Raw genomic sequence first — 135,910 nt, 5'->3', positions numbered from 1 at the left:
TGAAACATTTATTGCTTTTAGTTTGCTGATACTATTGTTCATAGTTAACTGTGTGGTCATGTCATATTCTGTACCAAGCCGATCGGACATCACTATTTCCCTCCGAACAATTTTTAAAATTATTCAAAAGCTATCGATACTAGCATTCATCGTAACCATAAAGTTATTTACGAAGCAAAACAAAAAATGCAGTATGTTTGATTCTTTTTTTCTTTTCTTTTTTTTTCGAAGGGAAATTAGTAATTCGAATAATTATAGGCATATAATTTTTTTTTAAAGAAATTTGTGAATAATTATGCATTTGTTAAATCAGAATTTAATTTTTCGATTGTACAATCACAATCGGAAATACTCCGACATTTCCGCTACAAGTTTTTTGTTCTTTTGTGTATCTAGAAAGGCTGATGTTTGCAATTGGCACGTGATAATATAACTGCACATCATTTTAATTTTTTTTCTTTCTTATCTGTTGTTTTTAAGATTTAAAATATTTTATTGCAATATATTAGCATTGTTTGAAGAACAAAAGCATAAGCTATCGTCGGCAAAAAGCCTTGAAAGACTCTCCCTATTATCAACAAGATCATTGATATATATTAGAAATAGCAAGAGTCCCTAAACTGATCCTCGAGGGATACCCCCATTTAAGGAACCTTCATAGGAAAGGTAGCATTTGGTCATGACTCTTTGCTTACGACCTGATATATAGTTTTCCAACCATCCTAACATGTTTCCAGATAACCATAATTCTTTAATTTGGTTTTAAGCTCTCTATGTTACACTTTCTTCAAAACCTTGGAACTATCACAAAATACGACAGAAACCATCTGACGAATTTTAAGTGCGTAACATATTCTACAATAGATTTCAAGAAGTTGGTAAATTGTTGAATGGCCTTGGCGGAAACCGGATTGATTATACATATGAATCAATTTATTTTCGAGGAAATAATTGGGTAAATGTTTGAAGAATACTCTTTCCATGACCTTACCTACGCAATTTAACGGAGAAATAGGTGTATAGTTTGAGGGGTTTGATTTATCACCTTTTTTTTGAAAAAGAGGGACATTAGCAGATTGTCGTTCCAGCAGACAAAGCCCAAAATGTTTTTGTCTGCAAAACGTATTACATCCATTGTTTATTATCAGAGGTAGACGTAGACAATAATAGCAGTGATAAGACCTATACTGCCACTACACTCTTAAAAGAAAAGATAGTGGATAACTATAAATCAGTGCTATCCTCTTTTGGCCTCTCTACCAAAGATGATGATTGTGATTCACCGTCTATGCACTGGATTCCTACACTCCACAAGAACCCATACAAACAACGTTATATAGCTGGATCTGCAAATTGTTCCACCAATCCTCAAAAAATTATAATTATATAGTTCTTGGTAGAGGTTCCTCATACTTTATAAAAACATAATTCCAAATCATCTTCCAAATATACAGAAGAAGATGTTTTCAAAATACGTGAACTTTTGATCAACAACATATTTGCTCAGTGTGGTTGACGCGTTTTTCAACAAACGGTCGGCATTCCAATGGGAACAAATCGTGCTCCTCTACTTGCTGACATTTTCCTACACTCTTATGAGACTGACTTTAAAGCTGATCTGATCCGAAAAAAATAACATCGTTTAGATAGATACTTTAATCTCAGTTTCTGCTATATAGATGACGTACAATCGTAAGCAATCCTAGTTTCGGGGATTTCATACATCGCATCTTCCCCCACAGAACTTGAAATAAAGGATACTACAGACTGTGAGGCCAGCCTCATATCATGAGCTTCTGAAACAGGGTTATGTTGCTACCAGATTGAAGTCATCACTACAGAAGTTGAATGGTCGCCATCATGAACTCGTGAATCGTTACGATGTATCCATCTGCACAATGAAAAATTATTTGTTTATCGTGTCATAGTTTTCCTTTCCTCTTTCGTCTACCCCGGACTTGACTTTTTATGAGCAACTCGGCGGGTGTTTCTAGAAAAGCAGAGAACGCTTGCCCTACCGGTGCACCTTGTCCATGCTCCAAGTTTTTAGTGGAGTCCGAGTTGCTCATTTGCTTTTGTTACTTTGTATGTATTATTTTAGTTGCTTAATGTTCTTTGTTGTGTATGTCTGTTTTCCATGTTTGGTCTTTGTCCCTGAATTAATTTCATTTGATTTCCGCTAAAACCTTGGTTCCATTGATTACTCTTCGTGGAGCAAGACAAAAACCACGCTATGTACCTTTTTCTTTGTATATGGATTCTTATGAAGTTTGGGGATCCAATACAAGTAAGGAAATAGTACGTGGGCTGAGATAACCCCCGTGCACCCCTAAATCATCATCCAATATATGATTTTCAGATACCCTTATACCTCCCATTTACGAATCTTCATGTCTTGTCGTCAAAAAATAAATTGAGGCAAACATTTTTGTTGAGTTTTTTTTATTCTACGAACTTCTTCCTTATACAGAACAAAGTAAACGGACATATGTATCCTTCATCATATAGCCCAATGTCTCGGCTTTAAAATAATACCAAGAAAGTTGCGGCAACACTTAGGCTTTTGTGGTAAAATGAAAAAAAATGTACCCCTAACCCGCCGAAAAATTGCTTAAATGGACATATTTTTCAATGTCAAACCCCTAGAGTATTAATGCTTCAGTAAAATATTGCTTATTTGGTATTTTCTGGTTAGTATTATCACAATTTATACTTCTGGGATTCTTTTGATGAATTTTAGCAATTTTCGTAGTAAGAAATTATCAAAAAAAGCGAAAATGGAATTTTTCGATTTTTTAGTCAAAAGTCACATAAATTCGACTACAAGATTTTGCTCAACTAAAACGTCTCAAATTTGGTGTCATTCGATAGATAATTTAATTTTCTACGATAAGTAAACCATGAAAACCTAAGGATTTTCAAAAAATGTTTAAAATATTACCCCTACCCCTAGAAAACTTGTCTCATATCAAACAGAATTCTCATTCACAGCAAACCAGCACCGTAAAACTCATATTTTAGGCATTCACAATTAAGATAGTGATGTTCCCAAAATTTCTGATCAATTAAGACGCCTAGATTTTCTTTTTTGAGGTAACAATTACCATAAACTCGTGAAAATGGGAATTTTCAGAATTTCAGAATTTCTTCTGTATCACCCGTTCTTTTCTTTTTTTTTCTTCAGAATAATGTACTTGAATCAAGCTATTGTGTGAAAAGGTACATTAACATAGTATCTTAGCTTTAAAATGAGCGCAAGTAATAAATACTTGAACTTTTCTGCGTCAAGTTAGGTGAAAAATTGCCACCCTTCCCCATGAAAGAGTAATTAAGAGAACCAAGGCCACAGCGGCAACCAAAAAAATGCAATCCAGGGACAAAGACCAGACATGGAAAACAGACACACACAACAAAGAACATAAAGTAACCAAAACCATACATACAAAGTAACAAAAGTAAATGAGCAACTCGGACTCCACTAAAAACTGGGAGCATGGACCAGGTGCACCAGTAGGGTCAGCGTCCTCTGCTTTTCTAGAAACACCAGCCCAGTTGCTCATAAAAAGTCATTAAAAAAAATACCTCAACATGAACCCAAATGTTAATTATTTATATATAAACGGTGTAAAGTAGATATGTTTGGTACTTTTGTTTTAATTGTCGATGTATACAACATATCTTCTCATTTCAAGCGTATTTTTCAGTTTCACTGTGACAATAATGAGTTTTTTTTCATAAAAAGTAGAATTTTCGGAATTTCATATTACCTTCCATTTCAACTATAATTGGCATTTTTTTTCAAATACCGTATTTCAAATATGCTTTTGTATATTCAAATACAATTATGTAGTGTCTTAGCTTTGTAATGAGTCCGAGTAATAAATATTTGAACGTTTCCAAGTCCAATTACGTGAAAAATTGCCAACCCCACCCATGAAAAGAACACCTAAACATGAACTAAAATGTTAATTTTGGCACTTAATCGATGTAAAAAAAGACATGTACTATTGTTTTAATTATCGATGTATCAAACATATCTCTCATTTCAGGGAGTTATTTTCAGTTTGAAGTTAACAATAATGATCAATAATGAGTTTTTCATAAAATGGGAAATTTTCGGATTTTCATATTTTCTTCCATTTCACTTGTAATGGACAATGTTTTTAAAGCACCCTACCTAAACAAGCTTTTGTACATTCAAACACATTTATGTAGCATCATACCTTTCTAATGAAAAATAATCTACACAATTAAATGTATTCCAGGTCGAAAGAATGTTACCCCTACCCACTAAAATCTACCCCAATGTGAAAGAAAATGATTGTAAATAGCATACACAAACTGTACGCAATGCCTGTCTGGCATTTATTATGGAGATCTTCTTGTATCAATCACATTGTCAAGTAAAATTATGCTTTTATTGTCCCGAAGACGATAAAATATTAAAAAAGGGAAATTTAAGAATAAAACAGATTATCACGCATTTTAGCACGTAAATTGTAATTTTTTGTTTCAAATATCACTGTTTTTGCATGATTTGATTTTGTTTGCTATCATTATTTTAATACATATATGGTTTCAAAAAGGCAAATACGATGAATGATTGACGTACATGTATCCAACACTATTTTAAAAGTGCTAATCTGCCACATACGAAGTCTGGATTTTTCACGGAACTTTTAGTGGGTATGGGGTACCATTCATTCGCCTATATGGCTTGGAATACATTGCCTTGGCTCATTAGAAAGCTTATATGCTACATAGATGTGTTTGTATATGCAAAAGCTTGTTTGAAGTCGGTTACTTGAAAAAAAAATGCCAATTACCGTTGAAATGGAAGAAAATATGAAAATACTAAACAGAAAATACCAAATAAGCCATTTTTTACTGAAGCATTAATACACTAGGGGTTTTAACATTGAAAAACGTGTCAATTTAAGCGATTTAGACGCTCAAACAAATGAGTCAAATAAATCTTGGTTTGTTATCAATGGGGTACAAATATAGGCTTATACTGAAAAAAGAATCCAAGAATATTCTTTGGCGACAAATTGATTCGGTAATGGGAGACATAAAGGTACCTAAGATCACCATGAGGTCGATTAGTGCGGGTGCACGGCGGGCCCTCCCAGTCCATGGACTAGTTGAATAAATCAGTTTTCATGGTGCTGATGGATACACCGTAACGATCCACGAGTTCATGATGATGACAATAAAACTTCTGTAGTGATGACTTCAATCTTGTAGCAACATAACACTGTTCCAGAAGCTACTTGTAAGAAGTCTAGCACGATACAAAAACGTAGTTTCAGCAACATCTGGCATAACGTATGAATTGTGATATGAACTCTCCATACGGAGGTGCTGAAGGGATGTTGCCACAGATGAAAGGAAAGTTGACAATTCTGAATGAAAAGTCATCATATTTGTCCTAAAGTTTGGTCAATAGTTTTTCTTTACCGTCCATTTCTAAGTGTAGGTCAAGATATGAGGCTGACTTCACAGTGTCTGTAGTATCCTTTATCTCAAGTTCTTTGTATCAAATCCCCGAAATTAGGATTGTTTACGTCTATATAGTGGAGATCTAGCTAAACGATATTCTTTCTTTCGGATCCGATCAGCTATAAAGTCAGCCTCATAAGAGTGAAGGAATAGGTCAGCAAGTAAAGGAGCACATTGGAATGCCGACCGTTTGTTGAAAAACGCGTCCCCCACACTGGAGAAATATGTTGTCGATTAAAAATTCCAGCATTTTGTAAATATCTTCTTCTGTATATTTGGAAGATGATTTGGAATTATTTCTCACAAAGTATGAGGAAACTCTACCAAGAACTATATATTTTATCTAGGTGTACCATCTTTTTTGGAAAAACAACAATGTATAATGTTTTTAGGTCGGGATTTTAACTGAGTATGGGGAATAGAAGTATACAGTGTTGAAAAATAATAGGTTTTAATGTTATTATATTCTGATAATAGTCTTGAACTGATTGTCTCCATATAACATCTTTCGAATTTTTCAGGACCCACATTGAATTAATACCATTACGGGAGTAACACGTGTTGTGGTAGAACTGCAGACCCTTTTTGACAGCTTTGAGTATAGAAGGTTTGTTGTTAAATTTTGCAGATCCAGCTATGTAACGTTGTTTGTGTGGATTCTTGTGGAGTATAGGAATCAAGCACATAGACGGTAAATCACAATCATCGTCTTTGGGAGAGACCAAAAGAGGATAGCACAGATTTATCGTTTTCCACTATCTCTTCTTCGGAGAGTGTGGTAGCAGTATAGGTTTTATCACTGCTATTATCTTCTACGTCTACCTCTGATAATAAACTTTGGATGTAATATGTTATGCAGATAAAAACAATGTTGTTTTTGGCTTTATCTGCTGGTATAACAACATATTTGTCATATATAGTAGACAGCGTTTTTGCTCGGGGTCTGATGGCACTAAGTCAGAAAATAGCTTGCCAGACAACCTCTAGCATTGCTGGAGTATCATTAACGTACCCAAAACCTTCATTCGTTTCAAAATGAAAGACCTCACAACCACTCTAACGGAGAAGTAATGTCTTCTTGTTCCCGTTTTATCCATTTTCTTGCGTAGTCCTGTACAACATCTATAAGAACTTTGAAGTTATAATTCCAATTTATGGCACGTGGTTCACGGTACTTGGGACCTTTAGAAAGGTATTACGCAGAGATTCGTTTTCGATGATGGTTAAATTTCCCGTAACGACGGGCTATGAGAAAGAACTATATTTGAATGGAGAGTTTTTGCAAGAACAGTCAGGTGATTTAGTCCTCAATCTCGAGGATCTGCAATAGCCTTTCAGAACTGATTTTTTTTTCATTTTTATGTGTTAAATTGACAAAAAATGGTAAATGATGTCCTAGCACCACCCCACCACCAAAATGTTTACATTTTCTTTTTTTTTTAAATAGACATTGACCAGGATCTAGTGAAACCTAATCATAGGTCTCACTAAACACTTCTACCGTTTCCATGACTTTACATGTAAAAAAAAGTAATTTTCAGTTTTACCATTAAAATAAAAAATAGACATTGACCGGGATCGGACACCGTTTCTAGTGAAACCCAATCATATTCCCGCCAGTTACATCCCCTTATGTGTAGAGGGCGACAATAATGCAATTTTCCTGGCGCAAGATACATATCTGACTGGAAAAAGACGTTACAACGTAGTCGACGAGGAGAAATGTTCAGTACTTTGTCAAATAAATTGAAGTCTCTTTTCTCTCAAAACCCAGAAACTGGAAATTCCAGGAAAAGGAAGAGACCGGTGGAAGGAAGGTATAGCCATTATCTGGTTTTAGATATATTACAGTCTACAGTATAGATCTTTATGATGTTTGTGCTTCTGGTGAAAGAACGGCAAACTACACCTTTTTGTGTACTAAATCGGTTATCCTTAGGTTTTGGGGGAGAAATTTGCTCAGAGAAGAACAGTAACTTTTAATGTGGAATAAACATAGCCTAAAGACTAAAACTAAAAGGTGTAAGCGAACACAGCTTTTCTTTTTTATTAGGTTTCAGTTAAAATGACAAATATACATGTATATATGTAGTTGTAAGCACATACATGAGCTGTTCTTATTCAGCATTAATGAATTATTATTAAGATAAAATCATAGAATCAATCCGTGCTGCCTATTTTTCATGCATTGGCACATCCACCATATAATGGTTTTGTAGAATTTGTGTCAGTTGAAAGAAAATTTGTTAAAACACTAAGGAAAAGTCAACTGGTGAACTTGTTTCTCTATAACTTTATTGATAAAACTTTGTTAATAAAGACTGTTTGTAAAGATATTCTATATGCATTGATCTTTAATTTGAAAAAAAAATTCTATCATTCACACCTACAAACAATTTAAAGCAAGCACAGACTCATTGGATAATGCTGAAATTCACTGAACAAGGTCAATGTTTTAGTAATTCACAGAACAAGGTCAAGGTTTAAAAAACAATAAAAAAACAGACTATCAATGCTGTTTCATAGATCTATATGGAACTAAACACATGAAAGTACTGTATCTCAACTTTAATTTGGCATTCTAAATACATATATAAAATCTTTATCTGTAAGGCTATTGTATTTAGCGTGAAAGTCTAAAATGCATGGACAACCCATCTGTATATTTGTGTGTTTTGAACTGCATATGTATTTCTCCATTCTCATAAAATTCTGGCATTTTGATATATTTTGTCTCTGTAACCGAGTTGATGCAATGTGATGTTCTCATGTAAATGTAAACATTGTATGTACTTCCAATTTTCTTTTGCTATTTAAGTTAGATTTTTTAGAAGTTCAAGAAATATTTTTAGTTTATAAAATAATTAATTGGGTCACTTGTTTTTTTTACATTCTCTTTGCAAAAATGTCACTTCCAGACAATGAATTTTTGTTCTCAACATTCTGCACCCTGCTTACTTGCACTTGCATGTTGCTGTAGAGCTTTGCTTTCACTATGAATTTACAATAAAAGAAAACATGCCTTTTTTTTACCAAATTGCTGATTTTGAAGTTGATTTTCTAGCAGGAAACACTGGATATTTGTAGTAGTTTCTACTAGAACTCAAAAACATGACAAATTTTTCTGGCTTACTTTTTCTCTTAGTCAGACAATGAATAAATTTTAAAATTTTACTAATCTTGTGAGCTAAGTACCTTATTTACTTTAATAAAGAACTTTCCTGAAGGAAATACAATAATAACATTAACTTTTCCCTTCATATTTCATTTTCTATCAGAAGTTGGAATTTTTTGTACTGAGCTCTAGTGAGAGTAACAAAAGAATTTATGAATGAAAAAAAAGTTTTTTTTTAAAATTTATTGTTCTATACATCTCTTCCAGTGATGACCCAGATTGTGAAATTGTAGAAGTGAAGAGAGCCAAAAATTCTGAACCAGAGCATCAGCAGTTAGGCTACAATTGTAAGTTAAAAACATAATGAACTTGTCATTTTAGCTGTTATAAGAATTTCGTGAAAAAATTTCACCGCTGTTTTTTTCCAAGTTCATCATTACCTTTCGACAAATATGGCCACAACTTCACCCTAAATTTCACTCGGACTGCAGACATACCTGTTTATCTATAAAAATTTTGAGGCATAACATCCCCTTGATGTAAAAAAAAATTACATTAATATTATGTAAAATTATCGAAAACTGACCTGATTTTTGCTGTTTTAAAGAGAGTATCAAAATGTGTCTGCTATCATGTAGATATACAAGTGTATAGCAATTTCATTGTATTATGGTACATACATACAGTCAGTTACTTTTTAGAATGGTAGTCAAGTTAGTCGTAAACCCTCTGTGTGATTTCTGAAAATTTGGCTACTGTGACTAAGCATATTATTTAATTTCAGTTTTTGCAAAGATGGCTGATTGGGTAAGGAACAAAAAAAGTTGGGACAAAATGTTTGACTTTAGAACTAAGGACTCAAGTTCTGTGAAAAATAATGGCCAGTTTTCCAATTCTGGTGTACCAAGTAGTTACAATGACAGGGTTAATGGAAATGGAGAGGTGAAACAAAACATTGGGCAAGGTCAGCCTGAGGTCAAAGATCATGGGCAACCTGGAGATCCCAAATTTAATTGGAAAGAAGACCAAAGATCCAAACCTGTTCGACACACTCTAAATGGAGACGGTAGAGAAATCCCTCCAGACAATCTGGCTAGAAAACCTGTTGTATGTGCCTTTTTCAGAAGTAAAATTATAACATAACGATTGTCAGACCTGATTTTCTCCCACTTAAAAGAGGAATTTACCATTACATTGTTTTTTTTTTTCAACTCAGCCGGTATAGCTTCTCTTTTTATTCTTTGACCTTAAGGATGTTCTTCTAGAGAAACACAAGTCACCTGATAGCAATTCTGTTTCCCCGATTGGCCAAATACTGATAATTAAGTGGCATTGGAAAAAAAAAACTGTCAAAAATTTGAAATGGCGTGCCATGTGTTTTTTTGTTTTTTTTTTAAGAAATGTAGAATCTTAGAAGTAAACAGAACAAAATTTTACTGTGTCAGCTATTTCTTTTTTTTTTTTTTTTTATAGTACTTGTTTTACAGTATGTTTCTTTTTTATATTCTAATATTCTAATATTCTTTATTGGCACAAACGCAATTACAATAATTGGCAAAGGCCCATATAATTGATATATAAAAGAGTAACATATATAGTAGCGGTATACATGTAAATAGAGTATTAATCAAATGTTATGAGAAAAGATTATATAGAAAAATAATTTAGACAAAGAAAAGACCGAATGGAAGCAGTTAGTCATGATAAGAAAGACAAATATATATAGAATACTAGATCATGATAAAATATTGCCACAAGTATAGCCCAATCCCTAAAAAAATTAAGAAACTTTCTAAAATACAATGTACAAGACAACATGTGGATTTTAAACAAAACTAAAATTCTGATGATTTTTTAGATACTGACTTGTTAGTTTTTCCAAACACAGTCTTTGAAATTGACCACCAACCATATAGCCATGGCTGGTAAAAATGCTGATGGGCTTGTAGAATTTGGCTAATATGCCAATGATTACCATACAAATTCATTAAATTTTGAGGTGGGGATGTTGTATGGCAAATTCAAAACCAATGACTGATTTGAGAACTGTGACATTTAATACATATACAAACATTCAAAATTATTGTTATATAACACATATAGATAGGATGTAATGTTTTTTTTTTTTTTTTTTTTTTTTTTTTTTTTTTTTTTTTTTTTTTAGGTCAACAAAAAGTCTTATGCATCAGTTGTTAGTGGTTCTAATAAAGGGAAGACACAACAATACAGTCAAGCTAGTGAGTATTAAAGGAAGCAAAAGTGCAATAATAAAGCAGATGGATTTTAACAACAACAAAAAATTATTTGTAAAGGTAAATTTGTCTGACTGAAACTAAAATTTAGATGGGTGAGGTCTGAAATGCTGGAAAAAGGTGAAGGACACAACAAAGGTTATAAGCTTGACTTAAAACTGGTCAAATGCTGTAAAATATCAATGTAACAAATAAACAATTACTAATTTAAAGTACGTATAATTCATTTATCACATCTATTCTTAATTCTGAGACGTTACTTCCTTTAAAACTTTAATCCAATCATTTTGGTTTTGTAAATTGTGTTCTGAAAGTATTTTCATTATTTTGTATTTAAGTTCTATGCTGATGCCTTTGTTGCATTTTACCTTATCCAGTCTTTTTTCTACTATATAAAAACCAAAAGTAACCATGGTTACATCTTAATGAAATATTGTTGCCCTGGTATAAATACATTTATGTTAACCTTCCCATTTTTCCGGGAGTCTCGCAAAAAGGTCTCCTTTGCGGGAAGCATCGAACTCCCAGTTTGAAGAATTCTTCCTGTAAAAACCTCCTGTAATTGAATTTATCAAATTTTTGTTTATGTCAACAACTGCGTGGGTCACAAAAGCGCTTTATCAACAAAACTCTTGGAAGAGCTGATAGAAATACAAGTGTTTCTCTAGAATTTTCTTTGTTTATATCGACAAATATTATGATTTACAATTTTGAACAGATAGTTATGTCAAGATTTTATGAACTTTGTCGTTGAACACAACTTGCTGATCATTTTACTGACTGTGTGGGAAAAAACATTCCCTGACAATAAATTTGCAGAGAAATTTTAATGTTAAAGGGCTAAATGCCCCCAAATCATAAAGCAGGTTATCTTATTAAGTCTTGAGGATACAAACGTACAGTGATTGAAAACTGTAAACAGAAACCTTCCAGTATTTTATGTGATGAAAGCAATGATAGTGGTGCCAAAAAGTTATTTGCTACTCTTGTTTGCATTTTTAAAGATGGAAGCAGGTCCATCAAAACCAGATTCATTGGCATGCCTGTGATGAGCATTGGAACAGGACAAAATCTATTTTATGCCATACCAAGCATCACTTCTGTGAATACATGTATAATTCATTTTGTTGATTCATTTGTATATATTGTGTATTTATAGTTTCGAAGAAAAAAATTCAATCCTCTATTTTATTTAATTTATAACAAAACAATATATGTCGATAATGTCATCACGCAAAATCTCATGCAATTTTATGATGGATTGCAGGAGATCTCCCACAATTAGGTTTGACTAGGTTAACAGGTATGTACAAATACAAAGCACTGAACATGTAAAATGAAACATATGATCAATAATTTAAAACAGACAACGCAAAGTAATTTTAGGACTACACTGTGGTTGTTTATAGATGATGTCTTTTATGTATTTTAGATGGAGATGGATCATCCTCCCAGAGAACTCTGTTTCCTCAGAAGAAGCAGGATATTCGTTTCACAGCAAACGAGGTATGGTATAACCAGAGGCCTGTAAGACACAATTTTTTCACAATGTAGTTAGATAAATTACCAAATATATTCGAGTATAAGTCGATTCACCTTTAAGTTGGACCCCTTTTCTCAGTACAAAATTTCTGGAACCTTGCCCTTACCCGCTTATAAGTCGTTATGATTTGTGACAGCTGCATTGCTTTAATCCCTTAATTACAATTAGTATACCTGTTAATTTTGATAACTTCAATAAATGTTAAAATTGGTAATAACAAGCTAGAGTTGTTTTAAAAGTACAGTCAAACCTGTGTTAACGACCACCTGTTTTATGCGACCTAATTTAGGTCCCCCCAATTCATTTTTCTATTATTTTTAACTATATTAAGCGACACCCTGCGTAACGCGACTAGCGACCGTATTATTCATGTCTAAATGGTTAAAAAAAACCTGACTTATGCGACCTTTTGATTTTAACGGAAGTGTTCAAAAACCGGAAGTAAAGTAATTGTAAAACAAAAAATTCCGTCAAATTTACGAAAATATCCGGAAACTTGCGGAAATAAATACTGACGTATGAATAATAATCAGTTGAAAACAGTTTACATTAGATACGAAAATGACGACGAAATGAGGTAGACAAAAACACCATTCTTAAGTGTTTGTCTCTGAAACTGAAGAAAGCTTAAGCGATGATGAACAGGATGATAATATTCCGTTAGCAGCACTAAAGATGTCACGTGAGATATTCGGTCGTGAATTTAACAAACTTTTAGGTATTGACAGCACCGTAAGCACTTGTGATACAAATGAAATAAATTGGGAAATGTCAGGAAATGATCTGCTAGACCACTTCAAATCACAGGACAGCGACAGTGGTAGTGATGTCAACGACGACAATACGAGTGATGCAGCGGCCCCAATATCTAAAATCGAGGCCAGTGACTTGTTAACCAAGCTTAAGCTCTTTGGAAAACACTTAGGCTCTTCAATGTTTTTAGTGAACAAACTAACATAACAGATTTTTTTGCAGCTGAGAGAAACTAAAAAAAAACTTAATCATGTTAATAATGTTTTTTAGTTTTTAAATTTTTTTTAGATTAGATTGACTTTTTACTTAGAACTTACTAAAATTGGATTGTTTTTATTTGTTTTTAATTTAAGTGACAAATGTTTGTCTTTAAAGTGTTTTTAAAAAATCCTAGATGTCAAACCTGTATTAAGTGACCACCTCTCTTATGTGACTTTTTTTACCTACTCCCTTGAAGGGTCACATAAGACAGGTTTGACTGTAGTAAGTAATTAAATTCTTGCCATGTCATGTGGATTGTTTTAATACTGCCATTGTTTCATTCTTTCTAATTTTGGTACAACCAATAACCCAACTTAAAATCATAAATTTAGTGAACAACAAAGAAATTAACAGAATGTTTATTATACTCTAACAACTCATATTTGAAGATATGTCAGAATGGTACATTATTGGGTCATGCAGTATGGGAGACCATTTTTTCCCCAACTTGCCATTCTGGCTAATGGAATTTTGATCATGCTAGCCAAATAGAAATTCAACTAGCCAATTTTTTTGGGTTTTTTTCTGTACTGTCATCTGCTATCTGTTGGATTTGACCATCTTCTGCCTTTCTTTTTCTTTCGTCAACTATCTTTTCATTTGTTTTTAAATTTATCAAAAACTTTTCATTTTCAAATATTCCCTCCTATTGAAGTTTTTCATGTACTTTACAGTATTAAAATAAGTACTCCATTTCTGAACTCATATTTTAAAAATTGAATTATATTTCAACAGATTTTTTTTGACAATACACAACTAATTTGCAAGATAACAAATCTTAAATTACCAAGATAATCTCATTTGAATACTGATACAAGATTGGGGCTGTCGTTTAGGTTTTTGCACATCCCGTTTACCAGAAATGTAAATGGCAGATCATAAACAATGCTTTACAAGTAAATAAAATTGTGCCTGTCTTGCCAAAATTCACTTGACATATTCAAGCTAAACCTCTTTAAATGTAGGGAACATATTTTTTATGTATGATATTAAGGGATGTTTTACCAGATAACCTGTTGGTTGGTTAACTTTCCTTGGAACTTGCCAATGATGATAGCCAAATTGACATGTGTAAGCTAAAGAGAACTCTCCAAAATACACATCTACTGGTATTTGGCGAGCTGGCGAGCAGTGGTTTCCCACACTGCTCATGTTTAAATTACACCTTTGTGTTTTTGGCTATATGAGTTTTACAGGTAAAAATCAATACACAAAATGGAATAAAAAAAAGGCCAATATTATGGTAAAATAAAGACTAAACAGTAAATATTCTTTTACTGTATCATATTTAAGCTGTATAAGGTAGAAGATAAAGACAGTCTTCCTAAAACTGACGTTTGGGTAAACGGCGCCGGTCTGTCTGTTTAATGTTGGTGTCACACTCATGTCAATTATCAAGTTGAAAATTTTAGTTCATAAGCTAGATTTTGTCTGTAAGTCGGAACCCTTCCCATCAGCTAAAAATTCAGTTCCAAAAATCTGACAGGCGAGTATACAGTACCTGTGTATTAAGGATTAAGTTGTTTTTGGAATAATGAAAATTGTAGTTACAGTTTGAATCATTTTAAAGTTGAGTCAAGTTTGACATATTACAATAACAATTTAATCCTTAAACATGTAAAAATAAAGGATTTTATAATGAATCAGCATTACTTATGAAAATTTTCATTCTAAAACATGCATTCAAGAAGGAAGTATGTTTAGAAGTGAAAAAAATAACTCTGTTTAATTCTATGCAAAGCTCTTTGTATGTTACAGACTATCAGATTGGATGAGAAAGCAAGATACAAGATGTTACTACAACAATATACTCAAGTGCCCCTCAAATCAACTAAGGAAGAAATGAACAATGATTCATGGCCATCTCTGGACAGATCCAGAGCAAAACGGTACTCAGTTTAATTTTTTTTAATTTAATTTTCCACAAACTACAGGAAACCACAGGAAAAGGAGGGGCACATGATAAGAAACATTTATTTAATTGTCATAAAAATTTTTTTTTACATAGTTTTTTCCACATGTATTATAAGAGCAGATTCTCAAAAACTATTCAAAAGTATGCTCTGAAGTTTTGTTCATATGGAGTTAATAACTGTATCTGTGCTAATGCTTCATATTGTTTTTAAAGAAATATGACAGATATAGGGAATTCTATTATAAAACTTTGCATTGTCAACTTCTTTTTAAAAGGGCTTTATCTGAAGCAACTCCCTTTCTTACGAAGTCAATATTCTAGACATTTTTTCTGATATAATGTTATATAATATGGTTACTCAATAAGTTGGCAAAAACAATGAAAAGTTTGCCATGTTCAGTTAGTACTGTATAAACAGTTGAAACGATATATTTTTTAAATGCAAAATTCTGTGATGGAAAAAATGTGCCTGAACTTGTAGCAGCAAACTCAAAAGTGATAACCTGTAGGTTGTTTGTGTAACAAGAGAAAGGGATACCAATGTTCAGCCTAGTCAGGGAACCAAAAAAGGAGATCACCAATGGCAACCTGACTGACCACAATAACTACATATATTTACCCTAGGGGTCAATTGTTATCTATAAACAACGCTTATACTCAATTGTATAAACTTCTAGTTTAGTTCAGTTTTCAGCAGAAGCCATTTTGAACATTTTACCATCCCCCTTTTTTCGCCATTACATGACATGGTATCACTTAATGTTCCATTAATGTCCTATTCTTTTTAATGTGCAATGAAAAATTCATCTTTTCTGTTATTTGTTTTATTGAAAATAACTTGTCTTTTCAGCCTGGAAGACACTCTACTTAGTGGTGAAGCACGAAAATTTGTGACTAAAATAGATACTTCAAAGTCAAAAGAGACTCCCCGGTATAAAATGACACCAAGCCAATGTCCGCCACCTTCTGGTACCACATTGAATCATGTGTCACTGACAGATGTAATCAAATCAGCAAGTTTTAATGTCAGTCATATCCAGTCACCTACCTCAATACCTCAGCTTCCATTACTAGAATCTACAAGAGTACCAGAAGTGTCTTTGTTGCATGACACAATTGTTATTGAACCACAGACAGGTAGTTGTTTTATCAATAGTAATGTTACTGATGTTTTAATCCTCTGTCAATTGGACACAGTGGAATTACTGCATCCTTATATTTTATCTAAAGAAACATGGTTTAGTGATTGACCAGAACTTATGTTGTTCCTCTGCCTAATACTTCTATGTAAAGAAACATTAATCAATGTGTGTATGTATGTGTGTATGTATGTATGTATATTGTGGGAATTTTTTGTGTTGTCTTTTTTAGCTCTGAGTTATTGCCATCACTTGGCGTTCGTCGTCATTGTTATCAGATATACAAAACTCTTCTCCTCTGAAACTACTTGACTAATTAGAACCAGACTTGGTATGAATGTTCCTTGGGATATACTGCATAGAACTTGTGGGGATTTTTGATTCATCGAAAAACATGGCCGCCATTACTAAAAATAGAACATAGGGGTCAGACAGTAGTTTTTCACATATATCTAACATTCTGACATTGGGTAAAAGTGTACAGCATGATGAGATATCTCTGGTCAAATTTTGGTTTTAATCTGTCAAGCCATGTTGGAGTTATTGCCCTTTTTCAACGATTTTTGCTATTTTTAATTTTATTTCTTTCCAAAATCTCTGACACTACTTGACCTATTGAAACCAAACTTGGTATGAATGGTCTTTGGGATATACTGCATAGACCTGATGTGGGGATTTTTGATTGGTAAAAAAACATGGCCGCCGTTACTAAAAATAGAATATAAGGGTCAGACAGTAGTTTTTCACATAAATCTCCTAATCTGTTAGGTTTATCCAAATTCTTTCAATAGCTGAAATGATCCATATTATTAGGACTACAAAAGTCTTCAGACTCCTTGTAAGAGTTATTGCCCTTGAAAGGGGAAAAATGACTTTTTTTATTAATAGTTTTCTGTCAATATTTTGAAAACTATGATAGATTAATAGATTCAATTGTTGAAAAGATCTTGTGATAGTCCTACCAAAGACTTCTTCAGTCAAAATTGTTGGACAACTTCTTTGCCTTTGAAAGGCAAAATTCAAGAAGGTGAGCGATTCAGGCTACTGGGAGCCTCTTGTTTCTTAACAGACTTGTTTGAAGAAAGAACAGAATTGTCTTGCTTGTTATCATTTTTAAAATAATAAAAAAATACGTAAGAAAAATTGTAGCACATGCTAACATTTGAAGACTTAATTTTCCTCTGCTCTAACATGGATTGCAGGTTTTCACATTGGGGTTTTATCATTTACATTCTTTTTTACACTATTTCTTCCAATTGGGCTAATTTCCACTTTCTTTTACCTTGTAAAATCGGAGCTGTATTTTTTGTGATAACTTTACTGTTTATATTACAGACGATGTACATATCTCACCAGAAAAAGATCATGACTTATCAATCAGGTACGTTTTCCCTTGTTATTGAAGTTTATTTTCAAGAAACTTTTTATGTTTGCCTGAGGTAAAAAAAATATTTTTGCTATAAACAAGGCAAAATGTGTGTGTTTTTTGTTTTTTGGGGTATTTTTTCTGCAAATGTCATGTTAAACAAATTTATTTTGAGTTATTCCCAGTGGTGAATACATTCTTAAAGAATAATCCTAATACTCTTATTTATATAACTTGGCTAACTCCAGAATTCTTGCTACCGTGCTGGTGCTGCCAATTTGTTGAAGCAAACCCTTGTGATCTATTTCTGGAAATTTTGGGAAAAAACTTGATACCTGAAGAAAAAATATTTTGAAATTTTGATCAGAAAATTTCCTAGTCCAGTTTTGACAGGTTCAGAAAATAAACTAAAACAAAAAATCTAAAATTAAAATAAATTTTGTTGCTTTCTTTGGTAAATGTTATTGGTTTTACCAATATTTGATGCTGCCCGTAATGGAAGCAGAAAGTTTAACACATAAAACCTGATTTAACCTACCTTTCATTTTGAAATGCCTGTACCAAATCAGGATCATTGCAGTGGTTTCTGTACCAAGTCAGGACCATTGCCATGGTTTCTGTACCAAGTCAGGACCATTGCATTGGTTTCTGTACCAAGTCAGGACCATTGCCGTGGTTTCTGTACTAAGTCAGGACCATTGCAGTGGTTTCTGTACCAAGTCAAGACCATTGCAACCAACTTTCTGGTTTTTGCCCTGATATTGTTATATAGACTACTTTTAGACTATTCCTTCTTTGTACAATAACTATCATGTTTTATTTCATACATGATTTTTTGCCTGATTTTCTGTGAATTTTTTAGCTCACCTGGCCAAAGGCCATGCAAGCTATTGCCATCACTTGGCGTCGGTCGTTGCTGTTATCATTTATACAAAACTCTTCTCCTCTGAAACTACTTGACTAATTAGAACCAGACTTGGTGTGAATGTTCCTTTGGGTATACTGCATAGAACTGTTTTGGGGATTTTTGATTCGTCGAAAAACATGACCGCCATTACTAAAAATAGAACATAGGGGTCAGACAGTAGTTTTTCACATATCTCTCCAAAACCGTTAGATTTAGCTGAATTCTGACAGTGGGTAAAAGTGTACAGCATGATGAGATCTATTTCTGGTCAAATTTTGGTTTTAATTCGTTAAGCCATGTTGGAATTATTGCCCTTTTTCTACAATTTTTGCTATTTTTAATGTTATTTCTTTCAAAAATCTTCTCCTTGGACACTACTTGACCAATTGAAACCAAACTTATGTTCCTTGGGGTATACTGCATAGAAATGATGTGGGGATTTTTGATTGGTGAAAAACATGGCCACCATTACTAAAAATAAAACATTGGGGTCAAACAGTAGTTTTTCACATATATCTCCTAAACCGTTAGTTTTAGCTGAATGCTGACATGAGTAAAAGTGTTTAGCATGATGAGATCTATCTCTGGTCAAATTTTGGTTTTAATCTGCCAAGTCATGTTGGAGTTATTGCCTATGATAGATTAAAAGAAACTTTCAATTGTTGAAAAGATCTTGTGATAAGTCCTACCAAAGACTTTTTGAGTCAAAATTGTTGGACAACGTCCTGTTTAATTTATTGCCTTTGAAAGGGAAAATTCAACAAGGTGAGCGATTCAGGCTCCTGGGAGCCTTTTGTTTTTTATTGGTTTTCTTTTTCTTTCTTTATATTTACTTACAATTTCGTCATTATGTGATTTTTTTTTTTTTTTTTTTGGCTTAGTAAAACATGTCTGTTTTGTGTATAATTTAATCGCTTTTAATAGAAAGAAATCTCCAACAGACTACAGAAAGTGTCAATACCTCTCAGAGAACTGGCGAGCTGATTTGTGAGTATTTATAGTGACATTAGTACTATATTGCTAAACTTGGAAATTTATTGTTGGTTGCTTAGATAATCATGCAAAATAAAACATCAAAGGATTTAACATTTCAAACATTTTAAAACATTTCTAAAAATGAGAAGGGAGATAACTCAGAAATCTGATAGAAACAGAATACAAATATTTTGTAGAATATTTCATTCACTAATCAGTGACGTGTGAGCTGAAACCTTTGATTTTTTTTCCATTGTTTACTAGCATGTCCAAGTACAAATCGTCAGCTCAAGAACGAGAGAGAAAAATCAAAGAGACTGAAACAAGAGCTAAAGTTCTGGAAGAAATGGTAGGTCATTGTTAGTATGAAATATATCTGTTTTTGTAATCATATTTCAGTGCTAGAGGTTTTAGAAACTGAGAAGGGTCAGACATTGGGCCATTTTTTTATTTTTTTTTTTGGTTTTTATATTGGATTTTGATTTTTTTCTATTGGATTATTTACCTGCCTTCATTTTTCAATTAGATTTCACATATATGTTATGAAGGGTGTTATTACTTTTAAAAAATCAACATTTCCTTGTTTTGTTTTGATTTGATTTGATTTGAAATTGGAATAAAAAAAGTTATAGTCAGGGGGTCTGTGATAGGATTGGCGGGGTAACCAGAAACACATTTTTTTCTAGTTCTGAAGACAAATACAACCTAAAATTTTAAGTATTCATCAAATTGAAAACTAATTCCTAAGCCAGTAATTGCCTCATTACTTTGGTAAATTTTAGGCTAAATTGGCATGTAAAGGTCCTAGGTTTGTTTTGTGATACTTTTATTGTGCTAGATGTGGCAGGTCAAGTCAGTGTACAGGTGTGAACAAATTTTACAAATGATTAATGGAGAATACAATTACAAAGAAATCTTTCATATCAATATAAACATCAGGTTAAATATACACAAAAATTTAGACATTGAACTGATTCCATGGATGTACATATAATTAGTACCCTTGATTATGTTTCTTGCAGAGAAAACGTAAAGATGATGAAATGGCAAGGAGAGTAAGTAGAATATAAAGCATGTTCAGGAAGATGAAAATTATTTTTTATTGTATCAGTGTTTCTGTAAGGCTTGAAAACGTTTGGACATATTGTCTTGGATAAGCTCTTTATTTTTCATCAGTCAGAATAAATACTTGAAAACATGAGTAGAGATTACATAGCAAGCTTATTTTGGCCACTATATCAAAGTTAACATTACCAAAAGTATCCATTTTACTACTTCTCAATTAGAAAAAAAAACAAAGAGGAACTATATTACTTTAACATACTCACCATATCAAATTCTCCTTACAAGGGAGATAATTAGTGATACTACTTAAATACTAACCACCATATCTGTTTATGGTCTATTGTTAGATTGAACTACAGATGAGGATATCTGTGAAAGAACCGGCTGTCACTGAAGACCTCCCTGTAGAACTCTCAGATGAGGAAGAAGGAAAGGAAGAAATTTTACCAGGTATCTATAAAAATTTACAGTAAATGGTAAAAAGTTCCAGCACAAAATTCTTTCCTGTTCAGAGAGATGTAGACTTTATTGAAAAACAAATCTTTTAGACATGTGGAATGGAGATTACTGTAGTGCTTGGAGATAATGTCTTCAATTTCGATTAGATGGTCACAATAAAATTTGCAGCTCAACCAGTACCTCAGTGGTAATCATCATACACAGACTGTATCCTAGAGTGATGCTCTAAATCTTCAAATACAGTCATTTCTTAAATTTCCAGTACTTTTCTGTAGTAAAATGTAACAAAATGTTTAGGTGTTAATACCTCCGGTAAGCAACTTGTTTTTGACAGTTCCCATGGGGCTACTAAAGGATTTCCAAAAAAAAATATTAGGGAATAAGAAATGCATGAATCACTAATCATAAGCTTCTGCCTGTTTTTAAAATGAAAGGTTGACAGTAACTATACCTGTGTTAATGGTGAACATATTGGTGAAATTTCTCTTTTATGAATTTACTTATTTTCTTTGTTCTTATCTTTAAAATATTTTTTGAAGATCTGACCCCAGAGATGGATGATATTATAAATAAGGCCTTACGAGGACATCCTCCTGGTGAGGTGTTAGTCGAGGGATATAGATTACAGATAACTAGAGGTGATATTGCTACTTTGGCTGGTCTCAACTGGCTGAATGACGAAGTGAGTACAATCATTCATGGTAATCGACAGTATATTGTTTTCTCACTTAGGAACAAAACTCTTGGGACAACACAAAATGAAGAATATGAATTAGATGCAAGTTGCCTGGAAGCACATCATAAAACTTGGTTAGGATAACAGCCTGGTATAGCACCATACTAAATTTACTTTTACATAGATCAGTTTTGAAATGTTTTTAGGCAATTTTTTTTTATGAAAATAGTTAGTCTTAAAACTTCAAACTCCATAAATTTTTCTAGCATTAAGCAGGGCCCTGTAAAAGGACTCTTTCCCAAAGAAAACTATATCAAAATCACGCAATATAAACTTTTGTCTTTACCTCTCTTATTTTGACTGCCAGATGCCCATTTTGTCGATAATTTTTGTCCCAAAATGCCCAACTAAACCTCCTGGACTCAAATGTTTCAATAGGATGAATAGAAAGTCCCGTCGTTCAAATTAGTTATTGCATTTCCCTGTCATGGCACCATATGTAGATGTGCATAAAGGAATATAACTATTATTGTTGTATGAGACCAATAGATATTTTACATGTTAAAACATCATAAGTGAACTCTTCACTACTCTTGGGATTTTGACTTTTTTTTTTAGTATATTAGTCAATATATGTAGATTATTAGCATGAAGAAATATGGTTATTGTTGGAGAACATCAAAAGGGAGATAATCCAACCTAAGTTTACTTTGAAGCTGGGGATATTTTCTTTGTCAGCTTACTCACAATATTTCTAGTTTCATTTATTAACTTTCTATAGTTTTCAGTGTTCTAGGATTTTTCAGAAATTGAGGTTTCCTCGGGAAAAGTCCATGTAAAATCAACTTTCCCACAGTCAATGACTGCTTTCCTAAGAAAAGAAATCCTTACAGCATATGACGTTTTCAACTTGCCACGGGATAGTGTAACTAAGTACCTAACTTTCCCTGACCCAAATTTCACTTGCCTCAGGTAACGGAAAATAGGAATCCTAGAACACTGGTTTTTCATAAAATTTCTGAAAACGACATTGTAAAAGTTTTTTTGTTTTTTTTTTTCAGGTCATTAATTTTTACATGAACATGTTAATGGAAAGAGGTGAAAAAGACAATTTTCCAAAGTGCTATGCCTTCAATACATTTTTCTATCCTAAAATCATGTCTGGTGGTCAATCTACAGTGAGAAGATGGACAAGAAAAGTGGATATATTCAGTCATGACTACATCATCATTCCTGTTCATTTAGGAATGCATTGGTGTTTATGTGTAAGTACCATTAGGATTTCATTGGTGTTTATGTGTAAGTATCATTAGGAATGCATTGGTGTTTATGTGTAAGTACCATTATATGTATCATATGTGCAAATACCATTGGGAGTTCATTGGTGTTTATCATTTGTGTAAGTACCATTGATGATTGGGTTTTTTTTACAGTCTTGACTATCCTTACTGATCTCGCACGACCGTGTAAGTACCATTAGGAGTTCATTGCTGTTTATCATATATGTAAGTACCTGGAGGAATGCATTGGCATTTATCATATGTGTAAGTACCTGGAGGAGTGCATGGCATTTATCATATGTGTAAGTACCTGTAGGAATGCATTGATGTTTATGCGTATATACCAGTAGAAATGCATTGGTGTTTATGTGTAAGTACCATTAGGAATGCATTGATGTTAATGTGTAAGTACCATTAGGAATGCATTGATGTTTATGTGTAAGTACCATTTGGAATGCATTGGCATTTATGTGTAAGTACCCTTAGGAGTGCATTAGTGTTTATCATATGTGTAAATACCGTAAGGAGTTCATTGTAGTTTATCATGTGTAAGTACCATTAGGAATGCATTGGTGTTTATGTGTAAGTACCATTTGGAATGCATTGATGTTAATGTGTAAGTACCATTAGGAATGCATTGGTGTTTTTGCGTAAGTATTCACTATAGGATTGAACAGCTATTTTCGGCCGAAGGCATTCATGTATGAATGGATCTTGGAGCTTCCAAACTCAACGAACGGCTAAAGGCGTTCATGTAATGTTTGGGAGTTGAGAGATCGTTCATACATGCATGAATGACCGAAAATAGCTGTTCAGTCCTTATAATTCTATCTGACAGTCAAAGTTACCCTCTGAGAGCCTCAGTCGGTTATATTTACATACTGTGTGTATGTTTACGCTTCAATACACACACATTCCTTTGCACACGTTTGGGAGAGCGGAGGAATATTTACACATAATCAGCTGCACAAAACAATGAAGGCGGTATGGACGAAGTGATAGTTGGCATTGAAAATACGAGATGAAAACAATTCAACAGGAATGAAATTTTTAAGGAATTACAACAAGGAAGAAGAAAATTACAATAAGGTGTTTTCAAGGGTTCAGTCATGACTCAGTTATAAGATTCTTTCCCCGAGCTGAAAATTACTCTGTATACAAACTTGACCGGTAAATCAATGTGCATGTAATAAACTATTCTTACAGCTATATTATACGTTCAGTTCGTTGCCACACTCTTTCGACTACACAGCCGCCATATTGGTTTCAAGTTGACTGACATTCATGCATGTATGAACGATCTGGCAATGTTAATGCATGTATGAACGATCTGGCAAAGTTCATGCATGTATGAACTTTATGGCAACAACGTTCTCCACCAATCAAAAACGGCTATAAGCATGAAGAATCTCATGATTAGAATTATAGTCCCTTACATATTTACAGTTAGATTTTAGGGACATATAAATAGCTGTCTTTATTGGATATACAACTTCCATTTATATGAAGTTGTTATTTGCCCCAGATCTTGATGATCAAAGGTCAAAGGTTATAATCCTATAGATAAGCAAAATGATACTCTAGAGGATTCCATCATATAACGAGAATATGTGTGGTGTATATGTCAAAGAGACAAAAACCCCACCAGGATGAAAATATCAGCCTTGGGCCATCCAATGAATGAAGAGGAAATCCTCACACCACAGGGCAGGCTGTTGCTGGCCCCAAAACATCAATTTACAGAGGTACCATGAAATATTTGCCCCTTTTATACTCAAATAACAAAATATAAACTAAAGGTGAAAGCGAAAGAAGATATACAGAGACCAGAAATTCCCCACAGAGGACAGTGTGGTAGGGTTAAAGTACTTTGACGTGATCACAACCCTCCCCCTTTAAAATCTTGCCACTGTGTAAAATATTACACAATTGAACACACCTAAAATTCTGTTCAACATGCTTATTTATATTTTAGATTGTTGATTTTAAGAAGAAGATGATAAGATACTATGACTCAATGGGAGGTCAGAATATCAAATGTTTAAATGCTGTGAAGTAAGTAGTTGACTAAGACATTTTTTAGGTTCTCTAGGTATGAACTAGTAAAATTGGATTGTTCTCGGGACATTTCCAAGATCCTCTAGGTATAAACTAGTAAAGTTGGATTGTTCTCGGGCCATTTGCCAGATTCTCTAGGTATGAACTAGTAAAATTGGATTGTACTTGGACATTTCCCAGGTTCTCTAGGTATGATGTAGTAAAATTGGATTGTACTTGGACATTTCCCAGGTTCTCTAGGTATGAACTAGTAAAATTGGATTGTACTTGGACATTTCCCAGGTTCTCTAGGTATGAACTAGTAAAATTGGATTGTTCTCGGGACATTTCCCAGGTTTCTAGATATTAACTAGTAATTATTTGATTATTCTTGGACATTTCTGTGGTTCTCCAAGCATACAGTTTTTGGTTTGGGTTGGTCTAAACAATATCTTTTAAACATTTATTATTTACTTGAAATATGACAATAGCTTTTTAAACACATTCAAATTTTTTTTTGCACTACTCACTGCACCACATGTATGTTAAGTCATCTCAACGCCTTTGTTTAAAGTTCTTTCTTTTTAGCTCACCTGACCAAAGGCCATGTTAGCTATTGCCTTCACTTGGCGTCCGTCGGTGTCATCGTTAGCAATTTTACAAAACTCTTCTCAGAAACTACATGACCAATTGGAACCAAACTTGATATGAATGCTCCTTGGGGTATCCTGCATAGAACTGATGTGGGGACTTTTGATCTGTTGAAAAACATGGCCGCTGTTACTAAAAATAGAGCATATGGGTCAGACAGTAGTTTTTCGCATATATCTCCAAAACGGTTAGGTTTAGCCAAATTCTGACATGGGGTCATAAGTGTTCAGCATGATGACATCTATCTGCGGTCAATTTTCATTTTAATCTGTTCAGCCACGTTGGAGTTATTGCCCTTTTTCGATATTTTTTTGCTATTTTTAATGTTATTTCTTTCAAAAATCTTCTTCTCTGTCACTACTTGACCAATTGGAACCAAACTTGGTATGAATGTTCCTTGTGGTATCATGCATAGAATTGAAGTGGGTTTTTTGAACCGTCGAAAAATATGACCTCTGTTACTAAAAATAGAACATATGGGTCAGACAGTAGTTTTTCGCATACATCTCCAAAACCGTTAGGTTTAGCCAAATTCTTTCAATTGCTGAAATCATCCTTATTTTAGGACTACAAAAGTCTTCAGGCATAAAATTTGTTAGATGCCTTCTTATAAGAGTTATTGCCCTTGACAGGGGAAAATGACAGGTTTTTTTTTTTTTGGTTTTTTTTTAGTTTTCAGCCAATGTCTTGAAAACTATGATAGATTTAGACTTACATTTACTGAAATGATCTAAAGTTTTCTTGAGTCAAAATTGTTGGACAACTTCTTGTTTAATTTATTGCCTTCAACCAGATGAGCGAGTCAGGCTCCTGGGAGCCTCTTGTTTTATAAGTTATCACAGTTGTTAATTAGCTTTCTTATCACACACTCGTGGACAATTTGTTAGTTCAGAAAATCATATAAGAATTCTAATGTAAAGATGAGTAGAATATCACACTGATTTATTTTCTAGACAATATTTATGTGATGAATGTAAAGACAAAAAAAATCAACAGTTTGACTTCTCAGGCTGGTCAACGGAAATAGCTGAGGTAAGATAACAATTTATAATTATACATCCAGAGTTAATAACCAATGTAAAGCATGAACTTTGACATGTAGAAATATGTTTACCTTCATTTATTCACATAATTGACATTAATTTTCACAGCTAGTTACATAATTCCATCTGTGAATCTGAACAGAGAGGTAAATATGATATAGAGAATCATAAAACCATTACAGGCAGATATACTGTGGTACAGAATGTTGTAAAAAGTTGTCAACTATCTACATTCTCTATTAATAGTTCATTAAACAGTTGGTATGAGCTGATGTAACTAATTATGTATCAGGGACAGGGTAATGTTGCTACAAATTTAAGGTTTTCATCATTATTATTCCTGATGCAGAACTTGGACTTTGCCAAAGCCACCAATGGGGGACCATATTTAAATCTGCAACTCCTCTGAAACTGCGGAATGGAACTTGGTGAAACTTTCACAGATTCTTTTTTACATGGTGCCATTGTCTCTTTTTGAGTTTTTTCATCTGAATGACTTATGGGGTTTCCTGATGCGAACCATAGACTTTGTCATCCAAGGACGGTGGTCTTTTTGTCCCCAAATCCCCTGAAACCGCTGAATGGAATTAAATAAAACTTTCACAAATTCTTTATCACATGATGCAATTGTGCACCTTCAATTTTGTTTTTCTCATCTGAATGCCTTAAATCACTTTTTCTTATATGTTTTCTAATGTACTTTCACCAAGTGGGTTTTGCTTTCAGTTTTTCTTGTTGTGGAATGTTTTATGTATTAAGTGTCAGTCCCTGTAAGAATCAGGCAGTCTGTGGAACATGGTATGAAGAACATTTTGATACTGTTATTTGACTATTTGCACTATCAGCATTAAGGAAAACTGACAAGATTGTCCACATCATGCTGGACCACTGAGTCACAACTTCATTGAAATACACAGAAAAATAAACATTTAAAGGGCAGATAACTTTGTCAGAAACCTCATTTTTCTAAGATTCTGTCGAAAAATTTCTGCACAAAGCCAGTGATGCAGAAATCAAATAACGGTCTTTTTTAAATAAAGCAAGTATCCTTGAGTGATATTACATTGTCAGATCGGTGGGGTCTTGATAGGCATGTTTCAGATTTTTTCCATTTTGCCTGATTCTTAGAAACACTTATACTGAATGCTTATCTTTCAGCCATACCACAGCAGATGAATGGTATCAATTGTAAAATATTTTCATGTGTTTATATATCTTTCAGGATATACCACAGCAGATGAATGGTAGTGATTGTGGAATGTTTGCCTGTAAATTTGCAGAATATGTTACAAGAGAAGCAAAAATATCATTTGAACAGGTAATTTACCGAATGGTTTTAAATTATAAATCTTCATTCATCAGCCAGTTATATAATGTTAAGAAAATGTTTTGAATATAGATATATTGAAAATTGATTTAATTATAGACTTATCAATTGTTCTTTTCAGTAACTGCATGTGTAGGATCTAACAGCTCTCCTTTCTACTTTATATTCTGATGACTTTTTTGATCAGCCAATACGATTTCGTCTTTCATGATTTTGAAAGCATTTTTCATAGGGAAAAAGCCTGAGAATTCTGAGAAAGGTCATCAGAACAGAAAGTATAAAAAAGTATTGTTATGCAGTGACTGAATGGAATAATTGATAGGTCTAAATTTTGATTAGATTGATTGGAAATATAAAACTCCTGTATATATATTATCATTATTCAGGTGTATTTTTTGATGACATGGTCTCCCTGCTTTCAGTCATTTGAGTTCTATTACTAAGGACTTAAGATAATAACCATGGTACTGTTGATTTTACATATATGGTACTAAAGGTGTTGATTTTACATGTACTTTGATTCAAACTTTATTTTCCAGATAGGTGATGCAATCATTATCATAGTTAACAAAGAAATTTATTTGTATTGGAGTTCAATGTCAGTCATTTTCTTCCGACAGTGATCTTTCAATACAGTTAGGGAAATAACGTTTGTAAATAATTGAATTGTATATTTTTTACCAGGTTGCTTTCTTGCAAATTGGCTTATAGAATGGCTGGAATATTTTCTTGACATTTTTCTCAGCCACTAGATATTTGGTACATAACTTAAATATGAGGTCCCATATCATGGGATACAATTTCATATCTATACAACTTCTACTTCCTGTTTACTGACTTTACAGCAACCTTGCCATTTCTGTCTTCGACCAATTTTCATTTGAAATAAAGTGAATGAAATAAAATGTCATTTTTTATTTATTTTTTTTTCCAGAAACACATGCCATATTTCCGAAGAAGAATGGTGTATGAAATAGTGACCAAAACGTTATTACAATGATGTTCTCCTGTATTATAATTATGATCTTCTCGTTCATGTATACATTCATTCTCAGTTTTTGAAATTTCAGTGACAATTTATGGCTGTTCTGGTAAAAGAGGACCCAGCCAGTTGAAAGGAAATGTATTTAAGTAATTCTTACAAGTGACTTGTTATTTTAAATGAATATTGTTGAAGATGCACATTATTTATAGTTTTCTGAAACAGTAAATATACTCTTAGTTGAAAGGAGTAGACTGTTTTACCCTTGACCGTCCATCACATATTTTATCAAATCACTATTGTCTGCAACTACTTGTCAGAGTCATTTGAAATTTTGACACAAGCTTTATATTTTTGGATTTGATTTGGGTTCATTTGACAACTTCGTTTATATTTTGTCTGTCATATGGATATTTACTCCAGGAGTCACATGATTTTTTCAATGATAGTCCAGAAATAAATACAGTACATTATAATATTTAGTATTTAGTGAACCCTTCTATTCTTGCTGTAAAAAGTTTTCTAAGTTCTAGAGATATCAATGTCAGGTCAATAATCAGAACATGTTAGTCTAGGATATACTGTAGATGTATGTATTTTCATGGATTCTATAAAGTGATTTATTTGAGGGTATAAAATTTTTCTGTTTAAAAAGTGATTATTGTTACATAGTGTTAAAAATCAATTTTCACTCCACTGCAAAAGTTAATATATTTACAGTAGTATGGTGACAAAGTCATGTTTGTGACAGGTCATCTCAGGACAAGGTTATAATATACTCCATTTCTCATTATACTGTATAATAAATGTGGAAGTGTTTGTGGCCAAGAAAATATCCTCAAAAATATCTCCCTCAGGGAAATTTTCTTATTTAATTTGTATAAAACATCAGATGTCTGACTGTAAAACTGGTATGATCTTTAACATTCTTATTGAGCAAGTTGATGAAAATTATTCTTGCCCAAATTGAAATCTAGGTTGTAATTTAGTGAAGGAATGTTGAAAAATGAATAAGACTTGGTTGTTTTCCTCATTCTACTTGTTTTTCATGTCCCGGGCAATTGTGATAACCTGTCACATGAAATGTTTAAGGAAGCAATTTACAATATTAACACCCTGCAAAATATCCACATTACCGGTATTTAACTCAGGGAGGCCTTTCACATGTTGAATTCCATTATCAGGTTGATAAAGTAATAAAACAAGGATATTATATTTTAAACTCTCAGAAATTAGGGCAATGTGCATTCTGTCCAAATATGTGTACATTGGTATGTGTTGTTGGACCATGAATACATGTTTTAATTACTGTTACATTTTATTCATTGAATACATGTGTTATTTACTCTTACATCTCGTTTTGACATGACATTTTATTATGGATTAAGTATTGTCAGTCTGATGTTAAACCCTTACGAGCCAAGTTGCAGATGTAGTAATACTTATGTCTGTCTGTCTGTTACTGTTTCAGGATTATATTTTTGGTTCCAACTTTTTTCAGGCTGAAATACAATACTTCTGACCATATGATGTAATACAGGATAAGGCTACAGTATATTTTCATTCAGATGCTGTTGTCCTTTCTAGTAAAAATTGTGGACACTTTATTTTTCATCATTTGGAATTTAGGAGTTTCTGTAATTACACAGTAACTTCTCTTTTGGGGATTCTACGAATGTTTATTTTGATATATGTACTATTTTGAATTTGAGTGCTATTCGATGAAGTAACCCATCTATATGTATTTTGTTTTAAATTTACTCTATTACCATGTACTTAGTCTTTTATTTAAAAAATGACTTCAGGCATACACAAGGTTTGTAGCAATGTGTCTTGTTTTTGAATGTGTCATCTTCTTCTTTGGGCACCCGTCATGGTTTTTTTCATGACTTTTTGTGAGAAATTTCTTCATTTTAATAATGTGCAAGATGTGTGACTGAGTTCGTGTTCATTATGTGCATGTGCAATAAATGCTTCAGTTATATTTTTGTTTGTTTTTTTTTTAAATTAAGCCATACCTACAACTCTATTAGACCATGGTAATTTTCAGTCTGTTTATCTGTATGTGTATCTGTTGGTCTAACTCACATTTTGGTTTTTACCTGTGGCCAGAGGAAGCAGGTCTATAGTTGGGTCACTCCATCTGCCCATCCATCCATCCATCCATCCATCTGTTTGTAACACTTAAGTTTGTCATTGCAACTCCTCTGAAACTGATCAGAAATTCTTGAAACATGGTATGTAGCAAGAACACCATATGTAGATATGCATATAATCAGGAAATTTTGTTTCTCTTATTTTCATGGGAGTTATACTCTTTTGAACATAGAAATTTACTGAAAATCACCATATATCACCTTGTCATCGCCACTTCTCTTTATTAAACTACTTGCATTGTAAGTGAATTTCATGGAACTTTATATGTAGCACGAACACCATGTGTAGCTGTGCATATTATAAGGTAATATTGGTTGTATCATTGTCCCTTTGAAGTTAGAAAATTACCCATAAAATCATGTATCAGATTGTCATTGCAACTCCTCTACGACTACCCAACAGAATTTCATGAAACTTCCTATGTAGCTAGAACACCATATGTTGTGCATTTGATCAGGAAATTTTGATTCTCTAATTTTTATGGTATCATGTTCTGTATATCCAACTGTAACACATCTTTTGTCCCATTTTTCTCACCAGCTATAAATCACAGCTGCAGTGTGACACAGGTCCAGACAGCAATTGGTTGTGCTTTTTTTTTTCCAGTAAATATGGTGTCACTTACACATTCTAGTTTTAATCAAATGATATGACCTTTTAAATTCCAACAGATCAAAATACATGTAGTATTAGTGTTGTCATCATATTTAAAATTGTGCTAGATCCCATTATTGAAAAATATTACATCTTTCAACCAAGGGGTGATTAAGGTATGAAGTATCAATTCTTTTTAAAATTCTGGTTTTCATAGTATACTCTACAGGTAGGATAAAAAAGTACTCTAAATGGCATTGAAAATGTGGTGTTATAAACCTGGCTAATATAAGATGAAAGTTTTTTTCTTTGACTTCCTCAATTCCATGAACGGAATTTGTGTTCTAATACCTCAATTCTGTTATAAAAGGGAGCTCCAAGTTTAAAAATGTATCATGAGAATAAGGTGTTAAAAGTGAATGTGTATAAGTTAGCTATTTAAACTAAGAAATATATGAATTATATTTTGTGGTTTTTTTTTATTAATCAATGTGGCTGAAAAATAGGACATGGGGATTGAACAGCAGTTTGGGGACAATTACTCCAAAACAGTTGCACATATATATATAAAAAGTATGACTTGTAGAATCTTCCATAATGCTAATATTGTCTGTTTCTTGACAGGAATCTTTTTAATGTTATGGCACTTCAAAACAAAAATTATAGTTAACTCTTTTAGAATTTTTAACTTTTCAACATTATATATTGGCCCACGATAAAGTGAAACCAGTCGTAAGTAATCATCCACAAAACAACTGCAAGAATGATTTTTTTGTACAATATGTAACGATTCTACATATTTCAACACTACATGCTTGTAACGAAAAAGACAAGTTTCTACACCGAGGAATAGGAGATGAGCATGCAAGAGTTTCCAATCGACAACATATTTGTCACTCTTGGAGGGACAATTTTTCAACTAAGTATCGGCATTCCAATGGGCATTAGCATCTCCTGACCAATCTGTTTCTTTATTCTTATGAATCGGAGTGCCTCCAAAATCCCGTGAAAGACAAAAGGTTAAAGAGGCTAGGTACTTTAATTTCACAAATTAATTTATTGACGATGTTTTCTACATTGTTAATCTAAAATTTGGAGAATGGCATCTGTTTATTATCCACCAGAACAAGAAATAAAAGAGGCTACTGACATGCACAGCTTCCTCGTCATTTTCAGTCCTTCACCTCGAATATAACGACAGTAGTCATCTCGGTACAAAAATATATGACAAACGAGGCTATTTTGATTTTCAAATTATAAATTTCGCTCTCTTGTGCAGGAAGATGGCAACTTCCCCTGCATATGGTGTTTATGTTTCTCAATTGTTAAGGTATGCTAGAGCTAGTAGCAACTATTCCGACTAATTAGGGTGCCACTGTTGCCGAAGAGACGGACTTTTGGACCAAGGTAATGAACAAATACGTCTCATACGCAGCCTAAAAAAGTTTTATTTCCGATATCCACATCTTATTGAAAAATATTCTGTTCCTACAGATTATAGATGATGAATTTTCGTAACGTCTAGATTGGTTTTCTGTAGTTTTTCTTTTTTTCTTTCATAAGCATGTACCATGTCAGGACCATAGAGGTGCATGCATTATATTGTGTTACAACTAGCAGTGTATTTAAATTGCTTTGGCTTATACTTCTTGTATACAATTATTCCTTGTGTTGCATATGGTAAAACCACTGAGTCTCAGGGATGGATTTGGCTTCATATTTCGATAGTTCTGGTTTTGAGTACTTCTTGTATACAATTATTTTTAGGTTGAGATCTTCCTATATATTTGATTCTAATATGCTGTTGATGAGAGATTATATACCCACTGAAACACGTGTTTCGATGGTTTCGCCCTGTGTCTGGTTTTTATTCTTCAGCATTTTTGTATAGCTCACAAATCGTGAGCACGGATCCGGATATTCAAATTCATGTACGTTAACACCACTCATAAAAGGAAATTTATGACAATATTCGGAGGCACTTCAAGGAAGACTAAGTTATCCTTAATAAAGTCCTTGAAAGGAGTCAAAAAAATTTTCTCCGTGAATCTAATTAATTTAATTCAATCCGTTAAAACAAGTTTAAGAACAATATTTTTCCCAACAATTTTTCCACTCGATACTACATTTCTGAAGTTTTTTAATAGACTGTTTTAACTTTTTATTTGCTAAATTACGATAATCAGAAATAAAACAAATGTGTTATTTGTGATACAATTCTTAGTACATTGTCAGTCCGTGTGTGTGGCTGAATAAATAACCCTTTTAAGATTTTTCTTTTTATTTTGTCTACATTCCATAGACTGATTACTCTCCAACATGGAACAGCTGCAAGATCAACATACATGTGCTATTCAAATTTGTTTCCAGCTGTTGGAGCCAAAAAACTTGTTTTCAAAATTTTAAAATTTTGATCCAGCTATATGCTCAATTGTTGACCTGGACATCCGACTTCAGAAATAAGTCCTAGTCAAAATGAGTTGTTTTAATTTATTATTATTTTCAAATGATGCTAGTTAATCTTAAGGTACATATATGTAGGTCTGAAAGAGTAATCAAGGGAACCGTGATTCTAGCGGAAATCAAAAGAATGTAATCCAGGGACAAAGACCAGACAGGGAAAACAGACAAACCCAACAAAGAACATGAAGTAACTAAAATCATACATACATGAACAAAGTAACAAAAGCAAATGAGCAAGTCGGACTCCACTAAAAACTGGGAGTGTGAACTTGGTGCACCGGTATCCGAGTTGCTCATAAAAAGTCAAGTCCGGGGTAGACAAAAGAGGAAAGGAAAACTATTATATCTCCCAATTCAACCACTAGTTCTTCTAGATACGAAAGTATGAGAAGTAAAAAAACTTGTGAAGACGCTACCATTATGTTCTTGGAGCAATTGAGTGTAGTAAAATAGTTGTGAAGACGCTATCATTATGTTCTTGGAGTAATCGACTGTAGTAAAATAGTTGTAGGTTTCTACATGTATCCTATAATAAAATTCATTCTGTCCATTTCTGGCTCACTTGGACCAAAGGTCAAGGTGAGTTAATTATTGCCATCATTTTTCGTCATTCGCTAAATGGTTTTAGAGCAGTATCGAAGAACATAGTACTCTGGCAAAGCTTGTGGCTGACCGTCAAACTAAACTGAACTGGTACTACCCTTGTTGGAAAATTGAGAAACAGAAATTCATAGCTGATGAGTAGGTTCATTCCCCCTCGGGGTGCTCTGAATTTTTTGGCAAGGGTATACGGATTGCAGTCCTGAATCCCGAACCCATCGTAGACAATTTTATGGTAAAATTTAATCCCCACTTTAGACCAATATTCAAACTATGCCCTTTTTAAATTTACCCATTTTCAGCGAGTTTTCATATCACAAATCATACGTTATGCCTGAGCTTGCCGTACGCGCTAGACTTCTTAAAAAAATAGGCTTATGGAACAGGCGGGTTATTTTGCTATGTACAAGATTGAAGTCATCACTATGTGCGGAAGTTTTGTGGTCGTCATCATGAACTCGTGGATCGCTGCGTCGAACATCTGCACCATGAGAACTGATTTGTTCAACTTGTCACAGTCTTCCTTCCCTCTTTTGTCTACCCAGGACTTCACTGGATGGGTGTTTCTAGAAAGGCAGAGTATCTGTTGTAATCCACTAATATACGATCGCCTGTGCTAGCTGTGATTGCATAACGACAACATATTGACATTCAAATCATATAAAAACTAGATTTTGTTATTGGAACAAGGATTTGTATAGACTATTGAATTCGTTTAACTTCGTAAGAGTGGATCTTTACAATATACATAGATACTAAATTAATGTTTTGCTGTACTGAAAAAAAAAATTCAAATTATTTATTTGTATAAAATCCAAAATAGTAGGATTACAACCAGTTACAATACAGGACAAGCACAAAAACACATAAATCAACCTTAAAACAAACAAGCAGAAAAAATAATATCAAAAACTTGTTATTGCTGGGGAGACTCATAATAATCATTCTTAATGATTGAATATCTTTCATTTCCAAATTCAGTAAATGTACATTTATAATAAACATCTGCAATTATACATATGCAACATACATCATAATCATTAGCGGGAAAAATCTAACTCTTAGCAATAGCATCCATACCCGAAAATGAAGGAAGATTTTCATTAAATCTACTAAAAATGTCATTTCTAAGGACAGTTTTAAAAAGGTTTGCAATTGAAAATAAAATGAAATTCGTTTTCAACTTCAACAATACATCCTTTGATCAGGGGCAAATGTGTGTATAGTACTCCTTCAATATTAAGATAGCTATAAGATGTCCTTCCTTTAGTAAAGTAAATGCAGATACTTGGTTTCTGTCAAGAAAAAACAAGAATATTTTGGCATATTTTATCATTTTCATTATTGGTAAAAGAGTGTAAAAAGTTCCTCTTTTTATGTTCAGAGAATTATTCAAGTGGCAGGTGTCCGTTACAGAAATGAGAATGTGTCATCAATCATCACTAAATATTACAGTCGTGTCAAACAGATTAGCGTGGGTTATGTTCGACAAATTCGTGAATGTGTTGACATTATTACTATGACAACTAAGATCATTGACCCATGGCATTTATTTAAACCAATAGAATTATCGCAAAATCGCAAGTTCGATAACTAGTGCTGTATTTCCTGTTTATATTTTGAAGGTTTAATCCTCTCATCGGCTTGCCGAATCGAGAATGGTAGATTACACTTATTCTGATGATGGAATGCCCATCCCGAAACATAAAGGGGCATTTTCTGCCCCCTTTGCCTCTGAAGAAGACGTCGTTAATATATTTGACATTCGAGGAGACGGATATGATGTGACACTCTCCTTGTCAAACGGGACCATCAGCTGGGTTAGCGTTAGTGGAAATAAGGGTAAGATTTCATAATACGTCTTGAGTCAGAAGTTTGATTTGTAAAGAAAAAAAATTCAAATAGATATCCTTTCTAGGTTAGGTTTATTTGCATTGTCCTGAGATAATAGAAGCGAAATCAGGAGATTAACTATCCAAATTTAACCCTTTGTCCATTGGAAGAGTTCATATGTCCAAATATGGAGTTTAAATGTTTTTCGTTTTGAAAAATATAAACCCAGAATAACCCAATATTTAAATAAGCTGTTTTATGTTGTGTCCTGGTGTAAATAATCATACAGTGTACACAAAATTTTTCAATGTTGCATGTATGTAGTAAATGTGGATTGAATATTTGTGCGAGATTACAGCAAAAGTTTTAAGACTCAGATACTCAAATGCAATACAGAATAGGAGAGTTTTTCATGAAGTCATCACTTACCTGTGATTTGGTTTTGGTTGGCAAAAAAATCCATTGAGTGGCATAGGATATCAACTTTAAATCATCATGACTTTTTCATTTTGAAAGATAATTGAAAAATCCTTTTGGTTTATAACATTGCAAATAAAATTCTTTTTATCCGTGGAATTTTTAAATAAATATTCAGTAATTAGACTATATGTACATAAGATTTTAATTATAATTTTATACAAAAATAGAGGTTTACATATAAATATTACTACAAATTTATTTTTTCAAGTAAAACAGTTATAAATTCACATCCATAATATGAATTATTTTATCTAAATGAAACATTTTACAGAACCAAAATTGGATGTAAAATAACAAAGTTATAAAGTTTTGAAAATTGGGATTCTAATCATGAAATTGTCAATTGTTTATTTAGTTGTTTATTTGCCAACCAATTTGACACTTAATGATATGCAAATTAGTGAATATGACATCACTAATGAGATTGGGGAACTCTCCTATACCTGATTGTAGGACATATGATGAATACAGATACTGTTAATTGTCAGAGTCTCATGTGAACATGCATGCCATATAATATACACTTTTGTGAGATTTCTTTTATTCTGCCCCAAGTTCTACCATGCAGAAGTACCAGTATATGTAACACTTGCTTATTGACTACACCAGTTACAAGAAAGGGTCTATAATGTTTGAAATATAAAAAAAGTTACAAGAAAGGGTCTATAATGTTTGAAATATAAAAAAAAAGTTACAAGAAAGGGTCTATAATACAAGAAACATATAATGACATGCTTCAAATACATGTATTTGACCCAGTCTTAGCTTTAACTTTTAGCTCTATGCTCTATGTTCAGTAAAAGTTGACTCATTGCAGTGGAAATTCACAACATGAACAAATAGTTTACTACGTGTACGTGACAACCACACAAAAATGATGTTGTGTCTGTAACTTGCAATTGGCTGTAGACTGTCTTAGGCCAAGAAAAAGATATACATGTATGTTTGTTTAAGGTTTCACTGGAAGAAAACTTAGGGTAGGTAGGTTGATAAAATTGTTCTGTTTTTAAAAACATTTATACAGACACTCATGAAATGATTTTTTTACTTTCATAGTGCTCAGCTAAATACTGACAGCATTTCATTTAAAAAATACCATGTGCAAGGGTAGGAGATAAAATGGGTAGGTAGGGCTGAAATATTTTTTTTCTCTGGCCTTATCCAGAATCTAAATTATTAGTTTTAATTTGTGTCCTCTTCAATCTGTTCTTTTTTTAGTCTGTTTGTAATTTGTAACTTTTACATGTTTTGGGGTTACAAGTGGGGCCAAACAGAATTGTGACATATTTAAATCTCCTAATTGTGGTTTTGTTTTGAAGAAATCGTCTATTAACAAAATGCAGGAAAAGTTGGCCAATTTCTACTATTTATAAAAAAAAAACATTCAAAATCGTTTGAGGCATTATACATGTACATGTACTTCCAATGTAATTTTTAAAATATGATTTTATATAAAATATACAATGTATAGTGTACACATGTACATGTTTGTATTTGTTCATTCTGAAACTTCGAATTAACGATTTTTTTAATGTACATGTACATTAGGTACATATTTCCTCTTTTCTTTCAAATAAGATACTTTTTTTAAGATGCTGAAGTTTTGTAGAATGATGCTTTCAATAGAAATGAAATATTACTGATAGGAGACTGCTTGTGAAATATTGTAGGAAACATAGACAGAACTTTTAGAAGTTAGATAGCAAGTCAACTTAATGCTTAGCAGTCAATGACTTGTTTAATCAATATGATAGGTAAAGTTTCCTCATCAACAATAAGCGGATTTTCAATATCTAGACTTCTATGAACAGGAAGGTTCTGAGATATCAATATTACATTTATGATTAATTAGCCCGTTGAGGTTTCAAGCTTTTATTTGAAAGCCGATATCAAAATGGTCGTTAATTATAAACGTAATGAAGTGTAATTTCAAGATCCTTGATGTTGTATTAGAATGAAGTCTCATGTTATCATGTTATTTTGATGATAATTAGTTGTATTCGTGAATATCTTCGTTCTAAGGACAAATAATTATTGATTTAATTTTGTCTTGTTTGTTTTACATAGCTAGGATGCTTTAAAAGCATTATAATCAAATATTTACATTGTTCATTATCGTAATAGTTACAACATGGTCTTAGTTGTATATCGATTTTTGTTTACTTCTAATGCAAATATATAAATCTTAATCAGGGTTTCCAATACACATTTTTATCTAGAAATCAAAACCTGTGTTAGATTACAATACTGGTTTGGTGTTGTGCTGATATAGTATGGTGTCATGCTGATTTAGTATGGTGACATGCAGTCTGTAGGTTTTGTTTATAGTTGGTTTTCTTCTATATTTACATGTACAATAATTGATAACAACTATTATGTCTACTTCAAGGATGGAAATGTGGACCATATGACATCTACAATGTACTTAATTATCATCGAAAAGGCAGTGAATGTCAGCAAAAAAATACCAAAGTGACAGCAGTGGGATGATTCAAATATGTTGATATAAAAAAAAACACAACCTAAATGTGAATTATAAAATGATCTGCAGAAGCTTTGTTATAAATTTTGATAATTTACAATTGTAATTTAATTACTTGTAGTACATGTTGTGTACATTCTGTTTTCACTCTCAGACTTTCTGCAAAACATCACAACAAATTTTCTCTTGTGATGTTTTAACTTAATTTGATATCACTGTTATTTTTGGAAATCAATCTGTCAATCACAAAATAAAAAAAATATCTGAAAAATAGCTATGGATTATTGAAAAAAATATATAATAAATAGGATAATTCATGCACTTGTTAATTCTTGGTATCCCTTGGCATTCCTAATCTCACTCTTTCGAGTTGTCAGTGATGATAACATGTGACTAAACCACATTGTTACTTATAATGACATATATGTACATTGTACATGTATATATTAGTCCATTTCACATGAGCAAAGTCACCAACAGAAGGAATGTACCTGTTATCACAAGTGTTGTGACCTATAATGCTATCATATGTCAAGTGTTGTTTCCTATAATCCTATCAAACGTGAATTGTTGTATCCTATAATGCTATCAAACATCAAGTGTTTTGTTCTATAATGCTATCAAATGTCAAGTGTTGTGTTCTGTAATGTTATCATATGTCAAGTGTTGTGTTCTATAATGCTATAACATGTCAAGTGTTGTATCCTATAATGCTATCAAACATCAAGTGTTGTGTTCTGTAATGTTATCACATGTCAAGTGTTGTGTCCTATAATGCTATCAAACATCAAGTGTTGTGTTCTGTAATTTTATCACATGTCAAGTGTTGTGTCCTATAATGCTATCACATGTCAAGTGTTGTATTCTCCAACTACATACTTTTCTACCTGTATGGCTAGTTGATTTATGAGAAGTATGAACAGTTTATTAATGATTTTAGAATTTGAATAATTCTATAAATTTGGCTGCAGTTAAGAATTATTCTGTATAAACTAAGACTGCTGGTATTGTTTTGTTGTCTCATCATTGTATTACTAAAATTATCTCATCTGTCTTCCAAGAATAAGATTTTGTTCCATCTAAATTGCAATTGTGTGGAGGAAAAGAAATATTAAAAAAAGTTGACATATCAATATGACAATAGTTTTTTCTCAGATAGTTCTGAAAGATTAGTCAGGCAATATTAAATATATATTTCTGGATTAATAACTTGTTTATTAATTTTGTCTTCTTCAGGTGGCAAAGGTGGTCTGTTCAAGAAAAAGAAAGGAGTTGCTGAAGAAACATTAAAGCTGACTGACATTCTTGGTGTTAAAATCAAAAGGAGACGAACAACAGGACAGCATGAAGGAGAGGGAATGTGTCTTGGGTTTACGATCTACTCCTATGAAGTATTTGGACCGAATAGTTTACGAGAGAGGATTATAGAACTGGAACATCCCAGTGAAAAGATGTGTAACAATTACTGTGAGAAAATTATGGACTATTTAGACAGTATGTATTTTAAGCAGAGTAAATTCATTTCACCTCAACAAAGCAATGATCCTTTGTTCGCTAGATTAATGTGAATTCTGTAAATCATTGATGACTTGAATTCTTCAATGAATGTAGATTTAAATGACAATTGGTGTTTCTAGTTCTATTAGAAACAACTGAAGTGACATTGTTTACCGGAACCAAAAAATATTATTGAAAATAGACACCAATTTAGATTTAGATATAACTGCTCTTTCAAAGACTTATTAAATAAGGCCTGATTTTTTTTTCACTTCAAAGCAGGGGTTGAAATTTACTTAGGAGTTTCTAAGTTTGATTCAATGCTCCATTTGTGGAAAGCCAGACATCTTCCATAAAGTGTCTATAAAAAAGGTTGATGGTCCAAGAACCTTTGACCACCACTAATTTGAACCCTTGTGAGGTAAAATATTCAACTGTTATTACAATGTACAATGTAAGTTACAGTTATTGATATTATATCACACTCAGCTGTATACATTTAGATTGACTTCTGGCTTTTCAACATCTAAATTTTTATTTGATTTTTAAAGTTTTTAAATTTGGATAAAAAAATATGATAGAAATAAGTTTTTTTGTCTAGTAACACAGGTAATAAATACACAGTGATGTACACATCCAAATAAAATATCCAAATAAACTCAAGACTTGGTGTTATATAACCCTGCCCATTCAAGATCTGCATGGAACACTATCGTACACTGCCACCTTATGTTTATATACATTTGATTTTTTTCAAGCTGTGACAAAAAGACCTAAAACAATTAAGATGTATATACAGAACTATGCTGGTCCTCATAAGAGTAAAGAGATCTATAAAAAGAAGGTTCAGCCTTTGTTTGAAGCTGCTGGTATCAAGGTTAATCTTACAGGTACATGTATTATCAGTATTAATTAGGAAAATGGACAGTTTACATATACAGGTAAGAGAATAATTGTTTATTGACCTAACCTTACATACAAAGTTAACTTTTGTGGTGAAAGAGAGGCCATCCTGGGAGTATATGTTTCTGTCATTGATACACAGTGATCATTTGTTTACTGGTACATAACGTTATGTAATAAAATGAATATTCTGTATTGTAACTTGTACATATATATGATCAGATTAAACTCCATTGTCAATGATTGCTAGTAGTAAAACTCCATTGTCAACTGTTCAAGTGGTTCTATATAGCTTATGACTATTTACTGACCCATCGTACTAGATAAGGTTTGTTGTACCTAATACAATGATGTGTTCACAGACTGTTTAATAAGTAGGTGGCCATATCCAACTTTTTAAACAATTTGGAATGAATATTATATAAAAACATAACTTAACTTTTCATGTAATTGTGTTACATTGAAATTTACAAAGTCTTATTTTTACCCATCTGGATGTCAGATTTACTCATTATGTAATCAAACATTGTCATTCAAAAGGTCATTATTGAATTCAAAGATACACAAATGATTTAAAAAAAAAACAGCATTAGGATAGAACTTAGAACAGGAATTGTGTTAAAGAGACATTCACCCCACAAATGGCCGTCTATTGGCCTTTGATTTACAATGTGACTCAGTCCACAGCCACTTGCTCCTTCTTTCAAATGTGCAGTTTGTCTATAAAAAAGTATATAAACACTTGTCGAGCTGCATATATGATAGTGAAAGCAAGACTCTGTGCTCCGTCTTTTATTCCAAAAACCACTGAAAAATTGTTCATACAAGTTACAATCAATAGCAATAACAGAAATGGCAAGTTAGTGGTCACCCTCAATATCACTAAAAGTCATAAGTGTAAAATTGATTGGAAGTAATATGATGTCTTAATGGAAAATAGCATTGTGATGTCATAACTGATGACCATTTTACATTGTGATGTCATAACTGATGACCATTTTACATTTACAACTTTTTATGGAATCAACCATAGATACTCAATTTCACCATGTCCCATACTGCCTTGCACATTTGCAGGATTCTGATTCAAAGTTACTATGGCAAACAATTTAAACTAACTACTATCATGAAATAATCTCTAAAATGCTGATAGTACACATGGAGATGTAATTTTTTTTAGATATCCAACATAACGAACAGATAAAGCAAGAAATGATACACCTAGAACTAGATGAGTTTGATTGGTAAGGTTATCTTCCTTGGTTAAAAAAAGGTTATTCATTTTGGATGGTTTTAGTCCAGTACTGCTGCAATAAGATAGTCAGTAAATTAGAAAGGCTTAACATATTTCACTGTTCCATAAATAATTGCTCAACAAAAGTTTATACTGAAGTGAAACTTACACTTTAAAATTATAATGTCATCTGATAATTAAATGTTGATGTAGAAGTAACTTTCGACATTTACTGAGAAATGAAGCAATGCTGAAGCAATTTATTTTCAGTAAAAAACAGTAGTAAACCACTGTGAAAGAAGCTCAGAAAAGGGGGATGGAGATAGTATCCAAAACCTATTCAGCAGTATATTCAGATAAAAAATATGTTAATTATTTTGAGTAAAGTTCTCAGGCCATGTTCATCACTGTACACAATAATAAACATTTTAAAAATCTCATATCTTTTATTTTGTTTAGTGTTGCTTGTTGTGGGGGAGATGGAACAGTCAATAAACTTGCCACAGCCCTTTTAAACAGAGTTCATGCTTTAAAAAAGGTTGACATGAAACCTGGGTTTAATCCAATCAAATCCAATTTACCTCTGGGAATAATACCAACAGGTTAGTAATATGTAACAACATTTAAAGAATAACTGTTATATTTTTTCAGTCTATGAGGAAATAACCTCAATCATACGATACACACTAAATACACACCTGTATAGAGAACAGAGAAAGTTCTTATATCCTATATGCAGTGACTGAATGGAACTATTAATAAGTCTAAATTTAATTAGATTAATCCATTTGTATTTGTGACCATGATAAAAAAAATTCTGAAAATTCCAAAATTACAGCACTTGAAAAACATTTAGAATCAGCAATAACTTTGGAAATCACAGTAGTTTTGAAAATCTTCAAATCACCAATAGCTTGGACTGTGTCTTGTGTTGTCTACATCTGTAAGTCACCTGTCATATCTAGTTGTCTACATCTGTAAGTCACCTGTCATATCTTTTCAGGGTAAAGTGTAAAAGTTTTATAATCTGGTCATATGTCTGAATATGGTTTATATAACAATTCCAAAAACGAAAGGTAGAAAATAACTGCACACATCTTTATTTGAATTTTGTTATGTTTGACCAAAACACAGTTTCAATTTTTACATTATAGAAAAACTCAGTTCATTCAAATATGATATCAAAATATGAATAAAAAATTGAAGTAAGCATGTTCTGAATAGTTCCGTAAAAAAAATTGAACTCTGAATTTTACATCATTAAAAATTAATATTTTTTTTACTATACTGTATCTGATTTTCTACCTACAAACCATGTATTTTAACATGCAGTGTTTTAAAATGTTTTTAAGGGTACATTTATTTTCAGGAACAACAAACCAGACAGCCAAAACAGTGTTAGGTTTTATAGATCCTATCAGTGCTGCTATTAACATTATCTTAGGTAAAGATTTATATCTATTACATTTCTGCTAACATTGGCAGCTAAGATGTGAATACTTTTTAAACTAGAATTATTAACGCACTTACTACAATGTGTATAGAAATGCCCATCCTTTATGAACCAAAAATTTCGACAACTGGTTATTACGAACTGGAAATGCCTACAGCCGGTCATTACGAATTTCAAAACAGAGCATCAATATGGGGCCATTATGAAGTAAATCAAATTGGGTTACATACAAAATAAGTGACAACTTTAATTAAGAGTGACCTAATAATTCAATTAATTATACATGTATTAGGATATTTAAAGTTGCTGAAAGATGGTGCTGGGACTAAGTATATTTAATTATTAGGTATGTTTAATCTTGAGCTTTAAATTTACAATTTGGGGGTGGGGATTTTTGGAAAAAGGCAACAAAAATGAAATATTGAAGTGGAGCACATACTTTTTGATGCAGAAATGCTAAAGAAAAAAATGTGACTTTCGTGTTTTAGTGATTTTTCAAAGACGAAATGTGCATTCAAATCTCATTTTTTTGCACGAATCCAGGTGTTGAAATTAATCTTCAAAGTACATTCCTTTTTCTCTTTTTACTCACCTACCTTGTGCGCTCTGTCAGAAGAGTTCCCACGACAGTTGAAAATAGCTTGATTCCAGATCAAAATGCACTTAAAAAAACGGTTTTAACGTAAAAAATGGCCAAATTATTTGTTTTTTGAAATTTCACGGGTCACATACTAGACAGTATCAATAAATCCAAGAGCTATGACAGAAACAACCCAAATATTCTGTAATTTATGGATGTCTAAAAAGTCGTGGTTTTTGAGATGTTGGGTATTGGGCAACTGGTCACTTGATTAATTAGCTCATGATCTTAATGTTGTACTTGTCTATAAATTTACAATTTTTTTTTTTTTTGGGGGGGGGGGATGGAAAAGACAACAAAACCTTCATGATTTATTTTCATAAATATTTGATTCATTTAGATATGAACTTATTTTTAAGTCCTGAAATAAATTGGGTGATAAAAGTATCAATGCATGGCCTTTTCCATATTGGCTCTGTAACATGCCCTTGGTAATAACAATGGCTTTGGATGACTGTAAGTAATGGCCATTATTAATACCTCGGGCATTACAGGGCCAATATGGAAAAGGCCATGCATTAATACTATTATAACAGATTACTTGGGGAAATGCTTAGCACACATGAGCAGCAATTTCATAATGATAAGACATCTTTTATTTACTTGTGAAAGATAGCCTTCTAGGTTCTGTGCCATAACTGGATAGTAGATAAAATAGTTACACACTGCAAATTCCACATCTCTCATAGTTTTTTTTTTCTTAAAATAGACACAATATACAATATACAAAAAGGGATGTTCTCATATTCCTGAGAGTTTCTGTAGGCCTTAATTTGATATGATAACATGAATCATGTGATTATTCTCTACGATGATTTACACGAATCATGTGATCTCTTGTCACTAAAGATTGAAGCATGTTATGTGACCTTCCATTTTAGGTAGAACAGCTGTTGTAGATATGATGTCAATATTTCACAAAGATAAATTTCTACAGTGGGGATTTATATGTCAGTATGGCTTTGCTGGGAATGTCCTGAAGATAGCTAGGAAATATAACCGTGTAGGGATTGGTAGTAAAGGATTAGAAGCTGCTGTAGTAAAAGCATTGAGTAAATCTAAATTTAGGTAAGCATCCTTTGTTTTTATGTCCCAATTTAGGTAAGCATGCTTTGTTTTTATGTCCAAATGTGTAGATAAGCATGCTTTGTTTTTATGTCCAAATGTGTAGGTAAGCATCTTTTGTTTTATGTCCCAATGTGTAGGTAAGCATGTTTTGTTTTTAAGTCCGAATGTGTAGGTAAGCATGCTTTGTTTTTATGTCCGAATGTGTAGGTAAGCATGCTTTGTTTTTATGTCCCAATGTTTAGGTAAGCATCTTTTGTTTTTTATGCTCCAATTAAGGTAAGCATCTTTTGTTTTTATGCTCCAATTTAGGTAAGCATCTTTTGTTTTTTCTCCAATTCTTAGGTATTTCTGGGGCGAATTGATTTTACTACTATTCAAATGCACATTTACAAATGAATGCTGTTCATCAAACAACATTTGGCTAACTAAAACTTGGAATTATCTATAATGGGTTTGCAACCTCAACATATTAAAGACTTTTACCTCGGTTTCTTTTAACTTTTTGTTTACTACACATTTGTTTTTGAATTCATCTTTGGTCAGCTGGGTTTATTTTTAAGTCTTTGTTTTTTTAAATATTTATTTGTCAGAACAAATTCACCGATGTCAACCCAATATGGCCAAAAGATTGTTGCTGTTTACCAAAATTGTGCCCAAGTATGAAATATTGTTATGTTATCAGTATGTATTAAAAAGAGTGAACTTTGTTTAATATTGTAAAATGCATGATTGTGTGATATTTTTTTTTTATTGTAGATTGTATGAATGTGATGTAGAATATTTACCTGCAGATCCTTTGCCTCAGGAACAGAAATATAGAGCCTGTAGAATTGGGTAAGTAAAGTTACTCAGCTTTTTGTGCCATATTAAAATGATAACCTGGGATGCATAAAGGAGAATTTCTTCTTGAATTACTGTAAATGTATTAATTTTCTTGGTTGCAAATTTTCACGGATTCTGTCAAGTGAACATATTCACGGGTACCAATTTCTGTGGTTTCAAAAAAATGATTAGTGTAGTATAGTGTTAGAAATCAATTTCGTGTGTACCATTTTTTACGGTTTTCTGTCCGCTGTGAAAATAACAAAAATTAGTACAATTACAGTATTTGCTGGCATTGTAGTCGTATGTGGATAAAAAATGTTCCATCCACAAGGTGGTGCAAAGAATTTTAGTTAGATATCAGTAAATATAAAGAATACTCACTCTTACATGACTTCTGATGTCAAGAGAGGAGCAGCAAGAAAGAGTAATGGTAAAAAAAAACCAATTATTTTTAATCTAAGAATCTGATTTGACATTTTTTCAGCTTATGAGGTTTTTCTTCTGTACAATGAAAAAGGCTTAGTAGTTCTTATTGAGTTAAGGTACTATTATCGTAATGTGGTTCCCCAGAAATTTAATTATAGGTCCAGTACAAAGGTGAAGTACAGCTTGTACTAAGTTGAACTGCTACTCCTGGAATTTAGATATAGAACTTGTATAGTGGTCTAATACAATATGCAAGAATCTATTGATTGGGTGAAATATGAATGGTATTTTGGCATTCATAATCAAGGGTCCTGAAATTTTGGCAGCCCATGCCAGTCATTTTATCAAACTTCAGCAAACGTTTGTGTCAGTCTTGCTCAGATCGAAAAACTTTATAAAAAAAAAACTTGTTCAAATACATGTAGTTATTTTAAGATAAATAATAGAATTTGTCTTATTTCATCACATACTCGGTCTTTTATGAAATATCTGAATGAGTGAACGAGTTCAGTTTCAACCACACGTGGACATTCCAACATGTAAACAAAACATCTTATCTCTCAGACTTTTTCATCACTTCGGCAAACAGCCAAAATATGACCTTACTTACGCCTAACCAATAATATCATTTTTTTTTATAACTCTTTAATTTTAACATTGATATAATTGTATTACATTATGGATGTATCTCTGTATTATTAGTATGGAATTTAAAAACACTACTAGGTGTACTAAAATTATGTCCTTGCAATAGACATTTAAATTGTACATAAACTTCACTTCTGGAATTTGTCATATCATTGGGGTTTTGGTTACAAAGACTTTTAATACAGTTTCCTTTGTTTACAGTTGTGATATTTGTAAATGTAAAGAAACAGAAGAAGAAGATGATGTGAACGATGTGGTGGAAGAGTGTATAGTTCAACCATTTAATGACAGTAATAATAGTAATGATTTGCAGAGTAAGTACCAGATAATGTGATACTGTTTGGGGGTCTTTATATACAAAGGTCAACACATGTATAGACAAAGTAATCATTAGGAACATTTAATTAGGGTTTTGTTCTTCAATTTTTTTCTGTTTGATCCTGTCAATGTCAGAGTTTATTTACACACTTTTAATATGTTGAAATATTGGTATTCTTTCTCTTTCTGAAATACTCAAATCTTCTGGCAGTGTAAGAAAATATTTCCACAACCTATGGACCCTTCTGTATCATTCATGAGAGTTGAATTAGGTAACAGTATCGTGTATTTTGTTGACAGATTTAGAAGATGATGATAAGTTACAGGAAGAGATTTTAGAAGATAACCCATGGAAGGCCAGTAAAGGCACTTATTACCATGTAGGCCTATACAGTATACCTGGTAACTCAGAGGTAGCTCCTGAGGGACTGAGTAAATTTACTCATTTATGTGATGGTGCTATGGAACTTGTGTTAGTTAAAGAGTGCTCCCGTAAAGATTTTATTAGGTTTCTCAAACGTCATGGAAACCACAAAAATCAGGTAAAATTTTTTCCTACTGATCAGTTTTATTATTTACCTCAGTTCTCTTTTAAAATTTGTTTTCAGCGCCATAAAAACTTTCTGTTGTTCTTAACATCTTAAAGTTTCAGTTGCAGATTTCTGATATGATATAAATAATAGTACAGGGTTTGAGAATTTAGTTATTCAACTTAATATTTTAATGTAATAAATTTCGTAGTATCCAATATTCTGTAATGAATGAATTCGCTTTCTCAGAGTTGGGGTTGAAATAAATTTGAAAACAGAAATATAATGTATGCATATCTTATCATCTGAACTGGGTTAAGTCATACAATTTCTATGTTGATTTGTATTTCTTGTATCATTTCACAACATCAATTACCGTCTATGTACTGGATTCCTAAAATCCACAAGAATCCATACAAACAACGTTTCATAGTTGGATCTGCAAAATGTACCACCAAACCTCTTTCAAAACTTTTAACTTTAATACTCATAACTCTTATACCACCACACTTGTTACTCCCGTAGTGGTATTAATTCAATGTGGATCCTGAAAAATTCGAAGATCTTTTTGAGACAATCAGTTCAAGACTATTATCTGAATATAATAGCATTAAAACCTATGATTTTTCAACACTGTATACTTCTATTTCCCATACTCAGTTAAAGTCCCGACTTAAAGACATTATACATCATTGTTTTTCCAAAACATATGATACACCTAGATACAAATATATAGTTCTTGGTAGAGATTCCTCATACTTTGTAAGAAATAATTCCAAATCATCTTCCAAATGTACAGAGGAAGATGTTTACAAAAGCTGGAATTTTTAATCGACAACATATTTGTCAGGTGTGGTGGACGTGTTTTTCAACAAAGGTTGGCATCCCAATGGGAACAAATTGTGCTCCTTTACTTGCTGACCTATTCCTTCACTCTTATGAGGCTGACTTTATAGCTGATCTGATCGGAAAGAAAGAATATCGTTTGGCTAGATTCTTCAATCTCAGTTTCTGCTATATAGATGACGTATAATCTTTAAACAATCCTAATTTCGGGGATTTGATACATCGCATCTACCTAAAAGAACTTGAGATAAAGGATACTACAGACACTGTGAAGTCAGCCTCATATCTTGACCTACACTTAGAAATCGATGGTAAAGGAAAACTATTGACCAAACTTTACGATAAACGTGATAACTTTTCATTCAGAATTGTCAACTTTCCTTTCATCTGTGGCAACATCCCTTCGGCACCTGCGTATGGAGTGTTCATATCACAACTCATACATTATGCCAGAGCTTGCCGAAACTACGCAGACTTTTTGTATCGCGCTAGAACTCTAACAAATAGGCATCTAGAACAGGGTTATGTTGCTACAAGATTGAAGTCATCACTACAGAAGTTTTATGGTCCTCATCATGAACTCGTGGATCGTTATGGTGTTTCCATCTGCAACATGAAAACTGATTTATTCAACAGGTCATAGTTTTCCTTTCCTATGTTGTCTACCCCGGACTTGACTTCTTATGAGTAACTCGGCGGGTGTTTCAAGAAAGCAGAGGACGCTTACCCTACCGATGCACCTGGTCCATGCTCCTAGTTTTTAGTGGAGTACGAGTTGCTCATTTGCTTTTGTTACTTTGTATGTATGATTTTAGTTACTTTATGTTCTTTGTTGTGTATGTCTGTTTTCCATGTCTGGTCTTTGTCCCTGAATTACATTCTTTTGATTGCCGCTATAACCTTGGTTCTTTTGATTACTCTATCCAAGAGAAAATGAAAAAAATGCTGACTTAAACAAAAAAGAGTTGCCTTTTCAAATGAGACTTTTGTCACATTGAATGTCTAAAACATCTAAAAAGCTTCATTGGTATCTTATCCTGTCTTTTTTTTTATTCTATAGTTAGGTTTCAATTGCATAACTGTCATTATTGTATTTGTTTTGTAAAAGCATATAAAACATTTAACATTATAAATCTGGTATTATAGGTAATAGCAAAAAGTATTTTCTGAAGACCAGGATCTGAACTCTGTAAATGTTTATCTGTTAAAGTTTCTGAGAAGTCCTGATGAGTGATCTCTTTCAAGTTTCTGAGCAGTCCTGATGAGTGATCTTTTTAAAGTCTCTGAGTAGTCCTGATGAGTGCTCTGAGCAGTCCTGATGAGTGCTCTGAGTAGTCCTGATGAGTGATCTTTTGTAGATATTTTTCTCTTTTATTATTTTCAGTTTGATTTTCCCTTTGTGGAGATTCACAGAGTCAAAGAAATCAAGTTCAAACCACGATTCCCAATGGGTTGGAACTACAATGATAGAACCTACAATGAGGTTGAGGATAGGATGAAATCAATCAACCATAGAATGTCGATTACAGGAACTAAAAATGAAGATTCATTTATTATTGATGGTGAGAATGGTAGCATCCATACTCCATCCCCAACCGGGCGTATAGATAGTGTGGAGAATCTAGATGATCTCGATGATTCGGATCTAGACTTTGATAATGAAGAGAAGAATGGTAGTCGAGTGGTAAGTGTAACAAACAGCTTTTTACTTTGTAACTTAGGATTTATCTTATTTCCCCAATTAAGATAATTTTATGATTGTATTTTCAGCATGAGCTTTTAAATTTTGATTTCAGGGTTCTGGTCTACGAGAAAATAACAATTTTTACAAAAGAGAAGACAATGTTTTGGTTCACACTGCACCACAGGTAGAAAGATTAGTTGGTCCACAGTACAGACAAACATTCGCTGATTCTGAAAAATGGAGGAGAAAGAAGAAATCCATGAGAAAAGAAGAGAAAAAACAAATGAAGGAAGAATCTAGACTACATTCCTATTGGAACATTGATAATGAAGTTTGTGAGGATATAATGTTAAATTTCAGGTTGGTAGAGCTAGAGCAAAAAATGAAATATTGATAATTGATAGGACTGAGATTGGACACAAGTAAAAAATAAAAGAATATTATACTTAAAGATTTTCAAATTAAGAATGTAAGAGGTTGTTTATGTTGTTATCTTTTCTTCTGCACAAATGATCAAAATTAAACTACAGTCGAAAAGTATGATACATCAAGAAGTTTATGATACGTTGGGTCAAATTGCAATATCTGAACTGGTTGGTTGCCCCAAAAAATTCATTTGACCTCAGCTATGCTTTGGTCAATATAATTTTTTGGTGACAACGAATGGGTTTATAAATTGCTATATAACCCTCAATATCATAAACTATGTTCTAAATATAGCTAGTATAATATTTATACACAAGGTCATTTTCTGGAACCATAGTATTTTACACAGTAAGCCTTTAACAAAAAAGAAAAGCAAAATCGTTTACACGAAAAAAACAGGTATATTTTGAATAGAACCCAAAATATTGATACTTGTTGATACATGTGGTGACATAATGAGTGTATTTGACATTAACAACATGAAACAACAACAACTTATATTTTAATATGTTGTATAAATTCAGAAATGTTAGGCCTATAGATGAAATGTTTTATGTAAGAGGGTGTTCAGAGGGATTATTTGGACAAAAAAGAGCTTAATCAGTGTTAAGCTCATTGTATAGTTTTGTAATGTTATTTTGCTTTCAATAAGGCTTTTGTTGTGAATTACCAAACCCTCCCCCATTGCCACAGGCTTTTGTTGTGAATTACCAAACCCTCCTCTATTGCCACAGGCTTTTGTTGTGAATTACCAAACCCTCCTCTATTGCCACAGGCTTTTGTTGTGAATTACCAAACCCTCCCCCATTGCCACAGGCTTTTGTTGTGAATTACCAAACCCTCCCCCATTGCCACAGGCTTTTGTTGTGAATTACCAAACCCTCCCCCATTGCCACAGGCTTTTTTGTTGTGAATTACCAAACCCTTCCCCATTGCCACAGGCTTAAATATATGAAATCTTAAAAGAATTTCGCTCTTTAACTTTCATTATGTGTTACATATTAACCAAAGTCTAACCTTTCTGATATAACACGCAATAAGCATTTTTCAAGGTATTGTGCTTAATTATATTCTCTTGCTCTTTTATTTCATGAATTGTGTTTCATTATACAGGGTTCACCATGGCCTCCTTTCTATTTTTGGAACTGGAATGTCACCAGATACTGTCTTCGTAACATCACCATTATCTTGTCTGCCTGTCATCAAATAAAGTAACAGGGAACCAGTCACAACGGCAGACTGTGCTTATGTGTGTGTCTGTGTGTAATATTACAGAAGAATCTTACTCTCTTTCTTTGTATATTTTTATACGTCACAGTGTTACAAGAACCTTTTTTTTCACCTTTAACATATTACAATGTTAACTATCAAGTAGACTTTATACATTCTCAGAAGTGTCAATGTTTTTATTACTTGTAAATAGAAATCCACAGAATCAGGTTATATTTATTTACCTCTATATACTGCTTAAATTACAATAGAAAAAAAGAGGTATTTTCGTGTGTACAACCCCTGAAACAAAGTATATAAAGTATCTTTAGGAATCTTTCCTCATTTGTTGTAAGTGCAACTCTTCTTAAACTGCTCAATAGATTATGATGAGATTTTATGACATGCACCATATGTAGATGTGTATAAAGGAATATAGTTACTGTTGGAAGACTCCAAACAAAAGGAGATAGTGTACCATATGTTTTATGCATTTGAAGTGGAGTTATTCTCTTTATGAGTATTTTTAGTTTAGTGTAGTTTTGTGTCTCAAAGAGGAAATATGTAGATTATAGAAATTATAAAGCATTATGAGATTCTAAATCTCTATAAATTTTGATGTAACCTTTAACCTTTAAAGTTATTGATTTTTTTCATTCATGAAATTAGTTCAACCCTTTATGTATAGATCATTTTCTTATTCCATGATAAACAACTTATATGTGTTGTTTGTAAGAAACAATTTTCAGCTACTGAATTTTTAGCTCTTTTGAAAAATAGGGATAAATGGTTCAAAATCATGTGTGAAATGATGTATATAATTCAGGAGTGATTGTTTTTACTTTTATTACAGTACAAGGAAAGTTGGCATTTCTCTGTTGTTCTAGATTTCACCCATAAAAACTTGGTGGTGCATGATCAACAAATTAATTATTTAGGTACAAATAGCTCCATCCATCATAGACCTTAAATCATATCGAATATTTAATGTATCGAATCATAAAAGGATGTTCACATCTTATCAGGTCTTATTTCATGGTAAATTGACTGGGAAATATTTTACTTTAAATCAATTCTAAAAGGTGCCTTATATTTAAGTATGGTATGAGTATTATTGGGGGTTTGTAATTTATATTAAAAGCCAAAATGAAAATAAATGTAGGTATTATGTTGTCGTGTATGGTAAAGTGATATAAGAAACAGTTAATATAGAGCTGTCCATATAGGTACAGGTAGGGTATGTCATACATGTTATAGCATTTAGGATAAAAAAAAATAGTCATATTATTAATTATAGTGTATTATAAATAATAATTGTTTACATTATAGGGGGAAAATCTTATTGATTTTATGTATATTGAATGTAATTGAATTAGGCTATAGTCATCCAATTACTTCAGTTCCTAAGGCATCTTAATAAAATGTAGGTCATGAGGGAAACATAAAGTCTGTAATGGTATTAATCTCACCATTGATTAACAATTTATTAAATGATTTTTTTTAACTTTTAATGATATTAGCTGCTCAGTTTAAGAATAACGAGAATTTGAAAGGGTTCTGAAATTTGTAAGACCTTTAATGTAAGAACAATGTAAGGGGATCAGAGTGAGATTTAAGCATTTGAAATATTGGCGGGAATAGGATTTCTCTAGATTTTGTATAGGTTTTGTCTTAGTCTATTTTATCTATGAAAAACCCTGGAGAAGTAACAAGGGTCTCATAAAAAACATCTTAAATAACATTTTGTTTCGTGTTTAATGAAATTAAGAAAATAAATGGAGGTCATTGGGCAAAAAATACTAATTCTATGAAATGGACAAAACCAGAGGAGTCCAAAAATCTTATGGAAAACATGAGCAGGGAACATCCTTAATTGACCCAACATGGAAAACTGTCCAAATAATATACAGTTATAAAGGATTATAATCTTTGGTATGATATTGGTCTTGGGGAGAAGATCCCATTCATTTCCCTTTGTATTTTATAGAATTTTCTTTTTTCATGGGACTTCAATGCCAAAATTAGGACACATTGTTAAGAACTGACCAAACCATTGACAACTATATAATTCTAAAAACAGTTGACCCATTCACTTTAGGACAGTAGTTGTAGTGCTTCACGACTTCCAATATTTGTGTTCAATTGCTTTATGCATAATCAGAGCAGTATTTACTGGATTTTAGATACTTGTAAATATACATGTACTTGTAGATTCTTTTGCTCACTTTTCTTACTGATTTAGCATAATAGAACTACTGTGCAACTTTTTATTGAGATTGTGCTGGGAATGGAAAGGTTTTAAAGATACCTGTGTTCTATTAAAAAAAATATTTTATTTCACTAGCATTAGATGTTTTCTTCTGGATTGTTTTTAATTGGTTGAGTTTTGACATTTCATTTGATATGTTTTAGTTGTGGAACAACTCTTCCTGGATTCAAACCTTGTTATTGTATTAAAATAAGTTGAGTGATTTTTATTAAATATAAACAATTGTAAAAAATTGTGAGCTTACAATGAAACTTTATTGACCATGTTTTTAATGACTTACAATGCTCTCCTTTAGAAGTGTTGTTTTCTCTGTATATTGGTGTCAGGTGACAGTAAATTTATTCAGAAAGTGTAAACAGCGTTAACACCTATTTTATTTATTGAGTAACAGTGCAATATTGGTGTGTTTAACATGACGATTGGTATTTATTCTAGTATTTTATGATTTCAACATATGAACAATCATATTCATGTATACATTAGCACTCAGTATGGTTTCCACTTGTAAGTGATGTTTATCATTTATTCTAGTAACCTGTGTATGTTGTTGATTAAATATTCTTGTATACATCTTGATTTCAACATGTGTATGATTTCAAGTATATATTCTAGTATCATATGATTTCCAAGTGTATTGTGTAATTTGATATTCTAATATCATATGATTTCCATGTGTGTATAATTTTAATCCTATATTCTAGTATTATATGATTTCCACATGTGTATGATTTTAATCATATAGTCTATCGTTGTATGATGTCCACATGTAAACAATGTTTATCATATTCTAGTACATATATTATATGAGTTTGTGTTTGTCGTGGCATTAACATGATTTTGTGTGTTCTAAACAAATGGTTTTATTTTAAGTATGATTTGCAATGTTATATTGCATTTCTTAATGACTTATACAAAAGTATGATACAACATTTGAGAAGAAGACCTAGCCTTTAAATGTGTTAAGAAAGGAATTAATGAATTTTTGTAAAAATGTAGAAATCTAATTCAAGCAAATCAAAATCAAAAGTGACTTCTTTGCTTTTGGTATTAGTTATGCAGATATGCCTTGAAATTTGAGAATCATCTGATGAAAATAAAATGTCATAAACTATGTTGCAATAGTATTAGTGGAATGATTTGAAAGAAGAGTCAGTTTAATAGTTCTCATAAAACATAGGCATGTTCATAATTTTTTTCATTGATTTCTATTTTAAGATTGAAAACCTAATGCAAGTTTTCAAATGTAATTGAATCAAAAACAGCTTTCAGTTTTGCTGTTGAGTTTTAACTCATTGTGATTAAGCTTTTATGTTTATTTTTATTATGTTTTACTACTTTATGATCCGTCCATTGTTTGCAGATGTTGACACCGTCCAGAAGTTTTGGTCTTTTTTTTTGCTTTGTTTCATAAACCTAGAAGAGGTCATTGTGACTGAAGGGAGATAATTATTGGCTGATGTCTGCAAAGAGAGATAAATTAACTTGAGGATTCTACACATTAAAATTCCATAAGCACAACTCACCCTAATCTTTTCAATGGATTTTGATGAAATTTTATAGAAAGGTTTGCATTATATGTAAATGTGCATGAAAGGAGATAATTAATTTCAGATCATTACAAGGGGAGACAATTACTGTCAGATCACTACAAGGGGAGATTATGCAAATTCAGGGCTTTACATGAACAAAGTCCTATTAAAGCAAGGAATCCACAAAATAAATTTTAATAACAGAAACCGTTTTCTCCTTTGAAAATTAAATGACAACTTACTGAACAAATTGATGAACACTCACCTTACAATTGGATCACATTTATTACTACTGTATGTCTTAAAAAAATCATTTGTTTAATTTTTTTTGTATGTGGTCCACAGAAATTCACTTTTGTTTAGATAAATAGTGTTTTACATTCCAAATTTTCTAGATTTGATTTATTTTTAATTGTATAATTATTGTATTTTACAGATTTTGCTATTTATATTTGTAATTTTATTTTTTCTTTGTTGTGACTGTTGGTGGTCTCTTTACAGAATAAACATATATTTACTCTGTCTTGTGTAGTGTTAATGTTCACAGTATCAATGCTGCTGATTTCAACTGATGTACAAAATAACTAAAGGGTTCAGTCACACAATTTGAGTTTCCTCCTGATGGCCTCTGTGTTTACAGGAACACACTTTTTATATCTGCATCTAATGGTTTCGTAATTTTATTTTTCAGTTGGAAATTTAGTGTTTTTGTTTTATTTCATGTTCTTTTCTTAACAAACTTTGCAGACATTCATGAAATCTCATCCTACAGGTGCACCTGGTCCATGCTTCCAGTTTTTAGTTGCAAAATTATTTTTGTTTCTTGTACATGTTATTTTGGTTATTTGATGTTCTTTGTTGTGTATGTCTGTTTTCCCTGTCTAGATTTAAACACTGGATTGCATTCTTTTGATTTCCACTAGGATCTTGGTTCCCTTGATTACTCTTTACATAATTGCTGCTGGTTAAAATCTACTGAATGGGTTCTTAGTAGTATAGGCTACCAAATACATGCCTGCTTAATTTAATCTTTGGCCGAGAGAATAGAATAATAGGGTTTCAATATTTGTTTATAAAATTTTTGTATGGTGCAAGTGGAATTTTGAGGGTGCTTAACCTTTTAGTATAAGTAGAAATTCAAGGAACTATCACATGTGATAACTTTAATACAGATGATGTTTTAAAAGATGTTACTCTGGAATCTATCAGTTTTCAAAGAAACATACTATGTAAAGACTAGAAATGTATATCTGCATTATAAATTCTTTAGAGAAAAAGATATTTACTGCTTTGTTTTATGTGATTTTTCAAAAGCTTTCGACAAAATATGGCACAAAATATTTATGTATAAACTAAAATCTTATGGAATTCGAGGAGATATTCTGAAATGGTTACAAAGCTATCGGAGTGATAGGAAACAAAAAGTTGTTCTAAATTCATCAGCCTCGTCAGAAAACAATCTCACATCAGGTGTGCCTCAAGGTTCAGTACTTGGACGCTCTTATTTGTTGTTTTCATGAACGATATAGCTGAAAATCTTACCTCTTTATGCAGACTTTTTGCAGATGACACATCATTTAACTACTCCGATGCGATAGTGAGCAAATAAGAACGGTCATTAATCGTGATTTAAATGAGTTGGATAAATGGGCAAAAACTTGGCTCATGACCTTTAATGGGGAAAAAAAAACTGAGATTATGTTATTCTCAAGTATCGAAATACCGATGTTTTAATTTTTCTTTGAATGGAGTTGAAATTCCAATCAAAAGTCATCATAAACACTTAGTCATTACATTTACTATTGATGCAAAATGGTCCTGCATATTGAAAATATAATAGCTAACACAAAAAGCATCTTAATGTATTATGAAAATTAAAATTTCAATTTAATTGTAACATTTTAGAAAAAAAATTAATTTATCTTGTATTCGAATATACATTATTAGAATATGGCCCTGAAGTATGGGACAACTGTAATGCTCCACTCACTGAAAAATTGGAGCCAATTCAAACGGAGGCGGCAAGAATTGTAACTGGGCTACCGGTGTTTACAAAAATTGAAAACATATATAAGAGACACAAGAAGAACGTTGGAAACGTAGAAAATTACAAATGCTCTATAATATCGAACAGAAGCATGCCCCTGAGTATTTGTGTAATCTTGTTCCACCTAAGGTACAATCTATTTCCAACTATCCATTGGGAAACGGGGATGACATTTTATTGCCGTATTGTAGATTGTCTGTTACAAGGGAATCCTTCCTTCCAGCTACTATTAAGGAATGGGACAATTTCGACATTACAATAAAAATCGATCCATTGTACCAAAATATTTTTCATACGGGCCTAGAAAGCTAAATATACTGATAACCTAACTAAGATATTCTGCATCTTTTCTGAATTATGACCTGCACCGAGTAAATATCATCACAGATCCGCTGTGTAGATGTGGTGCTAACATGGAAGATTTTGACCACTACCACTTTCACTGTCCTTTATATACAGTCCAAACTTTGTTTAATAATTTAAGCTGGCTTTGTGATACTTATCCACTTAATGCAAACACTTTACTATCTGGAAGCCCTGCATTAACATATGAACAAAACATTTATATTTTTTCATCACGTTTTTCAGTACATAAAAGGGTCTAAAAGATTTCTTGTTGTATGGATGTTGTGAATCAAGCTGATATATATATTTTTTTTGTTTTTTGCTGAGTTATAGATCGTCACCATCACATCCCCTTCCCCAGACTAGTTTTCTCTCCAGTTGACTTTTAGTTACACTCATTACAATAATATATAGTTCATATATTGTTAAAGCATGTTCTCTTATTCTATATGTATTCTATATATGTATATTGTGTGTAGGAAAGGACTAAATAAGTATGATTGACTTTTGTCCAATCCATTTTGTTTTTGAGCAAATCAAATATGTTTAAACTAACTGTCCCGACCAGAGTATCATACAACTTGATGGAATCTTAGCACACCCAAATCTGGTATGGAAAGTGCCCCGACCAATTCAACTAAAAGTACCCAATCACATGTTCAGTATGCAGACCATCTATTCCAGAAACATGCAACATTCTTATAACGGACCCTTACTTCTCCAGTTCCCTTACAAACAAAACCTTCCATACAAGAAGTCACGATGACTTAAGTTGCAAACCAACAAACTTAATATATGGATTAGAATGCAACTTATGTGGTTTAATATATGTCGGAGAAACGCAAGAACGATTAAATAAAAGAATGTGCGGTCATCGTTCGGGAATTAACACCACCAAATTCCCGACAATTTATCAACACTTTAATTAACAAGATCATTCAATCCTCTCCATGAAAGTTCGTATTTTAGAAAAAAATTACCATCCTACGAACAGTCCCGGTCTAAGTAAAAACTATCGTAGGGAAACAGAGGAGTACTGGATACGCAGACTAAGTACTGCAATACCTTACGGATGCAATGACAACATCAAAAGTATAGGAAACCTTTCAAGCCAATATAACAATAGCATAAATGTGATGAATTTGACAAAAATCCAAGACGGGAAAGGAGTCATGGCCATCGCCACTATACGTCACCTAAGTTACATGATGTCTCCATAGATGGTCTCCTTCCTTTCATACAAAAACCTCTTGGATTTCATCACATTAGAACCAAACTTGATTCCATACCTCTCACTCTACTACACTCCCTTTACAAAACAAGTCTTGACACTCCTGTTTCTGACCCCACCTCATCATTATACAGACTTGTTGCCATCATTTTGGATATTGGTTTCAACAGACTCTTTAAACCAGTTTGTGTGAAAAGTCAAGATGAAGAAAAATGATCATTTCTTCCACTACCGTTTGTCAACAAAGGTATCGATGCAATTAATTTGGCTAACATCCTCCATCACAAAAACGTTACCAACAAAATTCCCCCATATTTCAAAGACAAATCCATACCAATTATTTCATATTCCTATACTTCACCCATTGCATCTAAAATTTTCAATTATAAAAGACTATTGCTGAACCTCGAGATTGAGGACTTCAAGGCTAAACTACCTGACTGTTCTTGCAAAACCTCTCCATTCAAATATGGTCTTTCTGGTCACGTCGTTACGGGAGATTTAACCATTATCGAAAACGAATCTCTGCGTAATATCCTTTCTAAAGGTCCTAAGTACCATGAACCACGCTCCATAGATTGGAATTATAACTTTAAAGTTCTTATGGATGCCGTCGAGGACTATGCAAGAAAATGGATAAAACGAGAACAAGAAGACATTGATTCTCTGTCAGAGTGGTTAAAGGCTGTGAGGCCTTTAATTTTGAAACGAATGAAAATTTTAAGTAGGTCAATGAGTGCCAAGGCTACATCAATTTTCAAAGACTCCGATGTAGCAAAAATATTGTCTACTATACATGACAAATTGTTGTCGTACCAGCAGACAAAGCCCAAAACAACATTGTTTTGTATGCAAAACGTTTTATATCCAATGTTTATTATCAGAGGTAGACGTAGCAAACAATAGCAGTGATAAGACCTACACTGCTACCACTCTCTCCAAAGAAGAGATTGTGGAAATCCATAAGTCTGTGCTATCCTCTTTTGGTCTCTCTACCAAGGAAGATGATTGTGATTTACCGTCCATGTACTGGATTCCTAAAATCTACAAGAATCCATACAATAACGTTTCATAGCTGGATCTGCAAAATGTACCACAAAACCTCTTTCAAAACTTTTAACTTCTATACTCACAACTGTCAACGAAGGTCTGCAGTCCTACGACAGCACTTGTTACTCCCGTAGTGGTATTAATTCAATGTGGATCCTGAAAAATTCGAAAGATCTTTTGGAGACAATCAGTTCAAGACTATTATCTGAAAATAATAGCATTAAAACCTATGTCTTTTCAACACTGTATACTTCTATTCCCCATACTCATTTAAAATCCCGACTTAAAAACATTATACTTCGTTGTTTTTCCAAAACAGATGGTACACCTAGATACAAATATATAGTTCTTGGTAGAGATTCCTCATACTTTGTAAGAAATAATTCCAAATCATCTTCCAAATATACAGAGGAAGATGTTTACAAAATGCTGGAATTTTTAATCGACAACATATTTGTCCAGTGTGGTGGACACGTTTTTCCTTTTACTTGCTGTGTTTTTCCTTTTACTTGCTGACCTATTCCTTCACTCTTATGAGGCTGACTTTATAGCTGATCTGATCAGAAAGAAAGAATATTGTTTGGCTAGATCCTTCAATCTCAGTTTCCGCTATATAGATGAGGTATTATCTTTAAACAATCCTAATTTCGGGAATTTGATACATCGCATCTACTCAAAAGAACTTGAGATAAAGGATACTGCAGACACTGTGAAGTCAGCCTCAGATCTAGCCAAACAATATTCCCTCGTTTGTCTACCCGGACTTGACTTTTTATGAGCAACTCGGCGGATGTTTATAGAAAAGCAGAGGACGCTTACCCTACCGGTGCACCTGGTCCATGCTCCCAGTGTTTAGTGATGTATGATTTTAGTTACTTTATGTTCTTTGTTGTGTATGTCTGTTTTCCATGTCTGGTCTTTGTCCCTGGATTGCATTCTTTTGATTACCGCTATAACCTTGGTTCCCTTGATTACTCTTTGACCTACACTTAGAAATCGATGGTAAAGGAAAACTATTGATCAAACTATACGACAAACGTGATGACTTTTCATTCAGAATTGTCAACTCTCCTTTCATCTGTGGCAACATCCCTTCGGCACCTGCGTATGGAGTGTTCATATCACAACTCATGCGTTATGCAAGAGCTTGCCGAAACTACGCAGACTTTTTGTATCGCGCTAGAACTATAACAAATAGGCTTCTAGAGCAGGGTTATATTGCTACAAGATTGAAGTCATCACTACAGAAGTTTTATGGTCGTCATCATGAACTCGTGAATCGTTATGGTGTATCCATCAGCACCATGAAAACTGACTTATTCAACGGGTCATAGTTTTCCTTTCCTAGTTTGTCTACCCCGGACTTGACTTTTTATGAGCAACTCGGCGGGTGTTTCTAGAAAAGCTGAGGACGTTTACCCTACCAGTGCACCTGGTCCATGCTCCCAGTTTTTAGTGGAGTCCGAGTTGCTCATTTGCTTTTGTTACTTTGTCTGTATGATTTTAGTTACTTTATCTTCTTTGTTGTGTATGTCTGTTTTCCATGTCTGGTCTTTGTCCCTGGATTACATTCTTTTGATTACCGCTATAACCTTGGTTCCCTTGATTACTCTTTCGTATAAGTGCTGTGCTGGAAACCTCCATGAGCCTTACACTAACCAATGAATAAACCTAGCGCTGGGCTTGCCGACCTAGCGACAGCCTTTGCTATCTCATTTTAATCTAAAAATTCTGTAAGTAACAGACCGAGATATTTATATTTTTTGACAACTGATATAACTTAATCACCAAATAAAAAAAGATATGTTAGATAATACCGGTGATAAAACACAACTTTAATTAAGACCTGTATTTACAGAAAACCTCTTTGTCATTTTACCATTTAATTTCACTGCACATTCAACTTCTGCGTATAAAATGGCGTCAAAATGTCTACTCGACCAAATATAATTTAAATTTTATAACAATAAATTTCTGTTAACTGTTTCATAAGTTTTTTTAAAATCTACAAAAATAGCATAAATTTTTCAATTTACATGTGTCTGAATAATAGACGTTATAGTTCTTAAGTGATCTATGGTATTTCTTTTCCATTCTGTAACCACTAACCTCATCGATACAAATTTTACAGTTTAGTGTATTATCTTGATGACTGTTCACAGCGTAGTTATTTTGTCTTGGATTTATTAGCAACGGAGTTAAGAAGGTTTTCAAAACTTTTTTTTGCTCAAAACAGAATTTTCATCATAACAAATAGTACAATAGTCTTGTATAGCCTCCACTGGGATAGTCCTCTGACGTTCACTACCGACTCTTATTTGTCCGATTTGCCTCCAGAATTCACGCGGGTCTCTATATGCCGTGCATGTTTCTTTTCTTGGTGTAGACTTTTATTCCAGCTACGTTCCACCGCGCAACACTTCATTCCACGAAGATGTTAAATCATTGTTCCATCACGGCTTCTTTATCTTACACCGTTTATTAATGAGGCCCGTGTGACTCGATCGTTTGTCTTCGTTTTGAGAGTTTTGAGTTTCTACTAAATTGCGTCTAATTCGCATTGGTTCATTTCTGATTATTCGATTCCGGTATAAACTGATTTAATAGTGAAACTGTTCCAGTGTCTGACATTCAATCACTATGGATGTCTCGTGTGTCATATTTCATTTTTATAATCTTAACTGGTGGTACATTCGTGACTGTTTACATACGGTTGGTTGGTTTCAGCCAATATAATTCTGAGATTCAAATGACCAGCAAAACCATGAATGATCAGGTATATGCTTCGGATCATATTCTCCTATTTGAAATATATTGTCAACAAGTGTTCTCACACGTGTAACCTCAAAATCATTGAATAGCGTCAAATGCTCATTAAGGGACAACGCAATAACCAACGACGGACTCGCCTCTAGTTGATATAAACGTAAAGTCATTTTTTAATGTTTTCAGCCTTTCAATATACATGTACAACAGTTTATATGGCTCAAGAATTCACTGAATAATTCGCCGCGTGGGTTATTTTTATAGTCTACCAAATTACGTTCTTGTAAAAAGTCAGAGCTATCGATAAGATACGATCTCCACATAGAAAAAAATATGGGTTTCCATTTGGCCTTGTATAGATATCGGACATAATACTATCTAAAAACTTGTGGACATTGACAGATCGTGACGATTTTTTTGGAGGTAGATATACCACACACATAAAAGCATTTTTCCGAGTTTTCCTTCTCAGTAAATTTGGCTAATGAGACACTCATCCACCAAAGGCTAAGCAAACATAAATATAATGAGTTTACATTCATTGAACAAAGATAAATCAACAAAACACAAGCGGCGTTAAATTATCAGCTTTGCGAAAAAAATAGGCAAAGGTGGAAAGGGGTGTGTTGTTGGTGACAAACCTTATCTGTAAAATCTATAAAGAAGCTGTCCACCCAGATCTAAAACTAGGAAAATGTGAGAAAGATCACAAAGGGAAAACCGCCGGATTCAAATAGAGTTAAATACAAAATGTAAAAAAAAACGCTTCAATTCAAGTGTCTCCCTTGGGGGTCACATCTATTACATGGTGCCAAACCTACCTATAAAACTACCTAACAAATCCCTTGAGCAGTGTACCGCTAACAAAATATGTGGACAGACATGTAGTCGGGGTGATTCCTACACTAAGTAGAACCAAAAACAATAACTTTGTTTGCAGAAAGGAGGGGGGGTAATAATCTGACAAAATGGTTATACATATAAACAAGAAAGGGACATGTTGCAATGGAAACCAACAAGGTAAATGTATATGATATTGGTGTTAATCTAAATAAGCTGAAATGTAACAAACATTCATCGAAATTATGAGGCCAGTTATCACCTCAGTAAACCGTGTGATCACTTTGCGTGTACTGGAGATAGAAGAGTTTTCATCAAAAATGTCCAAACAGCTGTATAAGCTCAACTAAGTTTTCAACTTCGAACAATGGAGGTCTTCAAACGGCCGTTCAATATGGAACGACCAGTTTCTGAAACTTATACTGATGTAGATATATCGAAAACTATATGAGTTGAGCTTAGCCATACTTTCAGAGATGTATTAGAGATGACTATAGCGGTCATACTATCGCGAGCCATCCCTAAAATGCTCTTGAACATACGAATCAATAGCAGGAGAAGCACTTATATCGACGAGTGCAAAATAATGACTGTTACATCTTATAACTTGTAGTTACCTCAAAACGACGTTATAAAAACAGCAAAAATGAATAAACTTTTAATTTGTTTAACTACGATTTGTTTATCGATACATGAACTACAGTCGGAATGGTATACAGAGTATCACAGACGGAACGATATATAGAGTATCACAGACGGAAGGATACACAGAGTATCACAGACGGAAAGATATGCAGAGTATCACAGACGGAACGGTAAACAGAGTATCACAGACGGAATATTGCGGAATAACTCTATTTCATAAAGCTTTAACTTAAATCCGGTGTCAGAGACCCATAATTCTCATTTCCCATGGTCGCTAGACATGTTGGAGAACATAATCCCTGATCTTTACTTAATAGAATATAGAAATAACACTGACTGTCATCAATAGCTAATACAATATTGTTCAGTGAATCTGAGATGAAAACGAGTTCTAACTATAGATTGTAAAATATTCCACAGGGAGACATTTTTTGTCAATTTTCCATATAACACTTTCTTCACCGAAAGTACCATCGGTGGTTTGTCTAGCATCGTTACAAGTGATCTCTGCTACTTGCGCACGTGCAGGGTTTGTGATCCAAATTTTATCCTTCACACAGCACAAAGAATGGGATCCCGAAATGTTAATGCAGTAACAGAGAAATATTCCTTTGATTTTTTATACAATCTCTTGTTTTCTCTAAGTAAATTATGTGTAATGTCAATAATATCAGTCCTAAGTGATAATTTTGAATTACTACAATGTGTTGATGAGCAAAACACACTCATGAGATTTCCATGAACTTACAGGAGATTATATATATATATTTACAATAATAAATAGTTAAATTCAGGGGACAGAGTTGGTCTCCTTCAGACCCTATAAGCATTACCATATGAAATGTGTTAGGTAGTTAGTTGATAGGCTGTGCTCAAAGCAATAAGTCCGGTGATATATTGTGCTATATATTCCATCTTATCTTGTACCTCATTTTGATACATATACACATACATACAAGGCAAAACTAGTTTGTGGATTTTTTTCGTTTTTATTATTACAGCAATTCCCTGGAAAGAACTTAATCAAAATTGAGCATAATCATGCAGCTTGATGTTTCAGCTTTCTAATGAGATCAAGGATGCTCGGTCATACTTACAGTTTGTGAGTTACTATTCAAAAACGTCTCAAAATTAGACGACATTCGATAGATAATTTGTTTCAAGAAAACTTGTCTTTTTAAGGAGCATTACACCAACCCATATAAAAAGGTCTAAAAATAAAATGCTATATCTTCTTAAAATTTCTTTGCCTACCTGCACTCTTTATTAGCGATTGGAAAACCTAGCCACAATCTTCTCAGTTTCATACAAAATTGCATTCAGAACAATTGGTAACAGCTCGTAAATCGTTTTTTTTTTCCACTGAATTTAGACATCTGTTAGCTTAAAGTTTCAGCTAGGTTTCTCATTTTACCAGTACCAGAAATGTACCCCTTTTACAGGCGGATGATTACAGAATTCCAACCTCTTACGCCTACACACCCTTCAACAACATCGACACATATTTATTGAAGATATAAAAAAAACGTCGGATCCAGAGTGTTATGATAAAAAAGAATTTGTGAACAAAATAACATTTCATGTAAAAAAAGAATTTGTAACCATGGGGTGGGGGGCGCTGAGTGCGCGCCCGCTTGGATCTGCTCCTGCACGCCGTGAACTTCTGTAGGTGTTTCCAGAAGAGCATGAAGAAGACGCCTTTTAATCTGACCATTCAATTATTGCAACTCAGTTCTTTCATTGTGTTTTATTTTGAAACATTTAATTTAGGACATATGCTTACTAAATCATATGTGACCTATCATTTGTTGAATGTAATCAATTTTGCACTGATTTTCTAACAACATATCAGTTATCTTGCCAATATCGAAAATAGTAGGTAAGATAATTTTTCTGTTACCAAATCGAAATGTTCAAATAGATAAAAGTTCAGACTCAGAAGAATAAAATCGAAAAACGCGTCTCTGTTTAAATGCGCATTTTAGAAAGCAGGTTAATATACAATGATTTAGATGCATATGTTTTATCTGTGTGAAGTTGACATAAGTGCAAGAAAATGAGTTCAGGTTCATCATTTAAAAGACAGATTAGCAAGGAACAAGCTCCATTGAAGTGTCAGTTATGTGAAAAGGACGAAAAGATGGAATGGAAGTGTAATCAGTGTGGAAGTCTTATCTGTAAAAATTGTAAAGAGGTTGTCCATCCAAAGTTAAAACCAAATCATACAGTTATAAATATCAAAGAAGTAAGGAACATTGCTGCAGAAGGAAACAAACTAGGGAAATCGACATCTGATATTAGCGTTAATCTTACCAAGCTGAAATGTAGTGAACATCCATCACAAGCCAGTTACCACTTCTGTAAGTCATGCAATCGCTTTGTGTGTGCTAAATGTGTAGCAGGAGATCACAAGAATCACGACTTCGTTGATATCGAAAGCGAATATACTACTCGCTTGAACAGATTAAAAGTTGCAGTCTCAATGGTGGAATCAAAAGTAACTTTTATTATAAAAAGAAATGAAGACATTAAAAAACATCTGTCAATGCAAAGGAGAAAGTATAATGATATTAAAGATGTACTAAGTAAACACGAGAAGAAACTGATTGAGACAATCAAACAAAAATCTCAAGAAGTCACGAATGATCTGGAAGCGTCATGGAATACACTGATGCAAGAACGAAACAAATTAGAGAGTGATCTGAAAGCTTTCTGCAAGCTTCATGAAACGATAAACGAAATCGTTGAATTTAATGACACTGAAAAAGTGTTCTATGCTTTTGAATCAATTTTAAATAATTGCGAGAAGACTCTCAAGTCTGCTGTCAGTTATGCAAGAGACCAGGAAGTTGACATTTCTTCGTTTAAACCAGGTAACTTAAGTTTAATTTCTGAGTTTTACGGAAAACTGGAATATGTTCCTATGTGTAGGGATGAAGCATTTAAAGTGGTACAATGTATTGAAACAGAGTTGGATATTGTTAAACTGTTAGTCTCAAAATATGACGATTCTCTATGGGTTAACAACACTCAAAATACACTTCAGAATGCAACAGTAGTGGACGAATCACTTCACATAAAATCGGAAGTAAGAACTGATCTTGGTGATATGGCTTATCAGGGTTCAGGAAAACTACTTCTGTCAGTCAAGGGTTCATCTGTTCTCAAACTTATAACTCCAAACAAACCAAAAAGACTGACCGATTCAAAATATTGTGTTGCTCCTATGATACCACTAGCAGTCCATGTAACACATGACAATCGAATAATAGTGGGAACGGCTGAAGGAGAGGATATGTTGCCAGTCAAAGGACCACGCCAAATCGTTGTCATGGATACGCAAGGTAGAATCAGACAGGTGTTTGAAATTGACAAAAATATGAAGCCACTTTTTTCTGTACCAGCTCGTGTTACTTCAAATAGTCTTAACAATATTGCAGTCATAGATATCTACACAACAGATATGAGCGGGAGAGTTGTAGTTCTTGATCAATTAGGAAATGTTCTCAATGTGTATACAGGACATCCTAGTATCGGTTTTGAATATCCATTTAAATGTGTGTTCATGGACTTGACAACATCGAAAGACGACAATTTTCTGGTATCAGAGAACACAAACCATACAATTCATATACTAAACTACCAAGGCGATCCCGTTTCCTACATTAACACTAGAACACTAGGAATCCAATTTCCGTACTCTTTAAGCATAAATAGGAATGACATACTGTATGTTGGTTGTGGGTCTGTGACCAATGAATCTAAAGGACACAGAGCTAAAATATATGCCCTTGATATCAGTGATATATAGTAACGTCAAAGGAACGCGTAGTATTTATCATAACAAGGTATCTTTTTAAACAAAATTCCTCATATTTTATTTTCTACCTGTTGTTTACTGATGAAAGCACATTTTTCTGTTACCTACTAGCAATTTGATTAAATATCTATATTTTACTGCGGATTAAATTTAATCATTGGGTTTATACAAGAAACGAATTTTATCGAAATGTATACGGGACATCCTCATATATATATATATATATTGATTTTGTATATTGATTTTGTTTGAAGGCTTAATGACAACCATGAAACTGATAAATTTCTGGTATCCAATACATTATACTTAAATATCAAGGTAACCTTGAACAAGTAATCAAGGGATCCGAGATTCGAGCGGCAATCAAAAGAATGTATTCCAATGATAAAGACTAGAAAGGGAAAACAGACAAACTTAACAAAGGATATGTATGAGATAATCGAAATAACACGTAAAAAAACAAAAATAAATGAGCAACCCGGACTCCACTAACTGGGGGCATAGACATGGTGCACCAGCTGGTTAAACGTCCTCCATGGCAAGCCAAAGTGGACAAAAATCAATATTTTGTAATATTAGAAAATATTTTTTAAATTTTACAAAATCATTTTTAATATTAAACATTTTTTTTAATATCAGAAAATATTTTTTAATATTATGTATGTGTTTACAATATTAAAATTTTGTTTTCTAAAATAACAATATCCTGATTTAATGATATTGTAAAATTTCACACATTTTGTAATATTACAAATATTGCAAAATCAGTCTCATTTTTTAATATTACAAGATAAATTTCTAATATTATAAAATCAATTTCTGATATTAAAAAATCATTTTTTAATATCATTTTTTGTATAACCCTGTTCCAGAAGCCTATTTGTCAGAATTCTAGCGCGATTCAAAAAGTCTGCGTAGTTTCGGCAAGCTCTGGCATAACGTATGAATTGTGATATGAACTATATATTTGTATCTAGGTATCATCCTTTTTGGGGGAAAACAACGATGTATAATGTTTTTATGTCGGAATTTTAACTGAGTATTGGGAATAGAAGAATACAGTGTTGAAAAATCAAAGGTAGGACCTCACTCTCTTTAGTTTAGGAATCCGGTACATAGATGGTAAATCACAATCATCGTCCTTGGTATAGAGACCAATAGAGGATAGCACAGATTTATGGTTTTCCACAATCTCTTCTTTGGAGAGTGTGGTAACAGTATGTCTTATCACTGTTATTATTTTCTACCTCGATCTCTTGGATGTAAAACGTTTTGCAGACAAAAAAAATGTTGTTTTCGGGCTTTGTCTCCTGGTGCGACAACATATTTGTCATGTATAGTAGACAATGTTTTTGCTACATCGGGATCTAGACCATACACTAGTACGTCATCCAAATAGCGGAAACTGAAATAAAAGAATTTGGCTAAACGATGTTTCTTCTTTGGATCAGATCAGCTTTAACGTCAGCCTAATAAGAGAGAAGAAATGTGTCAGCCTGTAGCAGAACACAATTTGTTCCCATTGGAATGATGACCGTCTGTTGAAAAATCCTCTACCACACTGCATGGATAAATGTGTTGTCGTTAAAAAGTATCCAGCACTTTCACATCTTCTTTGGTATATTTGGAAGATGATTTTTGGAATAATTTTTTTTTAAGTTTGAAGAATCACTTTTGCGTATTTGTACCTAGGTGTACCGTCTTTTTTTTGGTGTAACAAGGATGCATAATTCAACTGAGTATTAGTAGTATAATTGGTTAAAAAATCATAATTTTTATGCCATTATATTCTGATAGTAATCTAGTATTGAGGGTTTCGTGACTATCTTTTAAATTTTCCAGGATCCACATGCTGTGAAATGATACCACTATGGGAGTGACGTGTGTCGTGGTAAGACTGAAGACACAATCTGACAGTTGTGAGTGTGGAAATTATTAGTTACGAAAAGAGGCTTGGTAGTACATTTTGCACTTCAATCTATGAAGCGTTGCTTCTTTGGATTTAAAAAAAAAAACTTACATCATAGTGATGAAAATTGCCGAAAGGAAAGTGCTTGCTTTGACAAGTACGAACAACTCGTCCATCCTTATTTTTATACTTAACACTTTTCAGTAATTGGAAATAAAAGTAAAGAAGTATAAAAGATAAAACCGGGCGGTCTCAACAAACGCTGAAGGCTCAGACATATCCAGACAGACCTCTTAATGTGGAAACATATTTAAACCAAACCTTAGAAATTCCAACATACAAACCATAAAAGCTAAAATATTTTGTTGTTATTGGTTACGCCGAATTTTGTACCCCTACCATGTAAAAAAATTCAAAAAAGAACAGATTGACATCTGAATAATAAAAATCAGATCAACAATAAGCTTTTTCTATCAATTCTAATGAATAAATGGATTCTTGAAGCAAAGATTTTGGCATTATAATTTCAATAATGATTTACAATTCAGTAAAACTTTTATTATAAACCAGTTATATGGAAACAACAGACACATACTGATCAACGAAACACAAGTCTTTGTACTTAAAAAATACATTTAATATCCTGATTATTCAATAAGAGTGATATTAAAAAGTTTACAATGTAATTTGTATGAATTGCAATACATACAAAAAATTTACTTTGTAAAAGTTTCGAGTTTTTCTAATTAGTCATCACACAATTATTGTAAACCAAGTTTATTCCACATTACCTTATTGTCGCAAAAGTACTTACTTTCCATCTGATTTCGTTACTTGTTTCTGTGACTAACACTCAGTTTCACATGTATTTCACAATGAAGGGATTTATTTTCATGATTCTTCATGCTTGCTAAATCAGTCCAAATAATCACTCACAAAAATAAGTTTGTATACTGCATAAATAAACTCACAAGATCTTGTTGTAAATCTTCAAAATTGGTCTTAAAATTAGTTTTAACTTTATTTTTCACATGGAATGTGAGTAAACATACGGGGAGTTGAAAATTGGAAACAAAATGCACCATTTTAAAAATTTTCAGATTAGAACAAGAGATGAAATGACTAGGGCAGGAAATAAAATGAATAGGGCAGGAAATACAATGATTCCTGTGATCAAGAAAATAAGGAAAATAATGTTAACATTGCAAGAATAAGAGTTATCAATAAAAGTTTATCAATATTATAGATCTTTTCAATACAAAAAAAAACACAATCATATAAATATTGCAAATTTCAGTATGCCGTACATGTGAATCAAGGAATAACCTCTTATCAGAAACATTAGAACCAAATACTCAGAAAGTTCAAGATTCAAAAATAAATCAAATACAAGAAGTACTCAAAACCAAAAAAGTTAAAATACATGAGGAGTTGTCAGTAAAAGATAACCCTATTAAATCTATATATAGTATTTGTAACCTTCACCTTAATACTTTCACTATCAAGTAACCTTCACCTTAATACTTTGACTATCAAGTAACCTTCACCTTAATACTTTGACTATCAAGTAACCTTCAGCTTAATACTTTCACTATCAAGCATTTCTTTCTTTCAGTCTTTCTTGTAATAACAACCAAGCTTTCTCCACCTGAGTCTGTGTATACTCATATTCCCAGAGTGTACATAAAACAACATTTGATTGGTCAACCCTGTCCTTATTAGATAACTGTGTCTTTAATCTTTTATTTGCCTCTTCTTCAGATAAATTGTTTCTCTCTTGCAATCTTTTCACAGCCTACAATATTAACAAAAATAAATGAGAACAATGTATTCAATAACACAGTCATATTACACTAGAAATTATAGTCAAGAAGAATGTTAAAAAAGGTTTTTTTATATATATAAACCTGGTGTATCACAAAGTTAGAAACAGACAAGTTTTTCAAAAAATGATGATAAGTCTGAACACACTAGAAGGGAATGTTGGCAACCAGTTTACATATTAGTTAAAATTTTACTTTAAATCTTGTTTTTGATAGCTATACCTGTACTAAATTCAGTGGATTGTGTTTGGCGCTATGTTGATAAATGTATATGATATATAACATTAGTAAATATACAACTGTAAACGTATAAATTTTCAAGTGAATATATTTACGTGGTATCAATTTTCACGGTTTTACAAAATGATTACAGTTATAAATTGTTAAAAACTGATTTCACACTTTTATGTCCACCGTGGGAAATAGTGAAAATTAAAACATCTTGAAAGTTAATATGTTTACAGTATATACCATGAATAACAACTGTTGCTTTAAGAAACTATAGAATTTAAGAACATGGAATTTTCTGGGGCACCAGGGTATAAAACATGTTCTTAATCTGCTTTATTTCAGAAAAGTAACTAAATGAAACACTATAATTCTATAGATCTTGAAGGAGCACAAAATTGTTTAAAATTCAAATCAACCAGACTGGTCTTCCAGTCTTCCTCTGTAGGGATTCTTTTTATTGAAAAAAGTAATAATTTCTATTAGATGGCTCTCTAGACTACAAATGGATTTTTTTGTAGTTTCTGCTTTTATGGATTACCTCTGCAGGAGGAATAACTGATGTCCAAACCTCATGTACCAGACTATTCCAGCCAGCATCTATTAGTAAAGCAGCTTCCAGTATAACTACCTCCTTACCATCTATAAATAAGATAACATCACTACATTTGGTACTGGTTACAGGCAACACACAACTCATTATTATTACTCAAGTCTAAAATGTATTTTGTGACATAATAAAATACCAAGACTTTGATTGAAGTGGCAGTTAACACTGTTCTCAGGCTTGAGCATTTGTTTTCAGTTTTATTGCCACCAGGCCAAGATTTTCTGTTATACTTGTTTTCTTAAAACATATTAATGATATATTTATGAAGAATCAACCCTAGAAATACATGTGTAAAATACTAATATAGTAAACATATGAATTGATATGGGAACAACATGTTTTTCATCTGCATTTGGAAAAAAACTGTTTTGAATGTGTTTTTAAAACACGAAGAATGCATATTTCTATTAGCTGTTATCATAAATTTCCATTTGATTTTTAAAGAAATGTTACATTTTTCCTGTGTAGAAGAGCATACATTTTTTCCCAAAACTTTGCTGTGTCAGATCAAGATAATATATTTCTAATGTTTCAACTGTATGACATAGTACATGACATTATGGTAAAGTAGAGTTATGACATAGCTATTTCTGTTAAAGTAAGTATGTCCATTGCATACTACCAAAATTACAAACCATTTCCAAATTCTTTTATTCTGTCTTCAGCAAGTCTTGCTATCTCAGGCCACACTATAGAGTTTAACAACTTCAGTTTATTCTTAAAAATACAACAATAAATTATAATGATTATAGTTTTTCTGACACCTAAAGATTTAAACAATAAAATGTGTAATTACCAACCGAAAGGGCTTTTTTTCTCTCTCGGTCATTCAAACATTGCTGAAACATATGAACAAAAAGTGTTTCAAACAAACAAAGTCAATTAATTTTGAAATCTTACAGGATTGCTAAAAACAATAGATCCAAGTGAGCGTCTCTGAATTTCTCCATTTTTGCTAACTATTTCTTGCCCAAATTCCTTGACTATTCTTTCATAGCAGGCTGTTCCTTTTAAATATACTTCATGGCCTGAAAGATAAAAAATAATGATGGAAAAAATCTGGAAAATTGTAATAAATATATTTTTTTTCAAAGATAACAAAAGAATACACATTTATGCTGCTTTTCTTCACTTAATCATTATACATTGTATTATATTACATTATACTTAATTGAAATTTAAATTTTCTACTTGTTAAGGTAAATTCATGACAATCCATATGACATCATATGGACCAGTAGGAAATAAAATAGATCTCTGTGTTTTCAAATCCAAATCAAGATGTCCTGATCAAATCAGTGATTAATAGAAGACTGAGTCCTCCTCATGGTAATCAATTAATATTTAACCTCTGACCTTAAAGCACTGAAATCTTATTTCAGTCTGACAAGAAGTTACTCTGTAATACCCAGTCAGGATTTTTATTGATAATCAGTACTTTTTTCCTTTGATCTTGTTGACAGGTATTTTTCTATCTTTCGTACATGACAAGATCATCAAAAATATCTGTCAGAACTTTGTGAGTGATTGTGTCATCAGATCTTCAATTATTTTAATGAAAATGATGTCCATAATCAATAGTGAGTAGTCACACTTTTTGCATGACAAAGGACCCTCAAAACTTTATGCATTGAAATCCATTAATATTAAAATGATAAAAAATGCAATAATTGGAAAAACAGAATAATAGTTACTTTTGATTTATATATGACATTATCATGTGGAACTCCAGCAATCATCATGATATCCCACAGGTCTGAGGATATTGTCAGTATCAAAATTGAAAGTAATAATTTAGCAATTTGTTCTGATGTTGATGGTCATATGGCAATATACGGACTGTTTGGTCACCCTAATTACATGGACAGAAATGTAGCTGGGGTCCATTGAATTTTTGGGGGCCACAAACTGGTCCATATATTGCAATTTAATCCGAAGTAGAATGAACTATTTGCTATATTATTCTTTTTATAAAGAGTTTACTCTAAATAATTTATCTGTAAAACATACCCACTTCTTAAATTATGACGTCATCTTCTTAATTTGAAAGCAAAGCAGTTCATATAAATTTGTCCTCTTACAGGTTACACCTGCCTCATATTATTTTAAGATGTTGATCATACACATGTGTTCTCTGGAATGTCAGAGAAAAAATGTAAAATTATAATTTGTGACAATTCATACTTTGTATTAAATTAAGGCAAGAAACATTACTAGATAACACTACTTTTGGTTGTAATACCTAATTTATCACAGTCTACAACTGCAGCTCCTAGTTTCTCAAGCCTACCACACAGTGCTGACTTCCCACTGGCTATACCTCCTGTAAGTCCTATCACATATGGTCTAGCTGGTATTGTATCATTAGCCTGTAAAACAATAACCACGTTTGTAGGACCTGAAGACTGCTACTCTTATGATCAAAAAAACTCCTGCATTTCAGAACTGAAAAGTGACAAATCTCTTAAACAGTCCATAGAGTGTATACACCATATAAATTCCAGTATTGATAATTACGAAGATTTTGATTGGCAATGTTTTTGTTATTTTTTATTAATGGTTGCTGTGTATGAATTTATAATTTAATTTGATTTGTAACAAGCTTTCTGATTGGTTGGTTCTCTTTGAGCACACCAGGTTATCTTGTATAACCTGGCTTAGCATTATGCATAAACCTTGATTCGTCTGCACATTGCAATTCAAATAATCCCAGATAAAATAATGTCTCAATTATGAATTAATTATTTTAAATATTTGGACTGTCATTAATTAGAAATTAAATTATAAAAAGTATAAACTAGCCCACACCAGGGTATTCTATTTAACCTGTTCAAAAATTAGGAATATATTTTTTTGAATAATATGGTGTAGTAGCCACCATATTCAAATGAAGTAACTGCTTCAAAGTTTAAATGTTTTACAAATAGACACTGTTTTGTAGGAGTTCATTCCAACTCTCTCACAAACTTTCCATGAATCTGTTTTGGCTTTACTTAGTTTATTAGTGAGTTGGTCTATTTCAAACACTGATGAACTCATTCAGCTTTTATTCCTATAATAAAACTTGTCTTAGTGGAGTCCAGAGTTGCTCATTTACTTTTGTTACTTAGTATGTATTATTTTGGTTATTTTATGTTCTTTTTGTGTATGTCTGTTTTCCATGTCTGGTCTTTGTCCCTGGATTACATTCGTTTGATTTCCGCTAGAATCTTGGTTCCCTTGATTACTGTTTGACTTGTATTATACATTATTGTATGACTAACTACTTGTAAGTGCTGATACTTAGGCCAATCTGTTTATATCAGTAATTGTTAAACATGAAGAGGGAAAAAAGTAAAACTCATCCAGCAGTGTATTAAAATGCACCAGTAATGAAAACAAGTAAAAAAAAAACATATTTTCTCCATGACAGTAACATACTAAATATTGTTTGAGGAGATATTTCTTCAAAGTTTATAGCATTTCCTAAATTCTAGTAGATTATAGATTTTCCCCATTGACAATGTTATCATTACCTATGTAGGATAACAACAGTTCCCAGTAACCTCTTCCATAATGATGAAGAACTTCACAATGTAATCATTACCTTCATAGGATTTACAACAGTTCCCAGTAACCTCTTCCATAATGATGAAGAACTTCACAATGTTATCATTAACTTTATAGAATTAACAACAGTCTCCAGTAACCTCTTCCATAATGATGAAGAACTTCACAATGTTATCATTACCTTTATAGAATTAACAACAGTCTCCAGTAACCTCTTCTGTAATGATGAAGAACTCATCTTTACAATGTTATCATTACCTTTACAGGATTAACAACAGTCCCCAGTAACCTCTTCAGTAATGATAAAGAATTTATCTTCACAATGTTATCATTACCTTTATAGGATTAACAACAGTCCCCAGTAACCTCTTCCGTAATGATGAAGAACTTAACAATGTTATCATTACCTTTATAGAATTAACAACAGTCCCCAGTAACCTCTTCCATAATGATGAAGAACTTCACAATGTTATCATTACCTTTATAGAATTAACAACAGTCTCCAGTAACCTCTTCTGTAATGATGAAGAACTCATCTTCACAATGTTATCATTACCTTTACAGGATTAACAACAGTCCCCAGTAACCTCTTCCGTAATGATGAAGAACTTATCTTCACAATGTTATCATTACCTTTATAGGATTAACAACAGTCCCCAGTAACCTCTTCCGTAATGATGAAGAACTTCACAATGTTATCATTACCTTTATAGAATTAACAACAGTCCCCAGTAACCTCTTCTGTAATGATGAAGAACTTCACAATGTTATCATTACCTTTATAGGATTAACAACACCCCCCAGCAACCTCTTCCGTAATGATGAAGAACTTATCTTCACAATGTTATCATTACCTTTATAGGATTAACAACAGTCCCCAGTAACCTCTTCCGTAATGATGAAGAACTTATCTTCACAATGTTATCATTACCTTTACAGGATTAACAACAGTTCCCAGTAACCTCTTCTGTAATGATGAAGAACTTCACAATGTTAGCATTACCTTTACAGGATTAACAACAGTCCCCAGTAACCTCTTCTGTAATGATGAAGAACTTCACAATGTTATCATTACATTTATAGGATTAACAACACCCCCCAGCAACCTCTTCAGTAATGATGAAGAACTTATCTTCACAATGTTATCATTACCTTTATAGGATTAACAACAGTCCCCAGTAACCTCTTCTGTTATGATGAAGAACTTATCTTCACAATGTTATCATTACCTTTACAGGATTAACAACAGTTCCCAGTAACCTCTTCCGTAATGATGAAGAACTTCACAATGTTATCATTACCTTTACAGGATTAACAACAGTCCCCAGTAACCTCTTCTGTAATGATGAAGAACTCATCTTTACAATGTTATCATTACCTTTATAGGATTAACAACAGTCCCCAGTAACCTCTTCCGTAATGATGAAGAACTTCACAATGTTATCATTACCTTTATAGGATTAACAACACCCCCCAGCAACCTCTTCTGTAATGATGAAGAACTTATCTTCACAATGTTATCATTACCTTTATAGGATTAACAACAGTCCCCAGTCACCTCTTCCGTAATGATGAAGAACTTATCTTCACAATGTTATCATTACCTTTATAGGATTAACAACAGTCCCCAGTAACCTCTTCCGTAATGATGAAGAACTTCACAATGTTATCATTACCTTTATAGAATTAACAACAGTCCCCAGTAACCTCTTCTGTAATGATGAAGAACTTCACAATGTTATCATTACCTTTATAGGATTAACAACACCCCCCAGCAACCTCTTCCGTAATGATGAAGAACTTATCTTCACAATGTTATCATTACCTTTATAGGATTAACAACAGTCCCCAGTAACCTCTTCCGTAATGATGAAGAACTTATCTTCACAATGTTATCATTACCTTTACAGGATTAACAACAGTTCCCAGTAACCTCTTCTGTAATGATGAAGAACTTCACAATGTTAGCATTACCTTTACAGGATTAACAACAGTCACCAGTAACCTCTTCTGTAATGATGAAGAACTCATCTTTACAATGTTATCATTACCTTTATAGGATTAACAACAGTCCCCAGTAACCTCTTCTGTAATGATGAAGAACTTCACAATGTTATCATTACCTTTATAGGATTAACAACACCCCCCAGCAACCTCTTCTGTAATGATGAAGAACTTATCTTCACAATGTTATCATTACCTTTATAGGATTAACAACAGTCCCCAGTCACCTCTTCCGTAATTATTCTGCAGCAGTGCAGATAGCATAACCAACATTGTCTCATAGAACGTCTTTATTCAACAATGATAGCGATAAAAAGATCGTGAGCTATCATAGAATTAAACGAATTGTTGATTGTTTATGTTCACATGGTTTGTTAACATGAGGAAACTTATTATCCGGGAATGAAACATCCATAATAGAAATCGAACAGACCTCAAATAATTATTGCTAAAAATAGAAAATGTTTAGAATTGAAAAATAAATTGTTACCTGGTAACAGAATAGTAATGACGAAGAACTTATCTTCACAATGTTATCATTACCTTCATAGGATTGACAATACTTCCCAGTTACCTCTTCTGTAATGATGAAGAACTTCAAAATGTTATCATTAACTTCATAGAATTAACAACAGTTAACAGTAATCTTTTCAGTAATGATGAAGAACTTATCTTCACAATGTAATCATTAACTTTATAGAATTTACAACAGTTCCCAGTAACCTCTTCTGTAATGATGAAGAACTTATCTTGACAATGTTATCATTACCTTTATAGGATTAACAACAGTTCCCAGTAACCTCTTCCGTAATGATGAAGAACTTCACATTGTTATCATTACCTTTATAGGACTAACAACAGTCCCCAGTAACCTCTTCTGTAATGATGAAGAACTTATCTTCACAATGTTATCATCACCTTTATAGGATAACAACAGTTCCCAGTAACCTCTTCCATAATGATGAAGAACTTCACAATGTTATCATTACCTTTATAGAATTAACAACAGTCCCCAGTAACCTCTTCCGTAAGGATGAAGAACTTATCTTCTCTTCTTCATACTGATTATGACAAGCATCTTCTACCAATTCAATAACATGTTGTTCTAATGTGGAAAATCCCTGTCATGTAAATGAAGGACATAATTACCACATCATGGCATCATATTAATAACCCTAAATATTACATCACAACATTAGTAACCCTATATACCACATCTCGATGTTGGTAACCCTATATACCACATCACAATGTTGATAACCCTAAATACAGCATCACAATGTTGGCAACCCTATATAACACATCACGATGCTGGCAACCCTATATACCACATCACAATGTTGGTAACCCTATATACCACATCATGATGCTGGTAACCCTATATACCACCCACGATGTTGGTAACCCTAAATAACGCATCACGATGTTGGTAACCCTAAATACAACATCAAGACGTTGGTAACCCTAAATACCACATCAAGACGTTGGCAACCCTATGTACCACATCACGACCTTGGTAACCCTAAATACCACATCACGACGTTGGTAACCCAATATACCTCGCCACGACGTTGGTAACCCTATATACCGTGTCACGACGTTGGTAACCCTATATACCGCGTCACGATGTTGGTAACCCTATATACCACATCACCACGTTGGTAACCCTATATACCACATCACGACGTTGGTAACCCTATATATTATCAACTAATCAACTTCTTCTTTTTTTCTTTTTTTTTACAGTAGTTATTTTATGAAACGGTAGTTATTTTATGAAACAGTAATTATTTTATCAAAAAGTAATTATTTTATCAAACAGTAGTTATTTAGTAAATATTGACACCAATATTAGAATCTGCAAAAATTAATACACTAACAACAGTGTTTACTAGAACTGAAGCTTATCAGCAATCCACACAGCACAGACAAAGTGAATGCAGGTTGGCTTCTCAGTTATAATAAAATAAGGAGCATCAATTTTCAGGAATTACATGTATTTTTATAAAATAGGTTTCAAAATATCCACATTAGTTAATTTTGTTGAGAAATCCTACCAGTACATAATTTTCTATTGTTCATAATTTATGATACTGTTGATATGTGATATACCTTCTTTTTCCTTTCCTCATTCACCATATCGCCTCCTTTCTTTGTTTCCTCGCTGACAACAATGTATTCTAGTTCTGAATCAGTAATTGTTGGACCATACATATCAGAGATTGGTACCACTCGATGTTCAATGTTTGGTTTGACGTCCTCTAAAAATTCCTTTACACCTTGGATTCTAACAGGAGTGGGTGTAATAAGTTCACAAAGAGCCTTTCCTAAGAGACAAAAACATAACAAAAAAGTTAATTTTAAGTTTATACAATAAAGTGTAAAAGTGCTGGTAAATGGTTTACTGTATTCGCTATGACATAGTCACTGTCAAAAAACCTTGGTGGACTATAATGTATGTATGTCACTGTCAGAAACCCATGGTGTACTAGAAATCGACTAAATTCATTGGAATTACTTTTTTTCTATAGTTAAATAACTTAAGAACATGTCAGTGCCATTAATTGAAGTAAAATAAGATACTGATTCATGAAAATAACACTTATTTTTTTTAAATTAACTTCTTCCCTGGATTTATCAATATTATCCACAATAAAAGTTTAATTCTGGTAATCTCTGGTACTTTCAGAGAGTGGACACAAGAACAAATACTGCTTTGTTAAAAAGAGTTATATTTTCATTGAGTGTGTCACTTTCAAACCACATATCTCTCAATTAATAAATACAAAAAATTTACTCTGATTCATATTCTGTTCTGTTACACCAACTGTCAGTTGTTTTTCTGCCAATAAACACCCCTCCGCCAGCATGATTTTATGACCTGTGTGTATTCTATCAAAAGTGCCTCCTAACACCACATTGTTATAAGATTTTAATTGCCCATCATCGTTATAATCTGAATTTGTACTTTCACTATCTACTTTCATTTTCAGATTTTGTACCAGAGGACGTTTTACAGGGTATTGATTGAATAGAGATGATATCAATTTGTAATTTTGTGAAAACTTCTCTACCATGTCATGATTATCTATCAAAATAATATCACAAGGTATTTTAAATGAAAAAAGTTGGCATGGTTTTGATAAATTGGTGACATGATTCATTAGAATTCGTACATCAAGGTTGCTACACAGTTTAGCACCAGTAGAGTAAAACTGAGTCATTAAAAATCTAAAGTCTTTTGAACATGGAACATTTCTGAAAGCAAATTCTTTGGAATTCCCCATAGATGGCTGTATATGTACATATAGTGTATTTGAAACAACTGATGAGGCTTCTTCCAAAATGGTCTGTACACCTGACTTCAAAAGTGGTAGAGGCCTTGTTAATATCAATAGTCCAGTTTGTTGCATGGTTCAAGTCTGAAAGAAAAAGTTCATAGTTACAGGCAATAGACAATATTTATCTGCATTATATATATATACATAAAACAGTCATAATTGATCAAAAACAACAATGTCAGCTCCCTGAAAACTCACAAGTGATTATGTCTATTAAATCCAATTTGAAATTTGGCCACAAAATTAGAGATTCATAACAATACAGAAATGGATTACAATTTGTGCCCATGAGAATTCCTACAATCTGTGGTTAAGTAAGGTAGAGGATGGCAGAATTATACATGTACTCTACCATTTCCACTACACTATAAAACAACATCAGATGCAAAAAGGAGAATTTCTTCTTGAAAAATTTCCTGGAATTTTAGTAATAGGCAAATCAAAGTAGTTCTATCCATCAACTGGTTCTATTTAGTTAGATATAACTAGAAAATAAAGAACAATAACTCTTTCAAGAATTTTGGCAAGCAGCGAGAAGCTAACAAAATAAGTAACGGAAAAAATTCAACTAGTTTAATTGTAATTTCAGAATTGGATCTGTCAAATTCCAGATAGATTCCTCCACATTGTGCCTCCAAGGTTTTTCTTTTGTGTAACGAGAAAGGCTGAGAAATTCTCATTAAGTCTGACTCTGAGGGATATTGAACAAAAATTACTGTCGTCCAAATAATTATGCCGTCTTGGGAGGCTAATTGTTATTTTGTTTGGTCGATTAGTGAGGTATAGACATCAGATTTTAAAACAAGTGTTATCTTAAAAAAAAAAAATAGCCGACGTAGTAAATTGTTATCTTTACTTAAAGTTTTCTATATTTCATTCAGGAAATAACACTTATGTTTTGTTTGTTTGTTGGGGTTTAACATCCGAGCAGCAATATTTCAGCTATATTCAGACAATGAACATGAAATGTTGTAGTTTTTTTTTATTTTGGAATTTCAGAATTGGCACTTTTTTTATTACTGGTTAACATTATTTAAAATTATGAATTTTAACATTTACTCTTTAAAGGTTTTCTAAAGCCTAATTAGATTTAATATTAAAAACTTTTAGTACTACAAACACATTTTTTCCGACTTAAACAAAAATACAAAATTGTCATTTACAACAGCATAAAATGTTTTTTTTCTGAGGGTTACAGATAATAAGTACAGTGGAAGTAGAGGTAGGGCCCAGTTTTACAGACTCTGAAGATCAGGCTGAAATATCTAGAAATTTCAAGTCAAGAAGGACATGTAATTACCATTTATTATGTCATATAATTTCCTAAGAAGACATTGTAAAACTTTTCCCACAAAAATATGAACTACATGTATCTTCTTAATCTTATCTCAACAACTGTTCAGCAAGCCTATGGGATATATGTCGTACATTGACACATGAAATGTATTGTTTTAAAAATGAACATAAATACTGTCAGGCCAATGTGAAATTCCAATTAAAACATTTGTGCAACACATGAGCACTAGAGTAATATTAATGAAAGATATATGTCAAGTTTCAAAGGACACCACACTCACTTAATCTACATACAAGACAAACAAAAGTTAAGCTGCAGAAGTCTCCACGCCTTGTCATAAGCTTTGGAGTCACTCAATTTTTTTTAGAAGTGTGTACAATTTGACAAACTCCTATCTAAAATTTATTACACATAAACAAGACCAAACAATTAATAAAGAAGCAAAAATTCCCTGTTTTGTCTCTCTGACTCCAACTCCATATGTTTTCATTTTATATAAATTAACTTACATGTGTGACCATGACTATGTAATCCATGTGTGCTTTGAAATGTTTTTTATCTATATATAAAGATCAGGAAAAATCATCACAAAGGCTCTACCTCAGAGGATTACATTAAAGAAAAACTGAGAAGACAAAAAACATTTTCAAAAAGCAGGAAGACATTTTTGAAACAGGTAAGTAACAATCAATGCACCAGTGCAGCTCACATTTAGCATGATCCTCTTAAGTCGCAATTGAGCTCTTTTTGAATCAAACAAGAAAGACTGTGGGCACAGCTCATTAAGTGTCTACACAATGTGTCTAAGCTTCATGTAAAGTTTCAATGAAATCCTTTGAACGGTTAGGTAGGAGATGCACTTACAAGATCTTACAATTAAAAACCTGAAGCATGATGAAGTATCTGCCTATATGCAATCTATATTTGTTTGGGTGGGTTTAATAATGATATAACTATGGTAATGATAAAAGTAATTTAACTCAAATGAAAATAGTCATTATTCATCTGAATGATATTTTATTATTAATGTTCATCTACACATGCATCTGCTGTAATTGACTCTATAATTGTGTAGTAAAAACTTATATAACAATTTTTTGTTTTTGACTTGACTGATGTTTGGAAACACTCCTCCCCTGGTCTTCCATATTGTTCAATAGCTCCATTATAAGTTTAGTTATGTCACTTTTTGACCTATTTTCACGCAGCATTTTACTGTCAGCCTCACTTGTTCATTTTCGAAAACACCACGCACCACACCATTAGGTAATTTTATTTCATCTGTAGCTTGATCAAATATCCATCTTGATATAGTATCATAACTACCAGCAGGATTTGTTCTTGAATTATGAGTAACAAGTTTCTTACTTCTAGACATAGAATATATCAATATATTTTCTTGGAATGATAGAGGTAAGATGAGCTTTGAATTTCTAAGCTCTGGCTATCTGACATGCCTGGAACTTATTTGTGCCAGTGGTCTGTGAAAATCCTTGTAACTTATGTATCATCTGAACAAGGCCTTGTGGTCGGTCAGCAAGCCAGTCAGCTGGTTCTTAAGCCATTAACTGTTGAATGCTGTAAGTACATTGATTCGTGTATGAAGATGAAATATCTTCTTTTATTCTGCTCTCCAATGACTCACAAAAGTCATTTATACATTCTGATATTAGATTTTGAGAATTAGACAAATTAGAATTAGACACTGTTTCTGTCGAGATTTTCTTTGCATCCATCATTAAGACTTTTTGTTCTATTGCAGAATAACAATTTTTGCATACTAGTCTTGTATATTTTGAAATTATCTGATTATCACGCATGTAATCTTCAACTACTTTTTTTCCTTTTTTTTTTCTTTAAATTGTATAATATTACATTGGTATCTACAGATTCCTGGTCATGAATAATTGCACCACATTTTCTTATATAAGTTCCATCAAAATCTCGTTTTTGCCTACTTTTTCTTGTTAGAGGCATTCTGCAAAATATCAATTTTAAATTGATTTTTTATTTATGTATCTAATACATTTATGTCATCGGAACAGCTTCAAAATACAAAAGTAGACGCCAAAATTTGCAGAAATTTTAAAAATACAATGTTTTGAAAAACTACCAAAGAAATTGCAAGTTTAAGCTTTAAGATTGGAACCAGACCTCCTGAAAAGATACATTGTTTTGATTTAATCATGATTATTGGGATAAATATTTGCTCCATAACATCAATCTTTCAGTTACTCATTATAGAAATGGAATCTCATTTTTAAATGTTTTCTTTTACTGTATACATGTATATATATTTCGATCTCGGACTTCCTTTGTTTCAGTTTACATGCTACTGAAGAGAGTTTACTTCTTGAAATGTACATATAGCATATTAAAATTCACCATATTTATACAATATTAGTAACTGATAGGTCAATAAGTTTCTTGTGATTATATTTAGCAAACCTTTCCCACTTGAGATGGCAAACAGATATCAAATCTACTGTGACTGTGCAGAAACATTGAAACAGTATGTTATTTGGTGTACATACATTTTTGTATATATACTCTAATTATTCTCCCGATCAGAAGATTTTTTACTTGGGGACTTTTCCTGCCTAAATTTTCTCCCAATGTGGAGATAAAAATTGATAATCATTTTTCTACTGATGAGGAGAAATATTACTTAAGATATTCTCCCATTTAGGAGAAAATACATTTATATTCCAACAAACTGCTGAATATCCGTCACAGTTTTTACTTTTTCCTACAAAAACACCACAACAGCAATTTCCTACGATGAACAGACTTCAATATCTAGAAGAGGCTCAAACTGTTAGACTTTCCAAGGGATGGGCTGAAGGAAATACTATTCCTCTAGCTATGATTTCAACAATCAATGGGTTTGTAAGAATTACTCGTGTTTAATACAAATTACTTAACTGGCTCAATGAATTTTAAGAAATCAAATGTTTGATCAAGCTACTGATGAAATAAGATTTCCTAGTAGTGTTTTGTGCATGTTGTTTTTGACAACAAACAAGTGATCGGAAAATTTTTGTACTGTTGCTTCCTGTTAAGTGAAAATGCACACATAGTAAATTACATTTCTGCAATTGTCAATGCCCTACAGTCACTTTTTCTTTATTATAAGAGCTATGAAGACCTCTACATCCTCTTGTGTATCCAATACAGTGACTGCCTTTGTCTCATAATTACGACTTAAAAGACGTTTCTTTCTTTCTTTCTTTCTCAAAGCTCCGATGTTTCTTCTTGTTCTTCAACGTCTTCCATCACTTCAGGTATCATGTTTATAAAAGAAAGCTTTTTATTGGAAACAGCTTTGTGATGAAATGCCAACCTGAGCCAGAAAATCAATTTGACTGCAATGCAGTTAAAGTGATGGCTTCCTTTGCTGAAGAGATTGGTCAAGACATTTTAAATGAAGAAACACGTAATAATACCCCACAGTGTGTCATAGACATTGTCGGAGAAGCCATCGGTCACGTGCCACGACATATTTGCAATATAATCAGCATTAGCATGCGGATTCAGTGAACCCTGCAGTATGCAGTTTGGATTTACCTGGGAGAAATGGAGCATGACCACCAAGAACCTAAATTGAAATGCATATATTTACTTGAATTTAAACCAAACACTGATATGAATTTCATAGTGAATCATCCAAAGGACTATATTGCCAGAGATGATCTTTTCTTGTAATTCGTATTCTATTTTGACTCTAAATACCCAGTCTAATTAAAATTAGCCCCTCCGATTTTTATTTGTTTTGCCGGATTCTGATATTTCAAATTAAAAATACTCTCCCTATACCCCATAGTATAGGGGAATTAACTCCTAATCCAGAGAATGTCTCCCGATTGGGATAACAGATTAATAAAAATCATAAAGGTACCAGTATCGTATTGCATATCCCTGAGTGGGTGTACGTCAAAACATGGATGCTATAAAAATATAGTGCATTTTCTTTTTGCCTCTCTACAAACTAATGTTTTGTCAAAAGACATGAACAATGACTTAAAAAATAGAGCAAACATCACACTGTAAGATGAAGAACCTTTTTAAAAGAAAATCTAACATAATATCATAAAAATGTTCCACTGAAAAGGTTGGTTTGGTGAGTGCAAAACGAAAGTGAAAGTAGGGGAAATGGCTATTTATAGTTCAAGACTACTTTTCTGTCCAATCTTCGTGGACTCACCCTATTTTCTTTGCGGGAAATTATTTTTTCACATGTCCTTAGAAATGCTACATATGTGAAAGTTTTATTGAATCAATTTACATATTTTTTTAAAAAATCCTAAAAACATGCACTTCACTATAGAAGTCTATGGGAAAATTAATACGATACTGAGACCTAAAAATATTAGACTTTCTACCGATTGAGATAAAATCTCCCGATTTGGATAAATTCTCCGTTTTGGTGAAGAATTCCCAGCTGACGTCATGCTTATCTGGACTAAATTTACTGAGGACTGATTTGAAACTTCAAAGTCAAATAAATGTTCTTTAAAATATTATCTAGAGTTAAGTTTTTATACCATTAGATAGTGGTAAACATGCGCAAACTGTGTTGTTGCTGTAAATGTTAAGCAGGAACAAGAATAAGAATTGGGAGAATCAAAACTGACAGGGTCAAATTTTAGTACGAGGAGGGAGATAACTCTGTCGATTCTAAAATATTTTCCGGAGATGGTTTGACGTAGTTTATTTTCCGTAAAAAAATAGTACTTTGAACAAAAATGTACAAAACAGAAAAAATACAAACAAACAAACAAACAAAAGAAGGTAGACCTATGGGAAATAACTCTTGAAATCAATGAAATGTTTGTATCATTTTCAATTTCACCAAAAACCTATCAAACTTTCATTTTATGAAATCAGTCTAAGTTACTTGGAAATTCGTGCTTACATGAGATTGATGTAAAATGCTGAATACAATGATTTGTAAGAGTTTTGTCCATTACCCTAGGTCAATCTCCGTAATTTCGATAATTCCACCGGATGATACCGGCAATTGCACGGAGAAACAATATATTTTGTAATCTTATTATTGGAGAAGAGGAAGATTTACCACACAGTATAATCAATGTAGTGTGGAAATGTGGGATGTCAGGTAAAACAGAGATGAGGCAAGGCAAAAAGAATATATATGTTCCAAACACAGCTAGCAATAACCCAAATGGACGAGTGAAATGAACATTGCAACATTTGAGTTGCGAAGAATTTCATTGATCAAATTGTTATATCCTCGTGCCCTGAGCATGAGGAGCAGCTTTTTGGATGGTCTAAATGATGCGGACGCCTAGGGACGATGCTTTATATAACAAATAGGAACTTTGTCCAACTCAAAAAGAAAAAAATCGTAGAGGAGTTCTTTGGATTACCAGCTCTGTGTAATTTCTAGTTGATGCTTTTTAGCCCAGGAATGCCATCCTTGTCTCCTATGCAGATCAGTTAGCTATCGGGTAACCAGTCTGCAAATGACACCAAGCGACGATGCTGTAGGACAACTCCCAGACTTTATCAACCAAATAACATCGGATAATACACATAATATTGAGTTATTTTGCAGTTTGATTTACTTAAGATATTATGAGAGAGGAAAACAATTAAGCCACTACAAAAATTATTTTAAAATGAGACGTTAAAAAGAAATGTATATTTATGCAAGAATTTTTGTACATGGTACCACTGTTCAAAGACGCGGACATAGCAATTTTGAAAAGGTGTTCCATGCGATTATTTCTTATTTTTTCCCCAAAAATTCCATGAAATTAACACAAAAAAAATCACTAATAGAAGAAGTGGATGTACAACAGCTGTTTTCACCAATAGACTAGGCGTATTTTTTTTTTACTTTACAGTTATGATTGTGCTGAATTTCAACTTATTTCTTAAATAGCACATACAGAAAAAGAGTGGTAACTAGAACATTACTTGCCATTTTTTTTTTCAATTTTAAACATTGAAAGTGACAAATCTAATAAAAAGGGGGACAAATCCCCTACAGCCCCTCTGGATCCGCCACTCAGGACCGGACCCAGACACTTTGAAAGGGAGAGGTGCCAGCCGAAGTGGGCTGCTAAGACATTATTTCAGCCATTTTTTGGCAAATTTACTCATGGAAATGACGATTTCTTAAATAAAAAAGGGTTGGCAACCCCCTGCATCCCTCTCTGGATCCACCTATGGCCACTGACACATCGATGCATTCAGAAATTTATTTTGAAGTCGCTAATATTGTTAGCAACTTCTTGCACTCGTAATTTCAGTACTTAATTTTCTAAAGCTAATACTGTTTTAGCCTAATTTTTGTACTCAAACTTTGTTGATTTATCCTATCCTGCCTCAGTTTTATCTGTTGCACAAGTAATTCAATATACACTTTATGCATAATAATTAATTTATTGTACACCTTTGTCACCGAGAGAGGGCGAGTTACATAGGCTTTGCCTGCTGCCTAATCCTTTTCACTTTGTGTTGAATAAAATATCTTATAATATTTTTTTAAAACCAACTAGAAAAGGTCTCGAGCGATCGAAGGGAGTCAATGTAATTTGTGAAAAATCACCCCCCCCCCCTTTCCATTTTAAACGGTACCCAAGTCCCCCCTTATGAATCTAGCCCTTCAAGATAAAAGAACAGATTTCAATAAAAGAGAAATTATATTCAATTAAATAAGCAATTTGTCAATTTGTTCGGGTAACGTTGGACTACAAAACGGCAAGAGAGGATAAAATCCAGTGAAACTCAAGATAGTTAACGTAAATAAGATCTATATAGTTTTTCTCTATATCAAAAATATTTTATTTACAGTAACGTAACATGTTTCCTCGGGATTAGTCTTTTCATCTTTTTTTTTATCAAGGATTCTTAATTTGTTATAATTTGCCCGCTTGAAGGTACGAAATTTTATCTTCTCCGTCACCGTCTTCGTTCAGGCATTGGTTCTAGCCTCGATTTCATTCCTCATCAAAACAGATAGGTCTCATTTGATTGCAAAACTTTCAGTGCTTTTATTGAGTTTTCAGGTATTTCAAATTTTCCAAGGCCTCAAGCTATTCAAATTTTTGTAACGGAATAATCGGAATTAAAATATAACCCCTTTTTGCTTGGTAATCGCCGCTTTCCAGACATCCTGTGTCCGTGAAATGTCAGGAATGTGAAGAATTTCGAATTCATGAGGTTCATCTTTGTGCTTTATGAGTGGTGATTAACAGTATTTTGAAGAAAGGGAATACTAGAAATTTCAGTCTATAAACTATGTAATTAAGACCATCTTTTGATTAGCATTTAAGATGAATAAAATGAATGGATACAGTCATTACCACAATAGTGTATCATCTTTTAGTCCTCCTGGAAAAGACAAATATCAGCCAAATACCAGCATCAAAACACAATGTCTTGTTGATGTTTACGATATTGTTGAGGACATTGGAAGGTATGTGTAAAAATATTGCATACATATTAATTGTTCTATTTAGGTAGTACTAGATTCAATGACAATAAAATGAAGATGTCTTCAGTAATGACTATAGAATGTGTTTAGAATTTCAATAATAATTTTCATTTACAAGCAAATTTTTTTTCAAGTTATATTGCAGTGTGAGAAACTGACTTTTTGTCAACATAGACCCATCATAATTTTACATAATGCTGTACATTATAAAGCAACTTGAGCCAATTTCACCATAGACCTGCTTGAATTTACATAGACTTGGTCTGTACATTTTAGGTCTACTGCTAATTTCTTTCACTGATGTTGAATAATAATTTTATAAAAAGATACAAACATAATAATGTATACCCAGACACCAGTTGTAATAAATGTAAAAGAAATATAAATATCTGAAATATCAACCACAATTCTCTTTATGCAGAGAAATACACAATATTTACACAAATCTGCAAAATATATCAAAGGTCAATATACATTTTGAAAATTTGTGTGAATATTATTATTTTTTGAAGTATAAAAAATGTAGCCAATAATGTTACAACATCTTGTAACATTTATATCTCATTCTCCTAGATATGCTGTTTTGCCTGATTAACAATCTCCAAATCATTGTCAAGTTCACCACAGATTATACATGTACATGTATTAGTACCCTATAGCATACATTTGTAACTGTTAATTAACATTCACTATCAGTACATGATTGACTAAAAAGTAGTTTAGATGGAGATCCTGGATTGCTCACATAGAAGCATCATAAATCTTGTAGCATAAAGGCAAATATTCTTTAAGGGAATTGTCTTTCAATGGGAATACAAAGTAACCCTCATTAAAAATTTTGTGACCTACAATGTACATTTAAATTTGTATTTAAGACTTTTGTGGGTCTTGCCATAAAGACAAATTCAGCAATTGAAAATTTCCTCTTACATGTTGAACAGTCATTAGTTTTAATTTCTAATTGTTTCACACTTACATTGTACATGTACATGTATTTCTCAAAAGCATTCTTGCAAATTTTTAATTGGGTGTCTTGAGCTTTGTATGTCCATGCAGCCAGTAAAAGGAAAATCCTGTTTGTGTAGACCTACAGAATGTATATGTACAATGTACATAAACCCTGCCACATTCTTTGCACTTGTCCCAAGTCAGGGATTTGTGGCCTCTGAGCTGACATTTTTCACCCGGTTTGGTTTTTGTCTCTTTGGCATATTCATCATTTCTATTCTTGCTCTATGTATAAAGAAATAAAGCTATAATTTGTAGTTCAGGCTTGAAATCAGAAGTTCAATGAGCTTTTGGGGCATACATGTACAATGTATATTCTACGACAAGTTACATTGTACATTTTGTGTATATCTACTCAATAATTATTGTGTATTGAATCACCTCAAATGAGAAATGAATGTTAAGGTTTGTAGTTCAGACTAGAAGTTCAAAAAGCTTTTGGCACATATATTCAGAGTTACATTGTATATATCTACTTAATGACCATTGTTTATTGAATCACCTGAAATGAGTAATAAAACAATAATAGATCTCTGTTAATATCACCTATTAAATAGATTAAGTTTAATCAGCTGGATACTTAACTGATATGTGTATTGTAGTAATATATTACCACTTTAATCCAATTAATCCTTCTGTGATATAATTACATGTAGGCCAGCCAGACTTTCAGTGGGGTACCTGTATATTTATTTACATGTATTGTACATGTACAATATAGGTGCTGATAAAAATAGAGTTTAAGTTGCAGTCTTTAACAATTAAATACATTTCATATTTTGTACATGTACATGTAAAAATGTTGATGTCCTTGTAGTATTTATGCTTTAAGTTTTGTACAGGCTCATTTAGTGATCAGATGTTATTGATTTCATGGATTTTTTACACTTCTATCAGAGTTTTCAGAGTAACACTTCAACAATTGTTGGTAATAGCTTACTGAACCTTTGTATCTGTTATATTTCCAAAGATTATATTGTCTTCTTTGCCTTGCAACTGAAAAGGGCATAGTAGATTTACAATTATTCATAAATTAGAGAAATTTATGTATGATGAAACAATTTACAATGTACAAGTTTTGATGAACTTCAAATTTTTTTCTTGTTTCAATTTTTAATTATCTCTGTTCAATTTTCGGGCCAGATTGTTTTCTGATGTTATTATTGCTACTAATAATCAAAAGTTGTAGAGGAACACTCACTCTATTTCACCAGAATCATTTGGGCATACATGTACATGTACATTTACTTTGGTGAAATTTTACATTTCAGTGTACATAAGTGTACAATGTATACACATAAATTGTAGGGATTAAAAATAAATAAGACAGCTACATGTATCACTGAAGTTATTTTCCATTTATGTATGGCAAATCTACTAGGTATTTGTGCATGAACTGTGATTTTTTACCCAGAGAACTTGGATAGAAATTGTCTTGAAAAAATAGGTTTTGATTTCTAGTGTGTATGCATTATGTTATACATGTACATGTAGTTTTCTTTCTAATAGTAAACAATGTAATTATCTTCCAATTTTTCTTTAATGTACTTTTTTGTAAACATGCCTTATAATGATATGAATGAAATATAGTTGATGATTCTACCAATGTTCATGTACATCTACTTATACACTGATTGTAAAACAGAATGTAGTTTATTTGTTGATATAATTGAATATGTATTCAGAAATTCTTGAGCACTTCATATCACATACATGTACATGTAAAAAGATAATTACTGACAGCTACACATGTATTGTAACATACATTGTCATTGTCTTTTGTACATTGTTTACTATGACAAGAGGTGACAAAATTTGTATTGCCTTAAGTTGGTAGAAAAAAATGTAGATTTAAAGTTATTTTGTCCAATTTTGTAATTAAATGGTTAAATAGCCCGAGGGATGTATACATTTTCAGACATTTATAACTACATATTACTTTAAAAAGGAAATTTTTTGCTACAGTAGTGGACTCAACTGTGTTATCAACTTAAACATTCAATCAGGATCTTTATTGTGTGGCTGAATTTATAGTAAATGTTTTAAAAGGAGAAAACTAGGTACAGCTGCATTGTCAAACATTTGAAATTTAGTATTTTTCATAGGTTAAAGGACTTGAGGAATTTTATCCTTGTTTAAATAGGAGATTACAGCCATGATAGTGTCGACATATATATATATATATTTGAATGTTGACTGGTGTTTGTATGAGCTGTGAAAATACTTTCTTGTCCGTTTTCAAATAGAATTCTTATTGTGATACTTGAAATAGGGAACTTAGTTGTACATTATTTACATGTGGTGTACATGTACAGTATTTTTTGAATGTGTATTCCTTTTAAGGAGAAATGTGTGATGTTATTTCTTCATTGTTCAGTGTATGAGATTTCTTATCAAGGAAAACAAAATTCAAAATCCCACAAAATTATGAGAATTTTAATGATTAATACAGTCAGTACAACATATTGACTAAGTAACAATTTTTGTGACTTATAGTGAAATTGTCATTGAATTAGATTTTCACTTTTAATCTTTCATCGTTGAAAATCTTTCATTCACAATGGATTTATATCATTATCACAATAGCCTCGGATCTTTTCTGGATTCCTCTAATAGACAATGTAGACCAAATACATCAATTAACACAAAGCCGTTAAGTGATTACTATACAATTAGTAATGATTTGGGAAGGTGAGTCATTATTTAATTAAGGTAACTGATGTTTTAGTAATTTTTGACTTATGACAGTTATTGAGCAGTCATTGTTGTTGCTTTTATTTGATCAGTGTCTGGGAAACTAAAAACCAATATTCATTAAGTATTGTGAATAAAGAGAAAAATGATGACCACTTATTTAAAAAACTATACATGTATACATTAAGCAAGCAGTTTGTTTTAATGGCTTCTATCAAGACTAAAATACATTTTCCAGTGGCACAGGCTTTCATTATTTTTTCCCCTATCCTTTATCATACATGTATAATTTATGTAAGTGACTTGTGAGTAGAAAAAACATTTATGAAAGCTACAAAGAAGTGTTACTAAAAAAATGTAACAGTAAATACAAAATTTGAAAGTGAGTCATATTATACATATTAAACGTAATTTTACTGAAATTTCAGACATTTTTCTGTTTTATGAAATTACTGTGATCTTTCAATATACTTTGATTTGTAACATTAATTGAGGATGTAGCTTTGATGTGCAGTTATTATTGGTGTTTTGTTTGCTTTGGCTATGGGATTGACAATAAACTGAAGTCCTTTTATATCTCAATGACCCACTTATGTGGAGTGGACGTGTTATTACCAGTAATCATATTGTCTCATTGTCACTGCAATCTTTTTTATGAACTATCAATCCATGTCTGATCAAGAGCGGTAAAATGTATGTCTCGTTTTAGTGTTCTAAACTGCATTTAGTTGTAAGCATTGCAGCACAACTGTTTTTGGAAGTGTATTAAAGCACATGATTCCAGACATTCAAGTCCATTGCCAAAGCAAGGTCTGCCCTTTTTGGAAGTTTTTAGAGCTAAGACAAAGGGTAAAATTTATGCAGTATAATGACAGATAGTACTTGTTTAATGGTCCTGTAATCTGTGGTAATACCCTAATCACTGGCCATGTATGATATTTTGTTGAAGTAAAATTAAATTTAATACTTTTGAAAGCTAAGCTTTGTATTTCATATGTTTCTGAGAACCCCACTGGCTGTTATCAATTACTCTGAATACTAAGGAGGAATGGTATTCTGATAAATCACCATGGTTAGATGACAAACATATTTGGTTGAGCTGTTATGGAAAGTTGAGCTGTTATCCCATTTTGTCTTGGTCATGAATTTATTTTTCCTTACCCTTGAAAACAATCAACGTTCTCCCAAGATTGAACATTAAAAGTAGTTAAAAACATTAATACTTTTTGGCTGTATTAAACTCATTGACTTCAAAAATTCCTTTTTCTCAACCACAAGAATGATGTGATAAAAAGTCAGTTGCTCAAGGGCAAGATACACGTCCTCACCACAAAAAAGTCAGTTGCTCGAGGGCATGTCCTCACCACACAAGTTGACAAATGGTTACATAACAAATTTATTCTCAGACCTCAGCATGAATCATGATGATCTAAGATAAATTTGATGAATTGATACAAATAAAATCAATATTTTATTGAATCAAAATTGTCTGTAATTTGTAATTAACTTCCTGGTTCTAGGAAATATTGTTGTCAGGGAGTACAACTAAGAACTTTTGTTAACTTTTTTGACATAAATTTGTAAAACGTTTTATTGTAATGTTTCCTCATCAATATTGTTCTGACCCTTGAGTTGAGGGATAACAAGTTTTAATCAAGGAAGCATGCTGTGTATGTGGTGGTATTTGAAATTTTTATTTGAAGATTGATGGTGTACGTGTAGGACAGTTGTAATTCAAACATTTGAGACACCTTTTTAGTCGAAACTAATTTTCTCTCATTTAATTATTAGCTTTTCTACAGATTTCAAGGGAGAAACCGATTCTCCTTCGATCTATTCTGGATTTAAATTACTTCTAGACTGGAAAAATTGAGATTTGTAACATGTTTGCTGAAACTCACATATTGAAAATCAGAATTTTGCTACATGTATCTACAGTGGAACAACAAAGCCCTTTACTGAGGGAGAATCTATATTTCTTTCACTGGCCATCTGTACATGTTGCACATTAGAATTAACAATGAAATATTTTATGTATTTGATGCTACTACTATTGGGAGAGAAGGAAGGACATGTACTTTTCACCTTCTTCTGGACGTGTAAATGTTTATATACTAAAGTGTTTTTATAAAGTTTTAAACCTCAACACTAAAGGAATCTTCTTCAACCTTAATACCCACCATGGGGTACAGAAATTCCTTTTAAATATTTTTTTTAAACCTGATGTTTACACAGCTTATACCTTAGAGCTATTTTTGTTCATGTACATGTATTTGACTTCTACTGTGTACAAACATTTAAAGGATTTAGAACCACCTTTATATTTGTACATCTACATGTAGCTTCCCTGAGATTTGGGTGTTGAACCAGCATTTTTTTTGAGTTAACATACTAATGCATGTACCTGTACATGTATTTCTGCCCTAATAATGGTGAAAATATCATTCTAGTAATGCAGTAGGTTTTTATGTAGTGGCGTTTTGGCAGTAATATGTGATTTACAATGTTAATGTTCAAAAAGTACCCAGCAGAAAAGTATATTTGTGTTGTACATGTATTCTTATGACCCAGAAAATATACTACAGGATATCCCATTATCAAGGTCATAAGAAGTGTACTGTATTAGCTCTTGTTCTCAGATGTCACTGTGACAATGTTTTCCTGCCAGGTCACGTTAACTTTTATTATACATTCCACAAAAACAACTGATTTTCTACTCATACATGAAATATGTTTTGCTGATAAAATCTTCATATAATATCAGTCCAAATTAAATTGTCAAGATACACATTTAAAGAATTACTTTTTCTCAACTTTAAACATAGAACAACAATATAACAGAGTCAAATCTAGCAAACAAGCGGCAATATCTAAAGTACAAATATTGAATATTGTCTTATCTACAGAATTATAAATTGTAAACAGTTTACGCAAACTAAACTAACGTAATGGGTAAATCTTGGACATACTGGTCAAACATTTTATGAGGTCACCACTATCTCGGAAAGCCTACAAATTCTCCCAAACAAATAGTAATTTAATAATTTCTATAAGATGGATTTTGTGTCACCTCTCAGCTAAGTCCTTTGATGATAATGTTTTAAAATTAACATGTTTGAAATCAGATTTAAATAAAGACTCTGTTTTTTCGCTTGGTCAACTTAATATTTGATTGAATTCCTTTCTGTCCTTTAAGTTTTGATGTAAACTGAAATTGCATGTATTAAGATTACACAAGTCCATATGTACGTGAGATAATATTCAGTCATACAGAGACTGTTGTACAGTACTGTACAAAGACCAGAACACTCAGCCGTACAGAGACTGTTGTACAGTACTGTACAAAGACCAGAACATTCAGCTGTAGAGAGACTGTTGCACAGGACAATACAAGACTGTTGTACTGGACTGTACAAAGACCAGAACACTCAGCCGTACAGAGACTGTTGCACAGGACTATACAAAGACCAGAACATTCAGCCGTACAGAGACTGTTGTACTGGACTGTACAAAGACCAGAACATTCAGCCGCACAGAGACTGTTGTACTGGACTGTACAAAGACCAGAACATTCAGCCGCACAGAGACTGTTGCACAGGACTGTACAAAGACCAGAACATTCAGCCGCACAGAGACTGTTGCACTGGACTGTACAAATACTAGGACATTCAGCTGTACAGAGACTGTTGCACTGGACTGTAAAAAGACCAGAACATTCAGCCGTACAGAGACTGTTGCACAGGACTGTACAAAGACCAGAACATTCAGCTGTACAGAGACTGTTGCACTGGACTGTACAAAGACTAGAACATTCAGCCATACATACACGTACATGTTTACTGTTGTACTGGACTGTACAAAGACCAGAACATTCAGCCATACAGAGACTGTTGCACTGGACTGTACAAATACTAGGACATTCAGCTGTACAGAGACTGTTGCACTGGACTGTAAAAAGACCAGAACATTCAGCCGTACAGAGACTGTTGTACTGGACTGTACAAAGACCAGAACATTCAGCCGCACAGAGACTGTTGTACTGGACTGTACAAAGACCAGAACATTCAGCCGCACAGAGACTGTTGCACAGGACTGTACAAAGACCAGAACATTCAGCCGCACAGAGACTGTTGCACTGGACTGTACAAATACTAGGACATTCAGCTGTACAGAGACTGTTGCACTGGACTGTAAAAAGACCAGAACATTCAGCCGTACAGAGACTGTTGCACAGGACTGTACAAAGACCAGAACATTCAGCTGTACAGAGACTGTTGCACTGGACTGTACAAAGACTAGAACATTCAGCCATACATACACACGTACATGTTTACTGTTGTACTGGACTGTACAAAGACCAGAACATTCAGCCATACAGAGACTGTTGCACTGGACTGTACAAATACTAGGACATTCAGCTGTACAGAGACTGTTGCACTGGACTGTAAAAAGACCAGAACATTCAGCCGTACAGAGACTGTTGTACTGGACTGTACAAAGACCAGAACACTCAGCCGTACAGAGACTGTTGTACAGTACTGTACAAAGACCAGAACATTCAGCTGTAGAGAGACTGTTGCACAGGACAATACAAGACTGTTGTACTGGACTGTACAAAGACCAGAACACTCAGCCGTACAGAGACTGTTGCACAGGACTATACAAAGACCAGAACATTCAGCCGTACAGAGACTGTTGTACTGGACTGTACAAAGACCAGAACATTCAGCCGCACAGAGACTGTTGTACTGGACTGTACAAAGACCAGAACATTCAGCCGCACAGAGACTGTTGCACAGGACTGTACAAAGACCAGAACATTCAGCCGCACAGAGACTGTTGCACTGGACTGTACAAATACTAGGACATTCAGCTGTACAGAGACTGTTGCACTGGACTGTAAAAAGACCAGAACATTCAGCCGTACAGAGACTGTTGCACAGGACTGTACAAAGACCAGAACATTCAGCTGTACAGAGACTGTTGCACTGGACTGTACAAAGACTAGAACATTCAGCCATACATACACGTACATGTTTACTGTTGTACTGGACTGTACAAAGACCAGAACATTCAGCCATACAGAGACTGTTGCACTGGACTGTACAAATACTAGGACATTCAGCTGTACAGAGACTGTTGCACTGGACTGTAAAAAGACCAGAACATTCAGCCGTACAGAGACTGTTGTACTGGACTGTACAAAGACCAGAACATTCAGCCGCACAGAGACTGTTGTACTGGACTGTACAAAGACCAGAACATTCAGCCGCACAGAGACTGTTGCACAGGACTGTACAAAGACCAGAACATTCAGCCGCACAGAGACTGTTGCACTGGACTGTACAAATACTAGGACATTCAGCTGTACAGAGACTGTTGCACTGGACTGTAAAAAGACCAGAACATTCAGCCGTACAGAGACTGTTGCACAGGACTGTACAAAGACCAGAACATTCAGCTGTACAGAGACTGTTGCACTGGACTGTACAAAGACTAGAACATTCAGCCATACATACACACGTACATGTTTACTGTTGTACTGGACTGTACAAAGACCAGAACATTCAGCCATACAGAGACTGTTGCACTGGACTGTACAAATACTAGGACATTCAGCTGTACAGAGACTGTTGCACTGGAGTGTAAAAAGACCAGAACATTCAGCCTTACAGAGACTGTTGCACTGGACTGTACAAATACTAGGACATTCAGCTGTACAGAGACTGTTGCACTGGACTGTACAAAGACTAGAACATTCAGCCATACATACACACGTACATGTTTACTGTTATACTGGACTGTACAAAGACCAGAACATTCAGCCATACAGAGACTGTTGCACTGGACTGTACAAAGTCTAAAACACCTACTCGACTATACGTAGTATAAAGCATGGGAGTAACACAATACTGATTGGTTGCTGCATGACACCCTATCAAAACCAAAAATAGCTAAAATGCATCAACAAAATAGTTGGAAATATGCATGTAAATACAAGTACCTGTAATTATAGGACTTGGATGTGTTGGGAAGTTGGTACAATTGTATTTGATTTCACGGCTAAGCTACTCATCTCTCTGGATCTTGGTGGATGTCATGTTTCATTCATACAAGTGTTAAATTTCTGTTTTCATAGAAATGTGAACTATTTGTGAAATGGCTTAAAAGAAAATCAATCCCATTGCATAACACCATTAATATTGTACTTTGTATAGAGCTCCAAGCCTAACTTATAATTATTAGAAATGACTCAAATTGTCCCGTTCAAAAGATTCAGTGCATGAAATGGAATTTATTCACTTTAAAAAGCAATTTATATAAAAAAAACTTACAGATTTATTTTGAAGAATTATTTTCTCACTAAGTTTCATACAAGTTTTTATAAAAGTAATATAATAAATATATGCATACCCCCTTTACACAGTGTAAAGCCTTACATATTAATATGAGCCCTTACACAGTGTAATACCATGTATGTCAATATGAACCCTTACACAGTGTAAAGCCTTGTATGTCAATGTGAACCCTTACACAGTGTAAAGCCTTGTATGTCAATATGAACCCTTAAACAGTGTAAAGCCTTGTATGTCAATATGAACCCTTACACAGTGTAAAGCCTTGTATGTCAATATGAACCCTTACACAGTGTAAAGCCTTATATATCAATATGAACCCTTAAACAGTGTAAAGCCTTGTATGTCAATATGAACCCTTAAACAGTGTAAAGCCTTGTATGTTAATATGAACCCTTACACAGTGTAAAGCCTTGTATGTCAATATGAACCCTAACACAGTGTAAAGCCTTGTATGTCAATATGAACCCTAACACAGTGTAAAGCCTTGTATGTCAATATGAACCCTTACACATTGTAAAGACTTATATGTTAATATGAAACTAATGTCTTTTAGTTGAACGTTCACTGATTTTAGATTTCAAAAGATCTTAATTTGTCTTTCATACACTTTATAAATAAACTTATAATTTGGTTAAAAGAATGCACAAGTATTCCAATATATGTACATTTAATTAAAGTGTGGCATTTTTACACCTTTTGACTGCTTGGTCTTACATCACGACAACTGGAGTCTCCATGTGACCTCGCTGACAATTGACCTTGATACATGTCACATTCTTACATGTAGGGTAGGTTGATGAATGATTTAACACAGACATGATTATGCAAGCTCATCATGAGCTACAATCACTTTGGTTTTAGAGGTTTATATGAATGTTTTCTTTCAATGTTTTCTACTGAATAAATCTGTTGTAGCTGACCAGGGTTTTACATAAAGATGATCAGTTACTGCCTTGTTCTACAAGGATTATACAACTAAGTTGAAAGTGTGTTGATAGCTGTTTATACAACTTGTTTCTAGTCTATGTTCGTAGTCCACACCATAAAAGTAATGTATGATTACATGTAAACTGCTTCTTTCTTTTCAAGTAATATATTACTGGTCTAGATACTGGATACAACAACTGTCACTGAAGACAAACATGCTAGCACAGTTGTTAACATAAGCTGCATATGTAAAAATAAACAGGATAAAGAATAAAATACAAAGGCTGTTGTATAGGTTTTCAGTTTACTTGTTTTTCAGAGATCATATGTTTTCTTCTCCTAGTATATTTATTGTTTTGACTACTGGTAGTTGATACTTTTTTGAAGTTCTGAAATAGCATTGCAGACACATTTGATGTCTAAAAGAAATTATTATTGCAGACTAAACTTGGCACCAACTTCAAATGGCTCATCATTCTGATTTGTGGTTGCCTATTAATTATAATATCCATATTCTTTCATGAAGTCTGTAAGTAACATTAGCCAAAAACTTAATGTTTTCTGGTCCTTTGATAAAAAAGATGATTAGTTTTTGAAACTACATGTAGTGGTTAGTGTTAGCAATACTACAAGTAGGAGTTGGATTTTGTTGTATTTGGATGAAATATATTCCAAACTTTATTTGTCACAGATATATTTCTTAAATTTTTAAATATTATTGATTGTTTTTCCTGTGTAATCTGTAACAAGTGCTAGTAGACCTTTTTGAGCCCACATAACGTTCTAATGTTTGATATGTTGTAATTTTATGCCTTGTCAAATTCAATATTTCTGTTTAGACATTCTGGAGAGATTGCATGATTATTTCACACCATTTTTTCCTGTTAATTAATCAGTAATATTTTATATCTTGTTACAAGATTTAAGCATGAGCAACTTTGAAGTTTAAACTTCTACTTCATGTTATCTGTAATAATTTGATGTATCATGTGCCAATAAAAAGTCTCATTCAAATAATTCAATAAAGGAAATATTGGCACAATTTAGTTGTTGAAGTTAATCATTGGCCATGTTTGTATTGTAGTCTGGTCAGGGACAACAGTGGAGTCCTTTTATGTTAGTTTATGGATTGTGGGTGTCAGAATAAAATTTGTCAAATCCAAAACAAAAAGGAAAAAAGAATAATTTTAAAATATTTGTCATTTATGTGGTAAATAATAATAGCGTGATTATGTCATTTAGGAAATTTTTGTGTTGTCAGCAAATTTTATAAATTTATGTCTTTTAAAGGTTTTGATTGATCTTTTTGAGTTTACATTAATACAGCTATTGTTTACTCTTGAATGCTCGCTCAGTACTTTGTATAGTCTTCATACTTTTTTATATACTTGTACTTCATACATGTAGCTTTGATAATGAAAAACAAATAACTACATGAGGAACAGAGAAATAAAATATCTAATATTCTTTTGTACAAAATATGGGTGGATGCATACAAAAAACTAAGTAGCATGGGTTTATCTTGAGTTCAGGGTGTCACCTGTTAAATTCTATCAGTTGTTTTATCTTGTGACTTTGTTGGTAAACAAAGGTGGGGTTAAAGGTCATTTGGGACACACCTGGGTACTGTAACATTCAAACATGTTCTGGACTCCTTTGTAAATGCTACTGAATTTGTATCATAAACTTCTCAGCTGTTTTCTGCTTATATATTCATGCAGCAATCCTTATTCTTTCAAGGTTCCTAAATTTAAATTATGTACTGATAGTTTCTACAAGATTTTGGTCTTCAACATGTAGTGAAATATTGTATTATATAATACAGGTACATTGTACATTTGAATTGATCTAATGATTGTATACTTGTACATCATGGCTTCTTAAACAAATATTCTTCTTATTGTAATCTCTTATTTATGATTTCTTGTTGGTGTGAAAAAATTCCAAGCAGTTGACACTATAGCACTTGAGATGTCTCTCTTATGCATGGCTGTTTTCAGCATTTTGGAACATACAGACTGACAGACAATGAAACTGACATGTATATTAAGAGACCAACAAAAAAGGACAGAAATATTTTACATTTGTACATATAACATTCTACTATATGTATAGTTTCTTGGTACTGTCAGCCATACAAATGAATGCCTAATTGTACATGTAATAGTACATGTAACTTTTTACTACATGTATAGTTTTCTTGGTACTGTCAGTGAGACAGATGAATAGCAGATTGTACATGTAATAGTACATGTAACTTTTTACTACATGTATAGTTTTCTGGTACTGTCAGCTGGACAAATAAATAGCTGATAGTACATGTAATAGTACATTGTACATGTAACTTTTTATTACATGTATAGTTTTCTGGTACTGTCAGCCAGACAAAAGTGAACAGCTGATAGTAATGATATAAACATACTCATTCATAAAGATAATTACTTATCTCTACACAAACAAATAATACCAGGAAATTCACTACAGACAGTGATGTTTGGCTTCCTGCCAGTTGGTGCTGTTCTTGCACTTCATTTTCAGCAAGTAAAGTCAGGCTAATACCAGTACAGTAAACTCAGTCCAATAATGGAACATCTACAAAATGTATTGGACCCAAAATTTATAATACATTTAATTCTTTTAGTGTTGCATTTCTGTTTGAAGCTATAACTCCTGCAAATACATCAAAGTTTTCCAGTAAGTTCAGTAATTTTTTTTAAATAGTTCTAAAATTATGGCCAGCTCAAGTATAATTTTGGCACATGAAGTGGTCATGCAATTCCAAGTCCTTTACCCTAAATATGACACATTTTATTTTTGCATAATATTTAATAGAGGAACACCTTCAAAGTATCCTGAAAATACATGTACTACAACTTACAAGGCAAAGTTTCCAAATTGTTATAAAATAAGAAAATTATTTTATTTGAAAGCCGTTCTTGTTCATTCTTTTGATAGCCTGAATTTTCTTTCAATAAAATGAAATAAAGACTGAATATGGTTTGTTAAGTTCTACAGTCTATCAAATTACAAGTTATACAGACCCTTATCAATAAGTGTCAAGATTCTGCATAAATTTTGAAGATTAAATGGGACAAAACATTAGGAACTGTTGAGACCATAAACATTTAAATTGTGTCAAGTGATGATTTTCAAGAGCAGTTTAACTTACATGTAAGCTTTTTGTTTGTGAGTACAAAGTGTATCTGTTCATCGGCTTACTGACTCAGTCTGCTGGTACACTATCTAATCTCTAGATCTTGTAATCTACTTTTGAATACACAATAATCAGCATGATTAGGGAAAGATTTGGTCAGTCAAACAAAACTCATCCCCATACAAATATAGGCTTACCAAAGTATACAGACTGCATGTACCTGACGCTCTGTTAGTCTGTTGTATCTTAATCCTTCTAAATAGATGGCCTTTTGAACTAGGTTATTTTATTGAAATAAAATTAATTTGTGGACTATACTGCATTGAGATTTTGTATCCTGGTGTATCTTTGTATCTACATGTATGTAAAGCTAATAAAATCATAGCATACTTTCCTAGCTTCAAATGTAAACATTTTTAAAATGTGGAGATTTTTTAAGTATTTCTAGAGTTATGAATTGTGTCCTTGTTTCATGGGATCGTATTTGTCTTCAGTTAGGACATGTATCCCCTCATGAAAGACTTTGAAATAGGTAGTTTACCAAACACAGTATATAGAAGACTGAGTGACAACGGGTTAGTTCATTGTCAGAATAATATATTAAGTAGGATGTCGTGCCTACCTGCAGGTTGTTACTTCTATGAGCTTGCACATTTACATTTGGCTCAACAAATCTTACTTATATAAAGGAGTGTTAGTGTTCTACTCCTGAACTGCATGAAATACATACATTTGTATATCTGCTCTTATTTACAATCACTAAGTCATCAAAGTTTATAAATGAAAAGTCATGGATTTGGAGTATGAACACCATGGAGACATATTCTGTAGCTTATCATACCTATTAGGATCTGGAGTATGAACACCATGGAGTCATACCTATTAGGATCTGGAGTATGAACACCATGGAGACGTATTCTGTAGCTTATCATACCTATTAGGATCTGGAGTAGCCCCGTGCAGGTCCGGGTGTTAAAAGAATAGGCCTGCAGCAGCACAAAGCTTGTCCTTAAAGGTGACTAAATAGTGCTCAGAACCCTAGCCGGGGGCTAGGGCACTCTGCCCACAGAGCAACTGGGATATGTGCCCCAGGTTGTGGAATGGGGTACCCCTGGTGTGTTACATGCTGGGGTTGTCAGGCTATAATACGGAAAACCTGACCACAAACCATAGTGGTGCATCGTGTTGGGAAAGATGCCACGGTCCTCGCACGTTAAAGAACCCCACTGTAGTATTCTCCCGGATTAGGAACCATAGGGCTCCGCCACAGGAGGCTGAATTGCCCGACCCTACCCACCTCTCCCTATTTCCAGTGGCAATCAAAATTTGTCGACTCCATTGTCCTTGTGTCCCATCCCTTTTTCATTTCATCATCATTTCATGTTCATTTTATCATCAGTTTCATGGTCATTGTCTGAATACAGCTGAAATATTGCTGCTCGGACGTTAAACCCCAACAAATAAAACAAAACAAACAAGGATCTGGAGTATGAACACCATTGAGACATATTCTGTACTTATCATACCTAGAAGAACCTGCAGTATGAACACCAGTGACATATTCTGTAGCTTATCATACCTATTAGGATCTGGAGTATGAACACCATGGAGACATATTTTGTAGCTTATCATACCTATTACCTGATCTGGAGTATGAACACCATAGAGACATATTTTGTAGCTTATTATTCCTATTACCAGATCTATCATATCAAATCTATTCTTTGTTCTCCTGCTTTAAAATTAGTTCCAGTTATTTTAACCATATTTCATGACTTTAATTATTAGGTGACTTCTTTTCTAATTTCTGTCTAGAAGCTTTTAAAAATCTTTTATAATTGAAGGAAATATGAACTACTCTTCCATTACTTCCATGATAATAATGTCTGCTGTGAACAATGGGATTTTGATGTAAATAGCTCAGAAGAGGGTCTGTGGAAAGAATGCTTGCGTGTTGTTCCACATAGTTTACATGTATGATAAAAGTATGTTACAATAACATGTTGTATATATGATATTAATACAGTCTTACAACTTATCTATTTTCTAAATACTTGGTGTATTTGTTTTAGGTTCTACCTTGTTTGTAGATTATGGCTTCTGTTTTGTCTTATAGTTGGTTTGGCCAGTAGCTTTTTAATGCTTTAAATACTAATTCTTAACTATTATTTATCAACAACTCCTACTATTAAAGTAAGCTTAATATGTCACTTGAAGGGCAGCAACAAATTATTTCTGTTTTTCTCTAGAAGTGGAAAACAATAGCTTTATAATGGGATTTACATGCTACATGTATGTATGTACAACAATTACTTTATAATGGGATTTACATGCTACATGTATGTATGTACAACAATTACTTTATAATGGCATTTACATGCTACATGTGTGTACAAAGATTTACATGCTACATGTACATGTATGTATGTACAAAGATTTGGTGTCATTATCTTATTTCTCCCTGAAATATTGTGTAATGTCTGATAGATTTATTTCCTTCCATCAAGTTTTCAACTGTCCATCCCCTTTATGACTTCTGTCAGGTAGTTGCATTATAATTGCTTGGCTTTTACCATATTATATTCATTTGCAATATGATGAGGGCTGTTGATGGAGCAGGACGTGCTTACCAGCCTAGAGCTCCTGATTTAACTCTAGATTTTTTTTTGTGGGATTTCATATTATTAGTGCTTTCATTTTTTGTGTGATTTCCTTATCTCCAGTTTTTATAAGTTATGTATTTTATTGGGTTCATTATGTTGTGTATGTATGTTTACATTTCCTGCTTTTAGTTCAAGCCATGTTTATGAATTTTGATATATTTGAATTATCCACTGCTGACACTTTGGTGGTATTTTAATGATATTTATCTTCAACAAATTAAGGGACATATTTATTTAAAACTTAGAAAAAGATCTGTCTGAAAGTACATGTACCTACATGGACACCTGCTTGCACTATATCTTTAAAGGATATATAAGTAATAGATAGAATCCTTGTTGAATACTTGAGGCCATCTCCTTTGTTGATTATCTCAATTTTGTTTGATTTAATGGCAGGGGATAATAATCTTTAATAATTAAAATAACTTGGTTTATGTGACAATTAAAGGCTTTTATGTTATTAAGGGGAGATAATTTAGGTCTTCTATTGAAGGAGAGAAATTCTTTAAATGGTCTGTTTATGGGGTGAGTAGGAAATAAAAGGACCAGGGTCATTCTGACTGACCTTGGGGGTGAAATAAAATCTGATATCTCCATAGATTTACTGCAGAAATATGTAAAGGTAATGGAAAGAGAGATCAAAGTATTTTGCATAGTCATGGCTTTAGGTCATTTATACAACAATGACCCATTGAAAAAGCTTACTAGGTTATTGATTACATGTAACATTACTGTTGAGATCCTAAAACTCTTAAGAGCCAGAAGGTTTTGGCTATCACAAAGCCTTCAAAATATTTTAACAGTTTGGACTTTCTGATTAAGTAATTTTGATATGGACCGACAAAGGTCTTTTTGAAAATCACATTAAGCTGATGCCCTGGTGTAGTTTTACTGCAAGTCTTTTTCTGAAATGTAATTTAATATGTTTCTTAGAAACATGTTGTAATGGGAGATGAATAACCCTAACCCCTAATCCCTAAGGTTATTCTACTATATTTAGTAATTTATTTTTAAGTCTAGGACTTTTCCCTATATGATCTAATTACATGAAGGTTCTTCAGGTCAGTCTTGTCATATATTTTATTATTCTTATTATCTCAACACTAAGACAGTTGTGTGTTACTAAACAGTTAGGAATTTTTATAGGTACCATATATAAGCTTCAATGTTTTTAAAGGTGAATTTTTGGCAAATAAAGGTGTCAGAGTTTTTTCTTATGCATACAAACTAGATCATGTCAAGATAATATGGCAGATTAGAAGTTTATTCCTTCTTGGAAAATTTCCTGCTTACATAAACATCATACCTTTTTTTTCACTTTTTATATGAGTTGCTTTTATTTGAGTTATAACTGCTGTGATTGATTTAAGATTTTTTATTGTCTTGTTCAAACAATAATTTTATTGACTACTGAAATCTTGTTGAAACCACCATATTTTTTGTTTTATATTTGACCATTCTTATTTAAATTAGCATAAAATATAATCCTGGGGATCCCACCCACCCATAAAGAGCATGCATTATAATTACATTTAAATGTATGATTAAATTGACAGAGCATGGCCTCTTACAAGTTATCCTGTCTCTATCTGTCCACCTCTCATGTGAACATGACTTCTCCTAAATAGATGATTAGATTTTGATGAAACTATATGAGAAGTAAGGTATTGTATAGGTTTAGCCAAATTCTGACATAGGGTAGAAGTGTTCAGCATGATGAGATCTACCTGTGGTCAAATTTTCGGGTTAAACTGTTGGGCCATGTTGGAGATATTGCTTTTTTTTCGATGTTTTTTTTTTTTTTGTTGATATTTTTAATGTCATTTCTTTTCAAATATCTTGTTAGATTAAAATGAAGATGATTATTTGTCTGGTGTCTGCAAGAGGGATAATCTATTGTGAGGACTTTATACATGTATTTCTAAACCGCTAAAAGTATTTTGTTGAAACTTAATAGGATGGTAAGACATCATTTATGTATGTACAATGAAGCAGAAGGAAGATAAAGATTGTTGGGTTTTTGTAAGAGAAGAAATCCAAATTAAGGGTTTTACCTGTTATCAGAAGAGAGGATCATTTTTGTGAGTTACCTCTCTTTATTTCTGGTTAGTCATAGTATGGAATAAGTTTTGAATATCTGTTAATATCTGAATTCTTCTGTTCAATTTAAATGAAAGTTACAGATTTTTTATGTCAAATAAGAGAAAACAATTAACATGAATTTTTGATGGATCTAATCATACGAAAATAAAATGTTGTGACATTGAGATCATGCCCTCATCTTGTAAGAATTTGTCATCCTTAAACTATCTCCACCCTTTAGATTTTTGTCATGCACAGTGTTGATTCATAATGTTGGCTTACGTTATTTTACTGAGAACAGGTTTTCTCACAAAAAAAAACTCTTTCTAGAGGGGACAGTTAAATTTATAGTGTTTACAATGTTGTAGGTGACTGTACTACTTGTTTATGTTCTGTTGATTACCTGGATCATTTTTAGTGAATGCTTCTGATAGGTAATGGCTTTAAATGTTTACAAAGCCATATTTTACTATAAGAACTACTTGATAAAAAGTATTGGGTTGCTACAAAATTTACATACATTTGTATAGCATAGTCAGTAGCATTGCTTATATTATCTAGCAACCTGACAGCTTGCAAATTTTATTTCAAAGATAACTTCTAATCAATTTTTTAATGATAATTGCTAACATAACAAAATTATGATTTAATTACAAAATATGATCTCATGGAATTGAGAACTATAAAATTTCAAATCTTATTTGAAAAATTGAAATCAGGTCTGAAATTACATGTTTTTAGTTATGTATATACATGTACTACATGTAAGAAGTTAAGATTGTCCATGTCATTTATAATTTGTTTGTATACAATTATAACTTGTAAACATATCAAGAAAGACCTAAGGAAGATATAAAATAGATGTCTAACAGATGGTAAAATTTGTAAAAACTAGATAAACCACAAGTCCCTGGGGTTATAACACAAATTTACTTGTCAACACATCATAACCAACTAGAGTGTCACAATTAAGGTTTTGTTTTTAAACCACTTCCTAAGTTATTATTGTGGCAATCGGGGTCTTTGAATCTGTAATTCAGGCTTTTTCTACCACTTTTTAGTGGTCCTAACAGGGTCAGTTGGGTTTTATGTCTGATATTTTTAAGTTTCATAGAATGGTCTTTCAGGGACAGTTGAATCGTATGTCTGATATTTTTAAGTTTCATAGAATTGGTCTTTCAGGGTCTGTTGAATCTTATGTCTGATATTTTTAAGTTTCATAGAATGGTCTTTTAGGGGCAGTTGGGTTTTATGTCAGATATTTTTAAGTTTCATAGAATGGTCTTTCAGGGACAGTTGAATCGTATGTCTGATATTTTTAAGTTTCATAGAATTGGTCTTTCAGGGTCTGTTGAATCTTATGTCTGATATTTTTAAGTTTCATAGAATGGTCTTTTAGGGGCAGTTGGGTTTTATGTCAGATATTTTTAAGTTTCATAGAATTGGTCTTTCAGGGTCAGTTGGATCTTATGTCTGATATTTTTAAGTTTCATAGAATGGTCTTTCAGGGGCAGTTGGATCTTATGTCTGATATTTTTAAGTTTTATAGAATTGGTCTTACTGGGTCAGTTGGATCTTATGTCTTAGTTTAAGGGTTTATGGATTTGGACATTTTGATCTTATATCTGGTAGTTATAAGTTTTATTGAGTTGGTCCTATGTTCTTTTAGTATTAGTTTTATCTTCTTTCAGTATCAGTTGGGTCTTATGTCTAGTTGTTTTTATGCTCGCCTGAATATAGCTGAAATATTGCTTCTCGGGCGTTAAACCCCAACAATTAGTCATTTAAGTTTTATGGAGTTGATTATATGTTCTTTCAGTATCAGTTGGGTTCTATATCTGGTAGTATTAAGTTTTATGGATTTGATCAGTAACAGTTGGGTCTTATGTCTGATAGTTTGAAGTTTAGTCTACCAGTTTGTGAAGATGGCTTCTGTTCTATCAGGATTATTTACTTCTTGTATTAAGTTACAGATGGACATGATGTTAGTTGTTTGGGTTTTCAGTCAGATCATTGTTGATGTGGTTTTATGTTAGAATGTTTTGGTACTTAGACAGATCATTGGAGGTGTAGCTTGCTACCAGGGTATATGTTTTTACTGGGTAATTTTGGTATTCTGTTTTTCATCTGGGTATTTTGGGTATTATTATAGGTCATTTAAGGTGTATTTAATCAATTTTTCTTCTTAGATGTGATCAAGATATCAAGTGTTATGTCATGGTTTTTATTTTTCTAATATGGTTGTCATTGTTATCTTTTTTTATTGATTTCCTAAGGAAGACTTATGCTTGTCAAATCAGGTACCATGATTGTGGCCTGTCAAACTTCTTAATTTTATTTTGAAATGTTTTATTTTTGAATTTTGAATTATTTGCTAATGTCAAAATTGTACTTGTGTAAAAGATCATGTTATGTAGTATGTTTTATGTCATATTCTGCTGTAACTGAAATACAATTTTATGGTGGGATTGGAGTTTGCCTTTAAGAATTATTTGTTAATGTAAAAGATGCAGACTTCAGACCACTTAGCAATACCCCTACATGTAAAATGTCACTTTCAGATGAACTCCATTCTGTTGTTAGAAATCAATACTACTCAGATGGTCTATTGAAGTAAATTAAATGACTCCAATGATTAAGTATGTAAAGGAGAGTGTGTTAGTTTTATTGTGACTTTAACAGCTCAGACAAAGAGCTCCATCTTATTGCATGTTCAGTAATTGAATTTTGATCATAAATAATTGAATATACTGCCATCAAAGAAATGGACGTTTGTCTCTCATTTCTCCATATTTGATTACTTGACATAACAATAAGCTTTTATACTGTCCAAGTTATGATAGAGCTTCAAAGTAAAAGTTTCATACTATAGTGTAATTCAATCTTTTATACCTGTATGTGCAGAACCTAATAGGAGTCATGCTAAGTTCAGAACATAATAAGAGTCATGCTAAGTTCAGAACCTAAAAGAAGACCAGCTCAATTCAGAACCTAATCGGAGTCAAGCTAAGTTCAAAACCTAATCAGAATCCTGCTAAGTTCAGAACCTAAAAGGAATTCTGCTAAGTTCAGAACCTAAAAGGAGTTCTGCTAATTTACTTCACAACCTTAAAGGAGTCATGCTAAGTTCAGAACATAATAGGAGTCCTGCTAACTTCAGAACCTTATAGGAATCCTACTTACTTCAGAACCTAGTAGGAGTCCTGCTTACTTCAGAACCATCTTACTTTCTAATATTGTGTTTGAGTCAGTTGATTAAAGCATTACAAATCACACTATTTTTGACTTGATTTTCAACATGTCTTCCTAAAGTTTCTTGTATAAGCACAGAAGTTTACATAAGATCTAAATTAACATGTAATAAAGGAATACAATCATACATGTACATGTCAAAAATTTAAAAAGCTACAAAAAATATTATTTGCTCCCCAAATAAAAATATGTTATTGTAATGGAACCTTTCAGTTTCATTTCATTTGTTGACCAAATAATGGTAAAGCATGCATTAATACACAGTCTGTGATTTTTAAACAGAAAATTATGCAATCCAAATAATACTTGTATCCTGATAAAACCCATTAACTTTTTCTATCCAGTGAGTCCAACTGTTACGAGATACCATACACCAGGTACAGAGAGATCGTCTTCACATTACATTCTGAAACAGCTTGTATAAAGAAAGACATAAAAATGCAAATCTCAAATTGCTTTCTTGTAGAGGTTTAATTGTAGGGTTTTTATTTGAATTTTATATCACCTGTAAAATTCACACCTGTCTCAGGTGAAACCTGTAATCAGGAAGCAGGCATGTTGATATGCTTTACATGTAGGCTGGTATTATATTACATGTAGTGTTTGATATTATGTAACAGTGAATTCTTAGAAGAAAGCACAAAACTGAAAATTAATTCTTTTATTGGGTGGAGAAATAAATTGAATTTCAAGGTCACTCTACAAGTCAAATTCCATTGTTAGGTGAAATAAGATTTTTCTCATAGCAAGGGCATCAAGACTACTTGTGAAATCCTTCCATGGGCCAGTGTTAACATATTTGCACTTAGACATTCCTTTCTAGATTTAGTACAATGCATTTCCTTTGATGAAAAAAAATTACTGGGAAGTCTTTTTTTTCATAATATCTCTACAAGGAAGAAATTAAAAAGATATCTTGAAGGTCAATTCCAAATCCTTCTATTGTGTTCAATTTTGCAAATAAAATGCTGCTGTGACTTCAGGCAGTTATGAGTACAGCACAAATTTCTTCATATCATTCTTAAAACTTTCAAGTACCTCTTTAAAAAGTTGCTTAAAATTGTTACAATTCATTTACATGTAATTATGCATGCAATTACACATGTGGATAGGCACGTATGATTAAAATAATATTTTTTGCAGTATATTTTAAGGAACTTTCAATACCAAGTTTATAATGAATCTTCCATATCAGGCTTGGATCAAGTTTTCATTTGGAAGAATCTTTATAGAAAGTTATGATGATGTTTAAAGAGAATCACAGGTTCATCGTATATCTATAAAAAAAAAATGCTTGTATAGTTCATTTTATCAAGTAGCCTTTTGATGTTCTAGTTGTTACACTGTCCACAAGTCAATAATATAGGAGGGAGGGGCATCTCTTCATTTGGTCAGATTCCCATCCATCACTGATCCACATATAAATATGGTGAACTTTCTGGCTATTATTATCTTAAATAATTTTATATATCAGAAAATGGGAGACACTGACAAACTTTAGTCCAAGGCTTAAGGTCCTATTACGAAAAGATTGCTGTCAGAAAACTACATGACCAACACATACATGAAAAACTGTTTAGGATTGAAAACTTGGTCCTAATGGAAGTTCCCACATAAGTCTCTTCTAAGTTTAGTTTTCTGTAACTTGGGCTAGTGGAAGTCCCCACATAAGTCCCTTCAAAGTTTCATTTTCTGTAACTTGGGCTAGTGGAAGTCCCCACATAAGTCCCTTCAAAGTTTCATTTTCAGTAACTTGGGCTAGTGGAAGTCCTCATGTCAGTCCCTTCTAAGTTTTGTTTTCTGTAACATGGGCTAGTGGAAGTCCCCACATAAGTCCCTTCAAAGTTTCATTTTCTGTAACTTGGGCTAGTGGAAGTCCTCATGTAAGTTCCTTCTAAGTTTTGTTTTCTGTAACATGGGCTAGTGGAAGTCCCCACATAAGTCTCTTCTAAGTTTTGTTTTCTGTAACATGGGCTAGTGGAAGTCCCCACATGAGTCCCCTCTAAGTTTTGTTTTCTGTAACATTGGCTAGTGGAAGTCCCTACATAAGTCCCTTCTAAGTTTTGTTTTCTGTAAATTGGGCTAGTGAAAGTCCCCACATAAGTCCCTTTTGAGTTCTGTTTTCTGTAACTTGGGCTAGTAAGAATGGTTTCATGTTAACTATTGATAGACAAGTTGGCCTTGTTTCAGAGTTGTTAATTTTTGGCAGACTTCTAAGTTTAGGTTCTGTAAGTAAGTATGTAAATAAACAAGTCTTTATAGGTTTGATATGCCTTTTTAAGTGCAATAGTTCATGTGGTTGCATTTTAATTGTGTAATAATGAGTCAGAAATGTCATTCCCTGTGTTACAGTGTTTGCAACTCCTTTTAATTGACGCAGGTAAAAATACCTTGACAATGAATGTTTGAAAAAAATTATGTCTATCCCATCAAAAATTTTACAAAATGTTTTATGAAGAATATCAAAATTAAAAGATTCATTCATGTGTGAAAGTTGTAAAATGATGAAAGATGCGATAGTTGTAGGTAAAGATGGATTATTTTTAAAGGTTACAGAGGGTTTAAGTATATTTTGGTTTGAAGTGTGATGGCAGAATTTTCTTGACAAAACAATGAGTCAGGCTTGGCAAGGGACTAATATAACCTTTCCAGGTCAAAATCATACAAAATAAGGTATTAATGTGTACTCTCTGATTGATTTATAAGCTCTGACTAATTTAATACTTTACTAAACAGATAATTTACAAGACATGCAGTTGCACGGAAGCATCTGTGCTTTTATAATGATATGAATATTCATGAGCAAGGTTTTAGATGCATGTGTAATTGTGATGCATTAATTCAGGGTCATAGTAGAAAAATGAAAAAAGGGATATAAGTATTACATTGGGAGGTTGGAGTAGATGTATAAATAGAGGTTCATAGAATATTGTTACTACCAGAATGGATATTAAACATTTTTGGTTGTAAAAACTTTCTTAATTTGGGGTTTTTGGTACTCACCTTGAATTACCGAATTTTTGGTACACGTCTTTGACTACAGGGTTTTTGGTACACACCTTGAAATACAGGGTTTTTGGTACACACCTTGAACTACAGGGTTTTTGGTACACACCTTGAACTACAGGTTTTTTGTACACACCTTGAACTTCAGGGTTTTTGGTAGACACCTTGAACTTCAGGTTTTTTGGTACACACCTTAAACTTCAGGGTTTTTTGGTAGACACCTTGAACTCCAAGGTTTCTTTTTGTAACATTTCCACTTGACACTTTGTTTTTCAATGATAAAATAATTATTGTTCTATTATGCTCATGGTTACAGACCAAATCAAGAAGATGTTCTTGTTATATTTCTCTATTATGCATTTTCATCTAATAACAAAAACCTTAATATAGGAGACTGTAAACTGAAAATATGTTCATAATTGCGAAGTAAAAAAACAATGCCCAGAGCTGTAATGTACAAATCACCTGAGCTGTACTGTACTGTTCTCCTGTACAAGTCTCCTGAGCTGTATTGTACACGTGTAGTTCTCCTGTACAAGTCTCTTGAGCTGTATTGTACACATGTAGTTCTCCTGTACAAGTCTCCTGAGCTGTACTGTACACATGTAGTTCTCCTGTACAAGTCTCTTGAGCTGTACTGTACAAGTTTGATATGTTAGTTCACTTTTAAGACAAAAAGTTACAGTCAAAATAACTATATTTCCATTTATTGTTTCTAGGGGCAAGTTTGCTGTAGTAAAAAAGTTAATCCATAAAGAAACCAAAGAGGAGGTAGCAGCAAAATATATAAAAAAGCGACGGAGAGGGAAAACATGTCGAGAGGAGATATTACGGGAGGTGGTGATGTTAGAAAAAGCTCTGTCTCATCCTAGACTTGTACAGTTAAAGGAAGTGTTTGAAACAACAACAGAACTAATCCTCATTACAGAATAGTAAGTTTTACTGAAAGGCTTGTATGAGTACATATCAATTATCACCATTTACTTGTGTACTTTTTTAGTGAACAGTGAAAATTTTGCTAATACCAGTACATGTAAGTAATATTTTGTTTTCCTCATTTCTGTGAAAAGCCACATTTTGATTGTGTGAAGGCAGTTCTGAAGTACAGGAAAGATGTATCGACCATTATCTCATTGTTGCAGTGAGGGATCTATACTGTGTGACTGTCATCAAACATGCTTCTCTGAAAAATTTTATTGTGTAATCTTAACATAGTTTATCACTTGAATATTAAAACAGAACTTTGAAAACAAGAGGAAATGTTACATGATGTTGTACATTAATAGACCGGGAAAAGGGCACTTGTTCATGTAATAATAATTGACTTTGTCATACTTCTAGAGTGTTTGATTACAAGTGGATAACATAAAAAAACTCCGAGGAAAATGGCTAACATGCCCCTTGTTTGTCTAGTTATAGACATAAGTTCAATAATTAGGATCTTTACTACTCTAGTAATTGGAGTTCTTACACCCTTGTTTTTTCCATAGTAAGGACTACCTTACTTTTGGTCAAAGATAAAAAAGGTGTATATACATTCATAATTGTTGCCTCTATGAGTTTCACCAGTTTCAGTGAGACATTTTTGTCCCCTGCCTTTTGTTAAAGCTGTGGGTGGGGCTGTATAATTAGGGCCCCGCCACTAAGTGGCGGCCGCCCTTTAGTAATCAGTCTGTGCGTCCGTCCATAACAAAATCAGTTTTCCACACTTTTTTTTCAATATGCTTGCAGATATTAGGCTGATATTTTGTATATGGGTCAAGTATGAATAGTTACAAATCAAGTTTAAGTTTTGTTCCGCTCCACTAATATTTTATCAAGTAATGGCCCTTGGACTTTGAAATTTCACTAAAATCGCCTTTTTTCACACTTTTTTTCCCATACGCTTGCAGATATTGGGCTGATATTTTGTATGCAAGTCAATTATGATTAGTTACAAATCAAGTTTGAGTTTCGTTCTGCTCCACCGGTTTTTGACCAAGTTACGGCCCTTGGAATTCCAAAATTTCACTAAAATCACAGTTATTTGCACTTTTTTTCCATACGCATGCAGATATTGGACTTATATTTGGTAAGCAAGTCAATCATGTGTCAATTATGATGAGTTACAAGTCATGTTTACGTTTAGTTTCGATCGACAAATTTTTTACCAAGTTCTCAATATTCCCTGTTAAGCAGTGGACATTTAAAAATATATTTTCAACCAGCGGGGCCCTAAGAGATGGCTGCCATCTCCATGATATCTAGTTGGCTTTCTGTCCAAAAATAGTTTCTTTGTCATAACTTCTGAAAGCTTCTGATCATATTCATGTAACATATACATTCAGGGATAAGGAAGACACCTATCTGTATTAATTTTGGGGTCAGAAGGTCAAAGTTCAAGGTCACAATGCGTTTTTTTTTTTTTTTTAAAGGATGGGGAACCTGGACCACTGAACTTATTTCCAAAAAATTTATTAGCTGCAGTATGATCTTTTTTCTTAAAAATGTCATAGTCAGCCCATAACGAGACCTGTAAATAGGTACAGTAGTTGATCTGGTCCATAATTAGACCTGTAAATAGGTACAGTAGCTAATCTGGTCCATAACGAGACCTGTAAATTGGTACTGTAGCTGATCTGGTCCATAATTAGACCTGTATATAGATACAGTAGTTGATCTGGTCCATGATCGGACCTGTAAATAGATGTGGTAGTTGATTTGGTCCATGATCAGAACTGTAAATAGATGCGGTAGTTGATCTGGTCCATGATCGGACCTGTAAATAGATGCGGTAGTTGATCTGGTCCATGATCGGACCTGTAAATAGATGCGGTAGTTGATCTGGTCCAAGATGGGACCTGTAAATAGATGCGGTAGTTGATCTGGTCCATGATCGGACCTGTAAATAGATACAGTAGTTGATTTGGTGCAAAATCAGACTTAAAAATAAATATTAATATGCATCTTTAGATACAGCATGAGAGGAAACCTTGATAAATGATCTGCAGTTTATGCAGTATATAGGTCAGTAATGTCATCAACCAGTTAAACTAACCTTTCATATTTGATACCATACAGTTGGAAATGTTGAATGAAACTCGAATATTTGCTATTCCTTTATTTTACTTCATTAAAAACCTACTTAAATCACCAACTAATCAAGAACACCAGACACTAGGTGATATTTATTCTGTACAGCATTTTATATTTCTACAATGAACACTGTTGAAGAATATTTTCTCAGACTTTCCCAGATCTAATTGCACTTATAGGAAGGAAATAGGATGGGTGTTTAAAGGTAACAAGTCCTGGCTTTGATCTTCACTTCCTAAAACACTGTAAAATTAATACCAATCTCTATTGATGAATGGGTAAGAGAAGGATTAAATGTGAGTAAAAAAGAACAAAGATAACAAAAACAAGGGAAAAGAAGAGAAAAAGTCATAAATGTAATCGTATTGTATGTATGAATGGTGATGTCATTATAGACATCTGTCAGTAGATGAAGGTAGAAATCCAAGCTGTTGATGAATATTTCACATTCTTCACTTTGTTCCAGCTCACTTTCATGCATTACTTCATTTCTATATGGATAATAGATGGAAAGAAACCTGTCCCAATTATGAGTCAACAAATATATTCACTGCTATTTAGTCAGTCTGATGTTTTGTTTTCATGCCCTCTATTCACTGCTATTCAGTCAGTCTGATGTTTTGTATTCATGCCCTCTATTCACTGCTATTTAGTCAGTCTGATGTTTTGTTTTCATGCCCTCTATTCACTGCTATTTAGTCAGTCTGATGTTTTGTTTTCATGCCCTCTATTCACTGCTATTTAGTCAGTCTGATGTTTTGTTTTCATGCCCTCTATTCACTGCTATTTAGTCAGTCTGATGTTTTGTTTTCATGCCCTCTATTCACTGCTATTTAGCCAGTCTGATGTTTTGTTTTCATGCCCTCTATTCACTGCTATTTAGTCAGTCTGATGTTTTGTTTTCATGCCCTCTATTCACTGCTAATTAGTCAGTCTGATGAACGTTTTGTTTTCATGTCCTCTATTCACTGCTATTTAATCAGTCTGATGTTTTGTTTTCATGCCCTCTATTCACTGCTATTTAGTCAGTCTGATGTTTTGTTTTCATGCCCTCTATTCACTGCTAATTAGTCAGTCTGATGAACGTTTTGTTTTCATGCCCTCTATTCACTGCTATTTAGTCAGTCTGATGTTTTGTTTTCATGCCCTCTATTCACTGCTATTTAGCCAGTCTGATGTTTTGTTTTCATGCCCTCTATTCACTGCTATTTAGTCAGTCTGATGTTTTGTTTTCATACCCTCTATTCACTGCTATTTAGTCAGTCTGATGTTTTGTTTTCATGCCCTCTATTCACTGCTAATTAGTCAGTCTGATGAACGTTTTGTTTTCATGCCCTCTATTCACTGCTATTTAGTCAGTCTGATTTTTTGTATTCATGCCCTCTATTCACTGCTATTTAGTCAGTCTGATGTTTTGTTTTCATGCCCTCTATTCACTGCTATTTAGTCAGTCTGATGTTTTGTTTTTATGCTCTCTATTCACTGCTAATTAGCCAGTCTGATGTTTTGTATTCATGCCCTCTATTCACTGCTATTTAGTCAGTCTGATGTTTTGTTTTCATGCCCTCTATTCACTGCTATTTAGCCAGTCTGATGTTTTGTTATCATGCCCTTTATTCACTGCTATTTAGTCAGTCTGATGAACGTTTTGTTTTCAAGCCCCAGTGACAGTTTTGATTAAATTTATGTAGGTCTGAGATGCCGCACCCTTAATTTCTGACCTAATTAATTTCTTTTGAAATTGTATTTACAGAGGTCCAGATTTTTCAACTGTATTTTTTTGGGGACTTCTTGTTTTCACATCAATTGGACCATTGATTTGAAACTTTTTAAAGTCAAGGAAAGTAAATTTGGAGGGATTACAACAAATATCTAAGTTGACTTTACTTTCCAAGAAAATTTTTATTCACAATTTTAGCTAATGTAAAATCACTTTTGTGAGTAAGCATGAAAATGACAAACGAACATCATTCTGTTCCCAAATCAAATTTTGAGAAAAAAATGCAAACTTTTTACTATGAGATTGGGTTCATAAAACTGAACCCAGATACAGTACTGCAGTTTTTTTGTAATATCCTAAATAGAAAGTTGTCGTCTTTATACCTCATGTTTTAGATAAGAACTCAACATTATCAGGAAACATGCTTAATTTAATCACATTGTCGTATTTTGTTGATTTGAATTAGTAGAGATTTTTAACAAATTATGCAAATTAGGCCATTACTAAAGTAAGTGACATTTAATAAAAGTCATACCATCATATTTTTACATTGTAACTTTGTGCATTACATATAAAAAGTCACACTATCATATTTTTATATTGTTTGGGCATTACATATAAAAAAAATAAACACCCACAAATATATCTAAGAATAAGAATTTCATGGTTTTCACAGGCCTTTAATTGTTATACATGTATCTGTGTAGGATTTGTCAATGACATTTTGTTTGAGACCTATACATGGTTATGGTTAGTGTTCCAGACTCTGTGGTTAGAAGTCTCTGCCAGCTGTCTTACCCTTCTACAGACCTGTCATTTTATTCTAGTGCTACTTTAGTCAGTGTATAAATCATAAGTGTACAATGTATATAGTTAGGGATATGTATAAGTATATTCAGTAGGGTCATTGAAAGAACTTCTAGAAGTTAAAAAAAGATCTGTCTACTTCCATTTTTTGCCTGATCATTCAGAATTTAATTAAAAGCTGTTATTTTAAATGTCAATGTTAATCCCTGACATGGTTTGAACTTTTACAGCTAAGTATTTCTATGTTATGTATTGTATATTAAAAATGATTGAAAATCATTGGTATGTTAATAATAGTAGCATATTAAAAAGTCAATTCAAGTTTAAATACTTGAAAGGATTACATCTTATAATGTGTAAATAACTTCTATATATTTAAACTTCACCCACATGAAGTGAAATGTGACGTTACTGAAAGTAAAACATCAAAACTGGATCGGAACTATACTAGAGGAAAAATCCAGTCACACACAGGATGAACTGAATATGTGTAAGATACTACAGTTCTTCAAATATATTTAAACAAGAATTGAATTCATTTAATTATAGGTGCACCTGAATCCTGATTATTGATCTTGACATTTGCTTTTATTTAACTACATCCCTAAATGTCTGCTATTTACTGTTTGGGAATGAACTAATCTTTTTATCACCCAAGATTACTGAATTCTATTTCAGTAGGCATTTATTCTAATTTGGCACAATTATTTTGACATAAAATTTCATGCTTAACTGCATTTATTTTATGCATGACTGAACATTAACCTATCTGCTATTTTGGTACATTTTGATGTCCTAATTTATGCAGTGAAAAATGTACAATTTGACTAGATTTTTAGGGTTTTCATCAGATTGTGCATAAGTTAATTTACATTTTTTAGTTTTGCAGTATTCAGTATTAGCATTTTTTTTCTCTTTTCTCTTTACTTGTCAATGTTATTATGGGGCTATTGAGGTTTTTTTTTTTTTTTTTTTTTTTTTTTTTTTTGGGGGGGTAGAGGCTAAAGGACTTCTGAAAAAGGATGCTGAGAAAAGCCAACTGAAGAAAATGTCTTGGTTCCCAGGTCCTTCTCCTTATCTTTCAAAGTTCTCCTATTTTCTGTTTACATTGAAGTTATTCATCATGTTTTTTTGCTATGAACTATCTAAAAAGTATGTCGACAATAGAATTTATTTTAAGAATGTTAATAATGAGATGTAAAAAATGGCATGAGAACTAGTTGAAAGGGCCTTCTGAGCAACCAGGAATTGATATGCTCAAGGAAAACCCTTAAGAAATAGAACTCAAATCTTAGCTGCTCTTGCCAATGGAAAGTAGCAATCCAAGCTTGCTAAAAAAGTGTAATGGAAATTGAAAAAGAGGGCTACTGTCATATTGGTAAAATAAAGTATATATTCTTTCAGCTGTTCTGGTGGGGAGCTGTTCCATGAATGCGTTATTGAGGAATCATTTGATGAACAAGATGTAGTGAAGATAATGAAACAGATATTGGAGGGACTAGATTATCTTCATCAGAGAAATATAGTTCATTTAGACATCAAGGTAAATACTGAATTTGTGTTGATTACAATAGATGTATGTAGATATATTCTTGTAAACTATAAATATAAAGGTACAGATATAACTTGATAAATAACAATAAACAAACACAGCTACTTTACTTCACACACACACACTCTAACCTATTCATACATCAGTACATTCAAATACTTAAAACATCCTTGTTCTGTAGGATATGATGTTAGACAAGGTTGAGGTACAATATTTACATGTAAGAATACAATTTATAAGATATATAAATGGTCGATTTATCTGATTTTGTATTACCACCTTTTAAGAATCATGATCTGATTTAACCTTGCCACCTCTTGAGAATTACTCTGTCTATAGATCCATCTGTTGGTCTGCATATTTTGTAAGTCTGGCTCCTACTGAACTGCTTAAGGGATTTTCATGAATTTTTTCGTGGGGGTGGGGGGGATCATAGCTTTAATTCAACTTAAGGGTTTCATATTTTAACCCATTTTAAGATGTCCTATAGTCTTTTCTCAGGATCATTAATGTAACTTTCCAGCTCTTTCCTGTTGGGAACTAAAACTAGCTTGTGGTGTAAAATCAATTGGATGTCTTAAGATTACATTTATACAAGAGGAACATTCACTGAGTATTTCCACACCAGTAAACCTAGATTATATTGATCACTTTAACCTTGAAGAAATGAATATGTAAAGATAGATGTAGTGGATCCAGTTACCTCCATCAGTGTAAAATGGTTCATATAGATATGAAAAAAGATAATTTGAGATATTTTGTTGGATAAAAAGCAATTAAGGATTCTTAGGGCATATGGGATGAATTATGTTAATTCTGTTCCTTTTTATAAAACCAGAAATCTGTGTTTTGTGAACTGTTTTGTTATAGACATGTTGCAGAGCCACTGAAATTTTCTCTTGTAATTCAACCTTAACAAATATCAATAGATGGCATCATGTAAAAGCAGAGCTGTCTGATTTCTATGAATTTACTAAGTATGATGTCATTGTTGAGTATAAACTGTAAGGTACCAGTCTTGTATTTCATTTTCCTCTCTGGGTTGTACTTCTAAACATGGAGGGGATTAAAATAGTGTGGGTTTTTTGTTTCTTTACAAACTAATGTTTTGTAAAAAATTATGAACTATGACCTTATGAAATAGAGCAAACATAACAACATAACATGAAAACTTTTTGTTAAGAAAATTTAACATTATAACATAAAAATGTTCCTCTGAACATGTATGTACAAAAGTCAAAGTAGAAAAATTGGTTATGTATAGTTCAAGACTACTTTTCTTCCATATCTTTGTGGACTCCCCCCTTTTTAATTTTTTTTTTTTTTGGGGGGGGAGTTAATTTGCAACACAAGGGAAAGTTTTATTGAATCAGTTTTTATGTTTTTCAAAAAATCATGAAAAGGTCCACTTCATTATAGAATTAATATTGATGTGTGATGTATCCTCCCCAGGAATTTGTGTTGTTTCATTTATCAGTCCACGTAAAACAATTCCTCCAATATGGCATCATATTTGTTCACCAATGATCAAAGACAGATCTCTGCAATGGAGGGTAATCTAACATAAAAGGTTTTCTATGTTCAGTGAATTTTGAGCAAATGGAAGGATTTAGGTTGGGGATTTCTAGTTTAAAATGTCTTCTGTGTATAATGTTTTGACATGTTTTTAGATCAACACACCTTTGATTTGTTAAGCCATGATAACAAAATGTCATTTGATGAATTAGCATTTCATGATAATAATAAAAAGTGCATATCTTCCACTACCACATTTCATTTAAAGCATTGTTTTATTTCCTGTCAAAGATATTGGAATAGTACAAGTGAACTAACCTTAGATTACTGAGTTGGGAGTAATCTTTGTAACAAAACCACATTATTACCACGGAGGTGTGTATAATGTAATTTATTCATTTGCCCATTATTGCCTAGACAGTTAGTTAGTGCGCTAATGATTTTATGTCAAAACCATTTATACCACAAAGTTACATTAATTAAATCAATGAGTTTGTGGAAGCAAGGATATAATATTCAGTGCAATGCCTGGGTTATTCTGTTTGTCTCTCTTGTAAAAATGTCTGTCTGTCTGTCTGTCTGTCTGTGGGTCAGGCAATTTTTCTCATGTGAGAATGTTTTCTTTCAATAGTTAAGAACCACTTTATGCTTTTCCTTATCAGAAATTGAAGTGTAAATAAATTAGTTGATTTCTGGATCTACTATGAAGGAGTTAGTGCCCTTGGCATACATACTTATTTTGGTCTTTTGGGGTCTTTGCGAGTATGATCACAGTACAAGATTCTTTTGAAGCAACAGTTACATGCATTTAATTCTTATTTTCTATTTTAGCCTCAGAATATATTACTGACTCAACCGTTCCCTAAAGGTGATATAAAGTTATGTGACCTGGGATTTGCTTGTCTGGTGAATACAGGAGAAGATATCAGGGATATTATTGGAACTGTTGATTATGTCGGTATGTACTGTAGAACTTGTCTGAACCCTTGATTAACATGAAACCCTTACCAGAATCCATAGGTGAATATAACTTTAAAAAAACTGCAAAGTCTCACCAGAATTATGAACATCAGTGTGAGTATAACCCTCAATAAAACTGAAAAACCAGAAGCCTTAAAAACTGTTCCTGGATGTTATAAAAAACGTTCATGGATGACATATTATAAACATATTAATGTTTGTGGTTGTTAATTTTCATGGATTCTGTCCAGTGAACACATTCGTAGGTATCAGTTTTCAAGATTTGAAATAAAGATAAAGGTTATAAAGTATTAAACATCAATTTTGCGGGTACTATTTGATGCAGTTTTCTGTTTTTATGTAAACAGTAGTAACACAGCTTATAATGCTGCAGTTGATCCAGTCATATCAGATACGCATGTATATATATTTTATAATTAAAGAAAAAAATCTTTTAAGAATTAGATTAGAAGTCATTGATTTAAACAAAACCAAAGCAATAACATGACAAACCTAATACAAAGTTGAAGACAGTAAGAAACATACTATTTTGACATAATCATTGGGACCAAATAAATTTATGATAATACTGTAGGATTTTATTTTAAATCAATACCAAAATAGAAGTCAATTTCACAGGAAGTTTTAAGTCTAAAATCAGTAGTACCAGATTAACAGAAGACTTCCCATTGAAGTTTATTTTCAATTATATCATTTATGAAGACAACTATAGATTTCAACTACATATAACGAGCATCCAGTATTGCAAATTCTTAAGTTGTAAAAACTACACAACATTACAATACCTCAATATAATTTCTCCCAGTACAAACAAAATATGCTTTAAAACACAATTCAAAGCAATGAGATTGGTTTGGATTTATCTGACTTTGTCTTCTTTCTTTTACAGCTCCTGAAGTCCTAGATTATGAACCTTTGGGTCTCCATACAGACATGTGGTTAGTGGTTGCTATTATGTTTTTTTTTTTGCAATAAAAATAAAAGGAATAATACAATGTATAAAGATGTACAGTAAGGAATGAATATCAATGAAGATACACAACTATTTTATTTTGTAAGAATGAATGACCTAATGAATTGCAGGAATTATACCTGTAATTTCTGTTTTGTTTTTATCCTGTTTAGAGTATTCTAACCTATCACATATATTTGGGGCATTTTGATCATAATTATTCTGTTATTATTTTTATCTTGCAGGAGTTAACAACTTTTGGCCTATGTGTGTTAGGCGAGGAATTAACATATTAATATATTTAAGGCATTACAATTCTGATTGCTCTTTTGTTTTAATCCCACAGGAGTTTATGGGTTTAAGCTCATGTTATTTACTTATTTACTGCATGTAATACCATCATAACAACATTAGCCTATATTAGGTAAGATTCTAATTTGTGTTTTGTTGTTCTGCAGGAGTTTAGGTGTTTTAGTCTATGTCATGTTAACTTCTAATTTGTGTTTTTTTGTTCTGCAGGAGTTTAGGTGTTTTAGCCTATGTCATGTTAACAGCTCACTCACCGTTTGCAGATGATAACCAACAGAAGACTTTCCTCAATATATCCCAAGTTAATTTAGAATTCCCAGACAGTCTCTTCTCACATCTTAGTTCTGCGTCTCAGGATTTTATATGTAAACTTTTAGTGAAACATCCAAAGTAAGTACTTTAAGAAAATGTTTTTGGAAAATAAAAATGACCTGAAAAATTGAGAGTTGATACAAAAATGTCCTTACATGCTCTTCAAAAACAAAAATAAAACCAAACATTTCAAGTCATTTAGCTGGTAGAAGAGTAAAAACTGTTCATCAAGCAGTAAATAAATCATAATTCCTTTCAGTAGAATTAACTTGTTCCTTCATTACATGTGGCATCATTAACTCTGATGGAAAGATTTGATAAACATAACTATTAGTCAGCAACAACCAAAAAAATAAAAAATGACAAAATATTTATAGAAATTTGAGGCATGAAATATGTCCAAGGAGGAAGTGTGATGTTTAGTAAGCTAGACACAGAACTTACCAGAATATATAGACAATAACATAGCATGATCCTTACAAAAGGAGGTTAAATCAGTGAGCAGACCCAGCAGCCATTTTCACAAAAAATCATAAATGTAAAACTAGTCGTAAATTATGACGTCACATCTGTTATGAAGTGACAACTTACTTCCTCTCGGAACACTTAAATTTACCCAATGACTTTCAACATTGCAGTAAATATATAGAAATGTACAACACCTGAAGTCTAATAAATGGTGTTTAATTGTACATGTATTAAGAATCCTTTCTTTCAGTATTGTTAAAATGTAGTATCAACAACATTTAGTTCTGATATGAAAATTTCTCACAATTTCTGTTTTTTTCTATTTGAATTGATTTAATTCTTACAGATATGATTTTGTTCCTCTTTTTCAAATCCAGATTTTACTGATTCTACTTTATCCTTTGTTTACTACTGATTTCCACTTATTTGCCTGCTTTAAGTCAGTTCTTTGCAGTTAAAAAGCTGTACAACTTAACATTCAGACTAGACCATTAGGACCATTGATCATTGCTATTATTTAGGATATAATTCATATCTAAAGGTCCTTTCGGTTTTTTAGTTGATACAGCCTTACAACCGCCTGATTGCATCATGAAAAATTAGTATAATGAACTAAAGATTTGATTAAAGTTAATCATGTAATCTTATCATTTTCAAGGGGAAGAATGAATACCAAACAGTGTTTGGAACATCCATGGATTACAGGAATTATCTCCCCTGAATCACCACTAGAGGACACTACTGTCAGTGACAATACTAACTCAAACAACTGTGAAGAAAATATGGCAGAAAGCTGTGATGAAATGGATGAAAAATCAGACTCTGAAAAGGAAAAACTAGACTGCAGGATTAAATGTTCACAATCATCAAATGCACTTGTGCATATTGACCAAAAAGACTGTGAAAATGAAAAAGCTGTATATGGACGGAAGAACTCTGACGAGAGTATACCAAGCAAAATATTAAAGTGCAATTCAAACTCTAATATAATAGACAAATGCGAAAAAGTTCACAATACAGGAGTAACAGTTTCTTGTTCCCAAACAGAATGTAATGTTAAGGAAAGCTTTGGAATTGATGACGTTAATAGCAACTTATCTACGCAAGCTGTTTTATGAGTGTATTTATAGCATGTTCATGACAAACTAGATAGACTAATCCCCTCCCTTTTATTGACCACATATCTATTGATACATATCATTTTGTTCTATATTAATATTCCAACACCTTTACCAACTTTCCTGAATTATTTCCCTTGGCTTGAATTATTATTTTTGAAAGTTTTATTTACTACGTCATCTATTATTCATTCTTTCCAAACTGACCAGGTTTTTTTTTGTATTTTACATCGATTTTGTGTTAGGTGGAACATCATTGTTATCTTTTGATACTTTTTACATTGCTGGCATTTAAAAAACTGTTACATCTCACTTTTTGCATTTGTATCCAGAAAAAAAAGTTGGGTAATAAAAAAATATCATCAATGAACTTGAAAATTAGTTTAATATTTCATGGTTATTGCAAATGGTTTTTGTCAAATCATTTTCATGAGTTAAAAAATTTCTAGTGTGACAATTACCCTCCAAATTTATCAGAAATAAAACATTTTAGCTTGAAATTACCTTTAAAAAGCATTTGACATAACTGTATTGATTTTTACATTTCATTGATATAAATTTTGGATTTGTCCTATGAAATGCAATACTAAGTACTTACAATCACAATTTGCTGTAAGATTGGGATGATAGTAATTTCTGATCGTATTGACCCTGGTGTCCTCCTGGAAGTACTGGAAGTTTAATTGTGTGTAGATAAACAGTGTGTAAACATACTCTGAAGACTTATTGTTACTCAAACTGCAGGTACAATACAAACTGAAACTAAGGGCTGCATTAAAGTACAGGTAATTCTGTGTACTTAATTTATCAAGACCAGTTAATTAAACATTGCTTGGCACTTTCGTATTAGTATTTCTCTTAGTAATCTATGTTTAAATTTTTAATTAAAACAGCTCTCTTTTATTGTACTTTGCTTAAAGCTTCTGGCACCTTGCATAAATCTTCTCTCAGCTGTTTTGGCTTTACATTTTGCATTTATTGTTTCTTCAAGTTAAGGTCTAAAATAAAATTTAGTTTGTTACCCCTTCTCTACCTTGAACCCAAAATATAGGGCCTATCCAAAACATTTTATGGATGTTTAGATTCATTGAGTTACTTTGCTATCTTATAATGCAAATTAGTGAAAAATCAAGAAATAATGTTGTTATCTAATAATATTTAGAGAAGTAATTTTGTGTAAAAGATTGTGGTAGAGGAGCAAACAGACAAAGTTTTACCATGTCATTTTTTAAGGTTGTACACTTCAATACATAGTGCTTAATTACTGTTTGATGCAGAAAGCATTTGTACAAAATGTAGTTTTTTTTCAGACATAATGTACATGTATTAATATATTCATGAATATCAAGTTTAGTGGTTCCATGTAACTATATGGGTTTGTTGAATCTTTAATTCATAGATTTTATTCTTTTGTACTTCATCATAAAAAAAATGTTTGGAATTTAAGGTCATGGTTTGACCTTTTAAAACTACAAACAGTAGTACCTCTCAGATTTTTTTTGTGTTGGTTTAAATTTGAATTATGATGAACGATTTGATTAACTGCAATATTTTCAGTTCACAGTGTTTCAATCACATGTATTTAGTTTTTTTCTATGATTCTGTATACTCTTATGCCTACTGTAGTTTGATGTATTCTCCTCTCATCCATGTTTAATAAAAACACTTTATTTCAAACTTTGATGATATTGGGTGAGGCTAGAGATGATATCTAATATAATCACAGTAAATATGATGTTCAATCAAGCCAGTATGACAATTGGCTCCTGATATACAGGAACAAATCCTACATGTATTTTTCATATATATATATATATATATATATATTATTTTTGTGGTAGACAAACATGATATTAAAAAGTTTCGGATTAGACTGGTTTAGGACTGAAGAAAAAAAATTGACCTAGGACACACATGAAAGTATCATTTGGTAAAATATGTTTCCCATAAAGTTTCTGAAATGATTTCTATACACATTTAATGATTTGTAAAAAAAATTAATTTGATATGGTTTTATATGCAAAACAGATGATGTATTTCAATACCAGTCCTAAATTTATGATTCCATATGATTAAAACATATAAGGTTTTATTTTCCTGTGTATTGGAGGTAAAGTGTATCTGGTGTTAAAGTTACAATGCAGAAACCATGTACAGATTATATTATGGCTAAAATTATCTCTGTCTGTGACAATATTCATGTATTTTAATTGTTTGAAAAAGATAAACAATTCAAAAGTATCAGTACTAAGAAATATTGGACCATATGATAAATGATAAAGATTTTTCATTAATTGTGCTATGATTGATGTTTATATATGCTGTAGATGATTGTCGTTTTTAGTTGATGTTTGTGGACCACTAGTTGTTGAGATACATACAACTATAGATTTGGTAGTTTATTGCAGTACTTGTACCCTTTAGTACATATATATATATATATATATATATATATATATATATACATTAACAACAACAGCATTCATTAAAATAATATGTGCTAGGACCACTATCAGTATTTCAGTGACCAAAAGTTTTATGATTATATTTTTCTGATATTTTTGAAGTGTTCATTGTTGTTCTTTTGATACTCTACTTGTCTGTCTGTCTGTCTGTCCATCTGTTGTGTCTTATTGTCCAGACTTTTTCTGTTGTCTTAACTTCTCCATGTGTCTGTTAATGATTTTTAGACTTCTATGAACTAAAGACCATATTTCATGTTTTGTTACACTAAGTCATGTATGCTTGTTTTTTTTTTAAAAGTTAACTGGATGCATCTAGGAACTTTACATGAGATAACTTGAATTAAATCCACTATTTTTTTACCATCACTATAGATAAAGAAATAGCATTCATTATTTGTAAAATAAATTATCATGAGCTTATTCAAATGACCTTTTAGTTCTCATGAGTCAGTATTCATATCCTTTAATGTAAAACACTCCCAGCATTTACCACATATTATAACAAGTAACTATAGCAACCAGTAGAATTTCAGGATTATATGTAGCAATAATGACCAATCTCTAACTAACAAGCCAAAATTATTCCCCATTCCCTTTTTACATGAAATATATTTTATATATTTATTTTTTGGTACAATTCATGCATTTTGTGTTATATACCATCTTGTTTTAGGCTTTATGATCGGTTTTACACTACATCTCATGGGAATTGTACAATTTTCGTCCATCCACAGTGTGAATATTTTACATAATAATCTGAACCAGTGTGGTTTATTATTGATAGTCTTTGGGAGTTTGGTTTGCCAACAAAATATTCCAAGAAGATAAGCAAATAATACCATTGATGTTGACATTGACAATGGCATGTATGTCTTGAGTTTATAGTGAAAGATACAGAATAAATGCATTATTGAAGTTGAGACAGAAAATATTGCAGTGAGCACAATAGGGAGAGATATTATTTTCTGCTGTGATGTTTAGAACTGGCTTTTATTTTTTTATTGGCAATGTAACATTGTCATTGGATATTGTAAATGTTTTCTGGTATTAAGGACCCTGAGATGAAAATTCAGGCAGTAAGGACAGTGGAGAAATGATAAAGTTTGTCAATTGTAATCTTTCTCATTCACTGTGGAAAACTTTACCAATTATCAATAACACTCAACATGATATGTAACCAGGACATTCAGAGTATTTTGTTTTACATATTCTTTAGACCGGTTTGATGGGTGGTAAAACATAAATAGTTGCACTGTATAATTAATAAAAAATACTTTTTATTCCAATTCATTCTTTGCTTTGTAACAGAATAAAGTACATATTAAATTTGTGATAGCTAAGACGTTTTCAAAATGATTTGTACTGCCATTGTATCATTGTATATGGCCAAACTTGTTTATTTGGATCATTTGAAGCACGTAAGGAATATACATCCACTGTAGAATTTCATTGGACTCTGATATAACATATTGATAGATTTTTATTGTTCTTCCAGAGATTTTCTTTTTTTAAAATAATATTTTATACGTTCATTTTGGAATGAAAAGTAATGATAAAAGAATTTAAAAGCTCAGTAATACTTAGAAAACACTGTACAGGGTTACAAAATAGGGTTATCACTACCAATCTGATGTTTACTAATCACTAGGGTAACAGTTCTTAGTTCATTCAGTCATGGTGGTGTTTCAACCATAAATGAATGTCATCTTATTTAAATTGTTTATTATGACTATATTTTTTGACATAATTTTAGTACTAGTGCTATCAAATATAACTGCTGAAGATTTATATGTAGTACTCTTATATTCACTTCACTCACTTCCTTATTATGTTACTCAATGGTTCCCATGGATAGACTAGTTTATTTGGAGTAAAGAATAGGGACAGGGAAGCAGTATATTATTAGTACCCAGAAGTTTATTTCTTCTTCCTCTGCTTTTCATCAACCAGTTCTATCCATTGGTAACCAGAAGCTGAACTAGAATGAATCAATTAAGTTTGTCTGTATTTGAATTTCACATACTAAATAATTTTCATGGAGATTATGTTTCTTCTGAGTAACATCCCTTTAATGTGCATAGAATTATTTTCCCTGTTTGTTGCATTGTCTTGTTAGATTTAGTTAAATGTTAAATATGTCTACAAATATGTACATATGTAATGTTTATTTTTTTCTTAGAAAATTTAGTAGTAAAACATTTTATCTATCATAGTATAAAGTATAGATATATTAACATGATTTTTATTAAACTAAATGATTGCAATTTAAACACCTTGTCTTTTTACTTATACATCGTTAGAAAGAGAGGGGGTATACTGTCGTATCCCTGTCTGTTCTTCTGTCGATACTGCCGTCTTGTCAGTCCATCAGTCCATCCAAGTGTCAGCCTATCATACATTTTACAGCCGAATTTTTTGTAACATATCCCACCCTTTTGATATTTTGACAGGTGTCATGTCATTGGATTTGATTTTTTGACTATACTAATGTTGGGATGTACGATATAACTCGGGTTGAATTTTCCCAATAAAATGAGGGCAAAAATGAATGCATCTAATAATTTCTGAATTTACAAATAATTAGTATGTGGAAACTGTAAACTGAGAATTATTACTTTTAATTCAGAAATGATTGGCTATTATTGTCACTATTAGTAAAAATACAATTCTATTGTTCAATATTGAAATAAAATCAGCTTTGGTAATGGTAAAAAAAAAGTCAATGATACGTGTTCGCAATTAAAACCATTCACATTTTTTACGGTAATTTACAAATTGTTGGCTGTATAATAAATAAAAATCATCCATAAACTGGATGCTTAGATGATAAGGGTAACAACAAAATTACCGAACACTTATCAAATCAATAATCAAGTCAAGTCCAAAATATATCTAGCAAAATAGATATTACACCACTGCAGCAACTGGTGCTGCAATGATCCTGACTTGGTACAGGCATGTCAAACGAAATTGTGGGTTAAATCTAGATTTTACAGCATGCTAACTCTTCCTTTACAAAAGAAAAAAAAATACTCATTACTTTGGAAGAAAATGAGTCATTTTCGACCAGGGACTGCTATCTACAAAAGAATTCAGTAAGGAGACCTTTTGAGACGCATTTCCGCATAGTCTGTTACGCAGATATTTATGGTGTTCAAG

The 135,910-nt window shown here is 32.6% G+C and overlaps 5 protein-coding genes across 8 annotated transcripts; 4 read left to right on the top strand and 1 right to left on the bottom strand.

Moving 5' to 3' along the window:
• The first annotated feature begins 7,128 nt into the window (after positions 1–7,128).
• On the top strand, positions 7,129–31,232 carry LOC148603945 (uncharacterized). The gene is made up of 18 exons (XM_088552123.1): positions 7,129–7,319; positions 8,885–8,964; positions 9,402–9,724; positions 10,782–10,854; positions 12,302–12,375; positions 15,185–15,315; positions 16,192–16,478; positions 17,816–17,861; positions 19,678–19,740; positions 19,993–20,077; positions 20,751–20,783; positions 21,141–21,243; positions 21,792–21,934; positions 22,990–23,193; positions 25,184–25,263; positions 26,850–26,928; positions 28,162–28,257; positions 29,201–31,232. The coding sequence occupies exons 1-18, from the start codon at positions 7,225–7,227 to the stop codon at positions 29,264–29,266; spliced, it is 2,061 nt and encodes a 686-aa protein (XP_088408249.1). The 5' UTR covers positions 7,129–7,224; the 3' UTR covers positions 29,267–31,232.
• Positions 31,233–36,649: 5,417 nt separating this feature from the next.
• LOC148603944 (ceramide kinase-like protein) lies at positions 36,650–53,707 on the top strand. Its single transcript, XM_088552260.1, has 13 exons — positions 36,650–36,904; positions 41,094–41,351; positions 42,113–42,244; positions 43,438–43,501; positions 43,951–44,093; positions 44,861–44,935; positions 46,466–46,652; positions 47,409–47,486; positions 48,753–48,865; positions 49,170–49,411; positions 51,630–51,929; positions 52,042–52,289; positions 53,469–53,707. The coding sequence occupies exons 1-13, from the start codon at positions 36,721–36,723 to the stop codon at positions 53,563–53,565; spliced, it is 2,121 nt and encodes a 706-aa protein (XP_088408386.1). The 5' UTR covers positions 36,650–36,720; the 3' UTR covers positions 53,566–53,707.
• A 13,366-nt stretch (positions 53,708–67,073) lies between these two features.
• On the top strand, positions 67,074–72,673 carry LOC148603943 (uncharacterized). Its single transcript, XM_088551908.1, has 2 exons — positions 67,074–70,134; positions 71,949–72,673. The coding sequence occupies exon 1, from the start codon at positions 68,343–68,345 to the stop codon at positions 70,095–70,097; it is 1,755 nt and encodes a 584-aa protein (XP_088408034.1). The 5' UTR covers positions 67,074–68,342; the 3' UTR covers positions 70,098–70,134; positions 71,949–72,673.
• LOC148603942 (bifunctional coenzyme A synthase-like) lies at positions 72,552–89,537 on the bottom strand. Of its 3 annotated transcripts, XM_088551911.1 has the most exons (10): positions 89,412–89,534; positions 83,027–83,651; positions 82,342–82,556; positions 81,219–81,350; positions 76,919–77,045; positions 75,577–75,704; positions 75,312–75,393; positions 74,608–74,708; positions 73,588–73,810; positions 72,552–73,556 (listed from the first exon to the last, which is right to left on the bottom strand). In XM_088551911.1, the coding sequence occupies exons 2-9, from the start codon at positions 83,640–83,642 to the stop codon at positions 73,610–73,612; spliced, it is 1,602 nt and encodes a 533-aa protein (XP_088408037.1). In that variant the 5' UTR covers positions 83,643–83,651; positions 89,412–89,534; the 3' UTR covers positions 72,552–73,556; positions 73,588–73,609. The 3 variants fall into 3 exon arrangements, with proteins under 3 accessions (XP_088408037.1, XP_088408035.1, XP_088408036.1); XM_088551909.1 differs by having other exon boundaries at positions 72,552–73,810; positions 89,412–89,537; XM_088551910.1 differs by lacking the exon at positions 89,412–89,534 and adding an exon at positions 89,250–89,267 and having other exon boundaries at positions 72,552–73,810.
• Positions 89,538–91,815: 2,278 nt separating this feature from the next.
• On the top strand, positions 91,816–133,772 carry LOC148603941 (serine/threonine-protein kinase 17B-like). Of its 2 annotated transcripts, none has more exons than XM_088553698.1 (7): positions 91,816–92,314; positions 118,197–118,409; positions 124,484–124,622; positions 126,978–127,104; positions 128,017–128,065; positions 128,599–128,778; positions 129,827–133,772. In XM_088553698.1, the coding sequence occupies exons 1-7, from the start codon at positions 92,172–92,174 to the stop codon at positions 130,284–130,286; spliced, it is 1,311 nt and encodes a 436-aa protein (XP_088409824.1). In that variant the 5' UTR covers positions 91,816–92,171; the 3' UTR covers positions 130,287–133,772. The 2 variants fall into 2 exon arrangements, with proteins under 2 accessions (XP_088409824.1, XP_088409825.1); XM_088553699.1 differs by lacking the exon at positions 91,816–92,314 and adding an exon at positions 95,127–96,031 and having other exon boundaries at positions 129,827–132,762.
• Positions 133,773–135,910: the final 2,138 nt, after the last annotated feature.

This window comes from Perna viridis, chromosome 11, assembly GCF_037379345.1.
Source record: "Perna viridis isolate PV_CMFRI_1.1 ecotype Kerala chromosome 11, ASM3737934v1, whole genome shotgun sequence".
NCBI classification, from domain to species: domain Eukaryota; kingdom Metazoa; phylum Mollusca; class Bivalvia; order Mytilida; family Mytilidae; genus Perna; species Perna viridis.
This window is presented reverse-complemented; position numbering and strand designations above follow the sequence as displayed.

What these genes read in the sequence shown, in the direction of transcription:
- LOC148603945 (XM_088552123.1), top strand. Translation starts at nt 7,225, where the DNA reads ATGTTCAGTACTTTGTCAAATAAATTGAAGTCTCTTTTCTCTCAAAAC. An exon ending in TCAACTGGCTGAATGACGAA is followed by an intron (nt 21,935 to 22,989) that starts GTGAGTACAATC and finishes TTTTTTTTTCAG; the next exon opens with GTCATTAATTTTTACATGAA. An exon ending in GGTCAACGGAAATAGCTGAG is followed by an intron (nt 26,929 to 28,161) that starts GTAAGATAACAA and finishes TATATCTTTCAG; the next exon opens with GATATACCACAGCAGATGAA.
- LOC148603944 (XM_088552260.1), top strand. Translation starts at nt 36,721, where the DNA reads ATGGTAGATTACACTTATTCTGATGATGGAATGCCCATCCCGAAACAT. An exon ending in TAGCGTTAGTGGAAATAAGG is followed by an intron (nt 36,905 to 41,093) that starts GTAAGATTTCAT and finishes TGTCTTCTTCAG; the next exon opens with GTGGCAAAGGTGGTCTGTTC. An exon ending in GAACTAGATGAGTTTGATTG is followed by an intron (nt 43,502 to 43,950) that starts GTAAGGTTATCT and finishes TATTTTGTTTAG; the next exon opens with TGTTGCTTGTTGTGGGGGAG.
- LOC148603943 (XM_088551908.1), top strand. Translation starts at nt 68,343, where the DNA reads ATGAGTTCAGGTTCATCATTTAAAAGACAGATTAGCAAGGAACAAGCT.
- LOC148603942 (XM_088551909.1), bottom strand. Translation starts at nt 83,642, where the DNA reads ATGCAACAAACTGGACTATTGATATTAACAAGGCCTCTACCACTTTTG. An exon ending in AGAACAGAATATGAATCAGA is followed by an intron (nt 82,557 to 83,026) that starts GTAAATTTTTTG and finishes TTTGTCTCTTAG; the next exon opens with GAAAGGCTCTTTGTGAACTT. An exon ending in CTGTTGTTAATTCTATAAAG is followed by an intron (nt 77,046 to 81,218) that starts GTAATGATAACA and finishes ATTGTTTTACAG; the next exon opens with GCTAATGATACAATACCAGC.
- LOC148603941 (XM_088553698.1), top strand. Translation starts at nt 92,172, where the DNA reads ATGAATAAAATGAATGGATACAGTCATTACCACAATAGTGTATCATCT. An exon ending in TGGAACTGTTGATTATGTCG is followed by an intron (nt 127,105 to 128,016) that starts GTATGTACTGTA and finishes TTTCTTTTACAG; the next exon opens with CTCCTGAAGTCCTAGATTAT. An exon ending in GGTCTCCATACAGACATGTG is followed by an intron (nt 128,066 to 128,598) that starts GTTAGTGGTTGC and finishes TTTGTTCTGCAG; the next exon opens with GAGTTTAGGTGTTTTAGCCT.